This window comes from Engraulis encrasicolus, chromosome 12 (assembly GCF_034702125.1).
Source record: "Engraulis encrasicolus isolate BLACKSEA-1 chromosome 12, IST_EnEncr_1.0, whole genome shotgun sequence".
Lineage (NCBI taxonomy): Eukaryota > Metazoa > Chordata > Actinopteri > Clupeiformes > Engraulidae > Engraulis > Engraulis encrasicolus.
In genome coordinates, this window is record NC_085868.1 from 50233192 (window position 1) to 50377370 (window position 144179).

Here is a 144179-nt window from a genome sequence, read left to right on the forward strand (position 1 = left end):
TGTGTGAGACAAATGTGTGTGTGTGTGTGTGTGTGTGTGTGTGTGTGTGTGTGTGTGTGTGTGTGTGTGTGTGTAAGTGAGTGTGCGTGTGGGTGTGTGCCTGCTTGTATGTTAAGCTTTACAACAGTTGGTGAGATGCATATGTTGTGTAATGGTGGTTATGTATTTGCCCGTGTATGCCAGGGTGTTTTGGGGCCCGTACTACGAACGCAGTTCAATCCACTTAGAACTAACCCACCCAGGGTTGACTTGGTAAACCAGTGTTGACAGAAACTGGCTACCTTGACCGGGGCTAACTCGCACTACGACGCCGATTTAGATGTTGTTTTGTCTACCCAGAGTTGCCTAAATCGGAGTACCTGCACGTTCTCGTAGCAGGGCATCCATTGCCAATCAGCAAGTGGTTATGATCAATCATTTCTGCAGAGCATTAAACTGGAATGCTGATAAATGCAAAGAGACGCCAGTGCGCTATGATAACCAGCCATTTGCTTAAATTTCACTTGATCGAACTTGTGAAGCCTTCATCCCAACAGTTTAGTAGCCTATCTTAACTTGTTTCATTACATTCGTAAAATAACATAAACCATGAACCAAGATCATTTTAAATACTGCAATCATGTGCAGCCACTTCTTCACGCCTCTTACTTAAATTCTGGAGGTGTGCTCGCGCATATGCACAGTTTTATTGTATTTTTATCTGCTGAATCGGCTTGCACCGATGAATATTAATCTTATGCATAATTTTAATCTTAATTATCATTAACTATCATTACCAGACGACAGTGTCCTCAAAACAACTATTGCCATTGTCTGTATTAGTGTATGAAGTGACAGGGCAGTACCAACCACCTCTGCAATTGCACATGTTTGTGAATTAATGTGTGCGTTAATTTCACTGAAGGTTTTGTCAGAAGAGGTGAAGAATTTTGAAATGCGACGAAATGATCCTCACTGTCTGGATCAATCTGTTTCGAGATTTCAGCCAAAGAGTAGCTCAACCCCAACTTAACCAAGAACATTAACTGCCAATGCCAGGTTTGAGATGTAGAGGAAATTGCCATGGCAGCATACCTCACGTCAAACATATCCACCTTTCGTAGTATGGGTTAAAGGACCAGTTCAGTCAATTTCAACATGCAGTTGTAATGCTCACACTACCCTGGACTTGTCAGTACCTGAGGTTTTTTTTTTTTAAATTATCATTCAGTCTTTTCTGAGATCTTGGTCATTGTAATGGGGGCAGCACTTTGTTTACATAAAAAAAAAAAAACATTTTTTATTTATTCCCAAAAACATCCGAAATGTTATACAACATCAGCAGACAACTAGCAAACAGCGGTACCTTTTCGGGAAAATATTTGGAATAGGCCTATGTTCATTTTTTTTTTTTTAATGTAAACAAATGCTGCCCCCATTAGAATAGCTCATATCTCGGAAAGGGCTTAGCCGAAAAATGTGGCATCACCGGGTACTAACAAGTCAAGGGTAGCGTGAGCAATACAACAGCATATTGAAATTGACTGAACTGGTCCTTTAACCAGGAACATAAGCTGCACATGACCAAGTTCCTCTTGAAGTTGTGCCGCGTACAGACCAAGAGCGAACGCAGCGACAGAATTCATTATTTCCTCAATGGAGGGCATGCGACCTGCGCTACCTAAGCGAATGCGCCAGGAGCGAAGCTTCTTGAGCGACCAGAGCGAATTTTGACTATTGAACTAAACTAATCGTAGGTGAATTCGCTCTGACGCTGTTCGGCGAAAACCAATCGGAACGTTCATATCTCTGAATGTCCCAGGCTGTCAAGCCAGAGCCATTATATGATTAGCTGAATCAAACATGTCAATGCTGCGTCTGGAGCGAATACAGCGAATTCAAGGCGAAACTTCTTCTGCGACCCACGCTACCAGGCAGCGTAGTTCGCTCTTGGTCTGGACACGGCATTACCCCGATAAGCCAGAGAACCAGCTTCGTAGTACAGGCCCCTGACGTCAGATGTGTTTGTGTACACAATACACACACAAACACACAGATGCTAAACACTTGAACTCATGGTGATCCTTTTTTTACATCTACTGTACAAGAGTGCGTAGCGAAGGGTAGCAAAGTTGCCCCATCAGGATTCGAACCTGTGCTTCGACGAGGCCTGGGTTCGAAGCCAGGCGTGGTAATTCCTCCGCCCCCTTCGATAGTGTCTTGTGTTTTTAATTTAAAAATGTGTATAGCTATGTTTTAATGACCATGTTATTCTGATTATTCAACGCAAGCTGATGTTATGGCTTGGTGACGTGAAGATACTGAATGTGAGAACTAGATGTGGATGGTGACCGCCAGGGCCGGATTAAGATGGCTTGGGGGCCCTAGGCTGCAGGTTTCATGTGGGCCCCATCGGAAGGCAAATTTAGCAACAAATTGATATGGACAGTGTTATGTCATAATTACGAGCTTGGAATTAAGGATAACACGTCAACCAGTTGTGGTCAACACGACTCAAATGTTTAAATATTGTATCTTGTCACAATTCTGCAATTTTTCACTTTTGGCCAATCGGGGGGTGCCCTGGCAGGTGGGGGCCCCTAGGCTACAGCCATATCTTGCCTGTGCATTAATCCGGCCCTGATGAGTGCAGTGGTGGTTATACGTATTCGAAGGTAATGAATCACTGAATCAACATAGACCTTGTAATGATTCTGTGCTAAAATTGCACAAGTAACAAGAGGTGAAGTGTTGTGTTAAGTCTTTGCCCATATTGAATTACTTGAATATTTAATTGCGAAATAAACATCCTGAAAAATTCAATATTGTTTTGCTCTCTCGTTTTTTTTCATTCACGAGTCCTGACTATTTTAAAATACTCAAACCATTCACAATATACTAGTATAAGGCGGTACAATATTTTACAAGCGCAAAACAAAGACAGAGATAGATACCAATAAGCAGGAAGCGATTTGACGGAAAGCCAGAAGAAAATGCTTCAGATTTTAAGCAAAATCAATGGAACTTCATTGAACTGTGATTAAAATCATGTACAAAAAGTATCAGTATCAAAACCAGAAGGGGGGACAATCCCCCCCCATCCCCCCTTACAAATCGCACCCTGCCAATAAGACTGTCACCGGATACTAGGTTGTTTTATGGGAAACATTCTGTAGGGGTCACAGTTGAGCACACTGGTGTGAAAGCGCCTGTATGTAATATTATAACGATCTATGTTAATACATAGACCTAGGCCTACCTTCATATACCCCCGGTATGTCTACAAATTCAGTGTCATAAATAGCATCAAGTTTAACAGCTAAAATTGTGCTTGTGTGTAGGCCTACTGTATATTTACATTGACCTAGTGTAACATTCTGACATGATAATAAATAAACATTGAGTTATGGGACTGGTTACTCAGGTTAGTTGCAATAGTTAAGTCTAGTATATCAGGATGCACTGATATGAAGCAACAGCATGTTTGTGTGTATGGGGCACCTAAGTCACGCCCTCTACTTCCTGGTTCATGGGGTAGGGGGAGTAAAAAAAAAAATATTGGGCTTGAAAATTAGTGGGGTTTTTTTACACCAATCCAAACCTTGGACCTCCACCTATGCACCACAAATCCAAAAATCACTCATTTTCAAGCCCAGTAATCATTTTTTCACTCCCTCTGCCCCATGAACCAGGAAGTAGAGGGCGTGACTTAGGTGCCCCATTGCAGAGCTCTAGGCTTTTTTTCGTGTAGAATGCACAGTCACAGTACAGCTCCACAGGGCTGACCTTGGGGGTGGGTTATCAGGGCCCTGGCTGGTGGACAAAGTAAAAGTAAAAGTGCTTGTGTGGTGTAATTACAACAGTAGCACATGATATTACATAGCTGTTACACCGTTTACTCCATTTTACCCACCAATTGAGATAGACTTTGTTATTACTGAAAAACAATAAAAACATAACAAGGACCCACCACAAACTCAACCCAACCTGTGCAGAATCAGCTTATTTTAAGACAAGTACATTGTTCTACTTTTTACTCGGATAAGTTACTTTTGTTGGAAATAAACTGTGTTTCTATTTTTTACTTTTACTTTGGGTGGTGTCAGTGGTGCTTGGGTGGGTAGGACTGGAGGGCTGCGGTGTTCAAGTGGTAAAACTGGTGGTGGTTTGAAGGTGCTCTTTGGCAAAGAATATATTTTTTTAAAGGCAGGACGCCAAGGCACTCTTATATAAAAACGCTTTATTGTAGAGGCTAGTTCATATTAGAACTTAAATAATTAATAAAAATACTGCCACTGCCAACATGTTTCGGCCCGCTACAGGGCCTTCATCAGGTCACAAGGTGCAGTAGGGGTCGCCCAGTAGCCATTGGACAATAGACAATGCTGGTCAGTAAGCTAATTACTTATTACATAGCATAAGGTACACCTTACCAAAGTGTATACAGTGTATCCAAAATACCACATTCCATGCATGGCAAAAGTCAAAGCAGGTTCAGATGTCTGATAGCCAGTGTACATGCCATCTCTTAACTGGGATGTTGAGGTACTAAAGCATCACCGTAGGCCTACAGTATATCCTACCTGACTGCTTGGTGCATGTGTAAGTCTGCTGGTGAACAGTCTTCTCCTTTTTGCAGAGTAAATACCAGTATTCAGAATTCATTCGGTTACACTTTACTTTACGGATCGCTAATAAGGTGGTAATTTCATGTTAATTTGGGTAATAACTGTTTGTTTGTAGTAACAACAGCAAAATAACCATACAGTTTCTAGTGCATTGTGGTGACACCCTGATGACTCGCAGCACGGTGACACTTTGTTGACACACACACAATGCACTGGAAACTGTATGGTTATTTTGCTGCTGTCTGAATTACTTTGTAAAAAGAAAAACTTAAAAATGACTTCTGGTTAGGTTGAACTACTGCACTCGTAGTACAAGCCCGTGGATACTGATACAATGTTATATACGATATAATTTACGATATATTACGATATTATACGATATCTTTATTATATTATAGAGTGTGATTTACTTCTTTATCTTAATGATGTCACTTATTACAAACGTGGTGGTTCTGTGTGGTAACATATTTTTAAAACGACCTGCTACCTCTATTAAGCCACACAGGTCAAAGTAAGGACACGCGTCCCCCAATCCAGTGACCTTCACGACAGACGACAGGTTTGTAGTTTCCCCACAACACGCACAGCTGTTAAAACATTCCATAAACAAACTGACAGTGTGCTCTGCACAAACACAGGCCATTGGCTCCAATTCAGCTAAAGGAGGTCAGATAATGGCCCATGAGCAGGGCAGGGCTGGTTAGGACATAAAAGCCTGCCCGGGCATTTTTGGCATAGACCAGTGGGCAGTGTTGCCAGATTGGGCGGGTGCCCGCCCGATTGGGCTACTTGGGATGAGCGTCGGCGGGCAAAAACGGGAAAAATTGGCCATTTGATATTGTTTTTAGCCGTTTTGGGCCCATAGAAGTCAATGTACTTTGTTGAATTTGGCCGGAATTTAACGCATTTTGGCGGTTTTTGAGAACCTTTTGGGCAGGATTTGGTCAGACACATCTGGCAACACTGCCAGTGGGCCAGCCCACCTAAATAGTGGGCCGGCTTCTGAGGAAGTAAAATAAATAAATAAAAACCCCAAAGTGTCAGTGTGTCAGCCCCTGAGGGCCCACATGGAAAATACCCCGTATGCCAGATTACCAATTCAGCTCTGCCCCTGAATGCATTTAAAAGCAGGTGCCTCAGGAATAGTATTCTTACTTACTACTGCTACTACTACTACTACCACACTACAACCACCAGCTCTGCCGCTGCAGCTACAGTACACCTGATAAAGAGTGATTGGGTGTAATTTAAGGATGAGGTCTGCCATCTCCCTGCTACTGATGCTTCTGTTCTCCATGTGTGGAGTTGAGGCTCGCAGCACCCAGACTGAAGTCCAGCCAGAGAGCCAGGACACTGCTGTTGCTGCTGCTGCTGCTGCTGCTGAAGTCTCTAACCAGCTGGACGTCTCTGCTGAGCTGAAGGAACTCAGAGACATGGTGATGGAGCAGAGCGGCCTTCTAAAGGAAATGGAGGCCGAAAACACAGCTGTTCAACGGAGACTGGTGGCCAGCGAGATCAAGGTAGCAGTTCTGGAGAGGGTGACTGCAGAGCAACAAACAGAGCTGACAGGGATGAAGACGGACATGATGAACATGAAGATGGAGAATGCAGCCGCTGAAGAGAGACTGCTGGCTAAGATGGCCGTTCTGCAGAGGGTGACAACAGAACAACAGACGGAGCTGACAGCTGTGAGGGAGAGACTGGTGGCCAGCGAGGCCAAGGTGGCTTCTCTGGAGACGGCGAATGACGCTCAGGACGAAAGACTGTCTGCTGGCGAGACTACAGTGGAGGAGCTGAAGATGGACAACGCAGCACAGACGGCAGAGCTGGCAGCAGTGAGGACCAGGCTGGCAGACAACGAGGCTGAGGTGGAGACTCTAAAGATGAAAATCACAAAAGCTCCCAAAGTGGCATTCTCAGCAGGAAACTCTGTCTCAGGATACACAGAGGCTGTAAACGGTGATTTGAATCTGGTTTTCAAAAAATGTTTACAAATGTGGGGGAGGGCTACAATAGTCTGACAGGTGTCTTCACTGCCCCAGTAAAGGGGGTCTACTACTTTAGATACACTTTCATGGACATAAATCGATCAGGCCATCTGTCCATCAGAGTACTTATGAATGGAAAGAAGGTCATGGTTAGTTCTGCACATGAGGCTAGCGTGAATCGTCTCCGTGGCTCCAATGGTTTCACTCTGCAGCTGGAGGAGGGAGACACAGTTAACCTGCAACTCTTCAACGGCCACAGGGTCTATGATGAAGGTAACGACTTCTTTAACAACTTCAGTGGCTTCCTGCTGTTTCCGCTTTGAAGTGTTTAACACAATGGTAAAATAATGATCAGATAAATAAGTGGTAAGAAACTCATTGGTCTATTAAATCTATGATCAAAGAAAAACAATTTAAGGCTCATCTTGTTTTCTGTGTTTTCTAGGTTTAGACATTAGACAAGATGAAACTGGATTTAAATTGTAGTCACTTGTCAAAAGCAAGTAATTTCAACTAAACCGTGCCCATGTTTAAAATGTTTTCATTTATTCCACATGCATGGTTCAAGTTGATTTGTAAATTAATACCAGAGGAATTCCAGTTCTGTGTATCATATGTGATCCTACTGCCTACATGACATTGTGTGAGAAACTCAATGAATAATTGAAATATAAACCATGACCAAGTTGTATTGTATTCATTCACTTGACAGGCCTGGTCCATAAAACTGTTTTTTTTATTATTATTACATTTTGTTGTAATGCATGGAATTACAGACAAGTTTTTAAAATAAAGAATAACCAAAGGTATTCAATGTTGTGTTGAGTGTTAATTGGAGTTAGTGTTGCATTTCTACCAGTTCAAGACAGTCTATATATATGCCTATATTCTCCTCTGACCTCTGCATTTTGTCCACAGAAGGCATTTTGTCCACAGAACTGACACTCACTAGATATTTTTTAATTTTTCTGCCCATCCTCTTAACACTTGCTAATGGTTGTGTGTGAATATCCCAGTAGGTAAGTAATTTCTGACCAGCCCGCCTGGCCCCAACAACATGCCTGAAGGCATTGAGTTTGTCATGATTTGCTGATTAGGCCTACATTTGCAACTAGATGAGCAGTTGGACAGGTGTGCTTAATAAAGTCACATTTGAGTGTAAAATAAAACAATATTAAACATATTGTATGTGAAAATGAAAAGCCTCTGTCAATCAATAGGCCTGCAACTTTTTGAAATCCTTTTCAGGCCATTGGAATTGCCCTTGCAATGCGTGATCATGCATCAAACAGCTGACCGCTGGGCATAAATTAAAGAACTAAAAAAGACAAGACAAAAGACTATTTGAAGACTTAAAGCCACCAGAGAATGAAGCAACACATTCATGTGTTTATTATATTGTGTCTCTCGCTCACCTAGTCATGCAAATATATCTTGTGCTTGTCAAAGACACTTGGTGTTATGGGAGAGAGTGAGTGGGCTATAATTGCACTTGACCTGAGCAGCTGATGTTGTTGGCCAATGTAGGGAAAGACTATAATGCTTACTGATAGCATGCTTCCCAAATGCCTGGCTTATGTGAGCAGCCATGTAGGGCCATTGCTGTGCACAAATCAATCCCATACAAATCGTCAGGAAATACCTCACATTTGTTCTTGAGTCAAACTAAACAACGAAGGCATTATGTGATAATGGCAATGCCACACTGCCATAATCTCGGTGTGTGTGTGTGTGGTGAGATGTGGTATGAGTGGGCTTGTCTCAACGTGCATACGGGCCTACTCTTGCCATGACCACTCTGCTCCTCTAAATTGCGGGGTGAAGTTGCCAGCGCGCCAAAACAGTTTATTTATTTATTTTTGGGGTGATGAAAGGAAATCGAAACCTAAGGACACCACCAGAAGTTCGGCGCAAATTCTGTTCTGTCTGTGCTGTGATTCGTAGCCTATACTTTGGTGATCGATTCCATTTGTTAAAATATTGTTATTATTGTTTTGAGTTTGTTCACTTGAAGAAACGTTTCGGATTGTGATACGTGACAACGTGAGTTTGTTTTGGATTCGTTTGCTGATTGTAACTTTATCTTTGGATTCAACGGTGGGCATATTAGCGCAATGCAGTGTAGCCTATTTCTCCTATAGCTTATGAGTTGGTTATACCATTAGTTATTCTGTTCGTGAATAATTATTATAATAATAATATATTAATCAGCATAATCAACCGTTTTGGTTGCATGGGTGTGGTGATGATAATGATGCTGCGTAAAGGCTTAGGAATGTACACGTATGGCCTACAGTTAGTTTTCACGCTGCAATATATGCCTGGTAATTGTGTCTCTTTATATATATGTTTCAAAAAGACTCTGACCCTTTTCCTTGTCCAGCCATCAGTTCTGTTACTACTTCACTAGTATAAACCTCATCCAAAGCGGAGTTTTGCGCGCGGATCTGTTAACGCACATGGCACGCGTCAGACAGACATTTTGTTTGGTATGCCTATAAATTGACCTGTTACAAAAAGGTAATCTAACGGTTTTCCCACTTAAACCTGGGGTTACATGACACTATTGTGTCAATGTTTTAATTCATCTTAAACTTGTTGACTCTGAGTTGAATTTAGTTGTGTTGAAAAAACTGCCTTAATGGCTCGTCATAAAAGTTCTGTTGGTGAGAGTAGTAGGCTACCAAAGTCATTTCCCAATTTTCCTCTATATAAACCGTCTCAGGAAGCAGGTAGTAGGCTACGTGCCAATGGCGCCCCTCAGTGGCGAAAGCATGACATTGTACTTGGCAAGTAAAACAGTCTGACTTTTACTGTAATACATTACACTACATCTATAGCTGGCGGTTTTATACCAAGTGAATACAAGTTATTTGAACGTTTTGGTTACAGCCCCTGAAGCAATGTAGGGTAGGGTTAAGTATCTTGCTCAAGGGCACTTCAGTCATGTATGGAGGTGTAGAGAGAGCCAGGTATGGTTGGTAGGATTGAATCCAGCAACCCTCTGGTATTCAATTGACAACATGACTAAAGAAATTGACTTTCTTATCCATACACTATTGAACAAATATTAAATATTCTGGTGGCACTAACACGTTCAATGACACAAAAACTTGATTTTGAGAGATGAACTAAGGAATAAGGATTTTTACCAAGAGACTTGCTTTTGCTGGTGATCCACACGGTTTTGCTGTTTGTTCAAACTGTTTTGTGAATGCATTATGTATAGCTAACTGAATTCTCCCTTCAGTCTTCAGACCTGCACCCGCCTCTCATCATGGAGAAGATTAACAGATACCTGAAGAATGTCTTTATTGGCATTAACGTCGTCTTGGCTGTAAGTCTTGAAGGAATGTTGTGAGAATATCGGGTAACATTTTATAATAATGTCTGTTTATAAAGCATTGATAACACTTCGTAAATGATGAACAAAAAAATTGCAAATATTTGTAAATGACTGGTGAAATGTTATGTTAATAGTTTATATTTATCAAATATTTAGCCTACAAATTGTTTGTAAATGAATAAAAAATAAAATAAAATTAAATAAAATTTTGTTAATAATGAAAAAACATTTCCTAATATTTTGTTCCTCATTAGTCAATAATTTACTTAGTCTTATAAGCAGACTTTACTATAAAATGTTGCAGAATATTCCAGCCTCTTTGCGCAGATGGGGCCACTTGTCATTGCTGAAAAGACTCGACTACAGCATAACAACATTGCTATGAGATTAGTGAAATAGTAACAGATTGAAATTTGGTGGCAGTAAGGCTATAATAGAGGCTCTACGCAAAACGGCTGCAGTAGTTAATTTTAATATTAATGGCCTTCGTACTTACATTACTCTATGTTTATTCTTACTAACATGGTTTTGCTGTCAAGTTGAGAACCAGCAATTGTTTTTTTGCCACTTGAAGCCCTGGATTCCCTGCTAATTATGCATGTCATATTATGCACGTCGGACAGCTCTGATCTCTTGTAATGTGTGGTAGAAATACTGTACATGTAAAATATTATGATTACAACCAGCCCTGGCAGGGGGCTCCCCTAGGTGGCCGCTGGTCTCTGCCTGAGGTTTCTTCCTGGCTATAGGGTTTTTTTTCTCAGACTTCATTGAGCTTTTTTTCTCCCCCTACAAACTATGATTCAAGCGAAAGGGAGTTTTTCCTCACCCCTGATGCCACCAGGGGTCGCATCTGAGTGCCCAATCTCTGTGTGACTATCTATGACTTATGCTAGACCCAGCCACTATGGACCTTACGCATCTAAGAATCCCGGTCCTAACCTACGTTGACCCTATGACTCTACGATCTCTTTCTATATTTTCTTCCTCTGCCTTCCTGCTATCTCTGCCTCTCCTCTCTTCCTCTCCTTTTATATCCACCTCTAACAATTATGTTCTTTTTTCTCATTTGTTGAGCACTTTGAGTTGCATCCCTTGTATGATACAGTGCTATACAAATACAATTATTATTGTAGTGGCTAAATGTCCGTTCTTAAAATGTTGACCATTTCTTTCTTGAGAATCATGCAAGTAACCACTCAGTCAGAAGGAATGACCGAGTCTACACGTGTTAAAGTTTGAACGACGGTAGAAAACAGTGTGTAAGCCCCGTCTTTATCTACAGTTCTCAACATATGACAAACACACAGCAATTTTTACATTCCTAGATGCGCGAGCTCCAAAACGTCATTGCTCGGCTTAAGTTCCTATTGGCTATACATTCTAGATCCTTCTAAGCATTAAACTAAAGGCAGGTTAACTGAGAGGAAATTATAAACATTAAAAAGTTAAAGTTAAAATTCAATCATAAAAAATCTATAAAAAATAAGTACTAAATATATACAAAAATAATAACTAAATATGAGCATAAATTGCTGAACAGAAAACGGCACCAACAATTATTATTATTATTATTACTTGCTGAAATCTCAGTTTAACTTCTGCTATGTCTTCACAGGTTGCTGCTGGTGTGGCCGTGATTCTGATTGGCAAGTTTAATGTGGGATTTAATTCGGTGAGACACACACACACACACACACACACACACTCTCTGTTCCGCTGTGCATCATCCCAACTTGTCAATTTCTGAATATATTTGACCAGACAGCAATTTCTGACGTCTAAGGTATGCCCTTGATATCAAAAAGTGACATGTGCCTCAAAGGCACCCCCTTGTGGCAGCATAACTTCACTGACGATTAGGGTTAGGGAAAGGTCAAGGTTTGAGCAACCTTGTCAACGTGACGTGGCAGGTATGCCCGCAACGTCCAATCTTGCGGCCTGGTCAACGGTAGGCTATTCCGAAGTTGGCGAGTTGGGATGAGACTGTGTTGAAAACACACACACACACACACACACACACACACACACACACACACACACACACACACACACACACAGCTTAAGACTTTTTACTGTTATATGAAACCAGAGAACACACACACACACACGAAATGTAATGGAAATTGGGATATTGAAAAAAAACTGATATGTTGTTTGTTATTTACAGAAGGAAGACATGGATATTCTCTTCACAGAGAATCGCCTCTTCAAAGAGACTATTTTGCTGTCGGAGGATTTAATGTTCGCCAGGGCTGTTATCTGCATATGCTGTGCCGGGATGCTGATCGTGGCCTGTTTGGGGATTTATGGGGCCAAGAAGGAGGTTGAGTGGCCTTTTGCAGTGGTGAGTTGAGTCCAGGGCTTAAGCAACGTTGACACACATCGCTGCTAATTCCTAGCTTCTCGCTCGCTTGCCTACTTGCCACTCCCTCATGGAACGTTCGCTAAACGCTTTAACTGCCAATGCACAGACGAGAAGTCCTGAATAGAACTCTGCATTCCAATTGGTTACTCACTTACTCGCCTCGCTCAAAGTTAAAATATTTTCAACTCGGAACCACCCACATCGCATTGCCTGTACACTCCTCGCCTACTCGCCTTCTCGTCTCGCTGGAACACATAGACATTCAGTTGCCTTAACTCGCTGAGCGAGTAACTAGCAGCAGTGTGTGTAAATGAGGCTTAACACAGTGATTCCCATTTTTTTATCTGCTGGGAACTGAGAACATTTTCTCAATATTTGCTATCTACATTTTAATGTGAAATGCACAGAAAAGGTACATACATATGTTAACAGTACAAGTGAGTAGTATTACTAATCAATGTATGTAATGGTTATACTATATAGAAGCTTATATTGAGTGTTTTGTGCAAACAGCCTCCCCACTCAGTGTTGCCAGATTGGGCGGGTGCCCGCCCAATTGGGCTACTTGGGATGAGCGTCGGCAGGGAAAAATGGGAAAAATTGGCTATTTGGCGGTTTTTTACGCCGTTTTGGGCTCATAGAAGTCAATGTAATTTGTTGAATTTGGGCGGAATTTAGCACATTTTGGCGGTTTTTGAGAACCTTTTGGGCGGGATTTGGTCAGACACATCTGGCAACACTGTCCCCACTAGTTTGGGAACCACTGCTGCTAGCAGAATGCACTTCTCTAATGTGCATGTTTTTTTTTCTCTTTTTTTCTTTCCTCCTCAGTTCATCACAGCCTGTTCCATCGGCATGGTTACCTTTCTCATGCAGGGCTTGCGGGTCAACAACCTAAAATTTGTGGTATGTGTCTATCGTCTCTGCTGTGTTTTTTTTCACAACCAAAATAGGTCAATATCTAAAACCAACAGTTGTACTTGTGTGATTGCAAGAGTTTGGGTCAGAAAATGGATGGATCATCTCTGACTTCTAACCTATACATGCAGAGTGTGTTCCAATATGCGACCTTGCCTCCTCCACTTGTGCTTGTCTCCTCGTCCCGCCTCCTGGCCCCTCCTCCGTGGAGAAAACGATAAAGTTTCCCAGCTGTCAGCCTAGCCACAACAACTTTTGAGGGACTGTTTTTCATTCACCATCCCAATTACAAATGAGAAAAAGACTTTACAATTGAGCTTTTGCAAGATATTGAAATATAATGCTGTTGTCAGTGATGTCATCATGACATATTACTTCCTGGTACGAGGAGACAAGCACAAGTGGAGGAGGCAAGGGCGCATATTGTAACGCACTCGTAGCCTACCTTTACCGTTACTTGTACTTGACTAGTAGGCCTATTGCTGACGAGTAGAGAAAATCTGAGGGACTCTCAAGGTTCCTTGTAGCTCTTTCAGTGCCATGGACTTGAAAACGAGTCTTTTCAGAATGTATGGCACAGTGCCAAAGACTTGGTATCAAGTCAATTGCGTTTTTTTATGGGGGGTGGGGCCTAACACGTTGATCTGGTATGTTTGTTGTTCACATAGACAAAGAATTCAAATTTTCATGGCTCTTGAAAAAACACTCAAATGTTGAAAAAAGCCTGGCAACCCCCCAGTCTGAATTTGAAAATGGCTGGCACTGAATGAGTTAATTTGGCTACAGTGCCTACGCCTTTTGGCCCTTATGGCCTTGTTCAGGGCGTAAAAAGGTGAAGACCCAGAGGCACTCCGATGTCCTGTTTGTTTTTAGTAATGCTGACACTTGGATTAACACATTTGCCTTGACACCTACGTAGAACAGAACTGAATAGCCTAGTATACAGTAACAGAGTGCCTGTTATTGTCACTACATGTATATATCAATTTTCAATGTGAATATGTTTAATGTAAGACTGAATCTACTAACTACATCAGCCTCATCCAAGATGCACAGGTAGCCTCTTTCTGCAGATGGGGTCACTACTCACTATTTGTTGAAAATAATCAACTACATCATAACAACATTGCTATGAGAGTACAGAGAGCCTTAAGTAACACATTAAGTCGTAGCCATTACAATTTTGGGGACAGTAAGGTTATAACATAGGCTCTGCGCTAAGGGGTTAAGTACTGTACTATGTGTAAGTCTACAGTATTTTGCTGGAATGTGATTATCACAGTGTTGACCTCCATCATTCTTCACCCAGATCATGAAGTACATGTCTGAGAAGAGATCAAAGTTCCTGACTCTGGAAGCGGCCATACCACTCAGTTTTGCACTGGCGGCTCTGGAGGTAGTTTTTAACAGATTATACCGCACTCACAACTGAAATGTGGCAGACATCAAAGGTGCACTGTGCAGGATGGTGGCCAGCAGGGCTTGACATTAACTTTTTTGCTTGTCGGCCACTGTGGCTAGTCATTTTCCAGAGTCACTAGCCATCCAGCTATTCTACTGGCCAAATTTGATTTTTTTTTCTCCCATCATGAGGCTGTACATCTAACCTCAGAAGATGAGATGCTTAAAGCAAGAAGCTGACTGAATGGGTTTCAACACGGAAATAAAACAAACAAATAGAAACAGAGTAACTGAGCTTTTTCTTGATACACAAGGGGCAAAGTGCAGAATATACGCTATTCTGATATGTCATACCATAGAATAAGCTACTTGCCAAATTGGCTAGTGACCCTGAAATTGTTACCAGCCACAGCCAAGTTTTACCAGCATTTGGCCGGTTGGCAGGTGCCAGTGTCAAGCCCTGGTGGCCAGAGTAGGACTTGCAACTATGCTGCTCATTGAATCTATGCGGTCTACTGCCAAATTTGATCTTTTTGTGTTTTTTTTTTTACAAAATAATGAAGTAATATTTACTAGTATGAGCAAAGTAAAGTAAGTTTTTCAGCTGAAAAAAATCTCCCTTTTTCATGTATGCAAAGTGCAATTTTCTCAGTCATAATGAATACTTAGAATTTGAGGGTGGTGCTAAGTATTCATGAAAATGGTAACATTCATGAATGGACAGCATGAATTCTGGAAATAAAATACAAAAAATGCACAGTGCACCTTTCTTTTAGTAGTTTGCTAAGTGACAATGCCACTCCCATTGCTGTTAAGAGTGATATCATTGCATGTCAAGAAACAAAATGTCAAGAAATTATTATATGTAACATAAAAATGTCATAAAATAACTCCTGATGATGATCTTTCAGTCATAATATGACAATAATGTCTATTCATGTCATTTTTAAGTCTATGTGAAGTCTTAAGTTACTATACCCTTCTATTTTTGTATTCATGGTTTCCAGCTTGTTCGGATTATCCTCGCTACTGTGATGATCCGTCAGCTCCAAAAGCGTCCGGCTGCCATACCACCTGCTGCCTCTGGGGGCACTAAACCCTCCACTGACGCGGAACTCTGTCAGGTATCGACCCCAGAGACTAGTGAGTTCAATTCCAAGGATACTCAGAAACTAGTGGAGAACTGAGTCTACAATCAGTCTGCCTCATCTACTTTCTTTTCCTGCATTGCACTGTTACTGACTGTTATCAGAAATTGTTACATTTCGCTACACTGTTTTGCAATACTGTAGGTAGGCCTATGTAACGCGTACACAACAGTAAGTAAGTCACTACAGTTAGTAAGATCAAGTCTTTTAGCAATCAAAAGTAGTCTGCTTGTCTTTTAGCTATAAAAAATATATACTGTAACTATACTGTTTCTATTATATTTCTATTTTATGGGGATGGAGGTCTTTTGTTATAGGCTACTGTCCATAATATACCAGTATTATGGTTTGCATCATGTTTACTTGCATTTTTCACTTTATAAACACATCATTTTTGAATTACGTCAAAACACATTTTGGAAACATTTGTTGTTGTACTTTTTTGTAGGGCTGGGACTTAATGCGATTACTCTCAATTAATTAACTCAACAAACATTAGCACGATTTTTAAAAAATAACCAATTTTACTGTAATTTCACTCTAATATAGTGACAGTTCCGGATTAGACCAGTGGAGGGCAGCATTACGCCTAGTGGTGTACAGCCTGCTGAAATTGAGATCATGTTTTCCCTCTGCTTATTTCATTTGTAATCAACTGCTGATACATCAACAGTCTGTCATAGCCTCTGAAGCAATAGAGAGATGTTGTCTAATACCATAATCAGGGTTTACAATGCTCAGACTGTACTTGAAAGGATTTTGTTTTACAAAAAAAAACCCCAAAAAAACAATGTTATAGTTTACAGAAGGTCTACCCTATAGGCCTACCTAAAAAATGCACTGGTCTGTTGATCTTGGTTAATTACCACGTAAAAAAACGGTATTTTGTTGAGCTTGTGTATTATGTCATTTTTCAAAATCCATGTAAAAATACTTGTTACTGTTCTCAAGATATTTATATGTGATTAAAATGTGATTCATTTCGATTAATTAATTTCAAAGCCTTGATTAATTAATTAAAGCCTCTGGTTGATGCGATTACATTTTGTAATCGAGTCTCAGCCCTACTTCTTTGTTATTTTCCTGCTCTTCTGTATTGCGTTAAACAGTATTGAGACTTCATGTACTACTATATAGTATACACCAGGTCATGAATAAAGAGCTCTTTTCAGAATTAATAAATCAAGTGTTTGTTTTTTTTAAACATACTTTATAAATCAAGTGTTCTTATACAGTAGTCTTTCTCTGTTAAGATTGTTAAAATCTGCATTTTAATGCTTGTATTTATCATACAAAATATGAGATTTATTTACCAAATTTCCTGATGTTATACAATCAGATTTATTTTCTAAATATGCATGAAATTTGTATTTAAATGGTTTTGATAGTTATATGTTTTTTTACAGTTTGTTCCATAAAAGTTTTGGAACGCTCAGTGCCAGCATATGAACAGGACACATCTCTAATGTGGATTCTGTACTTTTTAATATCATGTTTGATTGTATATGCTTCTATTCAATAAAAAAATATTCTAAAACAGAACATGAAATGACTCCATTTTAAGACTAGAATGGGCACTCGGTAGAGCGCAAACCTTCGCCTACGCCACTTATTTTTTTCTGGCCATCTTCAGAGTGTGGGGCATAACATTCTCCAAATTTTGGTGTTAGTATGGAGATTGTGGTGGACACGTGTGAAATTAGAAATCGGTCCAGAATTGACCGAGTTAAGATGAGAAACGTGCATTTCGCAAGGTCTTGACCCCACTGACCGTTGACCCCCAACCGCTAAAAAACGTATGGACACCACCATGACGTGTGGCACATCACAAGATCGGGAATTGAATTCTGCACATCTTGGCACTGGTTTCAGGCAAATCGGATGCCATTTAACCGAGATATCGCAAATTGACGTTTTTGACCTTTTCGTGACCTTGACCTTGACCTTTGACCCAATCACTCCCAAAAAGTAATCGATTGTTCCTTGGGTCATGACCAATCATCCCACTAAATTTCATAAAAATCGGCTCAGTTCTTACGTTTTTGACCTTTTCGTGACCTTGACCTTGACCTTTGACCCAATCACTCCCAAAAAGTAATCGATTGTTCCTTGGGTCATGACCAATCATCCCACTAAATTTCATAAAAATCGGCTCAGTTCTGTCTGAGTTATACGAAGTACAAACAAACATATTAACAAATAAATACACGGCGGTCAAAACATAACCTTCTGGCGAAGGTAATAATAATAAAAAATGAAAGACAGTGAGGTCTGCATTGCTTATTTACATCGCCAATGGCGCTATATTGGTTTTGACAATATTGTAGCCTATCAAACAAAACAATATACAGTACTATAAAGTATTTTTGAGACAACTGCAAAGAAAAAACTGGCACGCAGATTACATTGTCCTTTACTGTTTTTACACGTAATGGTGGCCTGATTTAGTACACTCCTCACACTGTTGTTTCTGTGCTTATGTCCCCGTCCATGTTTCTGTTACTTGGGTATGACTCAAGTCAAGTCAAGTCAGCTTTTAGTTTCACTTTCTTCATAGGCACAAGTCATACATGAAAAATGCAATTCATTTTTCTCTCTATACCATGCCAGGACATAGACATATACAGGACTGACATTTTACAGACCGACATAAAGTGCAAGACAGGACAGGTAACAGTGATAGACTGGCAACATTAAGTGGTCAACTCCTCTCCTGTCTTGTTATCTGACAGCAGAGGCACATCCATTGCTACAGATCTATAATACAGTGTACAGGGCATACGGCAATGTCAGCATATGATGATTAATAATAATTACCAAAACAGCCGTCTTATCTGAATTAGTGAAGAAAATGCCATTACAGGAAAGCTAACAATGTCCATGACATAAAATGACTAGGCTATAGGTTCTCACCATGGCATGCCATCAAGCAGAAGAATAATACAACCATAGTAACACAGTGAATGCATTGCATTACACTCAGTAAACACTGTGTTATCCAACCCAGTTTACATAAAATGAACATCTAAACCACATATAGACAAAAATAAACACGGAAGAACAGTTTAAGTCAACAAAGTTAGTGCAACATGGGCAGATTTAAGATCAAGTGAGAGGAGATTTAGTGAGTGAAACATTATTGGGAAAACATTTTCACAAGCCTCTCTAATGAGTTATTATGTAATATTAATCAGTGTTATTTTTTCAAACCTAGACATTTCAGGCGACCCTAATTTGACTTCCAGGTACCCCACACAGGGTTCCGACCCCAGTATTGAAAAACACTATAGCTGTGGTTCTCAACCTTTTTTGAACAAACACCCCTTTGGCTTCATCACAAGCCTCCTCAACTGCCCCCTTGACCTCATCATGAGACTGACAACGCACCCCTTAGTATTAAAGAATTAAATGGACTAATGCCCCCCAATGGCAAGCACAGCCCCCTCTCAGCTGTATCCTTCTTAATCCCCCCCTAGAGCTCCCCAACGTCCCCTGGGGGGCTGTACCACCCCCCTTGAGAAACTCTACTCTATAGCCTAGTTAGGGAGCCGGAAGTTCCACATGCCCCCGCCCCCCTCAAATGCCTTTGCACGCGACTGGTCTGAGGTCTGTAGGAGTGCGGGAAAGATCACACGTCACAGGTGTAGACGTGAACCCCCAGTGTGTCTCACAACGGCCACAAGTCAAGCTGTGACCTACATTCCTTTGTGTGTTTGGGGTTTGTGGTTTTTGTAGAGAATGAGAATGATGAAAATGTAGTCTTCAAGTTTTGTCAGAGGACGCGCTCAACTTGTTGGAAAAAATGTCTTTGGGTGCGCGATTATCCGCAAGAAAAATCCGCACTCACAAACTAAGTCCACCACGCACTGATGAAGGCTTGATAGCCGAAACGCGTTTGCTTTTGGACATGGTGGTAATCTATACATAAATAATGAGACTTAGTTGGTGAGTGCGGATTTTTCTTCTTTCAATGATGAAAATGTACCCCGGCCATACGTGGGGTTTCACTTCCTCTTACAGCAGAGTAAGTAGGCCATCCTATCCATTCACAATGAAAAAAAAACTTTTAGATTTTTGAGAAAAAATGCTGCCGTGCAGCCCTTTATTATAGCCTGATTATCATCGACGTTCAAATCTCTTCGAGACTTGGTCTGACCAAGAGCATAACAATTAACATTTCCCAAACTGCATGGTTGACCCGCCTCCCTTGGTTTGCTTATGGTTGTTTGCTTACCCACAAAGTGGGAGGAGTTCCCGTATTTTCGGGAACTCAGAAAGTAATTGCATTGCTTTTGACCTGACTAGTTGCAACGCTGAAAGTGTTGCGTCACTAGGAGGGCACAGCCTGGCTATCTTCATTATATAATAGCAACTGGTATGCATGTGTTCTGGAATTAGAATGAAGTAGTGCAAGAATGCTTGTAATAGCCATTGTGTATAATCATTTACAATTGCATACCACATTAGGGAGAACACCCTATTTCGTTCCAGTTATTTATTGCGATGCAAGTCCAATGAATTGCCTGAAATGGATTTAAAGGTAAGTATTGAACCGGAGATGAAGTGAGTCTAGGAGGAACTGAGTCTGGGATGAACTGAGTTCATATAAAATGTGAACCCGAATGTGGCCTGAAAGGTCTCGAAATTAAAAGGGAGGTTGACCGTTAATGTCTTTATTTTGATTTTTTGTGAGTGAACAACAATTTAAGTGGTTATATATGTTGTAAAGAGGTCCTAATAATTGTGTCAAAGTTACATTTCTTTAATTTTGTCCTATGAAAAGATATACCTACAAATCTGCAAAAATGTGAGGGGTGTACTAACTTGTGACATTAAGAAAAACAGTGACTGAACATTATATGACTATCGCCAGAGCCTTGTGTGTTTCTGCTCAGCTTTTGTGAGCTGACAAGAAGGTTTGAAGGACTTTCAGATTCGCCCTGCTCCCAAACTACCATTGCCTGATTAACACAAGATCTAATCACAAGTTAGATTTCAGATCGAAACGATTGTGTAGAACTTAAGGCAGTATGGGAGTTCCCAGACTAAAACTACCATGCAGCCATACCAAAAATAAATAAATAAATTCTGTTGAAATGAAGTACATTACAGAGTTGATTTATTTAGATTTTAGGGTTGTTGGTTTTTTTTCATTTAAAAAATCAAATATCTATGAAACTCCACAACATAAAGAGTCATATACCCTACATTAAAATAAACGAGAGAGAGATATTTCTGACTCAATTGCGCATTGTATGATTTTGACAAAATATTGAAATATGTTTATGCAACCTTACATATTCACCAAAATATAGTAGGCCTATATTGCCTGTGGTTTGTGACAACTGCAAAGAAAAACTGACACTGGCATTCTCTTTTACTCTTTCTTTTTATTATAAGATCTTTTTGTTGTTGTTGTCTTTTTCAACTTCATTCGTCAGGACAGTGTGAGAGGTGGACAGGAATCGAATGGGGAGAGAGACGGGGAGGAGGGGTCTGCAAAGGACCCGGGCTGGGAATCCATCGATGAGTAGTCAGTCACACAGCTGCGTTTGTATTCTCCTGTCTACTGACACACATCTGACACAGCAGAGGTACAGCCATTGCCAACCCCAGGAACTGTAACATACAGGTCATACGACAATAACAGAAGAGCATACGACCATGTCAGCAGGATGGTGAAAATGAGTACAAAGAACACACGCCTAGTAGGCCAGTCAATCTAGCGTTTGACCCAGAACAAATTGCAATAGTAATCATTCCAGGTTTTTTTTTGTCTAAATGACGGATTAAAAATATACAGATTTATCTTTAGTGGAACATACTTTTTGAAACTTTCACAGTAGGTTATTCAAGCTCAGACAAATATTTTTGTAGTGCAAGTTGTCTGACATATGATTAAATATGCAAATGAGGTCACATCTACTTAGATATGTGGTGAAATCTGAAACAATGGGCTAAACATAAAACAAATTGCAAAAGTATTGATTTACCCTTTTTATTGCTACTTAATCCACCCTACATCACATATTAAAAATCGACTTTCATCACTTCAGTGGAACATACTTTTTTAAAGGTTAGAGGAGTAGCAGATTTCCAATGCATTTTGCCATTCGGTGGGTAAAACCTGCTACTTTTGACCTTGGAAAAAGTATGTTCCACTAAATTGATGAGGGCATAGATTTTTAATATGTGATGCAGATGGGTTGAATGATAAATATAATGAATGAACCATTACTATTGCAAATTGCTTTATGCTTGGTCTGTTACCACAGTCATTTCACATTAAATCAGACACTTTGGGACCAGACCGACACGGATTTCAATCATACTTGCTGTGGCTGTTTAGCAGTAAGGTAGCACCCCAGAACGGCATTTGTGTGAATCTGACATCAATATTAAGGAAGAAACAGACTAGCAAAGGTTTACATATGAGGGTAGGACACTATGCATTCAGCCTTGATTATATCAGTCAGTGTAAGTCACAAAAGGATGTCTGAGGTGTTGTTTGAAAGCTCTTTTCTGGCTCTACAAATTACACACACAGCATGGAATACAACAACCTTCAGAATAAGAATTATGATACATTGAAAGATTTTAAATTGAATATCAAAAAAACGTATATTTTGAAATGGCTGGTTTCTTGTCTAAACATAGCCTGTACGGTCATAAACAACACCTGAAAATGGGGTGTTTGGTTCTTTATTCATTTCAGAGATAATGGGACATAAAGGTTGAAATGAGTTGTAATGAAGTAGTAATAGAGTAGTGTCAGGGACAGGGCTGCAACTGCAAATGCAGTTCTGGGGTGCTACCTTGCTACTAAACAGGCACAGCAAGTATGATTGATATCTGTGTCGGTCGGGTCCCAAAGTGTCTGATTTCACCTGACATGACCCCACAGAGTTATCACATATGTCAGTGCATATGACGTAATTTGCATATTTAATCATCATATTTCAGAAAACTTGCAACACAAAGAATATTTGCCCTAATGTGGATTTAACAAGTGTGAAAGTTTCAAATCAATATGTCATAATTTAAAATGTAATCCTATTCACATAGCCGTACCTCCAGTGGCACGCTGTAATAGTCATTGAAATGTAACTACCATAGCACTACAATACTATGACACAACACAGGCCCTTTAGTAATGCACCACGACTTGGTCATTACCATACTGGTAACAATACATTTATAAAGCCGCGTCTTAAGGGGCTAGTATCTCCTATAACGTCACCCTATGGAAAAATGAATGGGAAACCTCCAACTTTGACCTTGAAAAAAAGCAATATCAATCTGTATATTTTTATGATGCAAGGGGGTTTAAAGGGGCATTCCAACGATGGAGACATGAATATGTATTGAAAGCAGGTCATATATGTAGCAGAATAGTAGCATAAATGTCTAATTTGGTGCCTTCTTGGCTGAGAAGAGGCACAAAATTACTTTTTAGTGCTTGTGGATTTGTGACAACAATCCCCATAGTGCATTGCAATGCTCAAGTTCCACAGACCACACCCAGGCAGCTATGCCAGTGACTTACTGGCGCCTCAATGCCAGTGATTTCAAAAGCACTGGCACACTGATCTGTGATTGATCTGTTAGCGCATTAGGACCAACCCCCTATGGGCGGGGTTGAAAGGGTGGGAAAAAGGCTTGTAGTCTCAACAGAACTCCATCTCTCTTACACTTCCACCTACAATGACGCAAAATGACGATTTTTACATCATTGTAGGAGGAAGCGTTAAGAGGTGAATATGGATTTCTCCTGTCTTAGGGGGGATTGAGAGCGTGTTGCAAGACCATTCAAAAGTACGACTGGGTGTCTGGCAATGGAAAGCCTAATGCTAATGGGTGGAGTGTCCCTTTAAGGATCACTTAAAAGTAGGAACCAGTAGCCCCGTACGACTTTGTTGCTGTCGGCCAACGTTGACGGAAGCATGTGAGCGAGAACTTGTTGTCACGATGTGGGTGTTATTAAATACAGAGCATTTAAAGTCGGCCACAAATATGAACGAGACGATGAGCTCGCACCGGTTTGCTCTACTAACACACCACGTGTGAGGAGTGGGGGGACAGGCAGTGAGGAGGAGCTGAAGTGGGGACCTGCGCAAACTTGTTTAGAGGTGTGAGACAAGACCCATATACACACTTGAGTGAGTTGTTGACCAACCAGTTCATGGGCGCGTGACCTCGGAGGCAGTCCGCCGACGAGCGTTGAAGGGGATAAGCAACTGCAGAGGTTGCAAGATCTGACTGCAGCCGCATTCATCCCGCGATAGTTTTACACCATGTGACATGTCACCTCGTCAACGCAACGTCGACGAAATTTCGAAGTTTGACAGGAAATCTAACCGTCATGCAGCATTTTCATCCAGGATGCATTGCTGTCTGCATGCGCATGTCTGCGTTGATGTCATGTCGAATGTACTTATTACTATTGCAATTTGTCCCGGGATTTGGCCTTTTTGACTGGCCTATAGGCCCTGTGAATGATGACATAATGACATAAGGAATATAGTAATAATATTAACTATAATAATAGTTATAGTAATAATTGTCAAAGTATGTATCAAAAGATTATGCTTAACATTCTAAGAACACATTTCATTTTTCACAATAGCCAAGATTAAAATAACCATAATAAGTGAGCCATACCATAATAACCATAATAAGTGAGCCATACCGTAATAACCGTAGTAAGTGAGCCATACCGTAATAACCATAATAAGTGAGCCATACCGTAATAACCATAATAAGTGAGCCATACCATAATAACAGCGTCTGCACACAGAAACCCAAGCATAAGCTTGTACGCAGCCACAGCCTCTGAGTCTGCTCTGAGCGGCCCTCTGATCCACTGAGCATCTACAATCTACAAGTAAAGAAATGAAATGTTGTGAGGGACTCAATATGGTGTTGGTAACATTATTTATAATTGCATTGAGTGTATTAAACATTTCATTTAATAAAGTGTACCTTATATTATTATTAGATGTAGGGAAAAATACCCAATTAATTTAATTCCAAATGTATCTCAATTGATTACATTTTAATCCCTATATTTTACTCATCGGATACATTTTTGTGTGTGATTTAGAATAGAATAGAAACAAATGAGAAATGTAAGATTTGTTTGGTGAAATGTTGGTCTCGACAAGTCATGTAGTATAAACTCTTTTTAGCACAATTTGCGATACATGTTATTTGGAATCTAAAACTGTGATTATTTTCATTTATATTTTAATCCCTTAATTACCTTGCAATAATTTCCATTGAATTGATTGAAATCCCACCCTTTGTTGTTCTGTTGATTATTTAGTTGCCTACCTCAGATTTGTTCTTCATCAGCTCCATAACATAATACGAGGAGATCAATATCCCTATGCCCACTACACCTGAATACTGAGAAGAATTGCAAGAATTAAAATAAATACATGCCATTATACCTCTATGAAATATTTCTATGCAAATGTTAAGCCAACATACAGTACAGGTGTAGATATTGTCTTGGTCTGGGTGTAAGCAAGTCAATGAGATACACTTAACCTTAACCACACATGGTGAATGATACTGCAATGGAATGAGGATACTGTATTTAAGAAGTACTCTATGAAACACTTTATCTTATTTTCCTTACCACAACGAGAGCACATGTATTAGCTTTGTGGGCACCAAATATCCCAAGAGAGGCAGTGCCTATTACTAACCCAGCAGCAAGAATTGTTTCCCAAGTTTCTGGAAACTGTGGACAAAGGTATTTAGGTAACACGCTGATTAAAAAAATGTCCACAAACCAATGTAATGTCTTGAGGAAACTAAACAGTAAAGATGTGTAAGAGGGAATGAAGGAAAAGATCTGGTAACACTTTACAATAACCGCCCAAAAAAAGCTTTATAAACACTTTATAAATAATGAATAATTATCAACAAAATATTTGCAAATGTTTACAAATGGGCAAGAAATACTAAATACTAAACTGTCTAAATATAGCAGACACAGCACAGTCTTATCGCTCCTGGAAGTGTATCCTTCAAAGACCAGAAGGCATGAAACCACATAAAACCCACACAGTAGAAGTTGATTCCCACTCCACTGTGCTGTCGTAGTTTGGTTCTTACTCATTTACAAACATTTGTAAATGCTATGTTAAGTGTTAAGTATAATTAAATGTCAATAAAGTGTTTATTAAGCTTTTTTGGGTAGTTATTGTAAAGTGTTACCAAAGATCTTTGAAGGGTTAATAAAGGACTGTTACTTACTAGGCCACGGCCCCTCAGAGATGCCAATAGCCCCGTGATTGTAAGAATCTAAGGGGGTTAACAGATTCATTATTATGACAGGGTTTATTATCATTTTGTCATGACAGGCCAACTGTTCATGTCAGGCATAGCCATCTTGTTTAATGTCTCACTTGTCATCATGGTATACAGTGTGCATAGCCATAATGTCAACTTGTCATCATGGGCACACACACAGATTCGTACCAATGTCTCAAACAGGTAAATTCAGATGTTATTCCCAGAATAAGATTCATGTAGTTAGGCCTACTTACCAGAAATATGGAGTTACATGTCACAAACACAGCCCTCAAACACTTGTTAACCTGCGCCATGTCAAAGTCCAGCAATGGTAGATTCAGTCGAAGTAGGCTACTGTACGTCTAAGTGTTTTGCAAAATTGATGCTGTTGACAAGATGACAAATCACAGCCAACTGCTGAAGAAACCCCCAGACTCTGTTTGTAAAGCAAGTCCTCAACCTTGATCTGACCTGTAGATGCACTGCTTGCGGTTGTGCTGAAACTTTTCGTTTGCTCAAACCACAGCCCCTATACTCTGCAGATGAGACTGGGGTTCTTCGTATTTTGCTCTTCTTTCCACTTCTTTGATCTTTTTTTTTTCTTGCAGCTTTAACCGATATCACCCCATGGCAGAAAATGCTTTACTTTATACCTGCACTTTTATTTTGAAGATGTAATGCTTGTAGTAGGCTGACCTGGCTGAAATAAGTGGAATACATACAGTACAGGCCTTTTACATACAAACCGAGAACTAATAGGCTAGATAGTAATGATGGTAATAGTAGAGAACTATGATTACACTATGATTTCAGTCAGTCTTGTCAAAAATAAATAAATAATGTTATTTCATGCCAGCAGTAAATATTAACAATCTGCAATGTGCTTCTTCACACTGAACAAGTCTGAGAAGTGACAATTAGACAGCTATCACAAGATTATCAAGAGTACAACAACAACAACAACAACAACAACAACACAATCCATGAGGCCTTCAGTTCAAGATGGTGTGTAAACAGAAAAGAATGGACCTTGTATGTTTCATTTTTTTAAAAAAAAGCTTCATGTAAAAAAAAAGAAAGAAGCCAAAGCCAATAAGAATTCTTTATTCATTTTTTAGTTAATAGGGGTGCTGGTCAAAATGCAACTAATTAGTTGTAGGCAACAGGACTTCTTTCTGTGGCTTGAAAGATGTTCTGTCAGCTCTTCTGTCAGATTTACTCAGTTCACATTCTGGTGTGGGAATCAGCGGTGACTCTGTAGCAGACTTGCTAGGCCGGCCCCTTTTATTTACACATGACCACCGTTACCATGTTCATGTACAGTTACAATTTACCACACGCACTGTACCGTTACCATTACCACACGCACTGTGCAGTTACCATTACCACATGCTCTGTACAATTCCCATTACCACACGCACTGTACAGTTCCCATTACCACACGCACTGTACAGTTACAATTTACCACACGCACTGTACCGTTACCATTACCACACGCACTGTGCAGTTACCATTACCACACGCACTGTACCGTTACCATTACCACACGCACTGTGCAGTTACCATTACCACACGCACTGTACAATTCCCATTACCACACGCACTGTACAGTTCCCATTACCACACGCACTGTACAGTTACAATTTACCACACGCACTGTACCGTTACCATTACCACACGCACTGTACCGTTACCATTACCACACGCACTGTGCAGTTACCATTACCACATGCTCTGTACAGTTACAATTTACCACCTCCCCTTTTTGAAAGAGTGCATTCCAATGATATTTTTTTTAACCAAATTTCATATTCTTGCATAGCAAAGTGAGCTAATTTTGGCTTTATCTGCACTGCTAAAAGTTCAAGCATATTTTACATCTTTTCACACATTTTGCATTTTCATTGTGACAATTAAGTGTAGTAATGCAGTAATTGTGTCTGACCTTAACACTTTTGTTTGTTAAAGGTGTATGGTGTTGTCCAGAGTAGGATATTGCAACTGCTCATTGAAACTGTGCTGCCTATTGCCAAATTGAATATGTTCATGAATATTTCCTAAATAACAAACTAATCTTTACTAATTTGACCAAATTATAGTTACCTTTGCAGCTAAAAATGTCAATGTCTGGAAATTCAAAATGGTAGACCATAGAGAAAATCCTCCTTTTCACATGATAAGTAGGCTGCAATTTTTCCAGCCATAGTGAATGCTTAATTTGATGGTGGTGTTAAGTATTCATGAAAAAGGTAACTTTTCTGAATGAGCAACGTGAATTCTGGAAATAAACTACTAAATACATTACACAGTGCACCTTACGTTTTTTTTTTTTCAACACTATATCTTGTTGGTTGTGTTGAGTTGTACAGAATCTAGGGCAAGACGGTTTACTGTATTTGTCAAGATGGTTTATTTGAAAAAGGCCTGTGCCACATCCTACAGTACGACCACAATGTTCCACTGCTAACAGCCATACACAACAGAAGCTGGGAGGGGGTGGGGGACGTACTGTAGGCCTATAACGTTTTATAAATGTAAACAGTGAACAACAGGGCTATTGTTAAGAATTGTGAGCCCTGTGTCACGAATTGAGGTTGGAGCCCAGATGCAGCACAGACACGAGGTGGATGTTTCCGGGATTTTAATTCAAACAAACTCAAAACAGCACCCAAAACAAAAGATCACGAGGGATCAAAACTCTTAGCACATTGATACAACAAGACTAGGACAAAGGTTTAGAAAATGCCTGGACTTGAAACGTTTACTTACGACACGCAATGACAATGACTCAGCAAGGACAAAGAGAAACATGAGGACTTAAATACACTGGAAACAATTAACACACAGGGAGCAAATCAAGAGACAATGAGAACTAACGACATGAGGCACAGGTGGGAACAGCAAGACAAGTGAACCAAGCTACAGAACCAGGTGAAATCAATGACAGGAACGAGAGGCACAGGAGGGAACAAGCAAGGCAATCAAAACACAGGTGAAAACAATGGAACAGAAACTGGAGACATGAAAACAGTGACAATGGCAACGAGAGACAGACAACGGACAGGTGACTACAATCAAAGGGACTAAACAGGGCGATTAACACACAAAAACTGGGAATCGAAGACAGCCAGGAATCATTAGTTAAACCGGGATAATGGGACAGGTGAGACAAACGGTGGGCGGGGCAAGGAACTAGACAAGTAAACACAAGGTCACATTGACAGGGGAAATGACAGGGCAAAAACGTAAACAAAAGCACATGGGCGGCAACACAGGGGGTAAACAAACAGGAGTCCAAAACAAAACAGAGGGCCGGATCATGACACCCTGAGCCCCCTGAGCCCTCAAAAGTCAGACCTCTCCTCACTGTTCTTAGCAGCTGTTGCTAGGGGCCCCCGGCAACAGGCACACCCCCTGGCTCGGCACCCTGCTGTGCTACTGTGTGCATATAGGGCCAGGACACTGAGGTCACTCCTCAGACCACTGTTCGGACGGGGAATCGATGCATGGGACCCAACTCTCTCTTTCTTCTCTTGGACGTATCGGGGTCCCAGCGTCCTTTCATGTACTCTTTGCTTGCTGTGCGTCTCTGAGAGTGAGTCAACTGTATTATGTTGTTACTATGTTATGTCATGTCTGTATTTGTTTACTGTACTGTTTGTATCTGGTAGCTGCATAGTATGTTACTCATTTCTCCATGCCATGGTTCTGCCAGAGAGTACATTGGCTCAGTAATGTACTGCTATGGTGGAGTAGTGCTTACATCTCACTCATGTCTGTTAATGCATGCTCTGTGTGTCTGCTTTAAGCAGGCTCATACCCATGCCCCAGGTCTGCACAGATACTGTAGGTAGCTGTGTCATGTTGTCCCCTTCTCATTCCCCCCTGCTTAGGATGGCTGCTTGTAGGCAGTCACCCTCATGTTTCCCCTCCCCCTTGGTCAGATAGCTGCTGTAGGCAGCTATCCTCAGTTTCCCCCCTTGTATATATTGTATATACTCTGTATGTGTAATTTCCTTATTTCATTATTATGTATATATTCATTTATGTATATTTGCTTATGTCTTGTTTTGTATGTTCTACTTTTATAGTAAAACCACAGTTTGCATTCCCATCTGTGTGTGTCTGACTTCATTGGACATCTTCATACTGTTCTGGCCGGACAGCCTGTGGTGTTTGTTGTATACCTGATCCAACCTCTATCATACAGTCCTTTTTCGGGTGTATCACACACCATTTTTTACAACTGACGTGAAATAAAGGTTAATGGTAGATGACAATAATTAGAATAAACGCAAGGCATGTAGTGTTTTGAGGACCTCGATAGTTAAGGGCCTGTAAAATAAGTCAAGGGCTCAGGGAGCTTGTGTCTTGTGAAATGTAAAAAGCAGTGATGTTTGCTGTTTGGCTTGTTGTTGAGCTTAACTAGGCCTACATAATCGTGTACAAAGGTGAGGTCCTAAGTCATGGTAGAGTAGTTTTAACAGGCATATATTATACACCATTTGAACACTGTCTACCAATCAATCCAAACTTTTTAGAAGACATTCTTGATACACCATTATACACTTGGCAAAGTAGCTTGGCTAAACTTATGTTTAAAATAAGACCTGTAGGTTATGCATCGATATTCTTATTCTTATTAATTGCTGTTTTTACCCTCACTGTTATTGTTCAGTGTCCATATCTTGAAAGGCGCAATATAAAATGTTTAATGATTATTATTATTATTATTACTATTATTATTATTATTAGGCCTAGTAGTAGTAGTAGTAGCAGTAGGCCCATAGTAGTAGTCGTAGTTTATATATAGATAACACTAGGCCTACACAATTGTACTGCATATAAGCCTATATTATGTACAGTCATTGGTACAAACAATGACTTCAGTTCTTTGGGCAGCCAGAGATGCAAAGATAATGAGAAGAAATAATAAATATAATCATAATAATAATTCAAAATTATAATAATAAAATCTACAAACCTTCGCCCGCTTCACTGCTTCTTCGCCACTAAAAGGTGTATTCATCTCAGTCACCCCCGAGAGAATGGAAGAAAAGGGCAAGGCATCACCAGAGAGAGTAGAGAGAGAGAGAGTTTCCATTGGCCCATTGTTTCCTAGTTCTATTATGGCCACCCTTAGGCAGACCTAGGCAGACCTAAGGACTGTTCTATTCATTATAGGAGCATTATGACACGGCCCTTTAGGTAGACCGGAACCTGGTCGCGTTAGGTGCCCATAGACACCTATTATGTTGGTATATCTCTAGAATCTCTGGCATCACTCTCTGGACACAGTGGGCCTCTGAAATCCGGAAAATCATTTTCAATGTCATTTTCAGAGCACTCTTGTGGGAATGTAGCCTGGGAACTCCCATACTGCCTTTAGTTCTACACAATCGTTTCGATCTGAAAGATTAGGTCTGGTGCTAACCAGGCAAGTGGGAATGTGGTTTAAAAAAAAAAAAATCAGTCAGAGGGGATGGTAAACCCAGGTTAACATTGATGGATATGGAGCTGACACAAGAGTGCACAATCCAGTATTATGGAACAGACTGAGATCATTCCCAGATAGCAAGCTGACATTGAATAGATATTGATTTTCCATCTGAATCATCAGAATGGTCGACATTGAAATATTGATGCAAAATAGATGTTGAATCACCATTGTTAAACCGATGTAACCCGACCTAAAATAAAGTTGACAGCAATTATATTGAAACAACATTGATTCAAGGTCGTCCTTATTATGATTGATGTATCATTGATATTTGGTAATCACGTATGATCGAAAGGCCATCGATATATCCCTTACGGAAGGAAAATATACTGCAATATACTACAATTTATACTGCAATACATTAGAAAATATATCACAATATATCACAAACACGCTCATATATTTGAAAATATATAGCAATATATTATTGAACAACATATTACTATATATTGATCCATATATTTTAAAATATATGGCTGGCAAAACAAAACTGTATTCCACTATTCAGTCTGTATTTCTTGATGTTTTTAGTTCAGCAAGCACATTTTGCACGACATTGGACATTTACTCGACATTATAAAGTCATTTTAGGTGGATCATATATGGCCATATATAATAATATATTGATCAATATTGGGAGGGAAAGTGGAAAGCAGCGATCCTAGCGGTTACGTTCCAAACACCAGGGTGATCCTATTGAAACTCCCATAGACAAGTTTTTAAAAAAATCCCACAAAGATATGACTTGGAACTATAACACCAGACACATTTTTCAGCGTACACAATAGCATGAACTACTACCTGTGAAAATCGTAAGTCATTTTTTGCCCTTTTAAGAAAAATAGAAATTGTGCCAATCTGGTCGGAAACGGACTACAGCTCCCAGCATGCTGTGCTTCGCGCCTCGTTGACAGCACAGAGAAACAAATGAACGCGAACGAACGCAAGTTCTTCGCATATCTTCACATTCTTGTAATCCTATGAGTTCCACATTGTCTTCTTATTACACATATATACACGCGATCATTTTGGTATGGTTTTAAATTCTCTAGTAGATATGATGGCTTCTGTGGTGACGAGTAACCACCTCTCTGGCTCATGTTTGGCTATGCTAATTTGGCTATGCTAATTACATGGAGTAAACAAGCCACACATGCCAGTCAGTGTAGTTCTGTATTAGCTTTTTAAAGAATATTAAAATCAGCTCAGATCAGTGAAAAACCAAACATTTTACCACCTGATTCGATAAAACGGGCCAACATGCCCATAATATGACTGCCACTACTTCTACTTCGTCGTCAGGGCCGAGATGTAATTTTTCAAAGAAAAAAAACATTCATTTGTTGCAGGGGGTTGGAACGTTGCCAGCAGGGGGCGATGAGATTACTTTCCCTCCCTATACAGGAGTCTCTGATTGAATCATCTCAGCTCTCATATCACGTATGACGCGCCTACGTCACGTCGTCATAACCTGAAGCTAAAGTGGCGAGAGAGCCGTCTCGGCACGAGCGCGGTCCGGATTTTAGCTCCACACTGTCACCAGCCAGACTCCCCACCACAGTGACACAAACCAACCAGCCGCCTCGAGGTAAGTTATAAAGAGAAGTTTGTTAATTTGTTAACATAAATACACAAGCATATAGTCTGAAACGTCTACAGTGGTTGATGTGCAAAGTTTAGCCAAGTGGTTATCGAAGTTGGATGTTTGCTCATTTCCCCCCCCAAGGACTAGAAATACGTTATTTTTTTGAATTTCCCGCGCTACCAAGCTATTGTAAGCTTACTACTAGCGATATTTGCGTTGTCGAAATGGTGTGTAGTTCTCATTGACAGTAGGTCTGGTTCTACACATCTTGAAAACGTAAACGTAATACTTGGGTCGATATTATATGGTTGTAGTGGTCAATTTCAGGTGAGCCCACTTTATTTGGCTTGTCAGAGAACGTTAGCAACATCTATCTGGCTAATACTGCTGAGCCCGAACGTCAGCCTAGAAAGCTAGGCCTCAGTTAATTAGCCGCCTAGCTTACTCGGCTAACGCAAGGGAATCAAAGCAGAAGTGAAGTGCGACAAGATCTAAATGCACATCGCTAACTTGCTTAAAAAATGGGCACTACAGTATAGTAAAACGAGGCAATGTCCTGCATTATTTTTGGTAAAGCATAGCTGTTGCTGCTTCGGTTTTCCCATTGTGGTAACATCAATAGGTTTTTTTGAGTAACTTGCTCACGAACTAACTGCACTGTCCCGTTCTTGTAGAGCTATTGTTAGAGGTTAACGAAGCCTTGTCGTCAAATTGGTGAATTTCAAAACGGTAGCCTACACGTCGTTGTCTTCGGCTACTCTGTGATAGTTCGGAGTTTGCTTTGCTCACAGCAATTGCATTCATTGAGTCATGTTGGTGTTCATGTTTACTCTTAAACGAATGCGCGAGTCATTCTTGTTCATCGGAATTCATTCTCGCCAGTTACATGCATGAGTTGAAGTCTTCCTTCGCTTCATCATCTTCATAAAAGAGTGCCTTCGTGCCAAGAACAGACGTGCAACTGTTAACGATGCTGGCTGCTGCGATTTCAATGTCTCTTCCCTGTTGTCGGGACGAGACACAGTGCCACTACGACGCTCTGCCACTGCGAGCTAGAATGCTGTAGTTCCACCAGTCGAAGCTCTGCCACTGCGAGCTAGAATGCTGTAGTTCCACCAGTCTACCGAACCCCCCCCCCCCCCCCCCCTCAGATTTAGCTCACAATTCTGACAATGATATAGAAGTGATGAGCTTGGTGGGTATCCTTGTGCCTATTTAAGGTTAAGTGTGTGAGTGAATGTTAATTTTCTGTTGCTCTTTTAACTTTTTTTGCAGAGGTTGCTGAAGAGGTATGCAGCGATGGTCTGGAGGAAAAAATAGTCACATGGACTGGTGTGCATTCCAGTACTTGAAATGGTAAGCAATACTGTGCCTTTACTATGCTCACTCACTGGTGATCATGCACTAAATGGGGAATACATCTATCTGAACGTTGGGAGGAGGTTCAGACTCCCTTGGTGCAAATATAATCGTTTCAAAAAATCCTTTATACCTCATTCAATCAAGCTACTGAATAAACCGGGAATAAGAGAGATTGAGTGGGACAAAATGGACCTCTGCAGCTAGTGTTGGTACTGCTGGTGGGGATGGAAGCTAGGGTAAAAGTTGGGAGGGGGATATGTAGACATGAATGTATCCCTGTTTTTATTATTTTTATGTTAATTATGGAATGGATGTAACCTAGTTATTTATTGCAGGGTGAAGGTGTGGTTGGTTGTAGGACGGTGTGTGTGTGGGGGGGGGGGTACTGAGCTGTGTGCGGTGTGGGGGGGGGGGGGGTGTCTGGACTGGATGGGTCAGGGGCAGTGGGTTAGGACATCCAGATTTAGAGTTTACTTGAGCTACATTATTAACTGCACATTGAATGTGTGAAACTTGCTGATGTAACATGTTACATTCAAGGGTTCATTGGGCTAAATGTGGTTAAAATCATTGACCTGGGTTTACAAAGCTGGGCAATGTTGGGCTTGTTTCAGACTATTGAAAGGAAGGAGTATGAGAATGTAACACAATGCTTAACATGAAAAATAAAACCCTTCATGAACCAACGGTGTATTTGGCCCCAAACTAGTGGCATACCCTTCAAGTTTCAATGGGTTAGAGAGTTAACATTCTTTTTACTTTACTTTTGCAGATGCTGTTGCTCAGGCACATCCAGGTGCGAGGATGGGGGAGATCCGGATGTCGCTAAATAAAAGAATCTGTGAACTGCTTCACCAAGAGAAAAAGAAGTCCATGGACAGGCCTATGAGCCCTCTTGTTGACTTTGAGTGACTGAGGCTGCGGGCGGTCTGCCCCTGAATTCACCTTCACTTTCTTTTCTTTTAAAAAAAAATATATCTGAAGGTGTGGGTGTGTGTGTGTGTGTGCGCGCGCGCGCGCGGGTGTGTGTGTGTGGGCGCGGGCACGCGTATGTGTTTGTGTGTGTGCATGTGTGCCAGTGCTTTATGTGTTTCGCTTACCGGCCACAGCCACAGTTTTTGTTTTGTTTTCTTTTTGTTTTATTTGGGGGAGTTTTTTTTTTATTATTTTATTTGGGTTTTTTTTTTTAGAATATTTCTGCTTTTTCATTAAGTACAAGTTACTGGCCAAAGTGGGAGACTGAAATTGTTACTGGCCACAGGCAAGTTTCACCAGCATTTGGCCTGTTGGCCGGTGTCGTTGTCAAGTCGTTTCCCTGCCTGTCTGCCCCTCTGTCTCTGCATGTGTGAGCGGTGGTGTTAAAGGGTCGGTTGGTTTCATGTTTTTAATAAACCAATGTCAACAGTTGAATGAATTGAATTGATGTTTGGTCATTGTTGTAATTACATTACTTCATAAATGCCTTGTATAAAGTACGTTATAGTATATTGTGTAGTGTAATGCAATACATAAGTCAATATATGATTTAATTAATAAGCCATATACTATGGGATATAATCCAATATATGCAACAGTATACTTTACAGTATAATGCAATACATAAATCAATATATGATTCATCAATAAGCCATATATTATGGGATATAATTCAATATATGCAGTAATATACTGTACAGTATAATGCAATACATTAATCAGTATATGATTCATCAATAAGCCATATATTATGGGGTATAATTCCATATATGCAGTAATATACTGTACAGTATAATGCAATACATAAATCAATATATGATTCATCAATAAGCCATATACTATGGGGTATAATTCAATATATGCAACAATATATTGTACAGTATAATACAATACATAAATCAATATATGATTTATCAATAAGTCATATACTATATGGGATATAATTCCATATATCCAACAATATATTTCACAGTATAATGCAATACATAAGTCAATATACGAAAACGGCAATAATGTCTATATTCTCGTATACCGCAAAATATATCACTTTATATTGTGCAATATACTGCTGTACAATATAAAATGATATATTGGCAAACAATATATTGTAGTATATTATAATATATTTTCATTTCATATATTCAAAAATATATTTTCCTTCCGTAAGGGATAGTTTACCGGGAAAGATTGAAGTTATCGGTCGTTGCTGAACGGGACAAGACAAAGAGTGGCGCACGCTCGGATCCAGGAACAATTATAGGTAAGCACTCTTTCATACTTTTACACAGTGTCAGTGTCCCGCGATCCATAAACGGCCACAGTTTTCCTATTGAGAGCGCCTGGTGCGGTCACGGCCGATTTCCTCCGATCACCTACGATCGGCAACACAAGCTGAATGAAACAGGCTAGCCGGCTAGCAAGCTTTACTTCAGCCATTCTGTGAACTGCAGCTAGCAGTAGGCTACGTGTACTGGTGTCAGTTGCTGGAACACACACTTAAAACGTAATAAACTTAACTTGTGTGTATGTGCTTTAGACCTTCCACGACCACAACGAGAGCTCCAGCTCTGACTTTCCTGGCCCATCACAATCATAACGACCTAACAGCCCAGTAGGACCGATGGCCAGAGATGGAGGAGGAGGGAGACAGACGCAGCAGAGGTCGGGGACCTTGATTAGGAAGACTCCAACAGAACGCCCTGCTAACGGTAAGGATACGGTAGGCCTACATTCATCCCACAATATTTCCTGCTGTATTCCTCCAGATGTGTAAGTATTGTAATGGATGTTATCACAACAGATGTAGGCCTACTCTAGCCTATATCGCAACGTAGCCTACACATGCTGTGATAACACCCATTACAATATTTCAGAAATTGCACGATATGGGATTTGAAAAGTTTTATGGACCGATGTGTGTTGTTAGGATTCATTTTAATTAAAACTATATTTTGTGTGTTTCAGATGCCCTCGCTCAACAGCCTGGTGGGAATCGGATGGATGATCTTGTTTTTACACAAGCTGTGCATGGCTGCGCTAGGCCTATGCGCCGGACAGAGCTGGAGGTGCCAGTCGCGGTGACAGTAATTAAAATAGGCCTAATTCAAATAATAAACATATTTCTTAATAAACATCTTGTGTTTCATATTTATTATTTTATATTATTAATATGTGGATCCTGGCTGTAGATAAAGCAGGATATATGAGCCAGATAATTCTGGTAGCCTTTCTATTGAAATAACATTGAAAGCTCATTGATTTTTAGTTACGTCGAAATTTCAATGTTGTTTCAATATAGGCACGTATCGAAATACAGTTGAAGTTGCGTGGATCCATAGTTACAAAATCAACATAGTTTCAATGTTAGTCGAGGGTGCAAACTGATGCTAAATCAACATCGACATCTGATGTTGTTTCAATGGTTTAGCGTCGGCAATGGAATGCTGATTCTACATCGATTCAATGTAAGCTTGCTATCTGGGTTGCAAATTACTCAGCCGATGAAGAACATTTCAGTGGGGAACACTCAGAAAATGGGTAAAATCCTGAAACTTTCGGTCAATAAAACCTTTTTATTTTCAAGAGTTCATTGTAACCTACAAAAGCCATTGCTCATACAACATGGATGTGATACAAAAGGGATTGCGAACTGATTCACTGATGAACATCTCAATTGCACAATAACAACATTGATGAGTCTCGGTTATTACCATTTTGGTAACATTAAGTTTATATTAGAGGCTCTGCGTGAAAGGCTTAAGGTGACTTAGGGCGTATTCAGACCAGGAAAGTCCGATAGTTCACTTGCTTTGATCCGAACCTTTTTTTTGGGGGGGTTCGGTTCGCTTTCAGACTGTCAACGGACCAAAATCTGTCAACAAAGCCACGCGCCCCGAGGTCGTTCAGCTATTGGTCCAAACAGACTCGCGCAACACAAAGTGCAAAGTGAATAGTAGGCATAGTCATGGACGCTTTCCGTGCCGTTATTGCGTTTAATATCATCACATTGACATGTATTTTGAATGTTTTCCAATTTGTACAACTATCCAACTATGCTGTTGTAAGAGTAATTTTACAACAACGACGTCAAAGGGCCAGGCGGCTGCGGAGGATAGCGTTGATGTCTGCTCATCAAGCTATGACAATTCAGGCTCTTCAAGCGAGACGTATAAGGTAGGCATAAATCTATCGAGATATTCGTATTCCTAGAGCTGTAGGCATCACCATGTGGAAGCTACCGGTACATAATTTTCTGCTTTCACCAGTCAATCAAAATCCTACTTGCCTTTCTGTGTGCTGTTGAGCCCTCTCGTGATATCGTAGTGTCATATGAACACTCAATGTTAAAAATAACGATACATGTAGGCCTATTAAAGCAAAAAGAAACGTAGCATAAACAGAACGTGCCTTCTGTGCCTTCATTTTTGTAGCCTACTGTTCTTCTACTCTGCTTGTTATTATACTGTACACAGCAGTGACGTGCAGTGAAGGGTATGGTAGGGTAGGCAGTAAATATAGAATATATATATATATATATATATATAATATATAATATATATAATATATAATATAATATATATATTAACGGTGGGTTCGGTCCTCCCCCAGAAAAAAATGTATTTCTTAGATACAATTTCCTGCATTTTAACCAAATCTGGAGAGTCACTATCAGCTAAAAACTTTTACAAAAGACTAAAAACTTTGAACAAATAGTCCCCTTTCATGCAGATCTGAAATGTAACGTGTGTGTGTGTGTGTGTGTGTGTGTGTGTGTGTGTGTGTGTGTGTGTGTGTGTGAGAGGGGGGCCTTATGCCACAAGGTATGGTTTGAATAGGCAAATAGGCCTATTCACATAAACATGCTGATATGGTCTTTAATGTGCAACAAATTAGTATGTTTCTCTAAATACTGCAAATATAAAGTAGGCTATAAGATGCCATCAGTGCTTAACCACCACAGCTCTAATAACTAAATAATAGGTTACACTATTTAGACATTTGGACATTGTCAGTAGACCTAAATCTGAAACAATAAGTGAAAACATAATTTCAATTTCTTGAAAAGGTCAGCTACACTTATTTGTTTTGCCAAATTGCCAAATTAGCTCCAGGACCCATACTTTGTACACCTTTAAGGACCTGTAGGCCTACATTTTACAATAATAATTTAGAAAGCTACAACATTTTGGGGAAAAAGCTTTAACTTTTGGCTTTAGCAGTTGATTTTGTTGCTCTTCTGTTTATTCTGTTGCAAATGCCAGGGTGTTTCACATGGATGGAGGGTAGCACAGTGTAGCCTACTTTTGAAGATAAAATGTCTAGTTCACCAACTGTGAATCACACCATAGCATGTGAGGGGGAAACGATTTACATTTAGCAATAAACCAACCTAGGTAACAGCTCCTGCTTCACTGCCGCGTTTTGTGCTGATAATCAAACACTCACAGACAAGAAGGAAAGTAGGCAAGGGGGCGGGTTGCTTGCAAACATGACCCGTGCATTCAGACAGTATCGAGTAAACCAACGAAACCACTTCTGAGACTCATTCTTGTGCGTGATAGTATTCTCAAACACTTCAGCTACGGTTGTGCAAGGTGTTTCAAATTAAGTCAATTTGTGAGTGCGGAAGCACTCCGAGAAACCATCCCCAGTCAATCTTCCTGTTCCACGTTGATCTCGACTCGCACACCGCGCACTTCAAAAGAACGCAGCTGCACTTGCTAACAGGCTCCACACAACTCACGCATTGCGTAGTCATCATCATAATAAATTAGGGAAATGGAGTCATGTCGTACGCTCAAAAAACAATCTCGCGTCCATAATAACACACACACGGTCTATTCATGTCCACCACCGCACAACCAATCTTCAATGTCAACTCCCTGACAAACAAGTGACAACAAAAGGCACCACGAAAAAACTTGAGCATGTTCATGTTAAAAGGCTACCCACAGCATAATAATTAGATGAATCTTACCTTAAAGCAGAATCACAAGTAGGCCTAGCCTAGGCTGTGTTTTTCATGCAGTCCATTAAAAGCCCGGGGTGGTTGACATGATGAAGACATTTTGTCCCAGTGCAAACTACTTGAAGCTGCTACCCATCTGATGTTGAATATTTCCACAATGCAGCGATTGCAAACGGCTCAGCTGTCTGTCACTTGAACCGTCTTTCTTGCTACTTCTCGACATTTTTTAAAATAATAAAGACAAAGAGACAAAAACTGCCATGTTTTCTTTCCGATACGGCTAGAGATTTGAACAAGCCTTGCCTTGCTAGTTGTTGCTATCATGGCTGCCTGTAGGGCAGAAATTGGCTACTACCTGAATTGTAACAATTTTTCATTTTGGGCGCTGTGATTGGCTCACATACTCCCGCCACAGAGTAAAGGCTCTGCTTTTAGTCCCATTGACAAGCTATGTGACAACTTAATACGCATGCGCAAACTTCTACATTGACAGCATTGAAGGCAGGCTAGGCAGAGGAAAAGCGAGCCTTACCTGGCTGCCTGGCTGGCATTCGAAAGCTCTGCTTTCAGCCTGTCTCTGCTACCAGCCGGGACTGCGCGTTGCCACGGCAACCTGCCCAAGCCTGAGCGCTTTGCTTTGTGCGATTACTTAGGTTTTTGATCGTTGTCCTGCGTATACTGTACTTTAAACAGCTCATAATTTATGCTGAATCAATGTTATTGTTGTGTATGTGAACTCTGAAGAATATATTTTTTAAACACGTGTTAGTTTTTATTTTTAAGACATTTATCCCAGGGTAGGCACTGCCTACCCTGCCTACCCTGACCGCACGTCTCTGGTACACAGCTATTAGGCTCCACCTAGTGCATCGAATGAATACAACACATTGCATATACCACAGATAAAAACAAACCACCAGTCAGACAAGAAGCTAGCCTAGGACCCTTCCCCCTTTACATAATTATATTTTCCTTGTATGACCTATTAAGCAGGTGACAATAAATGCAGAATTTTGTGTTTACTGCCATTGTGTGTACTGGAGCATTGAACATAAATATAATTAATATTATTGTTTTTATTTCTAATGATGACATGATGTTTGGGTTTCTCTGTTCTCAGGAGAATCTGGGTCAATGAACGGTCCCAAGATTGGTGGCACCTTGTAATGACTATCTGGACAGACAGGCAGTTTGTACAGAATTTCCGAATGAGAAGGGCAACGTTCGACTACGTTTGTGGTATGCTGCGACCCCTCCTGACCCGCCAGCACACCAGTTACAGGAGGGCCCTCTCTGTCGAGATGAGAGTGGCAGTGTGTTTGTGGAGGCTGGCAACGAATATAGAATACAGGTCTCTCTCAAATTTATTTGGCATCGGAATTTCCACCTGTTGTGTGGTCACACAGGAGGTAATAACGGCCATCAACACAGTCCTCAAGCCAATATTTATTAAACCTCCAAGTTTGGCCTACTGCCGAACAATCACTCAAGCGTTCAGAGACAAATGGCGATTCCCCCAAGTTGTGGGTGCCATAGATGGCTCATACATTCCAATTAAGGCACCGGTAGATTCACCATCCCACTATTACAACAGGAAGGGGCAATACTCCATTATTCTTCAGGCTGTGGTAGACCACAAAATGAAGTTCTGGGATGTAAATATTGGACAGCCAGGACGAGTGCATGACTCCCGGGTTTTATCCCTGTCTTCTTTATTCGACCACATGCAAGCAAATGACATTTTACCACAGTGGACTGAGGTTTTTGAGGATGTGAACGTGCCTCTTTTCCTTTTAGGGGATAAAGCCTACCCCATGCTCCCATGGATTGTAAAGCCTTACCCTGACAGAGGATTAAGTGCCGAACAGGTCAGCTTCAATTACCGCCAGAGCCAGGCCAGAATGGTTGTGGAGAGGGCCTTTGGGCGGCTCAAGGGTCGCTGGAGGTGCCTGATAAAGCCACAGGATCACCACATTACTTTAGTTAGCCAGGTGACAGCAGCATGTTGCGTTTTGCACAATTTGTGTGAAGAACAGAATGAGGAGTTCGATGAGGAGGACAACTATGTGGAGGACGAAGATGAAGAGGAGGAAGGTGGAGAGAATGAGAATGACGGACAGAACGAACAAGGGCAGCAGTGGGCTCATGCTATACGAAATGCTCTTTGTAGGTACTTTGCAAGATTTTGAAATAAATATGACAGGAAATGAGAAACAAAAGTACAAGTTAAATGTATTTATTCTTTCTGTTTCTTTGTCAGAAGTGAATAAGAATGCATAAGGAAGCACATGGATAAATAGGCCTAAATAGATAGATAGGCCTACATAAATAGATAAATAGTTAGCCTAAATAAATAGATAATAATAATAATAATAACAATAATAATAATGCATAAGTGAATAATAATGCATAAGCAAGCACATGGATAAATGGGCCTAAATAGATAGATAGGCCTACATAAATAGATAAATAGTTAGCCTAAATAAATAGATAATAATAATAATAATAACAATAATAATAATGCATAAGTGAATAATAATGCATAAGCAAGCACATGAACACATATGCCTAAATAGATAGATAGGCCTACATAAATAGATAAATAATTAAATAGTTAAGTAGATACATAAATGATCAATCCATTAAAACACATTACATTACGATTTTCATACAGGTGGCAAAATAAATATTTTCAATGCATTAAAAGGTATTACATTTCATTCATACAGATGGCTACTATTGACTTGATGCAGAATTTCTGAGATTTCATTTGCTCCAGTAGTGGGCCAGGTAGGACCAGTGTTTGCCAGAGCTGGGCCTGGGTGGTTAGGCATCCAGTAATTTACTGGAGGGTGCTGTGGTGGACCTTGTGGGTGCTGTGGTGGAAGATGTGGGTGCTGTTGTTGATTGTTGGACATGGCACTAAACAGTAAGCGGAACATGTTGTTATTCTCACTCATTTGGGCTCTCATCATTTCATATCGCCTTTCCTCTGCCTCCCGCTGTGCCCTGAGGAAATTTTCCAAATACGTGTCTTCCTTCTCCTGACGCTCTTTCTCCGCATCCATCAGTTGCTGAAGCTGCTGTTGTTGCCTCTTCAAAAAATCCTGCGCATCCTCACTCTGTGCAGCAGCCTTACGTTTTCTGCCCAAATGCTGCCTGGCTTTTGCTCCGGGAATGCTTATTTTTCTACTGGATGGCATGTCTGTCAAGGGAAATAGCAAAAAGTGAGGTTAATGTCAGAGTATGATGACACAGCATGTTGCAGGATGGTAGGCTATAACCTATGTATGGTGTAATCTAAGTAGGCCTACATGTAAATCCATGCCAAGACAGTAGATGGAGACGTTTTACCCGGATCCCCTTATATGTCATAAAATTCACCAGTGTATTAGCTCAGTTAAGCCATTACACCAGTGAAGGGACCCCACTCGTTTCCCGGTCTCGTCTTGTCTTGATTAATGTTTTATAAAAGAAGAACCCAACTGGACAACATGGTAACATATCGGAGTCATCAGGGCGATACACAGGTACATCAAATAAAAGTGTAAGTACTCACCGTTCAAATAATCCTCGACCTCCTCTGCGGGAACTGGCACAACGCTAGCAGGTGATGATGGTGGGCTCCGCTGGCGGTTGCCATTCTCACTTCTCGCCGGTGCCGGCAGGGTCCCCTCTACGAGGTCTACCGGCGAAGCAAGCGGAGTTGTCCCGAGAATAGCGTCGATGTCATCGAAGTACTTGAACTTTAACTTTGCGTCACTGGAGCTGCCACTTTTTGCCAGTGTGTCGCGGATTTTTAGATATGTCTGTCGGAGTTTTTTTAATTTCAGCCTGCACTGCTCCGGTGACCGGCTGAACCCTTCCTTTCGTAGTTTCTCTGAAAATATAGCAAATACGTCGGCATTTTTGTGCGTATGCTCCAACATATCCGAAATTTGGGTATCCGACCAAATGTCGACGAGAGCACGGGTCTCCTCATCTGCCCAGGTCTGTCCCCTACTCATTGTTTTTTGTTTGTTTGTTTGTTTTTCCCCTAAACGTTGGACAACAAAGTGGCCGGTCGGTTTATACTATGTTACCTAGCAACACCAGGACCTGACAAGTTGTGGAGTCGCGTTGTTTACACTCTGTTTCCCATGAATCTCGACAAACGACGGAAGCTCCCGAGGTACAAAAAAGCAAAAAGTCTGGGATTAGGTCCGGTCTGCTTTCACACATCCAAAAGGTCCGCACCAGGGTTCGTTTGATCCGGACCGAGTCCGACCTTTCAGCTCGGTCTCGGTCCGCTTGTTTGGTCCGGACCAGGATTCGCTGGTTTGTATTCAGACCATCCCAAAAGGTCCGAACCTGGTCCGTTTGGTCCTTTGGTCCGGACCAAACGTGGTTGGTGTGAATACGCCCTTAATGAAGGCAAGGTATCAGGTGATCTATCTCTTTGAAGGTAGGCCTATTTAGCTAAAATTCTCCATTGCAACATACTGATGGGCAGAATGAACAATTTTTTTTAGAGCAGTTAAGACAAGGCAGTCCATCTCCTGATCCAAGTGAATCTCTTTATGGTAGTTTTGCACAGGGAAGATGCAGTTCATGGGGACGTTGAGTTTAAGACTGCACTTGTTCATCTGAAAACACACGGAAATGCCCACAGGTTAAATTACCATCTACAGAAGTCATTTTTGTTGAAAGGTGGAAAAGTTACAAACTGTGTGAAAAATGTGAGGAGAGCAATGCACACACAAATAAAGCAGAGTACTTTTATTAATTCTGAAGGAAATTAAGTTGTCTGTCAGCTTACGGTACATAAATACACAAATACAAGAAAAACACACATAACTAATACACGTTATTGTACAGTGCATTGCAGTGTACATTAAGCACGCACTTCAGTTCAATAATCATCCTTAGATCCTCACACACACACACACACACACACACACACACACACACACACACACACACACACACACACACACACACACACACACACACACACACACAAAGTAAAAGACACAGAGCATACCATTTGCTGAATCTGCTCGCTGAAGTAAATCTTCCTCAGGTCCTGTTTCACCAATGTGCAAACTTTATCCACCTTTGTCAAGACAATGGCTTGTGGAATATCTGCCACAATCACACAAAGTACACCAGTTAGTATCTTCATTTTCCCATAACTAATGCTTCTTAACTCTTAAAGAGTAGGCCCAATGCAAATGTTGGTAAATTCAACTCTTGATTTAAGTACTGTAAGCATTAATTCAATGCTTAGAGAGTTAGAGAGTGTATTTAATACTACTGTCTAGGCCCCCTAATTGTCTAAGTCTAAGTCTACCGTCTAAGCCCCCCTCTTTCTTTAAAGGTACACTGTGCAGGAAATGGACAAAAAAGGTACTGCAACCATGCTGCTCATTGAAACTGGGTTGCCGATTGCCAAATTTGATGTTTTTCATGAAGGTTTACTAAGTAATAAACTAATATTTTCTAGTATGGCCCAAGTACAGTAATTTTTGCAGCTAATGTCTATTTCTTGAAATTCAAACTGGCAGACCATGGAGAAGATCCCCCTTTTAATGTATGAAAAGAGCAATTTTCCCAGTCAAAATGAATACTTTGAATTTGATGGTGGTGGTAAGTATTCATGAAAAAGGTAACATTAGTGAATGGTTAGCATGTCACATATCTAATCTCACATATCTCTAATCTTCATTGGGATAACTACCCAGGTCACTGGCTGCCTCTCTGATGGCCTGCATCTTGGTGATGATGTCATCGTCCATGCAGCTGATGGTATCCATGGAGATCACGCTGACCAAGCAGTGCACCCGCTCATTCAGGGAGGGGTTGGAGTTGTAGAACGGATCTCCCTCAGAGAGGGGAGACACGGGGTTGAACTGGGTGATGAGAAAACAAGTATTTTTACCCTACTCCACATTAAGACTTGCGTTGAAGGTGAAAAACACAATAAAGAAATGTGAAACCTAAAACTTTTGACTGAAATTACCTTTGGAGGACAGGCGTTGATTCGAGAACTTTGACATTGTTCAATATATCTAAGACGTATTTCCGTATAAATCAGGTTATATTACCTTGCATATTTTTCAACATATTTAAGACATATTTCCATATAATAAATATTGTATTACCTCGTATATTTTCCAATATATTTTTAGACATATTTCCGCATATTTTTCAATACGAAAACGGCAATAATGCAGTATAGGCTACTGTCAAATATATTATATACACTGTATAATATATTAACATGCCATATTACATACCGTATATTGTTATGTAATATATTATACAATATATAATATATATTTTTATGTAATATATTATATGATATATAATAATATAATGTTCACGATATATGAATAGACATAAAATATGTCACATCATATACTGAGAAATACGTTTTTGTTGCGTAAGGGACATTGTTGTACTCATTGACAGTATATATAAAGGTTGTACTTGAATTGCGACAGTTGATACAGTCAGACTGATACAGGGCACATACCTTGTACTTATTTCTCATACGGCCTTTCAGGGCACTGATGATGTCATTCACTTGTACTCCGTTCAAATTTTCTTTTGCAAGACCCATCGTGTCGTTCACGACAAAGGGAAGGCTTCCTGAATCCCCATTCATAAATGCATAAGTTTGGTACTGCAAGAACAAAAATATTGTGGGGGGGGAAATGAGTCACCGGAGGACGTCTCACGTCTTCTTCAGAGTCAACAAAAGTATTGTAAAATAAAAATGTAAAGTGAAACATAAAACTAACTAAATAAATGAATTCATGAACACACAACTCTTCATGATTTCACTAATAAACAGAAACAAGTTAAAGAGAACTGGCATGCTTGACTATGAATTGAGTTAATACTATTTTGTAGGGTTTTTTGCTTTAATTTCATGCATATTTCTTAGATAAATTGCAATGCATCCTAATTGCAATGTCACCAGGATATACTGTAGTTGATAAATTAATGAATGACTGTATATTGCAGTGCATAATGTGCAGTTTCCCAGCTGTACTCTTGCCCCTTGGCATGAGCTGTAAGTATGCTTGCACTGTGCGCCATGTACCTTCTTGGTAGAGCACTTGTCAGACTCCATGCCGCCCACCAGAGCCCGAGTGCTGACCTGGCCCTGGAAGACGGTGTCGATGGAGTTGATGAAGCTGGACTTGCCAGCCCCCACTGGCCCGTGCAGCAGGATACGCAGATGCTTCACCTCCGGATTGGACGGACGCAATTCCCTCAGCTCTCTCTCCATCCTGTTCCTGCAGTCCTTGCTGGAGCAGAGGAATAGACAAGATCAGAGGGTTACAGGCAGGGTGTGATGTGTTGAAGAACCAGAAGGGGTGATAAGTTTCAGATTTTAAGCAATATCAATGGAGTTGCATACCTCTAAACATTAAAATCCAGTCGTAAAAGTGGGGGTATCAAAACCAGAAGGGGGGACAATCCCCACCAACCCCCCCTACAAATCGCACCCTGGTTACAGGTACAAATCCCACCCTTACCTCTCCTTACCTTACCTGAATCCCATCCTTACTTGTCATCAAATATGTGATCTGATCTTCATGAGAATCATATGAATGAACAAACTGTTTCTGCTATAACTAAAGCCACTAATTATAGGCCTACCAATTATACCATACCACCAATTGATAGCATGACATGTTATCATATTTTATTGAAATCAAGTAGGTAGCAGGCTTCACTCAGGTTTCTTGATAACTTTTAGGTGCTGTCCCAAATGAATACTTAGAATCAAATTTACTTTTGCCAAGAACCGTGAAATAAACAGGTATTGGCAAATTTATTGCGAAATTGTGCACTGACCACAACCATCCCTAAACCTAACATGTCACAGGGCGTTGTGGAGCACACATTAACTTGCAAAGGTTACACAAACAGGATAGACGGTTCAAATCTGTGCGTTATCTTACAGTACTTGTCATGATGCCATGCTGGGAATAAGTAAGTACACCCTTGTATTCAATAGGTGGTTGACACTCCTTTAGCTGCAATAACCTCAACCAGATGTTTCCTGTTGTGTTACACATCAGATTTGTGCGTTTTATTATGACCATTTTCAACAGCAATGCAAGTAATTTCAAGAGTTGTACAATTTTTTCCTCCCACTTTACAATTGACAATTGTAAGTTGCTTTGAATAAGTCAGGTAAGTGTAATGTAACGTAATGATAGATAAGACCAGAGAAATAAAATTAAATGTTTTGGAGTTTAAGCCATATTTCTTGGCATTTAAGCCCTGTTCTCATTATATTCCTGAAAAGCAGTATGGTTTTCATTATCCCACATTTCCATTCACACCGATGTTACTGTGCACCCTTTTAAGAACTATAAAGCAAGCAACTTATATTAATTAATTATTAAATAGATATTTATTCATCAACACTGACAGATGTTCTAATCCTTATCCAGTTTACATCGTGGGATGTACAAACATTACAAGAAACAAAGATGTACACTACAAAACTGACTACTGTTACAATGCTGAGGAAATAATCATAACAATGACAAAAGCATAATGCAGCAAGAGGACTCACGACCAGTCCATTTCTCTCCATTCAGTGTGCAATTCCCGAAGAGCTGAAAGTCAGACACAGATATTCAGAGATAAATACATTTGTGTGTGTGTGTGTGTGTGTGTGTGTTTGTATGAAATTCCAAATTGAATGAATTTGAATCCAAAGTAATGCCATAATACGAACACTAGGTGGTGTCATTACCTTGAATTTCTTTGAATTTAAGCTACACCACCCATTGAGAGTACATAGAACACCACCACCTAGTGTTCATATTATGGCATTACTTTGAATTCAAATTCATTCAATTCGGAATTTCGTACAAGCCTGGTGTGTGTGTGTGTGTGTGTGCGCGCGCGCACACGTGTGTGCATGTGTAAACTGACCTGCAAACATTAAGTCCTCAAATCCATCAAGTCCTCCCTTGTCTCCTGAGAAGAACAAAGAGAAAACACACATTTACACATTTTGGCCTTGAGCCAGGGTCTCAAACTTAGGCCAATGGTGTCATTGCGGGGCAGAAATGATAGCAATGTTTTTTTGCAAGGTACATATATATCCCTCCGCTATACTAGAAAAAGCATGATGGGAGTCATGGGGCGGTGGCAAAATCACTTTTTTTCGGCTCTTGAAGTTACTACCCCCTCCTATTCCACTGTCCACGCGGTGGACAGGCTATTAAAATGCTTCACGGGGTCAGCGGATCACTGCACTTGAGAAGCTGGGATTGTTGGATTACGTGGTGTATTGGGCAAGATCGCTGTCCGTGGTTCTGAAGTACAGCCACGGCCAGGAAATGTCTTCCTTTGTTTCAGTGATGAAAGCAAACCACGAATGTCGTCAGTCGCCTGCCGACGCACTGGGAGAATAGGGATGTCACGCTGAACTTTTTTTGGCACCGTCAAACCTTTTAGCGGTTCAAACAAGTGGCTGATTTTGTTTGCTGTTGGCCTACTAAATTAGTAGTGCTTGGTGGAATCCACCAAGTGGGAAAGTTACAGGTGTATGCTGCGTTCATATTTGGAATCGATAAGAGAACTGTAATAAGAACTGTGATAAGGTAAACTGCCAAACGATTCCATGGAATCGAGACGCACGGAACCGGTTCTCAACCGAAACCGTTTTTCGATTCCCATCCCTAAACAGCCATGATAAGAAACAGTAGTGTGTGTGCGTGTGTGTGTGTGTGTGTGTGTGTGTGTGTGTGTGTGTGTGTGTTTGTGTTTGTGTTTTTGTTAGCGCAGTGCAGGATCCTGGCTGGCTGGCAGGTGGGGGGTCTGTCAGTGATTGGAGTGTGGGTTGAGTGCTCAGTATCCTGATTGCTTGGTGTATGAAGCTGTTTGCTAGTCTGGTGGTACCGGAGAGGAAGCACCTGTACCTCTTTCCAGAGGGCAGGAGACTTGTGTGCAGGGTGGCTTGTGTCCTTAATGATCTATAGTACAGAGACTTCACTCACCACATTTCCAGGTAGTACTGCACTCTAAGGGGCGCCAACGGGTGAGTGTAGACTCGACATGTGGAATGAATTGACTGCGCTCTCACGACAACGCCCTCTAGGTGAACTGCAGGCATAGATTGAGTGAGTCTCTGTAATTGTAGCCCTTCTGTGGTGCAGGCTGTAGCCGGGCTGTGACGCAGCCTCTACAAACGGCCCTGTTTGTAAACTAACTGTGCACTAGAAATATTCTGTATGCCTCATTTTGCATGTCAACAACAAACTCTGGAATTCTGACTACCGCTCAGACTTCGGAATGTAGGGGACCTGTGGAGGCGAGGTATGTGACAAAAGTTAGGGCTCATCATCACGTTTTAACACGTAAGCCATTTCACACCGGATGACTCCTTTAAACCATACGGCCCCCAGGCCTTATTGACACCCCTGTTCTAGAGTGTATGTGGTCCCAGAGTACTCTCTAAGTACATTTTTTAAAACTGTGTATGTACTCTAATGCAGTGGTTTGCAACCTATGGGTCAGGACCCAACTTATGGGTCGCCAAAGATCCACAGAGAGACCTCTTGATTTTAAGGGGGTTAATTTTAAATATATATAGCCCATATTGAATAAATGACAAAGCATTTAATGAATGTATGCATAGAAGCATCAAAATGTAAGTGCTACATTAAACATTTATTTTATATTCGACCAAAGACGAATTGATGAATAAAATAACTAAAATTAGTTTTCGCAGGAAACGGAGGGCATCTTGTGACTTTCATGCGGGCACTCGCGCAGTTGGGTCACCAAAGCTTACAATAGTAAAAACATGGGTCCCTGAAGAAAAAGGTTGGGAACTAATGTACATATCTAACCAGCTTTGTGTCCATATGTACTGTAATGTAAATGTAAATGTAAAAACTACTGACCTGTACATGCTCCATCTGTGGCGTCATTGTTGATGGAGCGAGTGGGCAGTTTTTGTGGTTGTGGTGTGTCCAAACATTTGTCTGACTGCTCTGTGTGTGTGACTGGCTGCTGGTAGTGTGTTCCTGAGGACTGTGCGCCTGACTTGTGTAGTCTTTCAACATAATCGTTTGCAGACATGACAGCGTTCTTCAGTGCATCCAGAATCAGGCTGTCCATATGGGGGTCCAGCTTGTTCCCCTCATGGTAGTTCTTTATTGGGTAGACGCAGTTCAAGGGGACACCCAACGCGTTTTTGTAATCCTCCATCTGAACAAAGACACACACACAAAAACACACTTTTTTCCTCACTTCTATATATTAACCTTGACCTTAAATTAAAAAGCAAGTGTATTGTATCATCGAGTGTTTTTTAAATAAATAGCCAACACAATTTTGTTCAGTAACTACTGAAGTTACATTCACTAATATACAAAACATTGTCAGGGGACCTAGCCCTAAAGTGCTTAGCTATAAAGTGCTATCTCTGCAAGAGAAGGCCAGGTTGGTCCTTGAGCTTCGGGAGTCCACAGATGAGCCAGTCAGGAATGCTAACGCCAGGATCCTGACTGGCCGCAAGTGGAACGCCCAGACCGAGGTCGACCAAGCTGTAAACTGGCTGCAGCACAAGGAAATTATGGGCAGAGTGCAGGTAGGAAGAGCAGTCCTACGATGGGGAGATACACCACGATTCTGGTCCAAAGTCCAAAGAGGATGGAGGAAGACCGCTACAAGATCAAGGATCTGTCTCAGGGACGGCAGGGAAGCTGGACAACCTGGGAGGGAATCTCAAACAGGAACATTAGTTGGTCAGACGTGTGGAAGATCCCACAGACAAGACTCAGCTTCCTTATACGCTCAACCTATGACACACTTCCCTGTCCTCGGAACCTCCACCAGTGGTTTGGAAATGAGGAATGTTGCGCACTCTGCAATGCTCCAAATGTAAGCCTCCAGCATATCTTGTCAGGCTGCAAAATCGAGCTATCGCGTCACGACCAGGTCTTGGGAAAGCTAGCTTAAGTGCTGGAGGAGTGCAGACAGGGTAGCAGAATACCATCGCCGACAGAGGACCCCACCATCTTTGTCGCGGAAGGAGGGATCAGAAGCATCAGGCAAAGAGAAACAGCAAGGCCCTTCACTCCTGGCCAGGAGTGGAGCATGAAGGTCAATTTGGACAGGAAGCTTCTGTTTCTCACAGAGATTACCAACACATCTCTCCGGCCAGACATAGTGGTGTGGTTCGCAAAGGCAAGAGCGGTGGCCCTCATTGAGAACACCGTGCCAATTGAGGAAGGGATCGAGGCTGCCTTTGAGCAAAAAAAGGCCAAGTACTCTGAGCTGGCTGCTGAGTGCCGGGAGGCGGGCTGGAAGACTATCTACCCAGTGGAGGCTGGATGCCGAGGTTTCATTGGGTTGTTGACCCAGGGGGTCAGGATTTGGCTGGTTAGCTTCGCCTATTCGCAAGACACTTCCTCGTCTCCATTTTCACAAATTCGGTCATTTCCGATACCTCTTCACTCATGATGATTGGCAACATGATCTCCAAAAAATCCGTGCTCCTGGACACGGATGTTAAGGACACAAAATCCGTGTCCAGGAGCACGGATTTTTCCAAAATTCTGTGCTCCTGGACACGGACTTATTTTCCATGAAGTGTTCAGGCTGTGATTGGTGGCTGCGCGAGTTTAGAGTTGGGCACACAGACCTATATACAGTAAGAGTAAGTAAGAGTAAGAGTAATTTATTTGTCACATACAACCCTAGCTTAAGCTAGCATGCAGTGAAATGAGAGTTGGTAACTCCATATGTGCAGAAAAATATAAATTACATAAATTAATTATACATCATAAAATAAAAGTAGTTTTCTTAATTGTCCATAGCTGTGTAGACTCAACAACAAGGTGAAGTTCTCTCTGGGAAGTGAACGTAGGCGTGGCAATGCACTGGCGCAGCTGTTGTGAAAAAGTCAGATGGTCATAGGGAAGACCTGAGCTTCCGTGGAGGAGTGAGGCGTGTTGAACTCGCTTAGTGGCAAAACGGAATCCTCACGACACTAGCTGATCACTGCGAGGCAAAGCGCAGTCCAATATCCACCCACCAACGTGTGTGAAGTTGTCAGTTCACCGCTGGTCGATCGAGGCTTTTCCACTCCGATTCGCGTTTGGCATTCCCGTCTCCATGGAGAGTTCCGCAACCGCGTCGTCTCATCTGACACAATCCGCGGTTTAAATTAAGAAAAACAACCGAAAACATTGTGAAGACAGCACTTAAAAGTACCTTTTCTCTCACGCAGTCACGGCAACTCAAGTTCATTTTAAAATATGGTCTAATACCATATAAAATAAGTTATAAAGTTGCACAGTTGTGGGAGTTACCAGTAAGGCAGCCAAACAATGCAGCGCCATGGCAACAACAGTAGGTCTTGTGGTTGAGCACCTTATAATACCTCCATGCATCCAATGCCCGTCTTCCATATAGCTTTCTGGTCGACCTTACGTCAGTCAGTAACGTGGCACGTAATCGCAAATGAGCTCCATGAAACTCCATCTTGGAAGCTGAAAAATGTGTTCAATTTTGGCTGAATTCACTAGCCTAGCCTTTCCCATTGAAGTGAATGGGGTGGGACTTGTTCGCTGTCTCCAGGTCTTAAGGGCGGGTTATGCTTCCTACTTGTGCCACAGAGTGAGCTTGACGCAGCCATGATGCAGTTAATTTTCGTTTATGCCCTGTTTTGAAGCACGGTCTGCGCGATGGCATTCCACGCTCAAACTGCCTTCAATACAAAGAGTAAAATAGACGTGTCGGTTGTTTTTGTAGCTTCACAGACTCGACGAAAAAGAAAATGAAACATTACATCTTTATATCACGTGCATGTTTGATCGCACTGGCATCCACCGTGGTAGTTTGGAACAAAGAAGTGGCTCATTTGTCGAGGACGAAGCGGAATGTTTCCTCGTCCTCGGAACCACTGTTCAACTGTCCAAATAACTTCAGCGTGGTAACTTGCAAGCGCACGTGTTGTCTTTGGTTCGTGTAAATAAATCAAACAACAAAGCACGGGCAACTTATTTAATGAAGAGCTCACAGTCCGTAGACCGACGAAGGTTAGAACAAGGAAGTAGCGCTTGTTCTCGACTCGAGGACAGAGCAGGCTGGTCGAGAGGACCAATCAGAGACCTATTTTCGCCCTTTCACGCCGTCGCTCCCTGCGTCGAGACACAATTTCGGGGAGGTGCCCCAGAGTACCTGCGTGATGGGGGGGGCTTCACTCCGTTAACTGCGCGGCTCACTGCATCATGATGCAGTGACGCTGATCTCGAGGCATAAACCACCCTTTATACTACCTCCATGCGTTGACCATACGCCTCCTGAATGACGTGGTAGTCGCTGGAGGGAGACTTAAGAAGGCAACAAAGGAATTGGCAGAGGATGCAGAGAAAGGGAGCTTTTGGCTTTGACTGCGGAGGAAAGACAGAAGCAAGGACACAAAAAAGAACACAAAGAACACCTGACCCCCAGACGGCAGCCAATAGCACCCATCAGCTGCTCCGCCACCAGGAGACGTTCCAGAATTAAAGGAGCAAAACGGTGGCGATTGGTGGTTTCTGGCTGATGACCCTGCAGCTGAAATACATTCTCTCCATCCAAGGAGGACCAACCTCCTCCAACAGCTCCTCAAGCAAGCCTTTCCCTCAACTGCCTCGCACATTCAACACCCTCCACTCAGTACCGTTGCCGCCCCAGCAACCAACACACTCTAGCACAGCTGCTAGGAAGGGAATAAAGCCAGCAGCCAACTAATGCCAAACAGCTCAACTGCCTCGTCAGTAAGCCTCTTCATGTATGCTGTATTTAATATATGTATTACCCCTTGCCCATTTGCATGCTTGCTTGGAAATGAAATAGAGGGAGTGCAAGCAAGGAAAATACAACATGTACTCTGTCTAGCATTTTTGGTGGCAAAGCGGACAATTGGAAAATACGCAAGAACAGCTGCTTCAATATGGACCAATGGACTAAAACGAATTTATGGATACCCTAGCCATGGAACAGGCTGCCCTACCTTTAAAGCCAACAGAGAGGCCTGGTGGCACACAGGGACCCTTGTAAGAACACAAATCTGAACTGAACTCTGAACACTGCAGCCCCCCCCCACTCCCCCCCTTCCTTTTGTCTCGTGTATGTGAAGGTATGTGTATATGTATATGTTGTATGATTGTGAAAAAAAGTAATACAAATTTCAATATCAAAAAAAAAAAAGTAAGCCTCTTCATGAATTGCTACACACACTAGGCGTTTACATGTATTCATCAGTTTATATGTTTACCAAATGTATGGAGCACATGTATTGTAGTTTATGAATCTATGAATTTCCTATGTTTGCCTGTTATTGATACAATAAAGTTGAATGTTTGTGTTACCACTCATTTCTCCCGCTGACCCATGGGGGGCTCATCCCTATGTTTCCCGGGTCCAATGTTCCCCGCTGCTTCCAAGTAGACTGCAGTCGCATGGCAAAGCGCAAGTTGTTGTTGCACCTCTGACAGGTTAGGTTTAGGGATAGTTTTGGTCATACATTCAATTGTGTTAGAATATGACCATATATCCGCCATCTTGGATTTTGGGCGTTTCCACTTCAGAAAAAAATTGGAAACAGGTGGATCTGAAGACTATGGGGTCTGTAGTTGATAGAAAACACAATTTGGAAAAATCTATATGAAATGTTCCTAAACCTTATTATTGAGACAATTGAACCTGCACTACCAGGGCACAAATTTAAAACTCAGAAACATTGCATTACTGACAGGTTAGGTTTAGGGATGGTTTTGGGAAGGGCACAATTTGAAAACTCGGAAACATAAAATGCAGGGAATATAGAACCCTTTTTTAGAAAAAGGGTCCTAAGTTCCCCGGTCCCATACAAAGACAGGGGAACATAGGACCCGGGAAATATAGGTACGCTCCAGCAGCAACAGCTACCTGTATAATCCTGCTATTTGTTGAGAAATTCTTGTCTGCTATATTATAGGCCAACAAGAAAAAAAAACCTACTTTGTGCTTTATTTGTTTGCTGGAGTAGACAGACTGCAGATCATCCTTGACCAAGGGACAGAGTAAATCCACGCGTGTCATAAACACCACCTGAGGAATCTCTGTGTCCAAAACACACACACACACACACACACACACAAAGAGAGAGAGAGTTACGACCCAGCTTGTTAATGGAAGCAACATAAGTAAAAATTAGGTTCATTTATTGAGAATCAACAACAACAACAATTAGACAATGGTATCTAAGGAAAAGGAGTGAGGGGAGAGTGAGATTAGGGAGAAAATGAAATGAAAAGCCAGTGGTCAGGTTGAGGTCAGAGTGCCTAAAGAAAGTAGACAGAGGAACAATCTCTCGGGGGGGAAATGCATTGGCCACGGTCTAGTATGGAGGCGTGGCCTGAGGACATGAGTGGATGGAAAATGAAAGCCCTTGCACATGGTTAGTGGGTGCGACACCATGATGGATAAAAATTGTGACTCCCCAAAATCCAGGAACTCCGCAAAAATATGCCGAAAGAGGATATCCGGTTGTCAGTGTTCAGTGTGTGGCCAAATTAGCTGCAGCTGTCAGTCTGCAGTAATTGCAGGGGATAATTCAAGTCAAGTCAAGTCAAGTCAAGTAGGTTTTATTGTCAATTCCTTTACATGCACTGGTCATACAAAGAATTTGAAATTACATTTCTTAAGGACATTAATTAAGGACAGCTGTCAAGCATAGTACCATTGCTCTTTACCATGCCGCCAGTTCTGACCGTAGAAGAAGAAAGGGACTCTCCTGACGTCAGTAAACCCTCATATACAGCTCCAGGCCTTTTTATTAGAATACCATGAAAAAGTTGATTTATTTCCATAATTCCATCAATAATGTTAAACTGTCATGGATTGTAGATTCATGGCCCAGTTTTTTAACTATTCCAATCATTAAATTGTTTATGTTTACACATTTTGGTCTTCCAGCTCAAAAAAAACATGAATTGGGGAATTCGCATCATTAGAATATTGTAATAAAATCACAATTATCTTCATCAAAATTTGTTTCACATCAGTGCACATCAAATCAGTTGAACTTTGGTACTTTCTACACAACATGCAATGTTCAATACTTGGTTAGGACTCTCTCTGTCTTAATATTCGGCCATGATGCGTTTAACATTGAAGTCAATGGCAGAAACAGTGCATGGGAGTAATGGAAGGCCAGATATCCTTGATGCTTTGCCGTCAGCTGTTTTTGTATAGCTGACCTGGTGTCCCACACTTCACTCTTCAATATACCCTGTAGATTTCCATGCCACGTTTTGGCGCTAACTCACCAGTTTAATTCTAAATAACCAGAAATTAAACCCCATTGAAAATGAATGGGGTTTTATTTCTGTTGAGTTAGAATTAAACTGGTGAGTTAACACCAAAACGTGGCATGGAAATCTACAGGGTATATTGAAGAGTGAAGTGTGGGGCACCAGGTCAACAAACAAGAACAGCTGACAGCAAAGCATCAAGGATATCTGGGCTTCCATAACTCCCATGCACTGTTTTGCCATTGACTTCAATGTTAAACGCATCATGGCCATTATGAAGACAGAGAATGTCCTAACCAAGTATTGACCATTGCATGTTATGTAGGAAGTACCAAATTTCAACTGATTTAATGTGACCCGAATTTTGATGAAGAAAAATTTGATTTTATAACAATATTCTAATAATGCGAATTCCCCAATTCATGGGTTTTTTGAGCTGGAAGTCCAACGTATATATATATATAAAAAATAATGATTGGAATAGTTAAAAAACTGGGCCATGAATGTACAATCCATGACAGTTTAGCATTATTGATGGAATTATAGAAATAAATCAACTTTTTCATGGTATTCTAATAAAAAGGCCTGGAGCTGTATATCTATCTCTCCTTGGTGCCTACTGACAAAAGGCAGAGGGTGGCTTTCATAGCCTCCACCTGTCTGCACAGGTGCTTATGATCACCAGTTAACCACCCCAAGCTCCAGCACTGCCCGTGCACTGGCATGCTTTAGCCTGGAGGGGGCACAGGGGGTGATCATAATGAGCCCAGTCTCGCGGAAAATCAACTGTATGCTTCGTGGTGCCGCTACGATATAGCCTCATTTTTCGTAGTTGGGCAACGCGCGCTGTCGTCGAGAGTGGGTGAGAGAGAGGGCGAGAGAGAGCGAGTGAGAGAGAGAGACCACCCGAGCAGCGTGCATTCCGGGAGGGGAGCGCTGTCGTTGCGTCAGCTTCATGCCATGTCTCCCTTCCTCCAACATTGTCCCTAACCTTAACCCTAACCCTAACCCTAACCTTAACCCTAACCCTAACCCTAAACTTAACCGTAAATCACTTAGTTGAAATGTTTGATTACCGTTGTTTCCAGTTAGCCTTCACTCACGCTTGATTGTTGACGTCCGTCCGCATTATTCTTCCCCCCAGAACCAAACTACCCCAAATGTCAGTTCCCCCTTTCGTCACCCAACCACGAGAAACGAGGCTATTCATAAAGGGTGAAAAGAAATGAAGCTCAAAATGGTAAGGTAAATGCTGACAAACAAAATGTTTAGATATAAATTGGAGTGGCAAACCATGGGCTTATCCCATTATCAGTGTCTCCTGCTGTTTGCTTCTCTTTTATGTTATTTTATGAAAACTTTTTGCAAATTTGGGTGTGCCTCATTTCTTTTTTACCTTTCAGTAAGCCTATCAGTCTTGCTAGAATAAATTCGTTAAAATTACTGCAACAAATCATGTTCATGTTGAAAAGTCTTACTCAATTTACTAGCGTGCTTCCTGACCTCCCGCATCTTCTCCAGATATTTATCCAAGCCGGGCGACACTCTGTCAGCAGCCACCACACTGACCAGGCAGTGGACCCTGTCAGACAGTGCAGGGCTGATGTTGTAGCGCCGGTCGTGACTGGACAGTGGGTGCGAAGGATCAAACTGAACAAACCAAAGAAAACGGTATGCACATGTATTCATCATGCAGTATCACGTATTGAGCATGTTTTCGAGAACATCATGCATTGAATGTCTTGAAAAGCACAACATAAATGCAAACACATTCAGATTGCACTTGGTACTATTTCTACTGTATGTTTGTCCTTTGTTTGGTGTGTGTGTGTGTGTGTGTGTGTGTGTGTGTGTGTGTGTGTGTGTGTGTGTGTGTGTGTGTGTGTGTGTGTGTGTGTGTGTGTTTGATCATCTTGCCCTATACTCCTCTGGGATATACGTGTATCTATCTGACGCTGAAAAGGATGATGAGGATTGTTTGTGTGTGTGTAGTCATCTTACCATGTAGTCTTCTGGGATGTGTCCGCCTATGACACTCTTGATGTCTTCGAGGTGTATGCCTTCCTCAGCGCTAGTCTCCAGCCCCATGATGTCATTGAACACGAATGGCAACGCTTTGCCCTGCTTAGTGGTGATTTCATACGTATTGTACTGAAAGGTAATAATGACAGTACAAGTAAATTAAGAATAAAAAATAAAATTAATAAAAATAAATATAAATAAAAATATGAAAATGAAGTGACTTTTATCAGGTGTAGCACATTACCTAAGCCTTACATACTGTAGATATCACCATCCACCTGCTACCTGCCACCACCATTGCTCAAAATGGTGGCCATGGAACAACTTCAACTTCAACTTTATTGTCCCCAAAAGGGGCAATTAAATGTCACTGATTTTTGAAATTTGGAAAAAAAAATATGTCCCAGCTATAAAAGTTCTAATTCACACATTCATCGCCCACCATCAGATATTTGTAGCCTCTTACTGCAGATGTTGTCTCCGTCTGGCCTATTCACTATTTGCTGAAAATACTCAACTACATCATAACGACATGATAGTGCCGAGAGCCTTAAGTAACAGATTAAGACATAGACATTACAAATTTGGTGACAGTAAGGTTATAACATAGGTGCTGCGCTAAGGGGTTAAAAGACAATAAATTCAGGCATGTACATGTACAAGGAAAAAATTGAATGAAAAGTCCGCGACACCAAGCTCCCGTTGCTCTTTTTAATGTAACGTTTCGGGCAGCATGCCCTTCATCAGACAATTTGATTGTCTGATGAAGGGCATGCTGCCCGAAACGTTACATTAAAAAGAGCAACGGGAGCTTGGTGTCGCGGACTTTTCATTCAATTTTTTCATTGTATTTTTTTTTGGTCCTGCACCCAATTTTTTGAGACGGATGTGCGTGTTTTCTCTTTAACTACATGTACATGTACAAGGTCATTGTCATTACAGAGGACCCCTTTTCAAACCTATAATACTGGTACTGTCACAACCATAAACTGTCAACACTGTCAGTGTGGTAATAATTAATTAATGTGTAAGAAACGAAAATGGCGAAAACAAAATGGCTAATGTGAACAAACAATGATGTAAAATAGTAGTTTTTTTGTAACCACCGTCAGACGTCACCACCGTCAGATTTTATTCCATAGCTTGTCGGCTTGTTCCATATTTCACTGAATGAAACATTATAAGATATATTAGTAATCATTGTGATCCAAATGTATACTCTAGCCTACGCTGAGGCACATTTGGAGGCTTGATGTCAAAACCTAACGGTGGTAACATCTAACGGAGGTCAAGACCTTTTTTCCTTTCAAAATTAAAACCTGTTTTCACCACATTCTCAAGAATCAGTGATGTGCAGCAAGACAACATCAGCACAGTTACATGATGTTTTTAAGTCCGATTCAATAAATTATATTTAAATAGATCGGATTAAGAGTTATTTTGCGACGTGTATACATGGCACTTTCACTTAAATCTGATTAAACGTCTGGGGAAAAGAAAGCATTGCGATTGGACGGAGGATGCACGTGCTGAGCGAGCCAAATAAGGTGTGGGGGCGTGGTCGCCAAACCTCCGGGGAACTCTGTTTACTACTGGGACAGAAGCTAATCTTCTGCCCGAAAATGAATTCCCTCAGTCGGACTCAAGGCTGTTGACATCCCCTTTGGGCTGGTTCTTTCAAATGCTAGTTAGCTTACCCACCTAGAAAAACGAACTGATCAAAGGGTGATGTGGAGTAACTTTGTTGTGCTTCATTACTTCGTGGGGCACTTTTACATCAATATATGGAAGCCACAACATTTATAGTCGCTTAGGGACTTTAAATTAAGTAAATCTTTCATGTGAAAATCAACAGGAAGTGCCGCCATTTTTTTCTCACTAGCAAAGAGCACAAGCTCTTGGCGCCATCGTGTGGCCAACGAGCATGAGTGGAGTGACTGGACTTATTGTAATTCTGAAAAAAATGTTACATGACAGAGGAACGTGTTTAATCGTATTTAAAAGAGGAATAAACCACCCACTTTAATCGGACTTAAGTTTAAATCAGAATAAACTTAAATCCTGTTCGGTAAGTGTTTACATGATATTTTTAGAGCGGAATTAAGTTTTAATCAGATTTAAAGTGAGTTAAATCGGACTTAAGTGTCTCATGTAAACGCATAGACTGTAGAGACAACAACAACAGATAACACAGGACAGACAAAGTGCTATTGGTCAATAAAAGGTTAAAAGGAGCAGTACTTCAGTACTTCCTTCTGTACTGTATATTCTGGTCGCCTGTGCCATGACCAATTTGTTGCTTCCTTCCCCGCTCCTACATTGTGAACCCTCTTGCACTAGGACAGGAAATGCCATGCAGTGTGAATTTAGATGTACAGATGTGAATTTAACTATATGCAGATGTACAGCACTGGATGTATTGTGTGCATTTAGATGTAGCTATATATACTGATATACAGGATGTGGATGTACTGTGTGCATTTTAATGTACTGTGCGCCGTATGTGAATGTGTATAGAGGTGTGCTATGTGTATGCTGCTGGAAATGTGAATTTCCTTTAGGATTAATAAAGAATCAGATGCTCTGCTCCTTGTGAACATTAAAGTGAAAGTCCACCTGGTTAAGTCCTACTGTCATAGAGTAATTTGACTGGATTTATATAACTTTACTGTGAAATATTGGCACACCATTTTGTACCGTGCAGATGCTTATTTCTCAGATTTTATAAATATGTTAGGATACAACTCACAGTGAGAGAGACAGGAAATAAGTGGGGAGAGAGAGAGATGGAGAAGGATGAGGAAACAATCCCTGGTGTAATTGTACAGTGCCCTAGCCCCACAGAGCCATGTCAAACCCAATTACTCACATTTCTGGTGAAGGAGAAACTGGGTGTGGCTGCAACCAGTGTTCCAATCATCACCCGATCCTGGAAGATGCTGTTGATGGAGTTGATGATGCTGGACTTGCCAGCGCCCACAGGCCCGAGCAGCAGCAAACGGACGTGTTTTGTCTCTGGGTTTTTAAGTGCCATGTCCTCTAGGCCGTGCATGACGTCCACTTTTTCCCTGTGAAACACATAACAACGTAAAGTAGGTGTCAGTAATAAACCTAGGCCTACTAAAGTAATAAACCTACTGTATACCAGACGTTTGGAAACATGACTGTATATGTCCATTTCTGCCTACCTACATACATTATAACTCATGGTAATTTCTGCTTGATGTCTGTATACACTTCATGTTATGAGAGTGGCTGTGGCTTACCGTACAAATAGACCAAGTGCGACTTGAGCGAGGTGAGCGACGGAAGTAATTGACTTTTGAGTCGCACGACAAAAGCGATTCTGGAGACTAGAGGTGAATCGCGCGACGAGAGCGACAGTTTGAAGTTGAAATCCTTTCAACTTTCTATGACGCGGTTCGGCGACCAGCCGCAACAGCCAATGACTGTATAGAGGTCAGTGACCACAGCCAATGGGAATGCTTGAATGCTTTGCCTTCTGCCTGTACCGCTTGTATCGCTTGTATCGCTTGCTGCTGCACTCTGTCGCTTGAATCGCATCGCGCCTGGTCTATTCGTGCGGTTAGTGTGTGTGTGTCTGTGTGAGAGTTTATGTTTTAGTTTAAACTGCACATTTGAGGTTAAACACACAGACCTACTGTATATGGTGAAACACAAGTGTGATTCTTTATGTAATCCTCGTTGCTACAATAAAGTGACAACAAGGAAACTACAGCAGAGAGTGGTGCAATATATTTACCCCCAACGTATGACCCGCCAATTATGTTCATAATCTGTAAAACATAAAGAACGACACATGCACACCGTACTCACTGAAAACAGCATTCATATCGGACATCAAAGATGATGTGATAATACTGTGTGGACAATAAAAATTGGACTGACAATATTTCAGTGTAAACATATGTAACTTATATAAATCTAGATATTTACAACATTGTGTAGAGTAAAATGACTTACTAAAATTACTAATTTCAGCTCTACAGCAAATGTTACATGTAGACCTACAGAGTAAATTTCAACTCAGTACATTGCTGTGTGACTATTGCATTGCTTTTTTAATGCACTGTAAGTAAAATGAGTGTCTTTCATCACAACATACCAAGAACCGTGACTTTGACAGAGTATGATGCACTTCTTGAGTCTTTGGTGATGGTGACTGTGTATTTGCCATCATCCACCTCCTCCACTTTATCAATGGTTAGCGTTAAAGTCTTTTCTTTCTGGCTAAAGTGGATCCTGCCTCCATCAAATAGTGTTGCCCCATCCTTAGTCCAGTCGACCTTCAAGTCCTCCAAGTTGACATTGACCTTGATCTCAACCTTCTGCTCTCTTTTCACCTTCTGGTCGGGAACTGTTGATTTAAACTCTGGAAAACCATAGAGGCAGATTCTTAGAGGCGGATCAAGAAGATGCATAAATACAAAGTGGTGCTCTCTGTTCCTATTATCAGTCGACTGCTAGCCTGATAAACCAGCCTAAATGTGAGACTGGATGTGTAATTTAGTCTGGCATCGATGAACGATACATCCGAAGATTGTTGATGAGAACAATCTGTTGTTTTTCAAACCGTGCCTGTGCCTATTATAGGCTGGTGCTCTGACCAATCAGCGATCTTTCTCGTTGATGTGCTTTCCCAACGTTGTGAGCTTCGTCGTCACTCCCTCAAAACCCCGCCAGCTTTGATTCAAAACAAATCTCTGCGTTGTGATTGGTTCGCCAGATTCAGGGCACAGTGTTCAAAATGTTTTCGATCCGAGGCCAGACCCACTCGCCAGCCAAAAATGTTTGGCGTCCAGCGGGTGGCGCTGGTTTACTAGGCTAGCCCACTACTACATTTTAGCCCTAAAAGCTTAATGGAGCAATGTAGTATATTTGTTTAGTTGTTGCAACCAGTTCTCTTTTGGTCCAATCACAACAATCACTGTGGGTTACGCTTCTTGCATGACCATTTGAAGGGTTTATTTGCAAAACGGTGTATCTCCATTTTTTTACTTTTGCATTTTATTATTGGAAATGATCGTTCAGAAGTTCTAACACCCATGTGTGAATTCTTGCCATTCAAATATTTTGAGGACATACTTTTTAAGCCTGTATAAAATGTATTTTGCAATGCAATTCAATGGATTACCCAATACAAAAACGTCAATTCTACAAAATGGAGATATACCGTTTTGCAAATAAACCCTTCTTTTGCTGAAGCCTCTTTCAATCATGCCTTTAGGCCAATGAGCTGCCTAGCTGAGATCCCGCCCCCTCAGATAAATTCAGCTACACTGGGCTCCAAGCTTCTTTCCAAACCTCTTCGCTCGTGATTTGCCTAGAAATCATTTCGCCTTCCTCTTTTTCTGTGTCTAGCTCGCATTCAGCATTACCCGCTTTTTGACTAGTACCAAGAACTTGCGTCTTTGTTCAGCCAACTAGCCCGCTAACAAGACCTAGCAATAGGGCTGGGCAATATGACAATATTAATTCGTAAATCGTGAAATCTAGTGCAAGATCGTCTCAAATCTGCGTAGCCTCTTACTGCAGATGGGGTCACCGGCGGGCCTATTCACTATTTGCTGAAAATACCCAATTACATCATAACAACAGTCATATTGTAACGGAGGCCAACTAGCAGAGTTGGCGTTGAACGTTGGTAAACATCCCCCCCAAAGCCTCATACAGTGTTGATGCCGTTGGGCTGAGGGACTGGTCCTTTAGTCCAGCGGTATCGTACTGTGCCTCCCATATAGTTGACGAGGTTGCAGGTTTGCAGCCCCGAGGGGGGCAAACAGGTGCAAGTTGACCTCCGTCACACTATGATATTACCAAGAGCCGTAAGAAACTGATTAAGACATAGCCATTACAATTTTGGTGACAGTAAGGTTATAACCAGGGTTGGGGAAGTTACTTTTTAAATGTAATCCGGTAAAGTTACAAATTACTCTTTCAAAAATGTATTCAGTAATGTAATCCCATTACTTCAATATTTAAGTAATGTAACGGATTACTTTTGGATTACTTTTCTTTTTTAATTGACTGTTATGAAATGGCTCTACAAGGACATTACGGTCTTGACAACACCAATGTTTTGAAAAGCCTCGCCATCCCATGATATTTTTTTTTTCCAGAGTAGGCTATGTATGACCTGAAAGTGCTGACGCACATGTTGCATGCATGCTGAATATTAGCAGTCTTACCAGGAGGTGTTTCTTTAAGTTAGACGTTGTGTCTTTCGACGCTGACAAGATATTGACTTTGGGTTGGCACAACCGGCACTGGACATCGATATTGGCGCCCTTGTCTTCCTTGAAAATGAAATGTTTATTGTATTTCCACCGGGTAAATGCATTTTTCTCCATTGCTCACGACTGCTCTGTACTTCTTTGACTGAGTGATTGATGCAACGACAACGAACTATTGAACACTCCCACCAGCAGGGAAGGGAAGCAAGGCTGAGAGAACGTAGGTCGGTCAGGAATGCTACTGTCACTGTCGTCATCCGGCGAAAAACCAAAAATCACAACATACAAGCCGCGGCATAGCAATAAATGAATAAATAAATCAGTTAATATAATAATTAAATAAATAAAAGGGACCAAAGACGCAATTTCGCAAGAATTGTAATCCTGTTAAGTAATCCCCATTCCCACTGAATGTAACTGTAATCTGAATACATATTTTTTTGCTTGTAATGTAACGGATTACAATTACATTGATTTTGTATTCTTTTACCGTAACGCCGTTACATGTAATCCGTTACTCCCCAACCCTGGTTATAACATAGGCTCTGCGCTAAGGGGTTAAGTTGAGAAATCGTATTGATCGTCTTGCAGTGAGGATATTTACTATCTGGATTACAGGGATGTAGTGTTGTTGTCTGAATGTATTCTTTACATTATTGTATTTCAATTGTGCACTTTATGAGTGTGCCATCAGTGTGTTTACATTTAATTTATTGCTCATTACAAATAATATAACATTAAAAATGTAAAATTCCTGTTTTTGGCTTTTTGTTCTTTTTTCACAATGTCAAAATTGACACAAAAAACCTTTGGATATTGAACAGCACATGATTTACTACAGTTACATACATAAGAATCACAAGAGCTACTGATTTTTTGTTGCCATTTTACAATCATATGTTAAGGCCACAATGTTAGCCTATCTTACCTGGTGTCGTAGAAAACCATGAACCTCGAAACATGACTGGCACTGAGGAGTTAAAAAAAAATACAAACTGTCCATGACAAAAGAAATTCGAATATCCTCACAACATGGACACATTTTATGTAGTACAATATGCAGTAGGCAACATGACAGGGGTGGATCATTCCAAAAGAGCCCCAATCAACATTGGTTTCTCTCCTTCCCCTATAAATTGTGGGTGCTCTACAGTGCAATTACTATCCTACATTATTATTGCCAAATTTCTGCCATTCCGAACGAGATTGAACAGCCATATTCAAATTATTGTAAGCACTTTGAAAAAACATTTCACCCTAATGTGGATAATATTTAACCTATATATAACTGTAGCCTGTTTCAAATGCTTACAAAATACATTGAAAATTGGTACTAGCCAGTCCAAGTTGTGATGATCAGATTTATTTGCTAAAAGCCACTGCCAGCAGCGAGACAGAAATATAGTAGAGGAGGGCTTTGCTGTGTGCCCCTTTTAAACTGTTGAACAAAAATAATCGTTTAATTACCTAATCATATGGTTTTCTATGCATTATAAAAAAAAAATGCCTGCACGAAATTTTAGGCCAGATAAACTGTCTATCCTACTCACCTCGGGAGAGTTCCTGTCTACATTGAAGTCCGGTTAACTCTTCACTCAGTAGTGTATAATATGGCTGTATTAATGCTTGACTAAGTCCGGAAAACTGGTGGGACTGGTTAATCTTGTTTTGTGAAATCGAAAGTGGAAAACGATTGGTGAGGTTGGTAAAAACAAGCCAGGGGCGTGCGTAAATGATCACTAACTAGGCTAACACAAAAGGCTTGCGGTTATGAAAAAATGTATATGCTAAAGCTAAAATTAAATACTATTATCTTCCTTTCACTGGTTCTGGAAGTCAGGTGTGAGGCCCTTCAAAATTTAATTTAATTCCTCCTTGTGATATTCCACTTCCCACCTGCAGGGAAACCGAAAAGGGAAAACTACGCTGGCTTCAGCTGACAAATCTTCCATTAATGAGTGTTGTTTGCATTGTTGGTATAAATTATTACTCTAAATTCATCCACCAACGCACACATGCACATAGCCCATTGAGGATTCCGATATTCATACCAGAAGCCCAGTAAGCTTCTCCCTCTACAATCATGAAACATTTCCAGCAACACACAGCAAGTTGTCTATATTACTGCTGATACAAAGCAAAACTTTCTCACAGTTTATAAGCATTTCCCCACATGTCAGTGTGCAGGAATAGTCATTTTGCTGTGAAGAGTGCACACACACACACACACACACACACACACACACACACACACACACACACACACACACACACACACACACACACACACACACACACACACACACACACACACACACACACACACACCATATCAATGTGGCCATCATGGCACACCCTTCTGTACCTCAAGTAATGTCTGGCACCTGACTGTCTGGCTGGCACCTGTTCCTATCTTGAAACATCAAAGGCTGTTACAAAACACATTCAGTGGAATCCTTCAACCACATCTGTTGTACCTGGGCCAGGAGTCCAGGACCCAAAAAATGACATATTGGTATCACCTGATGTTTTTTATAAGCCTCCATGCATGAGGGACATAATATGATAGCCCTCTGTAAGTGTGACTGAGGCATTCCTTCAGAGTCCGCCTATCACAACCAAGAATAATGTCATGTGACCACACTTGCCTAAATCATCTAACCTTCCTTCAGAAAGTGTCTGGAATCATGGATTTTTTTTTTTACCCTCATGTCATTTTAGGGGCTCCATAGAGAATGAAGCATCACGATCATGTGTGTTATTTTGTGTCTCTCATCGTGCATTGTGTTCTGGCAATGGCCATCATTTTGGTGTGTGTGGTGAGGTGTGCTTTGAGTGGGCTTGTCTGTATACATGCAGCCTGGCCTACTCTTGCCATCACACTGCTCCTCCTGAGTTAAATTGCGGGTGAAGTTGCCAGCGCGCCAAAAAGTTTATTTATTTATTTTTGGGGTGATGAAGGGAAATCGAAACCTATCAAACGAGAGGGACATCAACCAAGTTCAGCGCAAATTCTGTTCTGTCGGTGCTGTGATTTGTAGCCTATACTTTGTTGATGTAGTCATTTGTTAAAATATTGTTATTGTTTTGAGTTTGTCCACTTGAAGAAACATTTCGGATTGTGATACTTCACAATGTGAGTTTGTTTTGGATTCTCTCGCCGCTTGTAACTTTACCTTTGGATTCAACGGTGGGCATATCAGCGCCCACCGCGCCCAGTAGGCCCTATAGCCTATAGCCTACGAGTTGGCTATAATATTAGTTATTCTGTTCATGAATAACTAATATGCGCATCATCAACCGTGTTAAGTTATAGCCCTGTATATAACTTAGTGGGTGCTTTATACCAACTTGACAACTGTAATAACGACAGACACCGGTATCTAGTCAACTGTTTACTAGAAGCCTAGAACGGAAGTTTGATATGGGTCCGTGCAACATACATCATGAACATTCCATTACATAACATCTCCCCCTTAAGTTAGTTATCCATTTAAAACAGTTCCCATAACCATTAGTATTATTACTTAACTGCATATATAGATATAACCATTTACTTGTATAGTTAGAACTTCATTGTAGAAAATCAATTACGTTAACATGTAATTCATAGTAACTTATTACCCGTGAGTCTCCTATTCCTTTCAATGCAAATCATGACATTAATTTACATATTACTTTCAATTCAAACGATTAGATCATGTACTCTAAACATGCATCTAAACAATATGCGTAAATTATTCAAATCCATTTCTTTTCATTAGAACATATCAAGTATTCTTTTGAATGTAACATTAAATTCTCTTCTCAGACAATATCATTTAAAACCATCTTTGTTTACTCCCATTCCCCCCCCCCCCCTTTTTCCCTTCATTAGTCCCAAAAGTCTCTCATTAATTCAGACGTCTGGGAGGGCGTGAAACTCGGCCTGATGCCGTGATGTACGTGTTGGATGTATCAGTATTTGTATATGTTTGCGTGTTTGTGTTTGTAGTTGTGTGTGCATGTGGGTCTGGGTTACCTGACTCTGCGGTGACCTCAGGTGCTTTAGCGATGTCAGGTGAAGGTGTCTGTGTGGTGTGAATGGGACGCATGTGTATGCGGTTTCACCTAACTGAGCCTTCATCAGTGTGGATGATGTAGGATCTGGGAGTAGGCGCACTCTGGACAACAGTCCCCTGTTTGTTTTCACTAGGCAGCCAAACCTCTTGGCCTGACTGCAGCTGCGGCAGGACCCGGACTCTGTGGCGCAGGTTGTACCGGCGCTGCTGATCCTCTTTCGCCCGCTTTTCCGCCTTCCGGAACTGTCTGAGGTTTGGCCACCCAGGACGCAGTGTAGCTGGAACTTGGGGAATGTCAGAGCGGATCTGCCTCCCCATGAGAATTGAAGCCAATTGAAGCCAATTGGAGCCAATTTGGATTGGAGCCAATTTTTGGTCCCCTAGGGGAAATTCTTTCTCTGCACTTTATCCCATTTGGACTAGTGAATCACCTTGAAGTACACACACTAGTCCGAAGCTGTGCAGGAGAGTAGCCACTCTGCAGGGGTGTGGCGCGGTAGGTCTGCAGCGCCCTGGCCTTGTCGCCGCCTCCTTTCCACAGCCCTTTGACTGTGGCAACCACCCGCTCCGCCTCGCCGTTGGCCTGTGGGTACCTGGGGCTGCTGGTGACGTGAGTAAACCCATACTCTCTCTGGCGAAGGACTGGAACATCGAACCGCTGTACTGCGGGCCGTTGTCGGACATCACGGTCTCCGGCGTTCCATGGCGACTGAACGCCTCCTTGAGAGCAGCCTCTACTGTCTCAGCAGTAGCTACTCTGAGGTGCGCCACTTCTATGTAGCGTGAAAAATAGTCCACGACCAGCAGGTAAGTGAAAAGAAGAAAAACATGTCTGTGGCGACACATTGCCATGGTCTCTCGGGCACTGCAGTTGTCAGCAGTGGCTCTCTCTGCTCGGCCCGGTGCTGTAAGCAGATATTGCAGCCCTCCACCATCTGCCTGATGAGGATCGACACACCTGGCCACCAGACTGACTGGCCGGACCTGGCTCTGCATTTGACGACTCCTTGGTGCCCTGTGTGAAGCTGCTGCAAGATCTCCCCCCTCAGCTCGCTTGGGATGACGATGCGTTGACCTCTGAGTAGCAGCTGTCCGTTCAAGGTGAAGTTGTCTTTTTCAGTACAGAAGGGGGTCAGCTGGAGTGGCAGTGCGTGTCTTTCTGGTCACCCAGTCTTGCAGTACCGGATCAGCTGTGCAGAGATTGGGTCAGCCTGCTGCTTTGCCGCGATCTCGTTCAGGCGATGTTCTGTGACAGGGAGGCTCTGAGTGACGGCGTCCAGGAACACTTTGACCTCTGCCTCCCTCTCCTTCTCCTCCCTTGTGAAGGTGTGTTGGATTGGAGCCCTGGATAAAGTGTCCGCTGTTATCAGACTCTTCCCTGGCACGTGCACAATGTCGAATGAGAATCTCAGCAGCCTCAGCCAGAACCTCAGCACTCTCGGTGGGAGTTCGTCGAGCGCCTTGGTGCTAAGCAATGGCACTAGGGGCTTGTGGTCTGTTTCCAACCTGAAATTCAGTCCCAGCAGGTAAGAGGACAGACGCTCACATGCCCACGTAGCTGCCGGGGCTTCCTTCTCAATCTGAGCATAGTGTCTTTCTGTGTCTGATATACCTCGTGAGATGAAGACGATCGGCTTCCATGCTCCATGCACCTGCGTAGAGCTGAGCTCCAGCTTGAGTCTCTTGAAAGCCTCTTCCTGTGGCGCTTCCCAGCACCAGTCATTCTTTCCGCACAGCAGGTCTTTGATTGGGTGTGTGTACGACGCAAGGTGTGGCAGAAACTTACTCAGGTAGTTCGCCATACCCATGAGTCTTTTCACCCCCTCCACGTCATTCGGTGCCGGTATGTCTTGTATGGCCTTGATCTTTTCTGGGTCTGGCGTCACGCCGTCGGCGGAGACACGGTGTCCCAGGAACGTAATGCTGTCCTTGCTGAACTCACATTTCTCCCCATTCAATATCAGCCCCTCCTCCTGGAGTTTCTTTAGGACCTGACAGAGTCTCTCGTCATGCTGGGCCTGGCTGTCTCCATACACCAAGATGTCATCGGCGTGACACACTGCGCCTGCACAGCCCTCCAGCATCTGCAACATACGCCGCTGAAAGTGCTCGGGTGCAGAGGAAATCCCGAACGGCAAGCGGTTGAATGCGTACCGCCCGAACGGGGTGATGAAGGTCGTCAGCAGCTTTCTTTCCTCTGCCAACGGGATCTGCCAGAAGCCGGAGCTTGGTGAATGCGCTTTTGCCCCGGCGAGCATGCCCAGGGTAAGGTCGACGGCTGGGAGGATGTGTCGTTCCCTCTGAACCCACTTGTTGAGCTGGGTCAAGTCGACACACAGCCGTATCTTGCCGTTGGGCTTCGGCACTACGACCAGCCCAGCACACCAGGGGGTGGGTTGTGTCACCCTGGAGATGACACCCATGCTGACCATACGGTCTAGTTCAGTCTTTACTTTGTCACGGAGGGGAAGAGGCACTCGGCGTGGAGAAGACAGAGCATGAGGGACGGCGTCGGACTCTAGTGCGATGGTGTAAGGCTCCTTTAATGCCCCCAGGCCGGTGAACACAGTGGGGAACAGCACTTTAAAGTCTTTCTGCTGTGTTTCCACTGTATGGACCCGCTGCACCAAATTGAGGGCCATAATCGCAGGGAGGCCTAACAGAGGCTTGGACAGTTCATTAACAACATAAACATCCTGCCTAGTTGTTTTTCCCCTCAATGTCAGGCTCCCTTTGAAGTATCCCTCTACCTGCAGTCTGTGGTGGCCTGGGCCATAGAGCACCTTCCGTGGTTGGTGTAGAGCCCCATGGAGTCTGCTGGAGTATGTGTTGCTGGGAATAGCGGTGACTGCAGCCCCCGTATCCAGCTTGAATGATGTCTCCTCCCCGTTCAGCTGCACAACTCCGACCCATTCGTCCTCTCCTGTAGATCTAACTTCTCCCAGAAACGCGAAGTCTTCCTCTTCATCTGTCATATACCTCTGCATGATGTTATGCAGCCCTTTTGATGATCTGCACGTTTTCGCATAATGTCCCTTTCTGTGACACTTTCGGCACTCTGCATTGCGGGCCGGGCATTCACTCCAAGGATGTTGTTTCTAGTACCCGCAATTGCCACAGCCTGCTGCCGTGCTGTCCCTTCCTTCATATCCAACTTTCCGTCCCCTCTGCTGCTTTGTTATCGCCTCTACCTGCTGTCCTGCTGTCATCTCGGCCCCCCTCAGCACCGGTTGTTGCTTCTTTACTGCCGCACTCTGCTTGACCTGCGTTATTGCCTTCTCTAAGGTGAGTTCTGCATCAAGTTGTAAACGTTCTGACAGTCTTTCATCTAGGATGCCCACTACAATCCTATCTCTTATTAACTCATTCCTTAGGGCCCCGAACTGGCAATGTTCTGCTAGGGTATGTACGGCAGTAATAAAAGACTCCACTCACCGGGTTGCTGGTTGCGACGGTTGAAACAGGCCCTCTCGTAGATGACGTTCCTGCTCTTGCTGACGAAGTGTTTCTGGAACGCATCTGTGACTGTTTTGTAGGATGACTTTTCCGCCTCTGTCAACGGGAGCGCAGTCAAAACATCCTCAGCCTCCTCTCCCGCCGAGTACATGAACGCGTTGACTTGGAATTCCTCTGACTGTTTGTCAAGCCCTGATGCAATCCTGTACCAATTAAATCGCTTGACCCATTTCGGCCAGTCACTTCGGTTATTAAAGTCAAATTTACCCGGGGGAAGGTACTGAGGTAGTTGGGCTAGCTGCTGCTGGGCAACCGCTACCGTTGGCTGAGCCGGCTGCTGCTGGGCGATCGCCACTGTTGGTTCACTCGGCTCGGTCATCTTCGTACTAGTCGTCTGTGTCGTTATCCGTTTCTTTTTCCGTTGTCGCGTTGTCTACCACTGAACTGACACCATGTTAAGTTATAGCCCTGTATATAACTTAGTGGGTACTTTATACCAACTTGACAACTGTAATAACGACAGACACCGGTATCTAGTCAACTGTTTACTAGAAGCCTAGAACGGAAGTAGTAACTTTGATATGGGTCCGTGCAACATACATCATGAACATTCCATTACATAACAAACCGTTTTGGTTGGGGGTGGTGATGATATTAGGTAAGGAAGGATGCTGCATAAAGGCAGGAATGTACACGTAGGCCTACAGTTAGTTTTCAGACTGCAGCATATGCCTGGTAATTGTGTCCCATAATAGATAGCCTATTTTACAAAGCCGCTGACCTTTTTTGAGCAGCATTCGGTGCATTTCTATGCATTGCTGGCCTAGGGTAGGCTACTCCAAACTTTGCGCGCAGGTCTGTAGCTATAGGCCTACGCACATGGCACGCATCAGGCGTAGCCTGCTGTTTGGTAGCCTATTTAGCCTGTGACAAAGAAAATGTAATCTAACGTTTCTCCCATTTAACTATGAGGCTACATGACACTATTGTCATATATGTATATATATATATATATATATATATATATATATATATATATATATATATATATATATATATATATATATATGTATAGAGAGAGAGAGAGAGAGAGAGAGAGAGAGAGAGAGAGAGAGATGTATATAGAGATATCTATATACGGCTCTGGGTAGTACGTGTGCCAATGACGCCCCTCAGTGGCGAAAGTGTGATATTGCACCTGGCAAGTAGGCCTGAAACAGCCAGACTTAAACTGTATTACACTTAGAATCCTTTTTGTTGTGTTTTATTTTTTTCATGGCAGGATAACGTTTCGACCTCAACAGTCTTATAAAACACAACAAAAAGGATTCTAAGTGTGCGGACTCCTCACTCTGAAAAAAACTCTACTCTATAGCCTAATTAGGAAGCCGGAAGTTCCACATGGCCCCCCGCCTCCCACTTGAGCACCACCCCCCTCAAATGCCTTTGCACGCGACTGGTCTGAGGTCTGTAGGAGTGCGGGAAAGATCTCACTTCAGGTGTAGACGTGAACCCCCAGTGTGTCTCACACCGGCCACAAGTCATGCTGTGACCTACATTCCTTTGTGTGATTGGGGTTTGTGGTTTTTCTAGAGAATGAGAATGATGAAAATGTAGTCTTCAAGTTTTGTCAGAGGACGCGCTCAACTTGTTGGAAAAAATGAATGTCTTTGGGTGCGCGATAAAAGGTATCAACTGAAAGAAGAAAAATCCGTACTCACAAACTAAGTCTACCACGCACTGATGAAGGCTTGATAGCCGAAACACGTTTGCTTTTGGACATGGTGGTCCTCTATAAATAAATAATGAGACTTGGTTGGTGAGTGCGGATTTTTCACTTCCTCTTGCAGCAGAGTAAGTAGGCCATCCTATCCATTCACGATGAAAAAAAAACTTTTAGATTTTTGAGAAGAAATGCTGCCATGCAGCCCTTTATTATAGCCTGATTATCATCGACGTTCAAATCTCTTCGAGACTTGGTCTGACCAAGAGCATAACAATTAACATTTCCCAAACTGCATGGTTGACCCGCCTCCCTTGGTTTGCTTATGGTTGTTTGCTTGCCCACAAAGTGGGAGGAGTTCCCGTATTTTCGGGAACTCAGAAAGTACTTGCATTGCTCTTGACCTGACTAGTTGCAACACTGAAAGTGTTGCGTCACTAGGAGGGCACAGCCTGGCTATCTTCATTATACAATAGCAACTGATATGCATGTGTACTGGAATTAGAATGTAGTAGTGCAAGAATACTTGTAATAGCCATTGTGTATAATCATTTACAATTTCATATCACAGTAGGGAGAACACCCTATTTCGTTGCAGTTATTTATTGCGATGCATGTCCAATGAATTGCCTGAAATGGTTCAAAGGTAAGTATTGAACCGGAGATGAAGTGAGTCTGGAAGGAACTGAGTCTGGGATGAACTGAGTTCATATAAAATGTGAACCCGAATGTGGCCTGAAAGGTCTCGAAATTAAAAGGGAGGTCGACCGTTAATGTCTTTATTTTGATTTTTTGTGAGTGAACAACAAATTTAAGTGGTTATATAGGTTGTAAAGAGGTCCTAATAATTGTGTCAAAGTTACATTTCTTTAGTTTTGTCCTATGAAAAGATATACCTAATCTGCAAAAATGTGAGGGGTGTACTCACTTGTGACATTAAGAAAAACAGTGACTGAACATTATATGACTCTCGCCAGAGCCTTGCGTGTTTCTGCTCAGCTTTCGTGAGCTGACAAGAAGGTTTGAAGGACCTTCAGATTCGCCCTGCTCCCAAACTACCATTGCCTGGTTAACACAAGACCGAATCACAAGTTAGATTTCAGATCGAAACGATTGTGTAGAACTAAAGGCAGTATGGGAGTTCCCAGGTCAAAACTACCATGCAGCCATACCGAAAATAAATGAATTAATTTTGTTGAAATGCAGTACATAACAGAGTTGATTTATTTAGATTTTAGGGTTGTTGGTTTTTTTTCATTTAAAAAATCAAATATCTATGAAACTCCACAACATTAAAATAAACGAGACAGAGATATTTCTGACTCAATTGCATTGTATGATTTTGACAAAATATTGACATGTTTATGCAACTTTACATATTCACCAAAATATAGTATTCCTATGTTGGTGGTTTGTGACCACTGCAAAGACAAACTGACACATTGCATTCTCTTTTACTCTTTCTTTTTATTAAAAGTTTTTTGTTGTTGTTGTCTTTTTCAACTTCATTCGTCAGGACAGTGTGAGAGGTGGACAGGAATCGAATGGGGAGAAAGACGGGGAGGGCTCTGCAAAGGACCCGTGCCGAGAATCCATTGATGAGTAGTCAGTCACACAGCTGCGTTTGTATACTCCTGTCTACTGCCACACATCTGACACAGCAGAGGTACAGCCATCGCCAGCCCCAGGAACTGTAACATACAGGTCATACGACAATGTCAGCAGAGCATACGACCATGTCAGCAGGATGGTGAAAATGAGTACAAAGAACACACGCCTAGTAGGCCAGTCAATTTAGCGTTTGACCCAGAACAAATTGCAATAATAATCATTCTAGGTTTTTTGTCTAAATGACGGATTAAAAATATACAGATTTATCTTTAGTGGAACATACTTTTTGAAACTTTCACAGTAGGTTATTCAAGCTAAGACAAATAATTTTGTATTGCAAGTTGTCTGAAATATGATGATTAAATATGCAAATGAGGTCACATCTACTTAGATATGGGGTGAAATCTGAAACGATGGGCTAAACATAAAACAAATTGCAAAAGTATTGATTTACCCTTATTATTGCTAATTGATCCACCCTACATCTACTTTCATCACTTCAGTGGAGCATACTTTTTTAAAGGTTAGAAGTAGCAGATTTCCAATGCATTTTGCCATTCGGTGGGTAAAACCTGCTACTTTTGACCTTGGAAAAAGTATGTTCCACTAAATTGATGAGGGTATAGATTTTTAATATGTGATGCAGATGGGTTGAATTATCAATATAATGAATTAACCATTACTATTGCAAATTGTTTCATGCTTGGTCTGTTACCACAGATTATCACATGTCATATGACATAATTTGCACATTTAATCATCATATTTCAGAAAACTTGCAACACAAAGAATATTTGCCCTAATGTGGATTTAACAACTGTGAAAGATTCAAATCAATATGTCATAGTTTAAAATGTTATCCTATTCACCTAGTATAATGTCATCATATGGAAACATGAATGGGAAATCTTCAACTTTGACCTTGAAAAAAAGCATGTTCCACTAAATATCAATCTGTATATTTTTAATATGTGATGCAAGGGGGTTTAAGGATCACTTAAAAGTAGGAACCATTACTATTATTACAACTATAATAATAGTTATAGTAATAATTGTCAAAGTATGTATCAAAAGATTATGCTTAACATTCTAAGAACACATTTCATTTTTCACAATAGCCAAGATTAAAATAAGTAAGTGCATACGAGCCATACCGTAATAACCATAGTAAGTGAGCCATACCGTAATAACCATAATAAGTGAGCCATACCATAATAACAACTTCTGCACACAGAAACCCAAGCATAAGCTTGTACATAGCCACAGCCTCCGAGTCTCCTCCCAGGACACGTACAATCTACAAGTAAAGAAATGAAATGTTGTGAGGGACTCAATATGGTGTTGGTGACATTATTTAGAATTGTATTGAGTGTATTAAACATTTCATTTAATAAAGTGTACCTTATATTATTATTAGATGTAGGGAAAAATACCCAATTAATTTAATTCCAAATGTATCTCAATTGATTACATTTTAATCCCTATATTTTACTCATCGGATACATTTTTGTGTGTGATTTAGAATAGAATAGAATAGAGACAAATGAGAAATGTATGATTTGTTTGGTGAAATGTTGGTCTCGACAAGTCATGTAGTTTAAACTCTTTTTAGCACAATTTGCGATACATGTTATTTGGATTCTAAAACTGTGATCGTTTTCATTTATATTTTAATCCCTTAATTACCTTGCAATAATTTCTATTGCATTGATTGAATTCCCACCCTTTGTTGTTGCTGTTGCTAGTAGTTGTTATTATGTGTTGATTAGTTGCCTACCTCAGATTTGTTCTTCATCAGCTCCATAACATAATACGAACAGATCAACATCCCTATGCCCACTACACCTGAATACTGAGAAGAATTGCAAGAATTAAAATAAATACATCCCATTATACCTCTATGAAATATTTATATGCAAATGTTATGCCAATATACAGTACAAGTGTAGATATTGTCTTGGTCTGGGTGTAAGCAAGTCAATGAGATACACTTAACCTTAACCACACATGGTGAATGATACTGCAATGGAATGAGGATACTGTACTCTATGAAACACTTTATCTTATTTTCCTTACCACAACGAGAGCACATGTATTAGCTTTGTGGGCACCAAATATCCCAAGAGAGGTAGTGCATATTACTATCCCAGCACCAAGAATTGTTTCCCAAGTTGGTGGACCCTGTGGATAAAGATATATGTATTTAGGTAGCACGCTAATTCAAAATAAATATCCGTATAACAACCTAATGTACAGTCTTGAGGAAATAAAACAGTAAAAATGTGTTAGAGGGAATGAAGGAAAAGGTCTTTGAAGGGTTAATAAAGGACTGTTACTTACTAGACCACGGCCCATCAGAGATGCAGATAACCCCATGATTGTAAGACTCTAAGGGGGTTAACAGATGAATTATTATGACAGGGTTTATTATCATTTTGTCATGACAGGCCAACTGTTCATGTCAGGCATAGCCATCTTGTTTAATGTCTCACTTGTCATCATGGTATACAGTGTGCATAGCCATAATGTCAACTTGTCATCATGGGCATACACACAGATTCGTACCAATGTCTGAAACAGGTAAATTCAGATGTTATTCCCAGAATAAAATTCATGTCGTTAGGCCTACTTACCAGAAATATGGAGTTATATGTCGCAAACAGACCCTTCAAACACTTGTCAACCTGCTGCGCCATATCGAAGTCCAGCAATGATAGATTCAGCAGAAGCGCTACGCCTGAGTGTTTTGAGAAAATCAACGATGGTGAAGGTGTTGAGAAGATGACAGGTCACAGCCAACTGCTGAAGAAACCCCCTGACTCTGTTTGTAAAGCAAGTCCTCAACCTTGACCTGTACTGTAGATGCACCGCTTACGGATGTGCTGAAACTTTTTGTTTGCTCCAAGCACAGCCCCTATACTCTGCAGATGAGACTGGGGTTCTTCGTATTTTGTTCTTCTTTCCACTTCTTTGATCTTTTTTTTCTTGCAGCTTTAACTGATATCACCCCATGGCAGAAAATACTTTATACCTGCACTTTTATTTTGAAGATGTAATGCTTGTAGTATTCAGGCTGACCTGGCTGAAATAAATACATAGTGCTTAATTTGAGGGAGAGCTAGCTCCGGAACCTCAGACGAGAGCTCCGGAACCTTGGATGGAAGCTCAGGGAAAGACATCACAACTGACCACAGTTACCATTTTCATGTACAGTTACCATTACCATTGCACTGAACAGTTACAATTTACCACCTCCCCTTTTTGAAAAAGTGCATTCCAACTTTTTTATTTTTTTTAACCAAATTTCATATTCTTGCATAGCAAAGTGAGCTAATTTTGGCTTTATCTGCACTGCTAAAAGTTCAAGCATATTTTACATCTTTTCACATATTTTGCATGTTCATTGTGACAATTAAGTGTAGCAATGCAGTAATTGTGTCTGACCTTAACACTTTTGTTTGTTAAAGGTGTATGGTGTTGTCCAGAGTAGGATATTGCAACTGCTCATTGAAACTGTGCTGCCTATTGCCAAATTGAATATGTTCATGAATATTTCCTAAATAACAAACTAATCTTTACTAATTTGACCAAATTATAGTTACCTTTGCAGCTAAAAATGTCAATGTCTGGAAATTCAAAATGGTAGACCATAGAGAAAATCCTCCTTTTCATGTATGAAAAGTAGGCTGCAATTTTTCCAGTCATAATGAATGCTTAATTTGATGGTGGTGGTAAGTATTTATGAAAAAGGTAACATTTCTGAATGGGCAGCATGAATTCTGGAAATAAACAGCTAAAAATCTCACACAGTGTCCCTTTAAATAGCTTTTTTCAACATTATATCTTGTTGGTTGTGTTGAGTTGTACAGAATCTAGGGCAAGACGGTTTACTGTATTTGACAAGATGGTTTATTTGAAGAAGGCCTGTGCCGCATCCTACGACCACAATGTTCCACTACTGCTCAAAAACAAACTGGCAGCCATACACCACAAAAGCGGGTAGGGGGGGTGGAGCAAGGGGTGGGGGACGTACTGTAGGCCTATAACGTTTTATAAATGTAAACCGTGAACAACAGGGCTATTTTCAATAACTTTGACAACATAGGCCTGTGACAGAGACACGGTTCAGTTACAAACTCCAACTCCGGTGAAGTTGGGACGTTTGGTAAACAGTGAATAAAATCAAAATGCTATCATTTTCAAAACATTCAATCTATTCATTAGATGAAGAATAGTGAAAAGACAACATATTAAGTGTTAAAACCGAGAAAAAATATTGTTTTGGGGGACATATGTACTCATTTCTAATCTGATAAATGCAACACGTCTCAAATAAGTTGGGACGGGGATCAGTGAAATTTCTTGTACAATTGTTGAAATTCTGTGCTCTAACGTTGCCACAGGGGCTGCTGTGCAGTAGGCTACAGTAAATTAAAAACACAACACAACCCCGCGGTTGACCCCTATCTCGGTCATAGGTGTGGCCTACTATGATTCAGAGATAAGATTACTCATGACTGCCACATGAAAATCAAATGTTTTCCATTCAATGTACAACTTTCCTCTGTCCTTAGACCCTGTGTGTGTGTGCACAAGCACCACACATCCAGACAAGGGGAAAATTCAAAAACATTAATAAAAAATGCATCACATACATAACATTAAACTGAGCCACATAGTAACATACTGTATGCCTGCCAAATAAAGCAAAAACAAGTTCAGAAGTAGCCACACATTACATCTTTGAACTAAATTGTATTGTCATTATACAATATATGTTTCTCATGAGATCCCACGTGATTATGGATGTGAAAACAAAAGAAACAATGCCAGTACTTTGCAGATCATAGTTGAAATAGGCCTAAATGAAAGAGCCACCTGTGTGACTGAATTGCATGCATTAAATGATGATGACATTGTATGATTTAGACAAAATATTGAAATATGTTTATGCAACTCTACGTACATTCACCAAAATATAGGACTACATAACCCGTGGTTTGTGACAACTGGGAAGAAAGACTACTGCAAATGACACATTGCATTCTCTTTTACTCTTTCTAATGGAGGCCATAGATGAGTAGTCAGTCACACAGCTGTGTTTCTATTCTCCTGTCTTGAAATCTGGCACAGCAGAGGTACAGCCATCGCCAACCCCAGAAACTGTAACATACAGGGAGGGATCAAAAGGTTCAGTTCATTTTACACTACGTATAGCCAAGATCAAGTAGCCTAAATGACTATAAAAGGTGACGGTATATACAGTAAATAATTTAAGTCAAGTCAAGTAAGTCATACCGCTATAACAGTGTTTGCAAACATAATCCCAACCATCAACCCGTATGTAGCTTCAGGCGCCGGGTACTCTCTCAGGGCATCTATAACCTTCAGTAAAGAAATACAATGTGACTCAATAGGTGTTGGTAAATTCCTTATTTACAATCGCATTGAGTGTATTTAACATTTAATTTAGGGACTCCAAATGATTCTCTCAATCGCTTAATTTTACCCAAAAGATACATTTTTGTGTATGATTAAGGGTGGGGTAGAATAGTATAGAAAGGAATAGAAGAGAGTAGAAACAACAAACGAGTAATTTAAGATTTGTTTGGTGAAATGTTGGTCTCTCTGGAGCAAGCAGTACACGAGGAGATTAGATCAGTTTGCAGTAAAAAAAAAACATTAGAAATGCACTCAGGGAGTGCAGACCTTCACCAAGGAAGCTGTTTGATAGAACATATGACTATGTAACACACTATTCCTATTTTTTACCAAGTCTTTCTGCCTGATTTTTGTAGAGTTCGAAACTGGAATGAATGTCAAAACTGCCCCTATCCTGCAATGGTGAAGAATCTTGTTTTTAAATCCTAGATCCGGCTCGTGAGCCGGTTCACCACCAAACTCTCCACCAATGTAGAAAGACTTGGAAATAAATGGGATGTAACATTGTCAAATGTTCTATAACAGCTTCCTTGGCGGAGGTCTGCACTCTCTGAGTGCATTTCTAGTTTTCATTCATATTTTAATCCCTTCATTTCATGGTAATTAATTCAAATGAATAGAGTTAATTCCCACTTCTTGTTGTTGCTGTTGGTTGTTATTGTTATGTGTTGATTATTTAGTTACCTACCTCAGATTTGTACGCCACCGCCAGCACACCAAAAATTAAGCAGATCACCAGCCCTATAGATACTAGAACTGAATACTGAGAAGAATTACCAGAAAAAAAACATTAATAATTACATTACATTGCATTTGGCAGACGGTTTTTAACCACAGCGACATACAATGGAGGACATAGACTAATCATAGCCAACATCACTAGCAGATACGAAGTGCAGCGGAAATATACAGAACAACAAGTGCAGAGGCAAAGTAGGGTTAAATATTTTACCTCTGTAAAATATTTCAGATGCAAATGTTAAGCCAATATATATGTGTGGACGTTGTCTTGGTCTGGGTGTAGGCAAGCTCATGAAGGACATTTAACCTTAACCACACGTGGTGAATGATATTGCAATGGAATGAGGATACTGTATCTAAGTATTCTATGAAACACAATAGTCTTATTTTCTGTCTTATTTTCCTTACCACAATGAGAGGCCACGTCTTGGGTTTGTAGACACCAAAGATCCCAAGAGAGGCAATGCCTATTGTTATGCCAGTACCAAGAAATGCTTGCCAAGTTACTGCCTGTGGACATAGGCCTACATTTAGGAAACACGCTCTGATTCCAAAAATATCAGAATAACCATCCAATGTAATGTCTTACTAGAGAGGAAACTAAAACAGTAAAAATATGTGAAGAGGGAATGGAAGCAAGAAAGGACAATTACTTACACCACGTAACAGACTTGAAAAAAACCCACGTAACAGACTTGAAAAAAACCCAGAGATTGTAAGACTCTAAGGGGTTTAACAGATTAATTATTATGACATGGTTTATTTCATCATCATTTAGTCATCACAGGTCAACTCTTCATGTCAAGCAAAGCTGCTTTGTGTAATGGCAACTTGTCATCATGGGTACACACACAGATTTTGTATTAATTTGTCATCCGTAGGCCTATCATCAATTATTTCTCTAAAACAATGTAGAATGGTAAATTCAGATGTTATTCCTGGAATAAAATATGCCGTAATTACTTACCAGAAATATTGAGTTATATGACACAAACACACCCCTCAAACACTTGTTAACCTGCTGCGCCATATCGAAGTCCAGCAATAATAGATTCAGCAGAAGCACTGTACGCCTGAGTGTTGAGAAAATCAACAAAGGTGAAGGTGTTGAGAAGATGACAGATTACAGCCAACTGCTGAAGAAACCCCTAGACTCTGTCTCTTAAGCAAGTTCTCAACCTTGGGAACGGCAGAAACCCCTGACTCTGTTGGTTAAGCAAGTTCTCAACAACTGTAGATGTTCTGCTTGTGGTTGTGCTGAAACTTTTCATGATACTTATTTCATTTGCTCAAACCACAGTCTCTTGTACAGATGAAACTGGCAGTCTTCTCATTTTGTTCCTCCCTCCACTTTGTATTGGACTGCAGATGGAAATTAGCTTGTAATCTGGTGCAGGTCATCTCTTTACTTCTTGTAACTAATGTACTTTGCACATGGTCCCTGTTAAATAAACCAAATAAACACTTCTTTGATCTTTTTCCCCTTTATTGCAGCTTTACCTAATATCACCCCATGGGAGAAAATGCTTTACTTTACTTGTACTTTTATTTTGAAGATGTAATGCTTGTAGTGTTCAGGCTGACTTGGCTGAAATAAGTGGAATATATACAGGCCTTTTACATATAAACCAATAAATAATAAGCTGATGGCAATAGTAGAGAACTAATAAATAATAATGATGGTAATAGTAGAGATGGTACACTATGTCAGCCTAGTAAAATAATGGGATGTCATGCAAGTAATAAATATTAACAATCTGCCGTGTAAGATTTACCTCATGCTTCTTCACACTGAACAGATTTGAGAGGTGCCAATGCGACAGCTGCTGTTATCATATCATTATATGATCATATCAAGAGTATAACCACTAGAGATGCACCGGATGCTGGCAATAACAGCATATTTTACACCCCATAGCCTGGGCTCTGCTTCTGTCAGTGTGTGGTAATAGCAGTGAGGCCCTCATACACATTTTGTGGGGTTTACATTTTGATTTAATGTCGTAGTAATGCAGTAACCGTCTCTGACCTTAATACAACCCTGTCTTTGTTAGTTAAGAAGCTTTTTCCAAATGATATATTGTTGGTTGAGTTGAGATGAACAGAATCTAGGGCAAGACGGTTTACTGTATTTGACAAGATGGTTTATTTGAAGAAGGCCTCTGCCACATCATATGACCACAATGTTCCACTACTGCTCAAAAACAAACTGCCAGCCATACACCACAGAAGCGGGTAGGGGGGGGGGGGGGGGGAGGGGGGGGGGGGGGGGGGGGGGGGGGGGGTTGGAGCAAGGGGGGGGGGGGGCGTACTATAACGTTTTATAAATATAAACAGTAAACAACAGGGCTATTTTCAATAAGTTTAACAACATAGGCCTGTGACAGAGACACAGTTCAGTTACAATTGTTGAAATTCTGTGCTCTAAAGCGGCGTACACACACAAAGCTAGCTTTTCGCTTGCTCGCCTACTCGCCACTCTTTCATGGAACGTTCACTGAAAGTTCCCGCGGCTTTAACTACCAATGAACAGGCGAGAAGTACCGAACTCTGCATTCCAATTGGTTACTCGCTTACTCGCCTCGCTCGAAGATAAAATATTTTCAACTCGGAATCCGCCCACATCGCATCGCTTGTACAGTGATCGCCTACTCGTCTGCGAGTCTCGCTGGAACACATCGATATTCTATTGACTTAATCTGCTGAGCGAGTAACTAGTAGCGACGCGTGTGTACGTCGCTACTAGTTACGGTACGGTACGTGTGTGTACGTGTGTGTATGCTTCCTACTTGTGCCTGCAGAGTGAGCTTGTCGCAGCCATGATGCAGTTAATTTTGGTTTATGCCCTGTTTTGAAGCACGGTCTGCGCGATGTCATTCCAGGCTCAAACTGCCTTCAATACAAAGAGTAACCTAAACGTGTCGGTTGTTTTTTTCGCTTCACAGACTCGACGACAATGAAAATGAAACATTACATCTTTATATCACGTGCATGTTTGATCGCACTGGCAGCCACCGTGGTAGTTTGGAACAAATAAGTGGCTCATTTGTCGAGGACAAAGCGGAATGTTTCCTCGTCCTCGGAACCACTGTTCAACTGTCCAAATAACTTCAGCGTGGTAACTTGCAAGCGCACGTGTTGTCTTTGGTTCGTGTAAATAAATCAAACGACAAAGCACGGGCAACTTATTTAATGAAGAGCTCAAAGTCTGTAGACCGACGAACAAGGAAGTAGCTTGTTCTCGACTCGAGGACAGAGCAGGCTGGTCGAGAGGACCAATCAGAGACCTATTTTCGCACTTCACGCCGTCGCTCCCTGCGTCGAGACACAATTTTGGGGAGGTGCCCCAGAGTACCTGCGTGATGGGGGGGGGGGGCTTCACTCCGTTAACTGCGCGGCTCACTGCATCACGACGCAGGGACGCTGATCTCGAGGCATAAACCACCCTTAACGTTGCCACAGGGGCTGCTGTGCAGTAGGCTACAGTATATAGAAACACAACACAACCCTGCGGTTGACCCCTATCTGGGTCATAGGTGTAGCCTACTATGATTCAGAGATAAGATTACTCATGACTGCCACATGAAAATCAAATGTTTTCCATTCAATGTACAAATTTCCTCTGTCCTTAGACCCTGTGTGTGTGTGCACAAGCACCACACATCCAGACAAGGGGAAAATTCAAAAACATTAATAAAAAATGCATCACATACATAACATTAAACTGAGCCACATAGTAACATACTGTATGCCTGCCAAATAAAGCAAAAACAAGTTCAGAAGTAGCCACACATTACATCTTTGAACTAAATTGTATTGTCATTATACAATATATGATATCCCACGTGATTATGGATGTGAAAACACACACAATTGTTGAAATTCTGTGCTCTAACGTTGCCACAGGGGCTGCTGTGCAGTAGGCTACAGTAAATAGAAACACAACACAACCCCGCGGTTGACCCCTATCTGGGTCATAGGTGTGACCTACTATGATTCGAAGAAAAAATTACTCATGAATGCCACATGAAAATCACAAATGTTTTCCACTCAGTTTACATATTTCCTATGTCTTTAAGACTGTGTGTGTGTGTGTGCGTGCACGTGTGTGCGTGCGTGTGCGCATTCACACTTAACCTTCAAGTTAACACACACAGACGAGAAAAATACATAAACACTTCATTAATAAAAAAAATACATCACATACATCACATTAACCTCAACCACTCAGTAACATACTGTAAGCTTGCCAAATACAGCAAACACAAGTAGTCCTATTCACATCTAACTGACAAAATAGTATTCTCATCATGCAATATGTGTTTCTTATGGGATCCCAAGTGATTATGGATGTGAAAACAAAATAAACAAATATAGCACATATATATAATATAACACAAGTTCACAAGAAGTCCTATTCACATCTTGTAACTAAATAATATTCTCATTATGCGATATATGTTTCTTATGAGATCCCACGTGATTATGGATGTGAAAACAACAATGTCAGTACTAGGGCTGGGTATCGCAGCCATGCTCCTGTATCGATTCGATTTTGATTCTTAGGGCTTTGAATCGATTAATCGCGATTCAATTCGATTCGATTCATTCCGAATCGATTCAATCCGTTCCCTTCTTGGTGCCAGGATTTCCCCCAAAAGATGCTGTTGCCTATTTTTATATAAAAATGTCAAAGGGCTGTAGCTTGACAGTGTTAACAGATTGCTAATTTGTAATAAGTAGGCCTAGGCCTAATTGACTACCTACTGGGTATTTTCCATAGACCTAAATTAAACAAAAAGAACAAAAAGAAAAAGAACCAAAAAATCGATTTTGTGCCCTGTGAATCGATTATGTGAATTTTAAATGAAATCGATCGATTATCGATTAAATCTATTATTTTACCCAGCCCTAGTTAGTACAGTACTATGTAGATCAGGGGTGGGGAACCTTTTTCATTTGAAGGGCCACTTCAAATTCCTACAAGGGCCATACAAGTCCTCCGAGGGCCGTACTATGAACACAAATCAGGCTTTCCCCATGCGATTTAGGCATATATTGAAGGTAGACACCTTTAAAACAGACCCCACCTTCTCTTTGTGCCCTGAATATAACGTAATTGCATTGGAAATGTCATTCCTAAGATTCCTTTACACAATATGTCATATTTCATTTGAAGCGGCATAACATTGAAATTATATTGGGGGCCAGATAAAACGGCCTTAAAGGGACACTGTGCAGGAAATGGTCAAAAAAGGTACTGCAACTATGCTGCTCATTGAAACTGGGCTGCCTATTGCCAAATTTGATCTTTACATGAAAGTTTACCAAGTAATAAACAGATATTTTCTAGTATGGTTCAAGTACAGTCATTTTTGCAGCTAAAAATGTGCATTTTTGGAAATTAAAAATGGCGGACCATGGAGAAGATCCCCCTTTTCATGTATGAAAAGTGCATTTTTTCCAGTCATAATGAATACCTAGAATTTGATGGTGGTGGTAAGTATTCATGAAAAATGTAACATTAGTGAATGGGCAGCATGAAATATGGAAATAAACAACTAAACATCTCACACAGTGTCCCTTTAAGGGCCGCAAATGGCCCTCAAGGTATAGGTTCCCCACCGCTGATGTAGATCATCACCTCTCTAGAAAAGACAAAGTGAAGGCTGTGGGACAGATGTTGAAGAAGTTCTAGGCAATGATTTCTCCGCCATTTTGTGCTGGGTATTGGTCTGGGTTTTGGTTTCTGGTGTTTACAGTGGTGAAGACGAGCCAAGCGTCATAACCAAACAAGACTCCAGCAGGAATTGTAAGGACCTGAGGGGAGATAAAAATGACAAGCATGCTGAAATGAGATATGTGTAGATTTGCCACAGTCAGGGTTGGATTAAGATGGCCTGGGGCCCCTAGGCTACAGGATGCTGCAGTGGCCCCCCCAGAGGGCACATTTCGTGACAAATTTACACAGACAGTGTCATAATTATGCACTAGGTAGGCCTACTAAGGAGAACTTGTCTACCAACTGTCTGTACACAATACGACACATGAATTTTTCAATATTACATCCTGTCACAATTCCACACTTTTTCAGTTTTGGCCATTCAGGGGGGGCCCTGGTAGGTGGGGGGTGGGTGGGGGGGGGGGGGGGTTGGTTAGGCTGCAGCCATATCCTGTGCATTAATCCGGCCCTGGCCACACTTCAGAAATAACGAATGCACTGTCCTCTTGACGATGGTTTTTAATAGGCCAATATAGATTATTACAGGTATTGGAATAAAGGAAATTAGGGTATTTCGCCCAGTTACAGCACTTACAATGAAACTTCATTAAAAATCAAGATTAATTCAAGATTTTAAAAAAGTCTTCACAGACATGAGCGATCAACATTTAGGCCTATGGGTGAATTAAATAGGGATTTAAGTTCAGCAAGTTGAGCATTTGGTTTGGCGTCTGTGGTAAGAACAAAGCTGAGGCCTATTATCTAAGTTATGCTTACCTCTGCAAACACAACTGCACCTTGGACATGTATCAAGCACACCATGACTGAGATCAGGACAAGAGGGCATGCCGTCAGGCTTCGGAAGAAGTCCTAAAACACACAAGACAGATTCAAAAGGGGACATAGCAGAGGTACTGAGATTTGAGGAAATATTTAAAACAAACTTCTCTAATCTAAGACGGCAAATCTATTTAAAATCACATTGGCTATTGTAGACATACTGGTCTTCATCAGGGCATGAATGCATCTGAGTATCATTATGCACAAGACATTTTGTTCTCTCAAATTAAGACATTTTTTCATTGTTGTTGAGGAAGATGTCTATAGACAGTTTTCCAAACCACCAACATTTCACCAAATGGACCAGCAAACGGGCACCAAAAGAACGCATACAGAGAGAGAGAGAGAGAGAGAGAGAGAGAGAGAGAGAGAGAGAGAGAGAGAGAGAGAGAGAGAGAGAGAGAGAGAGAGAGAGAGAGAGAGAGAGAGAGAGAGAGAGAGAGAGAGAGAGAGAGAATATGCAGAGTAGTCTATCATACACAGGTACTTACAGACCAAAGCCAGTGGACTCCTCCAAACTTCTTATCCATTCCCGTCGCAAATAACACCAAAAAGAAAATTGCTAGGACCATCTCACTAATCGGAAGTCCAATGTAACATCCCGAAGTATCCACTTTGCAGATCAGAACAACCAGGCAGATGACCTATTGGCAAATATGCAGAAACAAGAAGACATTCACTTCAACCATGAGGTTATTGTCAAAAGTGGATAACATTTTCCCATTCACACATACAGAAGGCACAAGAGAAGTTTTTTTTTATGTAATGCCTTACATTCGACACAGCTTATGACCACTGACCAACACGGAAAATAAAGTATAAGGCTTGTTTTTTTTCCCCCAGGTAATGTCAGTACAACAATTCGACTCAGTTTATGACTTTTACCCCCAACAACTTTGAATTATATCAGTAGGCTAGTATTTCATGTGTCTTTTATGTGATTGTGTGAAGAAAGAAAGTTGCACTTACTATTTCACCGGCCATCACCATTCCTTTTCTTGTCATTAAGTACTTTATTCCTGGTGCTTTCTCCGCGTCATTCATTCTTAACGGCCTTTTCATCTCAAAAACAATCTGCAGTTAATTTAAATAGCCTCTAATCTGTGCAGCTTTCCCCCCTAAAATTGAATGAAAATGAATCTAGGGGTACTGTACTGTACGTCTAAATGAGGTGCGCTCGCGGGCAGCACAAATACCTGTAAGCCTGGAAAGGATGCGAAGGGCAGGGCTGGACTGGGCCAAAAAAACAGACCGGTCCTCCAGGAATTGAGAGACACAACAAAGCCTGTAAAAAAATGTTTAGTCATATATGACGAGCTATTTTGACTACCTAAATGACAGCCAAAATGAATTTTTAAATCTGACTAGGTCTGAGAGACAGCAGTGGCGTAATGAGGACTGATACCACTACATTGAGGGGAGGAACAGTCCAAAATCATCAACAGTCCACCGGGCAAATGCCCTGTGTGTCTTATGAGCAGTACAGCCATGGTGAAGGGGCTGCGTGAGGTGGTTGCTTGCAGTTGCTATGGAAACTCCAAGAAAGTGCTCAGCAACTCCAAAGCAGCCCCTACAATCTGGACTAGGTGCAGAAGACCTATTAGACCATGAGTGTTTCAGCCTAGTTGGGGAGGTTACCAATTATCCTTAAATACTCGACTTAATGAAAATAATCATGAAATATGTCAGAAATCTTGATTTAAAACTAGAGATGCACCGGATCCTGATTTTTAGGATCCTGCCGGATCCACTGCTTAAGATCCTGCCGGATCCGGAACCGGATACCGGAGACCGGATCCTACGAAAGGGTTGAAACACATAGCCTACTCACACATGTGGGCCCTTTTTATCACATTGGCTCAAACTATTTTGACTGAAAAGCCTCGGCTACCGGATCCTGGATCCTGGAACCGGATCCGGATCCTGTGAAAAACCCTATTATCCTGCCGGATCCGGAACCGGATCTTGGATACTGTACATCTCTATTTAAAACCCATTTTCAAAAGTGCATTGCAAATTAAAAATGATCAACAAATACTGTCCTTTGCTGATTCATTGAGAAAGAAGTTATAAATGGCCCTTCAAATGTTAGTCACCATGCAGAAGATGGAGAGAGCGACTGAAGGGAAGGGAACAGGCTGACCTCTTATTTCCAAGCACAGCACTTTTCATGTCAGAAACCAGGGCTGGACTGGCCATCTGGCATAGCGGGCATTTCCCGGTGGGCCCCGCTCCCTTTTGGGCCCCTATTTTCAGAAATGTAAAAACAAAAAAAATGTATACATTTCTGAATATAGGGCCCCACTAGAGTGTGGGGCCCACCGGTGAGTCAGTTCTGCGCCACTAATTGTGAGGGGGCCCCTTAAAGCCTATTTCTCCCCCATGAGGGCCCCTTTAAGCCAAAAGTGCCCAGGCCCTATTTCTCCCCCATGAGGGCCCCTTTAAGCCAAAAGTGCCCAGGCCCTATTTCTCCCCCATGAGGGCCCCTTTAAGCCAAAAGTGCCCGGGCCCTATTTCTCCCCCCGTCAGCCCTGTCTGAAACTGATGTCTACATGCGTCAGCAACTTGTTGATGCCCAGAGCCTGATGTTTTTTTTTTCTTCTTCAGATTTTGCTGAAAGCATCTCTTGCGTGGTTTCTCTGTGTTCCCAGTCCCTGTTTACCTGGCAAATTGTATGCTGTGTGTGTAGCAGTAGAGGTGGTGGTGGTGGTGGTGTGTGTGTGTGTGGGGTGTGTGTGTTTGTGTGTGTGTGTGTGTGTTGGGGGGGGGGGGGTGGATGGGGGTTGTCACTTCCTTATTTAGGGCCAGCAAAAACACGAAACATCTAATGTGAATTCTGTCAGAATTAAGTACTGTAATTTTAATAACATATGTGATTTTATCACTAGGTATCTTTAAAAAAATAAAACTTTAAAATAATTTCTGAATCAAAACATGAAGTGAGTATATATGCAAAAAGACAGTATGACTGCATTTCATGCATTAAATGACAATAGCATTATTTTGTTTTTCACGACTGTAAAGTAGTGCGTGAGTAGTCACACAATTGATGTGCGCGTCCTCGTCCATGCTCCTGTTGGTTGGCACTGGAGGAGATCTCCTCTTCTATCTGGAAATCTGACACAGCAGAGGCACAGCCATCGCCACCCCCAGGAACTGTAATATAAAGGGCATATAATATAAATACAACAATGCTACATCATGCATGATGGTGAAACTGATCGTTCATAATACTGACTAAACAATGCAGGGGTGCATTTCTCAAAACCAAAGTTGCTTACTACATTAGCTACTTCGTTGCTTTCAATGCATTTTCCCATTGGCAACTACCGAAGTTGCTAACAGGCTAACAACTTCCCTTTTGAGAAACTCACCCCAGAGTAGTACTTGAATTAGTAAAGGATATGTCATTTGCAATGAATGGAAACAGTTCAAGGTCTGAGAAAGACCTGCTTCAAAAGGAACAATACTATCATAGCACGCACAACCACATAACGTAAACTTCTCTAGGTCTTTACATTCATGCATTACATCATACATGGCCACAGATGTAGAATACAGACAAATTATGTAAAAAATCACTATTCTAATCAGCTTCTAAAAATGGCTTTTAATACAGTTTCACTGATTAGCATCCAGCTCCTGTACTGTATATGTCGTGACATAGAGCAGGGGTGGGGAACATTTTTCATTTAAGGAGCCACTTCAAATTCCTCCAAGGGCCGTAAAAGTCCTCTGGGGTCCTTACTATGAACACAAACCAGGACTTCCCCCTTCACTTTAGGCCTGTATTGAAGGCAGCCACATATAAAGGAGCAGTCAAAACTTTTTGATTGTCACATATTTGCAGTATTTTTCCAAGCATTATGCGTGAATGTGCGTATCATTTCCGCCTGTTTTTGCATTGCCTTTTAACTGTATAGCCAAATAAAGCGTAGCAATGCAAGTCTATGCGCAAACAAAACATCATCAAATGTAGCCCTACTTATAAACTATACAACTTTAAAATGACTGTAAAATTCACCAGAATGAAAAACAGCTATTTAATCCCGTCCTGTGAGCACTTGTGGCTTGATGATAATGTTCCCATTTACTTCCAGTGATTATGCTAAGCTATGCTAATAATTCTGATGTCATAAATCTGAGTACTGAAGACACTGAGAAGAAAATGATAAGTGCATTCATGAATAATGCTTGGAAATACTGTAAATATGTGAAAATCAAAAAAGGGTGAACTGTTCCTTTAAAACAGACCCCACCTTCTCTATGTCCCCTAAAAATACATTAATTGTATTGAAAATGTAATTTCTAAGATGGATTTGTTGAATTTGAATTTGTTGAATTTGTTGGCCATACCGCTGCAACAGCTAGTCCAAACTTGATCCCAACTGCAGCATCAAATATGCCGTATATAAGGTCATGAGGAACGCCAAGCTCACCTGCAACCTGAAAGAACTTGGAAAATAGATTCATTGTAAACGTTTTGAGTGTGTTTATTTTTTCATTACCTCCGCCAAGGAGGTTATGTCTTCAAAAAGTTATGAACGGATTTTGATGAAACTTTGTGGAGTTGTTGGAAATGACAAAAGGAACATGTGAGTTTTTTTTTTTTTTTTAAGATTCTTCACCATTGCTAGATTAGAAACCTAGACGCCCCTAGTGACCGCGAATTGAATTGAAGGGCGAATATTGACATTCCAGTTTCTAATTCCACAAAAAGAAGGCAAAGACTTAAAATATACGTATATATGTATATAGGGTATAACATAGTCAAATGTTCTATCAAACAGCTTCCTTGGTGAAGGTCTGCACTGAGTGCAGTCTGAGTGCATTCCTAGTTATTATTATTATTACCTTCGCCAGAAGGTTATGTTTTGACCGCTGTGTATTTATTTATTTATTTATTTATTTGTGAATATGTTTGTTTGTTTGTACTTCGTATAACTCAGACAGAACTGAGCCGATTTTTATGAAATTTAGTGGGATGATTGGTCATGACCCAAGGAACAATCGATTACTTTTTGGGAGTGATTGGGTCAAAGGTCAAGGTCAAGGTCATGAAAAGGTCAAAAACGTAAATTGAGCCGATTTTTATGAAATTTAGTGGGATGATTGGTCATGACCCAAGGAACAATCGATTACTTTTTGGGAGTGATTGGGTCAAAGGTCAAGGTCAAGGTCACGAAAAGGTCAAACAAGTTTTTCTTTGCCAAGCACTATATGCCAGAACAACGTGTGCATGCTGAATTGAATAAGAGGTCAAGAATGGGCCAAAAATGTAATATTACGATATTCCGGTCCGATTTCAATGAAACTAACACCAAAATTTGGAGAATGTTATGCCCCACACTCTGAAGATGGCCAGAAAAAAATAAGTGGCGTAGGCGAAGGTTTGCGCTCTACCGAGTGCCCATTCTAGTTTATTATTACCTTCGCCAGAAGGTTATGTTTTGTTACCTTCGCCAGAAGGTTATGTTTTGCCCGCCGTGTATTTATTTGTCAATATGTCTGTTTGTTTGTTTGTTTGTCAGTCAACACTGAGCCGATTTTTATGAAATTTTGTGGGATGATTGGTCATGACCCAAGGAAGAATCGATTAGTTTTTGGGAGTGATTGGGTCAAAGGTCAAAGGTCAAGGTCAAAATGTTTGTTTGTACTTCGTATAACTCAGACAGAACTGAGCCAATTTTTATGAAATTTAGTGGGATGATTGGTCATGACCCAAGGAACAATTGATTAGTTTTTGGGAGTGATTGGGTCAAAGGTCAAGGTCAAGGTCACGAAAAGGTCAAAAACGTACATTGAGCCGATTTTTATGAAATTTAGTGGGATGATTGGTCATGACCCAAGGAACAATCGATTACTTTTTGGGAGTGATTGGGTCAAAGGTCAAAGGTCCAGGTCAAGGTCACGAAAAGGTCAAAAACGTAAATTGAGCCGATTTTTATGAAATTTAGTGGGATGATTGGTCATGACCCAAGGAACAATCAATTACTTTTTGGGAGTGATTGGGTCAAAGGTCAAGGTCAAGGTCACGAAAAGGTCAAAACATAAATTGAGCCGATTTTTATGACATTTAGTGGGATGATTGGTCATGACCCAAGGAACAACCGATTACTTTTTGGGAGTGATTGGGTCAAAGGTCAAGGTCAAGGTCACGAAAAGGTCAAACACGTTTTTCTTTGCCAAGCACTATATGCCAGAAGAACGAAGGCGAAGGTTTGCGCTCTACCGAGTGATATGGTACCTTCAAATAATGTCTGTACAGTGTACTAAAAATCTACGTATTTCAATGTATCAGTAATAGGTGTGAATATATATATACTAACCCCAACTCCGATGAAGTTGGGACGTTTGGTAAACGGTGAATAAAATCAAAATGCTATCATTTTCAAAACACTCAATCTATTCATTAGATGGAGAATAGTGAAAAGACAACATATTAAGTGTTAAAACCGAGAAAAAATATTGTTTTGGGGGACATATGTACTCATTTCTAATTTGAGAAATCCAACACGTCTCAAAAGAGTTGGGACGGGGACAATAAATGGCAGCAAATGTCGAGGAAGACTAAAAACAAAACAAAAGACAACACTTAACAGTTAAATACATTAACCGATGAGATTATTTTATATAAAAAACAGTGTTAATTCCTATCTTGGACATGATTTCACCAGCTTAAATGGTGGGTGTATTCCTTGTTTGCAATGTTTTCCTTTCTGTAGTGCTTACAGTGTGACAGGTCTTGACCAAAAACCCACCATTTTATCACCTGCTGGTCCTTATGATGGAGCCAAACTGTTAAAACATAGTAGAGAATGCAATTTGACCTTACTATGTGGCAGTAATCGAAGATCTCCCTTCAAAATATAATGCATGAGTGGCTTTTCATGCTGTTTAAAACCCATTTATACCATTCAGCACTGTATTTAACTCTACAGTTGAGTGAGAACATCTTAACCAATGCACTACTGCACCCGCATGCCATCATGGAGGCTGACTTTTGAAGCTAGCACTAACACAAGTTGGATGGTCCATTTTCACTGTAGCACAGGATGTGCAATGCTCTATTATTGTCAAAAAGAATGGACTTCTACAACTTCTGCTGACTTCTGTAAGCAAAGGACAGTTTCCCATGTCTTCTGGGTCTATTTCAAGTGAGCTCAGGTGCTTAGGAGAATGTTAAACCCCTGTGTCATTTTCATGCATTAAGCATTCTTAATATGGTCAATTTTCAATAGCTCTAGCACTCCAGGAATTAGAGTGAGACTACAGCCAATATATATTTCATGATGTCATGAACCTATACAATGATTTTATTAACAAAAATATGTCTTATTATACACTCAATCATGGTAAATCAAAGGGAATTCAAAAATGTATGTAATAACTATGGTAATTATTCCCTTTGCATCTTTAATTCTGAGTGACTCAGCCTCTCTGTGATGATCTTATACCTGGACACCTATATTGTCCGTCAGTACAATTCATTTTGAAATGTTATTCTTTGTTGTTTTATCTTATTTGGATGTTTACTAAATTTCACTGATCCCCGTCCCAACTCTTTTGAGACGTGTTGGATTTATCAAATTAGAAATGAGTACATATGTCCCCCAAAACAATATTTTTTCTCGGTTTTAACACTTAATATATTGTCTTTTCACTATTCTCCATCTAATGAATAGATTGAATGTTTTGAAAATGATAGCATTTTGATTTTATTCACTGTTTACCAAACGTCCCAACTTCATCGGAGTTGGGGTTTGTATATATATATACCATAGAGGTTATAAATTATATATAAGTGTATATAACATATATATATACGTATATATATACAGTATATACCAGGGGTGCTCAACTGGCGGACCCAGGTCCGGATGCGGACCCAAACGCAATGTCATCCGGACCAAGACAAAATCCATCTGTATTTAATATGTATAAATTATACATGAGATTTCGCTGCCATGCGATCTATAGGTGTATTTCTGCTAAACCAGTCTTATGACAAATAAAAGTATCATCACTATGACAACTCAGTGAGTGAGCAAGAGGCCAGTGCGGCCAGCGAGTGAGGCTATTTTCTGCATCGGTCCGTAGCGACTTTTTTGGACCCTGGAAACATACGAAATTTGGCGAGTGGACCTTTTCAGTTTCTAGTTGAGCACCCCTGGTATATACTGTATATATATATAAAGTAGCCTATAGGCCTATATAGAGAGAATGTCCAATTAAGATATTCCAAGAAGACCAGAAAAAAACCTCCTTACCAGAAATACTGAGTTGTAGAGGTCAAATAGAAGCCTCAAACAGTTGTTAACCTGTGCCATATTAACGTCCAGCAGCTGCACTGTACAGTACGGTGTACAGTAGGACTGAGCTGGCTGATCTGAGAACATCAGTGAAGAACACAATGATACTAGTCTGCCACACAAAGGCAAAGTGCAGTAACTACATATTTTGTCAAATTAACTTTAGACTGTGTGGTATCGTAGGTAAGTATAAAGTAGCAATCACAAGCACGCAGGTATGACAGACTCCAACTGTACATTACACTTCATTTATTTCAACTTCTCGAATTCAGTAAGAGCAGTTCTATTTATAGATGCGCGGTGGCGCCATCTGCAGGTGAGTAAAAGGTAAGTGCAAGACACAACAGACAGACAATGGTCTTCATTACACTTTCTTTATCTTGTGACCAAACCTTACCGGCCAAATGTGTCTCATTGTGTCTTCATCAATGTGTCTCGTTTTAGCTTTATGCAGTTTAAAGCTACTACAATATCCAACCTAATACCAAGGCTTTGAGGGCATTCTTCTCAGTTTCAGTGTGGAGTTATTGCTGAAATGTGGCCATAATGCATCCTGGGTTTTCTCACACCACAGCCTCCACATTCTGTAGGTGGAAGTGGAATCCTTCTTCTTTCACGCTACACAGATTTCACTTCCTTGCGCACTCTACGGTATAACACTGCCATTGTGATGAAGCTTAAAAAGGTGGGGTTGCAGGTATGACATCACGTTGGAGGAACTCCCCGAGGATTCTAAGGTTCTACATAGACTCCTATGAGCCTGCCGAACCCCCAACGTGATGTCATAATAGTACATTTTCTTATTTTAAATGGTTAACCTGCAACCCCTACCCTGCCAAGGATGGGTTACTGCACGGGTCTACTGGGCCCCGGCCCGGGGGCCCAAGAGCCAGGGGGGCCCTGAAGGCCAAGACTCCCATATTTTCTGATGTTTTCTGGGGACAAAGGCTATCTGCTTCGCTAAATATCCAAATCATTAGGAACCTTGCCATTCCATTGAGGGGGCCTTTCTAGCTGTCTGGCCCAGGGGCCCATGGAGGGGGGGCCTTTCTTGTTGTCTGGCCCAGGGGCCCATGGAGGGGGGCCTTTCTTGTTGTCTGGCCCAGGGGCCCATGGAGGGGGGCCTTTCTTGTTGTCTGGCCCAGGGGCCCAGGGAGGGGGGCCTTCTTTGTTGTCTGGATCGGGGGCCCATGGAGGGGGTCTTTCTTGTTGTTTGGACCGGGGGCCCATGGAGGGGGTCTTTCTTGTTGTTCGGACCGGGGGCCCATGGAGAGGGTCTTTCTTGTTGTTTGGCCCAGGGGCCCATGGAGGGGGGACTTTCTTGTTGTCTGGCCCAGGGGCCCATGGAGGGGGGACTTTCTTGTTGTCTGGCCCAGGGGCCCATGGAGGGGGTCTTTCTTGTTGTTTGGACCGGGGGCCCATGGAGGGGGTCTTTCTTGTTGTTTGGACCGGGGGCCCATGGAGGGGGCCTTTCTAACTGTCTGGCCCAGGGGCCCATGGAGGGGGGACTTTCTTGTTGTCTGGCCCAGGGGCCCATGGAGGGGGGCTTTCTAGCTGTCTGGCCCAGGGGTCCATGGAGGGGGCCTTTCTAACTGTCTGGCCCAGGGGCCCATGGAGGGGGGGCTTTCTTGTTGTCTGGCCCAGGGGCCCATGGAGGGGGTCTTTCTTGTTGTCGGGCCCGGGGGCCCATGGAGGGGGTCTTTCTTGTTGTCTTGCCCAGGGGCCCATGGAGGGGGGCCTTTCTTGTTGTCTGGCCCAGGGGCCCATGGAGGGGGGACTTTCTTGTTGTCTGGCCCAGGGGCCCATGGAGGGAGTCTTTCTTGTTGTCTGGCCCAGGGGCCCATGGAGGGAGTCTTTCTTGTTGTCTGGCCCAGGGGCCCATGGAGGGAGTCTTTCTTGTTGGTCGGCCTACCGAAGGGAAGGCCATCATGGTGTGACCCATCACTAGAGTTGTGGATACTGTATATTCTGTCTGTCATGCCAAAGACTCTAGTTCTGTGAGCAGAAAGCATGGCAAGATTGTTGGCATTGGAGGAATGAAGCATCCCAGATAGAACATATGGTTTTATAGCCTTCAGGTAAGCTGAAGCCGACCCTGAAACAACTTTCTAGGCCTTTGCCTTGACACAGGCAGCCAATTCAGTGAATGTGCAATATTACACTACAGGTAGCACTGCATAATAGGTACATGAAGTGATTCATAGCAATTTTTGTTTGAACAATAATTTGGACCTGCACAGAGTCTTCTGTGCTTAAATTCACAAATGAATGGTTTTATAGACCTGAAAACACCATTAATGTTGATTTTACTACACGCAATGTCGGCCATCTTGGATTTTGTAATGGACTTAGTTTATGTCATGTCATGCAATGCCATCATCATTTAATGCATGCATTTCAGTAACACAGGTCTCTCTTTCATTTATTTTAATCGATGATTTTCATACATGTATATAATATTTTTTATTTTTTTCTTGTCTGTGATATCATTAATGGCAAGTGCAGATAAAAGCAGAACAAATTTTGGTTTTGTTTGGCCAGAACATTCACTTTTGAAGATGTTTACAGCTGTTTCTGTCATCAAAACCTTATGTTAAAAATGTCTCTTAAGGTGTCATCGCATTGTCATGTCATTGACCTCTGTGCTATACCACGTTGAGAAAAGCATTCTGTTGTTGTCATTGCATTTTTGTTTTCTCTATAACAACACACTCAAGGCTCATGCACATGGTCTTTAGCGAGGGCGAGGTGTGGATCTTGAGTGGATAACATCGTTCTTTAAAGCAAGCATCTCTTTGCTTTTATTTTCAAAACCGTCTTCTTTGTCACAAATTCTGCGCAGCCTTTGGAATTGTCCATAGGGGATATTGTTGATTAAAGAATGAGGCTGAAAACATTTTGCATGTAGAAATATGTTTTTGTATGTTTCTTTGTGATCGATAGAAGAATGTAAGTGTACATTGGTGTCTCTTGTGATTTTCTTTTCACTGTATTCCAGTGTTCCAGTATTCCAGTGACTGCTTTTAACATATCTTACGTACCTAACATCTTTTATGTACCTAAATTGCTTTTAACATCTTTACTTATTTTTTCTTCATCTTTTGACATTGGACATTGTTGCCAGTGTTGCAACTGTACACTGCGCCTAGATGTCTTGTTTATTATCCAAAATACCTTGTTACCTTCTTATTATTTATTGCTGCATCTTTTACCTTGCGTTGGACAATACTGTCTGTGTTGCAACTGCACACTGCGCCTTTATGTCTTTGTTTACTTTTTGCCGCTTTTAATGCATCTTATTCTTTGCTACGTCTTCTTCTTTACTCTGTGTATGGCACTGCTATCAGTGTTAAAACTGTACAATGTGCCTTACCCTGTTCTTGCTTAACCCTTGTGTTGTGTTCATAAGCTGCATACACCTGTGGTGTTCGGGTCATTTTTGACCTGTGATAGCAAAACTCAGCCATAAAACACCTAAAACACTAGTTCTCATCAAATATTGTTTTTCATCTCATGGCTAACTTGGTATGTATTCATATCCTCTTTTAGTCTTCTCTTCTAGTCTTCTCTGCTAGTCTTTTATCTTATTATGCAAATTGTTTTTGATGACCAAAACTATCAAAACCTGTATAAATTCACTATTAATACTTCCTAAAGAGATACATTTAGTGATTATGTTGTCCATGTATTACAGCTGATATGAGAGTACAACAACCCCCAAATTTCTTTTATTAGTTGTTCTCTAATATTAGAAAATATCATCAATAGTGACATTTGTGGTGTTTGAACAAAACACATCATGATACACCAGCCCCTGAGTGAAAGAGATCAAAATACCAAAATACCACAATATGTATCACGATGTGTTTTGTTTTTCTTTTTCTTTTAATATTTATAAATTGTCTATATCCGTGACTTGTCCTTTTGACACTATTGCCAATTTGTAATGGAAACATGTAATCAAGATGTGATGAGACTCCACCTTGTTTGGCAGGTGTCATGGAACTGATTAACCGGCTGATGTCAGCCAGTCACAAACTAGAGGACAATTTATAAGGGGTGTCTTCACTTTGCTTGTGTAAAACTTGAGAAAGGCCATACGGGCCGAAACTTTGTTTTCTTAATAAATTGCAGCACGATGGACAAGAGTGTGCGGTATCTTCTTCTAAAAAATACATCATAAGAGCAAACAGAAGATAAAATGATCAGCTTGCAGTCAGGATATGCCACATATTGTCCAGCCTAACCAGTTAGCAACTTAGTAAGTTGCCAATGGAAAAATTAATTGCAACGAAGTAAGTTGCTAATCTAGTAAGCAACGACACTGTCAAGAAACGCACCCCAGAACAGGTTCAGGCCGGTTGTGTATTGGTGTAATTATACAGGTGTAATTATGGTCCACCACTCCATAAGTTTCAGTTTCAGTTTCAGGGGTTGGGTTTCATTTAAGCGAAATTCAATTTACATTTCAAGTTGCAAGGAGGAAGGAAATATTTATGCCTAGGGCCAATAGCCAGCATCCACACAATCACTTTTGTTTCCCCTGAAGTGGAAGACATCGCAGCAGTCATTACCGTTTGAGTACATAATGAACTAACATTTACTTCTATGACCAAAGTACAGTGAGTTTTGCCGCTAAAGTCTATTTCCAGAAATTCAAAATGGCGGACAATGAAGAAGATCCCCCTTTTCATGTATGGAAAATGACATTTCCCCAGTCATAATGATACTTAGAATTTGATGGTTGTGGTAAGTATTCATGAAAAAGGTAGGCCTAACATTTGTGAATGGATAGGATGAATTCTGGAAATAACGAAAAATATTACACAGTGCACCTTTAAGTTAGTATGACTCACCATATGCTCCTATCCCTTCTCCATACTGTATGTCTATCTTGAATTCACCCGCAGATCCCGGATCACATGTCACCTCGAAGGGACTTGAACACTGGCTGGTGTGTGGACAGTGGAGCATGTGAAGCCGCTTTTAGCTTTTAGTGAAACTAAAATCATGAACATCCAAACCTATCTTGGACTTAACAGTACACTAGCCAAACTGTAGGTCTATTTAGGGCCGGATTAAGATGGCCTGGGGCCCCTAGGCTACAGGTTGTTGTGGACCCCCCCTGAAGGGGAATTTTGTTACAAATTTACGGTGACAGTGTCACAATTACGAACTAGGAATTAAGGATAACATGTCTACCAACTGTACTCAACACGACACGTGAATTTTTCAATATTGCATCCTGTCACAATTCTGCATTTTTTCACTTTCGGACAATCAGGCCCCCCCTGGCAGGTGGGGCCCCCTAGGCTGCAGCCATATCTAGCCTGTGCATTAATCCTGGGCCTATTCACTAATAGGTGCCAGGTATTCAATTCTTTCTTTATTCCAGACCCAGGGGGATCCATATCACATCAAATAAACATCATAGCACTGTACATAGCTTGGAAAAGATCAGAACAACAGACAAAAAAGAAGGAAACAAAAGCACAGATACAGTATATCATAATCAGGCCTGGAATTTCGTCAATTTAGGGGCAAGGCCACTTGGCCTTTTGAGTTATCCATTTTTTAAGGGCACAAAGGCCAAAAGCCAGGGCACCAAGGCCATACTTAAAAAAAAAAAAATCTAGCAGTCAAATTGAAATGTAACCACTATTCATCTGGCAGGCTGTTGTTAATTCAGAGCAAATGAAGTGCAAAATACAAGACTGTGTGAAGGGTAGTGTAAGTAACCATGTTTGTGCCAGCAAAAAGGAGGACATGTTTTTGGCCGGGGGGTTTGGGGGTCCTCTCCCAAGAAAATGTGTGTTTCTTAGATGCAATTTCATGCATTTTAATGCATTTTAATCAATTAGGCGTCAGCGAGGGCATCAAGGCCACTGTCATGGCCCTCATGGCCCTTGCGAAATTCCTGCCCTGATCATAATTCTCTTTCATTGTGTCACATACAGGCATGTTCGCCAGTGATTCCACATGTTAGAGAAGAGTCTCTCACATTTGACTTGCGCTTGACCTCCTTGGAATTCTAAGCAGCTGCCTTGTAGTGGCACCACAGGTGAGCTGTATAGGGCCTACAGTATGCCTTGAAGAGTGATATCTTGATCGGCAGGTAGTGCTGACAGTTCAGAGAAGTTATTGAATTAATTCGTTTTTGTTTGGTGAGGTGCAAAGGGGTTGGGTTTCATTTAGGTCAACATCTAATTTACATTTTCAGTTGCAAGGAAGAAGAAACTGTTTATGCCTAGGGCCAATATCCTGCATCCACGCTATCACTTTGGTTTCCTCTGAAGTGGAAGACATCACAGCAGTCACAGCAGACGTTACTGGTTGAGCATATCGAGTAGGTGCAATTTAACATTTAACTCTTTAGTGTTGTTCCATTTCTAACAAGTGATGGTTACTGTCTATCTTTGTAAGTACAAAATTGTAGCCGCTTGTTACATATACTTGTGGCATTTTTGTCTTTTAGACTAAGCTGTGCTAATTTATCTCACTAGAATACCTTTGACATCAGTAATAAGTCTGGGAGACTGAGTACAGTTGAATATAGGCTACTTTTACTTTTGTCTAATTCCACACACAAATTAGACTATTAAAAGACACCAAAAAGAATGTTATTTCAGGCACATTATATCGTCACGGTCTGTGCTAATATATACAGTAACCAAGAAGTTAAATCTCTAAGGAGTGTAATTTGTATGTAATTAATCAAACAATCAAACTTTTGTCTCAAACATACTCTTGCACAAAACCTGTCGGGTACAGTTGAGACATAGCAGAGTACAGTTGACACCTTCAAAGCCATGAGTGGCTGATGGTTCAGTCACTGTATGTGGCTCAGGTAAAGTTGAGTAAAGAATGCTACATTTGCACATTGATGTAGGCCTACAAATGAGCCGAAAAAGCATCTCAACTGTCCCCTATGACCACCTCACACATTGATTGAAAATTGTCTTGATATGGTGTGATGAAAGATGTATGATTTTGGAGCACAGAACAACGTTTGCAATCATGTAGCCTAACTTGTATCAAGAGGTTGCCTGTAAGTAAAAAAAAAAAAAAAATCAAAATCTGAACTGGAAAACACGTTTTTCCTGATAACTGTATGGAGATCTGCAATCGTACTGCATCAAATTATCTATGATCAAAGTATTAAGGACGAATGAGATCAAAGTCTGGCTGCTAAAAGATATTCCTGTTTCCTCAACTGTAGGCTAGTCTGTCCTCAGCTGCACTCAGTCTACTTAGAATGCCTTTAGTGGAATAGTCCCCTGATTCCTTGTGTTCATTATCCTATTTAGCCTACTCAAAATAATATATTTACATATTATATGTCAAATAATTTTACAGTACAGTTGCGAATTGTTCCTTGTTCCCCTTTATGGATTCCACCTGTCTCGTTTGTTCCTCTTCATCATTTCATACCTGTTTCATTTGTCCTGATTTCATTGAATGTTCCTGATTTGTTCCCTTTTTGTCTGTGCACCTGTGTCCCATTGTGTTCATCCCCATCATGTGGTCTCTTGTATTAACCCCTGCGTATTTAAGGCCTATAGGCCTATGTTTCCTTTGTCCTGTTTTGAGTCGTTCAACGTGTCATGTCATGTTATTCTGTTCTTGCCCCCTGAGATTTAGCTTTAATCATGCTCTGTACGTGTGTTTGTTTGTGAGTATCTATTGTGCGTTCAGCCTTTGCAGTTTTCAGTTTGAGTTAGATAAATGCTTTGAAGCATCCAGGACATCTTGTCTGTGCTGCAGGCTCTCATCCAGAAAACTCCTCACCCTAACTTAGATTGGCTAATCATCCCTGCAAGCATATTTACAGCGGTACACACCCTGTAATAGCTAAGCACGCTTCTGGATTGAAAGAAAGCTGTTTTCAGTGTCACTTTTTTGTGTGGCTTTTTGGCCTTTATTACGACAGGACAGTATGAGAGGAGACAGGAAACAATTGTGAGAGAGAGATGGCGTAGGGCTAGGAAATGACCCCGGCCAGACTTGAACCGGGGTCCCCGTGGGCATGCAATGTAAGCTGAAATGTGGGGGCTTAGCGTGCTGCGCCACAGCGCCCCCCAGTGTCACTTTTTGACTATTTTTGATATTGGATATTATTAGGAATTTGAAGAATATCATCGTCAACGACATCACTGTCATTGTCCAAGTCAAGGAATTTAAGAAATGGGGGACAGCAGCTACCTTAACCAGCACTACGAGGAGCATGTGCGATCTCGCATTGACCTGGTGAACTCCCTGATGTCTCTGGGAGTGGAGCAGGACTTGTCTCTGCCTGCCATCGCTGTCATAGGGGACCAGAGCTCAGGGAAGAGCTCAGTGCTGGAGGCGCTCTCTGGGGTGGCACTGCCCAGGGGAACCGGTAAGACCACATTTTATTAAACGCCCACACAACAACTTAGTATGTGTAGGCGTATAGCCTACTTGATTTGCATTATTACCGGTTGGGTAAGTTTTACAAATTGCACTTGTGACATTTAAAATGTGTGCGTTGTTGAAATTGTAGTTGTGATGTTAAGAAATAGGTGTTGAAACGTGATGGTAAGACATGAGCAAAGGGATGTCTTACTGTTACAGCTTTTGTGCGGCACAGGCCAGAATTTTCTAATGATGTTTTAAAAAATAGTCTTAACCTGAAGAAGGTTGGATGACCGAAACGTTGTATTAAAGTCTGTTGGTGGAATGAACAGTGTGGGATTTCTTTACACTTGAATTAAAAAACCCTGGAAAATATGCATGGACTGTTTTTATATGCCTATATGTGCTCAATAATGTCATTAAACCTGACATAAAATGACATATTTGGCCACGTTTTTAAATAAGAATAATCAATATGCAATTTAAAGCAAAACATGCCAAACTGAATAATAGGCCTACTCATGTTTTGTCACATTCCACATTTATGTTAAAACTGTCTCAACCAATGACGTGCAGCCTACAGGTCAGTGGTCTCAAAACAAGAAAAACAACACATTCCTTCTGTGTAATGTGATTTTGTAAAAAAAGGTTTTCAAATCCATGTTCTCGAAAATGATGAACTGTCTTTGTTGTACGCCAGTAGAGCAGGGCTGGACTGGGACCGAAAAGCGGCCCGGGATTTTTTTTGTCATACACCGGCCCGAAGACTCAAAGGCCACCTTCATAGTCTATCTTGACTGGATAAATCCACTGTCTGTGTTGATGGTGGATCAATGGGTGTCCCATTCTAATTTGAGGGCCAGTCCCCAGGAAAACGACCACAACAACAACAGTCAGCCCCCGGAGACTGTCGGCCCAGCGGGAAAATGCCCTGTACGCCAGATTACCAGTCCAACCCTGCAGTAGGGTGTACTTGCAATAGAATGTTTTATCTCTATCGTATTTACACACTTTTATCGAATGTAACTTACAAACGTACAAGTGAGGACATGATCAGCAGCACGGACTATGTGCGGAAATGCAGATTATTTCCACAATTATTTGCGGATAAAACATAGGGGGTGAATTCAGGTAAATTAGGTCACTTTAAGCCATGCACTTATGCAAAAAAGTGGCTCAATTTACCTTAATTCACCACATAGTGAATATTTACAGTATAGCTTGTGAGAGGTATGCGTGATGTTTTCTCATTTATCTCACTCCAGGCATTGTGACTCGCTGTCCACTGGTACTGCAGTTGAAGAGAGCCAGCCACGGCACTGCTTGGTCTGGGAGGCTTTCATACCAGGGATACGAAGTGGGACTTGAAAAACCAGAAGATGTCGGAGATGAAGTCATTGAAGGTCATTGTTTCATTTTGCTGTTTTGGTTNTGAATAGAAAGTGAAAGTGAAAGCCCATTGGGAAACTCCAACTCCCATTGTCATTGTGACACAGCACACAAGTGAACACTGCACACTGCACACAACGAAATTGCATTTTATGCCTCACCCGTGCAAGGGGGCAGCCCTCAGTGGCGCCCCATGGGGAGCAGTGCGGTGGGACGGTACCATGCTCAGGGTACCTCAGTCATGGAGGAGGATGGGGGAGAGCACTGGTTGATTACTCCCCCCACCAACCTGGCGGGTCGGGAGTCGAACCGGCAACCTCTGGGATGCAAGTCTGACGCCCTAACCGCTCACCCATGACTGCCTACTGTTATATAGTTCAAGTTTGATTTTTATGTATTTATTTCTTTATTTTTAAGAACGAAAGAAAGAAAGACTTTAGCAAACCTTGTATTGGTAGAATTCATCCGATTTTATTTCCTCTCATAACAATGAGTGATTTTTTTTTTCAGATAGCACTTTACTTGACGCCGGTGTCCTATGAATGTCATTACAGTGTCATAATAGTGTCATGACACAGTCATAGATAAGTCATAAACATTATGTTTATGTCATAAACATTTTATGACAGTTGGCCTTAAGTGACATTCGGTTGGCCTTAAGTGACATTCGGTTATGGCAAAGACAACTGTGTCAAGTAAATGTGACAACGGCGTCAAGTAAAGTGTTACCTTTTTTTCTCTACCTCTGTCAATCTCAAAATCTCAGACAATTTGGTTTGGTTAGGTTAGGTTTATTTCTGGATATAGGAAGACAATGGGTACAAGGGACAACATGTTAAAGTGTCAAACACCAACATGGTCCTTGATGGAAAAGGAGAGGACACACAAATACATGCAACAAATATCACATATACATGTACATGTATACAATCACATTCCCAAGTCACATTCCTAGTTCTCTACTTTATTCCACAAAAAGCTCTAACCCTTAGTTTAAAAAACATTTTAGTTTCTGCAATTGTAATATTAGTGGAGGCTACTCCATAGCATAATCCCTGTATAAAAGAAAGAGCTATGTGCCATACTCTTCAGGAGTGGACACTTGCTCTTGCTTCATGGGCATGTTGAGTATGCACCATTACAGTTTGGAAACCCAAATAATTAGAGGCTATCCCATTGATACTGTTGAACATTCAGTGATTCATGTGATTCAGTTTTAGCTGATCAACCCTTAGTTTTACAGGCAGAAAGTTCACTTTCTTAAAATCATCAAAAGTGACATGATACCTAGATGGTAATATACGTATAACGGATCATGTTGTCCTGCATAACCTGCCTTTTGCTTTTGATTTTCACTGTCAGGCCACCGTACCATGCTGAACAGGCACAGTCAAAATGGCACTGCACAAGCACTGACACAATACGTTTTTTTTTATACCTTAAAATTGAATTGCCTTGTGCTACGGTGCAAAAAAATTTAATTCATTTACTAGACTGAATTAACGACTCACCAGTAAGGGTGTCATGAATCTCAGAGATGGAGTCATCAGCATAGATAATTACTTAACATTTTACAGCTGCAGGCATATCACTTACATAAATAAGAAATAACAAAGGGCCTAAAATTGAACCTTGGGGCACGCCACCAGATGTTTGCAAAGGTTCTGACAACACTCAATCATAATCACAGATTTGATTTCTATTCGATAGGTATGATTTGAACCAATGTAATGATGCCTGGCGAAAACCCATGCAGCGCAACTTAAATTTAAAGAAAATTGAATGGTCCACAGTGTGAAACGTTTTCTGCAAATCCAATAAAACCATGCCAGTATAATTTCCTTTTTCACTTTCTTGTTGTCTTTAGCATAGACTAGTGAGGCATGTGTCCAGATTGAGGTCATAACAAGACCATCTGATCAAAGATCACTCTTTCCAAAATTGCAAACAAAGTCAGTAGAATTGACACTGGTCTATAGTTTTTCACATCTGTCCTTCTATTTTTGAATAGAATCGCTGTCTTATCCGATCATAGTTTGAATACATTAATGCATTTTATCATTATTTTTCCACCTACAGCCCAGAATACTCTTGCAGGTGAGGGGCACGACATCAGCGACAAGAAAATCAACCTGGAGATCTTTGCCTCCAATGTTCCTGATCTGACCCTCATTGACCTGCCAGGCATTGCTAGAGTTGCCACTGGCAACCAGTCTGACAATATTGATGAAAAGGTCAGAGGGAACAGTTTCATCATTGAGAGAGAGATAGAGAGAGAGAGAGAGAGAGAGAGAGAGAGAGAGAGAGAGAGAGAGAGAGATGAGTGTATGAATGAGTATTGCACCATAATTGATCATTCCTCTTCTACAGACACAAAGCTCACACACGCATATTTGTTTTAGATTAAGAAACTCATACTGCAATACATCAAACAGCAAGAGACCATCATTTTGGTAGTGGTGCCAGCAAATGTTGACATCGCCACCACTGAGGCTCTGCGGATGGCTAAAACAGTGGACCCTGAAGGACAAAGGACTCTGGGTAATATAGTTTTTTCCATTATGGAAAAAATAGTTAAAGGTACACTGTGCAGGAAACGGTCAAAAAAGGTACTGCAACTATGCTGCTCATTGAAACTGGGCTGCCTTTTGCCAAGTTTGATCTTTTCATGAAAGGTTACTAAGCAATAAACAAATATTTTTTAGTATGACCCAAGTACAGTCATTTTTGCAGCTAAAAATGGCTATTTCTGGGAATTCAAAATGGCGGACCATGGAGAAGATCCCCCTTTTCATGTATGAAAAGGGCATTTTTTCAGTCATTATTCATGAAAAAGGTAACATTAGTGAATGGGCTGCATGAATTCTGGAAATAAACAACTAAAAATCTTGCACAGTGTACCTTTAAGAACTTAAAAGAATGAATTGTATAAAATATATACTTCATGTAAGATACTCCTGAAAGTGTCCCCTTTTGGTGTTTTCTCATACAGAATTATTATATGAACAAAACATGATATGAAGCATACAAAGAAAGTAATTGAAGAGTTCAGATACAAAAACCCCTAACTCCATTTCTGAAGACTTCTATATTTTTGGAGAACTCAGTTGTTGGTTTGGTTTACATTCATGTACTTGATAATACATATAAATAGTTATATTACATAAATAATTAACAAAATATGCAATTTTGATAGCATTGTATTAAATAAAAAATTAATTAAGATTATATTCTGAAAAGGCACTTAGGGGGTTTTGCCTCTGAACCTTTCAACTGTATCATACACATTATCTATAAACGTTTCACCTAATAATTCTGTAAGGGGCCACTTTCACGAGTAAATTTACCATACCATGTCAAATAAAAATCTTTTAGAATCTGTAAAACTTGTACAAAACTTGAGTATGATTTTTACAATATCCTCCTTTCCATATGCGTTGTCAGGCTGTAAAAAGTATGTTGTTTTGCTTTGTCATGCATATTATGTGGCATCACATGACTAAATTCATGAAACTATGTCAGGGTTTACATGTAAAGATTACAGTCAGTGTTGCCAGATTGGGCGGGTGCCCGCCCAATTGGGCTACTTTGGATGATCGTCTGCGGTAAAAATCGGGAAAAATTGGCTATTGGCATTTTTTCCAGCCGTTTTGGGCCCATAGAAGTCAATGTAATTTGTTGAATTTGGGCGGAATTTATCACATTTTGGCGTTTTTTGAGAAGCTTTGGGGCGGGATTTGGTCAGACACATCTGGCAACACTGATTACAGTAGTTTTGAGAAATGTCAAGGTTGACACAAGGCTGACATTTGCTCATCTGCAGGCATCTTGACAAAGCCAGATTTGGTGGACAAAGGTGCAGAAGAGGGAGTTGTCAAAACTCTGAACAACCAAGCTATCAGGCTGGAGAAAGGGTACATGGTAGTCAGGTGTCGTGGCCAGAAAGACATCACGGATGGCATGTCTCTGGACAAATCTCTTCAGAAAGAGAGAGAGTTCTTCTCAAATCACATGAACTTCCGGTGGGTAAATTAAAGCATATACAGAATTTTACTGAATACCAGAATATTACAACAGATACAGGGGCGGATCTAGCCATTTTGGGGCCCTAGGCAAAATATCAACATGGGGCCCTCAAAAGTCATTATATAGTCATAGAATTCTGTGTTTCTGTGCTAATAAAGTGTCTTGTCTCATATATACTGCATCCTTAATTACTTTGCACAAATGACAAAGCCTACTTTTTGTGTGTTTACTGTAACTGGTGTGACAATGGGGGCCCCTTTGGAGGACAGATTTGGTCGGGGCCCTGGGCAATTGCCTAGGTTTGCCTAATGGAAAGTCCGCCTCTGAACAGATTATACTGACACAGTCTCACCCACCATCTATTTCTAATCCATTAGCATTTTCCTGGATGAAAGAAAAGCATCTATTCCCCACCTGTCGGAGAAATTAACCAAGGAACTGGTGTATCACATCGGCGTGAGTACATCTTGTGTTCATGGTTGCAATGAAATTCATTTCAGCTGATGTGTAAATGCCCTAACAATACAAGCTGTTGCTAATTTCGTTATACACGAGTCACAATTACAATTGTTTTGTTGAATTTACCAAATTCATCCTTTTAAAGCACAAGAGATAATAGAGTACTTTTAAGGCATTTATGGCAAGTGTGTTTTTTTTGCTCTTTATCATGATCGTCACGATACTTCCAATACAACTCAATTGTTTGATGGTGAAAGTAAAATCGTTGTATGGTTTTCTGCGCTGCACTACCAGAGGTCCATTCCACTGCTGGAGAGGCAGGTGATTGACAAACTGGAGCAGACATCTACACAGCTGAAATTGCTGGGAGACAGAATCCCTGAAGACGAGGCTGGCAGAGTTAAATTCCTCACTGGGGTTCGTTCTTATTTAATTTACCAAATACAGGGGGTTGATGTGGCGAACTGCAGGCAAACTGTCCCTTATGACCCAGTTTCGAATCTGACCTCACATCATTTCCTAATTCTACTAAAGGTTTTCTATTTGGTACGATAAAAAAAGTGAGAAAAGGTCGTGCCGTGCATTAATTTATTTTATCAATACACAGATGTGTTTCGGCATTCTGCCTTCCTGAGTGTGCATGGTGCAACCTTGTAGGGCTGCTCGATTATGGAAAAAAATCATAATCACGATTATTTTGGTCAAAATCGTAATCACGATTATTAATCACGATTATTGATTTTTTGCAGATTTTTTTTTGAAAATTATAACAAGATGAAACATAACCAAGAATGAATTATGTACGGGATGAGCAAAAGAAAATGAATTTTAATAATTATGTATAGGCAATAGCATGAAACTAAGGTGGACAATGTAGCGAAGGGGAGTAGAGTTGCCGGGACTCTCTGGGGTAGTAATCTGGGGCTCTGACCGCTACACCAAAGAGCCAGGCTCACAACTTCGATTTCACGATTTTATCTTCGATTATTTTCGATTAATTGTGAAGCCCTACAACCTTGCTTTTCAGTTTTACGAAGTTCTGGTCAGCACCCTAAAAAGAAAAAGAATCAGTTGGGTGAAGCCTGCTCCAACCTTGAAATAATTAGTAAGCTGCCATAGGCCATGTTAAAGTGTAACAACTAACAGCATCACCAAGTATCATCAATACAACAAAGTGAGATCAACTCCGGCCCCCTAAAATGGCGTGACTTTCCCATTGAACGCCATGAATTCTCCTAGGCTTAATCTTAAATGGTGCACTTGTAAACTTCGGTGTTCGTGTTTCAGTGCGTATGGCGTATTAGTGACACACTGAAACATAATGCCCGAAGTACACAAGTTCACCATCTTAGATCCAGCACTAGTCTCCTAGACATGGCTTCCATAGGATGGCAGCTTAGAAAAGTAGTGAGTAGACACACTGGACATAACTCCTTTGCTGATTCTATCTCTGCACTTGGATATCAGCGGTTGCAACACCCTGTAAGAATGGCGTTGTTTCTAAACAAACGGTGGACTACCAAAGTTCTTTATGCCTAGTTTTACATGTCAACAACCCAGCAACTCTACAGAATGACATTTTGGGCAACTTTGAGCGTCGTAAATGGGTGCAAAGTAGAGATTTATAAATACTGGCTACTTTCATGCCCTGATGAACCACGGCAAAAGCCTTATGTTAGCATCGGCTAACTAGCACTGCATTTCTCAATGCAAGGCACGAATGGAGTTAAAGGGACACTGTGCAGGAAATGGTCAAAAAAGGTACTGCAACTATGCTGCTCATTGAAACTAGGCTCCCTATTGCCAAATTTGATCTTTACATGAACGTTTACTAAGTAATAAACAAATATTAACTAGTATGGTCCAATTACAGTCATTTTTGCAGCTAAAAATGGCTATTTTAGGAAATTCAAAATGGTGGACCATGGAGAAGATCCCCCTTTTCATGTATGAAAAGTGCAATTTTTCCAGTCATAATGAATACTTAGAATTTGATGGTGGTGGTAAGTATTCATGAAAAGGTAACATCAGTGAGTGGCCAGCATGAATTCTGGAAATGAACAACTAAAAATCTCACACAGTGTCCCTTTAAGGTAAGCACCAACCTAGCCCACAGCATCATGTTTTAACACCATTTAAGCCATTTTACACCGGATTATTCCTTTAAGTACTGTTGATTCTGGAAGAAACTCCTTATGCCTTGTCCACACCAAAAGCGACATACGCTGCCTGGTAGCAGAAGAAATTTCGCCTTGAATTCACTGTATTCGCTCTGGGCGGGGCATTGACATGTTTGATTTAGCTAATCACATCACAGTTCTGGCTTGACAGCCTGGGACATTCAGAGTTATGAACATTCCAGCTGGTCCAACCCCATCTCGCAGGTTACATACCGGCATTCAGACATACCGCCATTCCGACATACCGCCATTCCGACATACCGCCATTCCGACAATTACTTTTTATTGCAAAAACCATTTTCCAGCTTGCAGGAACTGTTTTCAGACCCTACCTGTAAGGGCATTTGGACGTGACAAAATTAGACACGAAATTATACACTAATCCTGTAATTGCGCTGACACTCTCCACTTCCGCTCATGTAGCGACATTGTTGCAAATGTCAATTGAGTTAGAATGTGCCTTTACGTACTTGCAACAATGTTCAAATGGCTCGGAATGACAATCAAATACTGTCGGAATGGCGGTATGTCGGAATGGCCGTTGCGGGGTCAGTTCTATGTTCCCACAGTCCATCGGTCCCACAGCCCATTGGTCCCACAGCTTATTCTTGCTGCTCCATGTTCCTACTTTTTAAAGAAATTATTCAACTAGAATGGGCACTCGGTAGAGCGCATACCTTCGCCTACGCCACTTATTTTTTTCTGGCCATCTTCAGAGTGTGGGGCATAACATTCTCCAAATTTTGGTGTTAGTTTCATTTAAATCGGACCGGAAAATCGTAATATTACATTTTTGGCCCAGTCTTGACCTCTTATTCAATTCCGCATGCACACGTTGTTCTGGCATATAGTGCTTGGCAAAGAAAAACGTTTTTGACCTTTTCGTGACCTTGACCTTGACCTTTGACCCAATCACTCCCAAAAAGTAATCGATTGTTCCTTGGGTCATGACCAATCATCCCAGTAAATTTCATAAAAATCGGCTCAATTTACGTTTTTGACCTTTTCGTGACCTTGACCTTGAACTTTGACCCAATCACTCCCAAAAAGTAATCGATTGTTCCTTGGGTCATGACCAATCATCCCACTAAATTTCATAAAAATTGGCTCAATTTACGTTTTTGACCTTTTCGTGACCTTGACCTTTGACCTTTGACCCAATCACTCCCAAAAACTAATCGATTGTCCCTTGGGTCATGACCAATCATCTCACTAAATGTCATAAAAATCGGCTCAGTTCTGTCTGAGTTATACGAAGTACAAACAAACATTTTGACCTTGACCTTTGACCCAATCACTCCCAAAAACTAATCGATTGTTCCTTGGGTCATGACCAATCATCCCACTAAATTTCATAAAAATCGGCTCAGTTCTGACTGAGTTATACGAAGTACAAACAAACAAACAAACAAACATATTCACAAACTAGAATGGGCACTCGGTAGAGCGCAAACCTTCGCCTACGCCACTTATTTTTTTCTGGCCATCTTCAGAGTGTGGGGCATAACATTCTCCAAATGTTGGTGTTAGTTTCATTGAAATCGGACCGGAATATCGTAATATTACATGTTTGGCCGAGTTTTGACCTCTTATTCAATTTTGCATGCACACGTTGTTCTGGCATATATTGCTTGGCAAAGAAAAACGTTTTTGACCTTTTCGTGACCTTGACCTTGACCTTTGACCCAATCACTCCCAAAAAGTAATCGATTGTTCCTTGGGTCATGACCAATCCTCCCAGTAAATTTCATATAAATCGGCTGAATTTACGTTTTTGACCTTTTCGTGACCTTGACCTTGACCTTTGACCCAATCACTCCCAAAAAGTAATCGATTGTTCCTTGGGTCATGACCAATCATCCCAGTAAATTTCATAAAAATCGGCTCAATTTACGTTTTTGACCTTGACCTTGACCTTTGACCCAATAACTCCCAAAAACTAATCGATTGTTCCTTGGTTCATGACCAATCATCCCACTAAATGTCATAAAAATCGGCTCAGTTCTGTCTGAGTTATACGAAGTACAAACAAACATTTTGACCTTGACATCTGACCTTTGACCCAATCACTCCCAAAAACTAATCGATTGTTCCTTGGGTCATGACCAATCATCCCACTGAATTTCATAAAAATCGGCTCAGTTCTGTCTGAGTTATACGAAGTACAAACAAACATATTAACAAATAAATAAATAAATAAATAAATAAATAAATAAATACACGACGGTCAAAACATAACCTTCGCCGACTTTGTCTTGGCGAAGGTAATAAATACACAGCGGTCAAAACATAACCTTCTGGCGAAGGTAATAAAAATAAATAAATAAATAAATACACAGCGGTCAAAACATAACCTTCTGGCGAAGGTAAATATAGGCTCTATTTTCTACAACTCCATGTTCCCACCTTTCTGATAGAGGTGCTTAACTCGAATCTTTGAGGCGTCCGGATTGATTGGATCATTGCAAGGAAGGTATCCGGATTAGATGGATCACTCGGATTACTTATTTAAAATAAATGCAAATAAATAATAATAATGTATTTTTTAAAACGTTTCTGCCGTTAAGTGGCTATGCGCCTCGCCTTTGTTGTCCCATTTATCAATTCACGTTGATAAATCAAAGAGTAAGACAATTTGATCAACAAAACTCACTTTATGAATCGTCACAGTTCCTAAACTCATGCTGCGATCCGACCCATCTGGGTCTCCTCACTAAACATGCGACCACGACTCGAAGAGCATTTGGCAGCAGTGAAACGGCATGTATTTGTAACGGTATGTGTTTGTATTTAAGAAGACTAAAAGTCAAATATTTGGGAGCAGAAGTCTAGTTGAGCAGTGATAGACAGGAGGCGAGCAGCAGATGACCACTCGCTTCCTCTGCCGAGTTGCCTTGCGACTCGCACACTAGTGGCAAAAACGAAACTTAAGCGTTGATCCGATCCGCAGGGGATTCGCTGCTACCAACAACTCAGTCAGGATTGGTCTCACCAAGTCGCAGAGGGTGCCGCCGCTGATTCGGACGAGGGGAGTGACAGCAGTGGCTTTAAAGTCTGTAGGGCCTACGCTGTAACTCAGTGAGTGATAGTAGAGTCACAAGAGTAGCCTACAGACTGAAATGTAAAAGCGTTGGCAGAGCACTGTTAACATTTATAAATGAAGACCTCAACAGAGTCACAAGCACACACATTGGGAGTGGGGATCCGCGACTCAATTGGCCACAACAGGCAGGATGGATCAAACAGGCTCGATGAATGACGACTCAGACCTTACTCAGTGAGTGTTCGTGACTGAACAGCATACTAGAGAGATTAGAGAATGGCTGTTGTAGTCAACTAAAGAGGATATATTCCGGTTTCACAATTTCTCACGCTGCAACTGCCATTTTGTTGACATATTAATGAAATGCTGTCTGACCCGTCTTTGGCGGATCAATGCATGACAGCCATCCGGTCTGTCCACAAGAAGAGGGCTTGATCCGGCTCTCCAAATGGATCATCCGGGTTTTAATCAGCCCTAATTTCTGAGTAAACTAAGAGAACATGCCTTTCTCCCTGTCATGGGACATAGGGCCTACATTTTAATAAATTCTTAGAAATGTGGGAGCATGGGCCAGTAGGTATAAGCTGTGGGACCAATGGGCCTAAACATTAATGTTAAAAGTCTTAGTGATGTGGGACCAATGGGCTGTGGGAACATAGACACGCTCCCGCGGTTGCCCCCCATCTCTCCTACTCTCTTCCTGTCATCCCCTCGCTGTCTTGCCAATATAGGCCCCCATTCCATGGATCTAACCTAGAATGTGTCACCTAGGGATGAATAAATTATACTTATGGTGAAAAATTGCTATTGTTTTGCAGAAAATTCTCGAATTTACTCAGGTCCTCACAAATGTGGTCAGAGCAGAGGAGGATTTAGAGGATTCCGACACCCGGGTTTTCACAAAAATTCGGAACCTATTCAAGGTTTGGAAGGCAGAACTTGATGAAAAAGACAAACGACGTAAGTTCTTGTTATATGTTATGTTATTACATTCTTCTGTCTATGATCAAATCTGCAGAATTACTGATGGTAGGCCTTCATCATTTCAGTGAAAAGGAAAATGGATGCAGCGGCCATGAAAGAATATGCTGAACAGCACAGAGGAAAAGAGCTGCCAGGCTTTCTCAACTACAGGATATTTGAAGACCTTGTCAAGGGACACGTGAAGGAATTGGAGGTCCCAGCATTAGATCTTCTGCGATGTTGTAAAGGTAGGAGAGAAATCTTCTTGTTTGCTCTTTATTTGAAAAAGGGAACCTTCTGACAACAACATTTTGAGTGGATTTGGTTTTTATGTACAGAACACTCTAAACTGGAATTGACTCTCAAGAGCTTTGCCCTGTATAGGCTATATACATCCAGTGATACAGATTCAATGTAATGATTATCCCAACTAGAGGCTTTGCATATCATTCAAAAACTACTGCACAACAAAAATCGAACAATCCTATGTAGAATAAAGTATACAGTACTTTGAGGCTCATTTAAGAATGTTCACATGGACATGTGTGTCGATTCTCAAAATCATCGTTGTATCAGCAGTACAGACAGTATTTTGTTTTGAAATTTACTGGGAATTAAACTATACACGTCCTTTCCTGCATTATTTTCAAAAGATATCATTTGCATGAATGTCAGTGAGATCACCACAAAGTTCTTTGAGATTTACCCCTACCTGATGAGGGAAGTCAGGATTAACCTGGAGAAACTGAGGGACCAGGAGTACAAAAGGGCGGAGAAGAAACTGAAGTCCCAGTTTGCCATGGAGAAAATGGTCTACTCGGAAGACGGCCTCTACATTGAGAAGTTCTTAGTGGTTAAATCGGAAACTGAGGCGGACAAGAAGTCTAACTCGAAAGATTCCGATTTTGATGGGACGACTCAACACCTGAGAGCCTACCTTAAAGTATGTCACCTCTTACCTCTTCATACCTCCTTTTCTACTGTATTTTCCCTATATATATGACAAGTATACTGAAAAGTTAACAACTATAGTGCTATACTACTATGGCATAACACACAGGGCCTTTAGTAATGCAGTGCGACTTGGTCATTGCCATTCTGGTAACAACATATTTATAACGCTGTTATTAACGTGTTAGACATTGGTAATGGGGGCAGCCGTGACCTAGTGGTTAGAGAGTTGGTCTTTCAATTTTGGGGTTGCCGGTTCGAATCACCCCTGACCTCTCCCTACATATCCATACATGACTAAAGTGCCCTTCAGCAAAGCACCTAACCCCACATTGCTCCAGGGACTGTAACCAATACCCTGAAAAATAATAACTGTAAGTCGCTTTGAATAAATGAAAGCGTCAGCTAAGTGCAATGTAATGTAATGTAATGTAATGGTATTGTATATTTTCCCCAGATCACTACAGATCGCCTAGTCAATCAGGTGCCCCTGATCGTGCTTCATCACATGCTGGACCAGTACATTGGGCAGATGAAGGAGGCCATGTTGGGCATTTTAACACACAAGAAGTTTGAGAAGTTTACAGAGGAGAGGTCTGATGTTGCCCAGGAGAGGAAGAATCTCCGCAGCAGAATGGAACGCCTCGAAGAAGCCAGGCAAGCTCTCAACAGCTTTGTCCCAGTTTAAATATGCAGTGGGTCAAGGAGGGTACAGTTCTCTCTCTCTCTCTCTCTCTCTCTCTCTCTCTCTCTCTCTCTCCCTCTCTCTCTCTCGTTCCTATTCTGTGATTAAAAAAATGCATCTTAAATTTTGGCAGATGCTCCATACTTTACTAGCATGTTTCTGGTCTGCATACACTTATTTTTAAAAAGAAAATCTAGCTTCTAAAGCTCAGTTGTCAGTGTGACTTTTAATTGCAGTTGGTGTATCAGGGGTGTTATTTTCTTTTTTTCTCTCTCATTTATGACATTTTAAACATTCAATTTCTGCAAGGGATGACCATTTCTGAAAGTTGTCCTCCTCGTAGTGCTGAGTCAAGGTCTTAGGCAAGAAGAGGGAACAATGAGGAGCATAGGCGTGCACAGATAGGGACGAGGTGGTGCTATAGCACCTGCCCCTTTGCCCTCCTGGAAAAGTTGTTTTTTGAAAGTTTTTTTTGTCACAGTGTACTGTGATCCATGTTGACATGACAATCTACAATTGCTTCACAGTCAAAAGTTATGTTGGTGGCTATGGTTGTTGCCTATGATTACGTCCTTGATTGTTTGGGTTAAAAAGCACCTGCCAAATGCATTGTAATGTAATGTAATGTAAAAAAGCATGTGGCAACAATACCCTGATATAATATAGGCCTATAGTCTTAACAGCCTCAGGCAGCCAGCATTCCACTTCCAATACTCTTAGAGCAGGGGTGTCAAACTCAGGCCCGGGAGCCAAAGTTGGCCCGCGGAGCCATTTTTTGGCCCGCAAGATCATTTCAAATGTGTATTACGGTGGGCCCACATACCCCATTAATATATAGAAAATAGAAGGCTAAATTTTGTGTATCACAGGAATTATGAGTGGTCCATATAGTGTTGGCATACTTGAAGATAGAAGTATACGATATACGAGTATCTCTGGCCCATGGTCGTAGGTAGGGAAAATTGATTTAGTCACTGTAATCTGGGCTATTGGAAATGTTTGTTGCCTACTACACCCATGATACGTTGTGGGAATATATTTTCTTCTGTTGTAGATGATGAAAATACATGCAGTACAATAAATTAAAAAAAATGTTAATAAACTGCCGATATTGCATGGTTATATTTATTCCTCTGATAAAAACCCAACATAAAAGCACACAAAACATTGTATTGCATGAATGTATGTCTCACATATTTGAGAATGTATTTGGCACAATAAAAGGCAAATATGTGGGATCATCTGTATCTGTTTATGATGTTATAAATGCCAGTTGGCCTCTGATGGCCTCACTGCAAGTCATCCCAATTCTGAAGCCATTTGTAGTGAAGAAGAGCCTTCTGTAATTTGAACCCATGACCGAAGTACCAAATACAAATACCATCCATTCTTTTGGGTAGTTGTTCTATGAAACTCAATTGTTTAACTAAAGGGGAGGTGTAATATGCACCTAGTTCCAAAAATGACACAGTATCACCTTAAAACACCAAATATGTCATTTTTGCTGTATTTTATGTCAGCCATCTTGGATTTTTGTAGGCTACTAACATTTAAGGGGGGAAATGTAAACAGGTTGTTTTGTATTCAGGGGGTCCAAGAAATATATAAAAACATCAATTCCAAAAATGTATACAGCACGTTTCTTTCAATTACATTCAATTGTGTTATAATATGACTGCATATGACTGGATATGACTGGATTTGGACTTCAGGAAAAAAATGGAAACAGGTGGATTTGAAGAATATGGGGTTGTAGTTGATAAAAAACAGAATTAGGAAAAATCTATATGAACTGTTCCTAAACCTCTTTTTTCAGACATTTCAACACGCACTATTTTCTAACGGAGGCCGTCGATGAGTAGTCAGTCACACAGCTGCATTTGTATTCTCCCGTCTTGTCATCTGACACAGCAGAGGTACAGCCATTGCCAACCCCAGGAACTGTAATATACAGGGCATACGATAATATCAGTAGATGATGGAGAACATGAGGATGAAGAACACATGCCTACACCCTGTTTACATCCCCGTCCTCAGGGCTGGATTAATGCACAGGCTAGATATGGCTGCTGCCTAGGGGCCCCCACCTGTCAGGGGGGCCCTCAACTGGCCAACGAAAGGAAAAACTGTATAATTGCAGAATGTAGTATTGGGGGGATCATCTGCCGTGTACAGTTTTAAATCTTGCTCAAACACCACTTCACAGTTGGCAGACTGTGAATATTATCCCTAATTCCTGGCTCGGAATTAAGACATGGTCTATGTAATTTTGTTGCAAAATTTTCCTTCCTTTTCCTGGGGGCCCGCAGCCACCTGTAGCCTAGGGGCCCTGGGCCGCCTTAATCCGGCCCTGCCCGTCCCCCTCCTTGTCCCCATTTCCACACAGGCACAATATGAATGAAGTAAGGGGATACAGGCTACTACTGTACTGTAATTAGTAATGGATGGCCATGAAACACTTGCTCTGATGCCACTTTATTCAAATTAACAGAAGAATAATACAAAAAGAGCTCAATTTGATCACTTTCACCTTTGGGGATCCTTGTGTTCAAGCATTGTATTATATTCAGACAACGCAATATATACATAAACAAGTCATGGAGACATAGCGTTAATAATTTTAACAACTACTACAATAATAATAATAATAATAATAACAATAATAATAATAATAATAATGATACAAATAATAATAATTAATAATAACATCAAAAGATTATTATCAAAAGATTATTATTTTTCATTTTTCACAATAGTCAAGATTAAATAAATGATTATAGGAAGGTGTCCGTATAAATAATGAAAGTCACAACCATGTATTTGAATAAGTGATCCATACCCATATAACAGCGCTGGCAAACACAATCCAAACTTCAAACTCCTTCAGGTAAAGAAATAAAATGTTGGGACTCAATATGGTGTTGGTAAATACATTATTTATAATTGCATTGAGTGTATTTAACATTTCATTTGATAAAGTGTACCTTATATCATCATTATTACGGGTGGGACTCAATAAAAAAAAACACCCAATTAATTTAATTCCAAATGTATCACAATTAATGACATTTTAGGCTGGCAAGCAGCTCAATGCACCAAGCAATCAAGATACTGAACACTCAACCCACTCTCCCTCCACTGTCAGCCTCTAGCCAGCAAGGCCACTGACACCCCCCCCCCTCATCCCCACCACCATATCTGCGACTGAACATTCCACCTGCACTACTATATTTGTGACTGAACTTTCAACCTGCACTAACTCAAAACATGCGCGCGCGCACACACACACACACACACACACACACACACACACACACACACACACACACACACACACACACACACACACACACACACACACGGCACTTTCTGCACTAAACCCAAACATACACACACTGACACACAACTCACACACACACACACACACACACACACACACACACACACACACACACACACACACACACACACACACACATACACACACACACACACACATAAACACAGACACACACACACACAGACGCACACCGCACCTTCTACCTGCACTACACACACACACACACACACACACACACACACACACACACACACACACACACACACACACACACACAGACCTATTTTAATATTTATTTTTATTCAAAATGCTACTATTACTATGTCAGAACGCTATAAAGGACTTTTAGGAAAAGCACAACAATTACCTCCTCCTAATGTATGTTCTCTACAAGTCTTCTGTTGTCCAGTCTTGCACTTTAAATGTCTGTATGAGCACTGTCTATGTCCATACTGTCTTATGTCCATGTATAAGTACTGTAGATGTCTATACTGTCTATGTCCTTACCTATAGTCTATGTCTGCATGGGAAAGCAAGAAATGTAATTTCAAATTCTTTGTATGACCAGTGCATGTAAAGAAATTGACAATAAAACCTACTTGACTTGACTTGACTTTAATCACTATATTTCACTCCAAAGGTTACATTTTTGTGTATGTGATTCAAAATAGAATAGAATAGAAACAAATCAGTAATTTAAGATTTGTTTGGTGAAATGTTGGTCTCTCTACAGCAGGCAGTACATGCTGCTTTTTGGATCTTAGATCCATTTGTGCACAAAAAAACAGCTGATGGCAACTATCGAGACTGCTACCACCAACATCTCCAGCAGGTCCAGTGATGCTGCTAGGCTACTTTTTTATGACATGTAGTATAAACTCTTTTTAGCACAATTTGCAATACATACTTGAAATCTTAGGTTATTCCCACCCCTTATTGTTGTTGTTATGTGTTGACTATTTAGTTACCTACCCCAGAATGGTTCGCCACCAGCGTCACACCACGAATCAAGCACATCAACACCCCTAAAGACACTAGAACTGAATACTGAGAAGAATTACAAGAAAAAAAATAATTAATTAAATATTTTACCTCCATAAAATATGTCTATGCAAATGTTAAGCCAATATACAGTATATCCGTGGTTAACCTTAACCTCACTTGGTGAATGACACTGCAATGAAATGAGGATACCGTAGTCTATATAAGAAGCATTCTGTGAACACACAATATCTTATTTTCCTTACCACAACGAGAGCCCATGTCTTGGGTTGGCTGGCACCAAAGATCCCAAGAGAAATAATGCTGATTGGTATCCCACCACCAACAAATATTTCCCAAGTTACTGCCTATGGACATATAGGCCTATATGTTTAGGTAACACACTCCGATTCCAAAAATACCAGTGTAACAAACCAATGTAATGTCTTACTTGAGAGAAAACTAAAACAGTAATAAAAATGTGTAAAGAGGGAATGGAGGCAGAAAAGACATTTGAAGTGACAATTACTTACTCCGCCCGCCAGAATCATAGATATCCCGATGATTAAAAGACTCTAAGGGGTTTAATATATGAATTATTATGACATGGTTCATAATCATTTCGCCATGACAGGCCAACTGTTCATGTCAGACAAAGTCATCTTGTTTAATGTCTTGTCATCATGGTTTACAGTGTACTACAAACACAGATTCCAATGTATCACCAGTAGGCCTATCGTCAATTATTGCTCAAACAATGTAGTATGATACATTCAGATGTTATTCCTGGAATAAAATAATTACTTACCAAAAATATTGCGTTATATGTCACAAACAGACCCCTCAAACACTTGTTAACCTGCGCCATTATCAAAGTCCAGCAATGATAGATTCAGCAGCAGCACTGTACGTCTAAGTGTTGAGAAAATCAACGAAAGTGAAGGTGTTGAGAAGATGACAGATCACAGTCAACTGCTGAAGAAATCCCCTGACTATGTCTCTTCAGCACATTCTCAACCTTGAGAACTGTAGATCTGTTCTAATTCCAGTTGTGCTCAAACTTTTCATGACACATTTCGCATTTGCTCAAACCGCAGCCCCTATTCTGCAGATGAGACTGGCTGTCTTCTTATTTTATTCTGCTTTCCACTTCCTTGATCTTTTTTTTCTTTCTTGCAGCGTTAACCGATATCACCCCATGGGAGAAAATGCTTTACTTTACTTGCACTTGTAGTATTCAGACTGACCTGGCTGAATAAAAATGGAATACATACAGGCATTTTACTTAGAAACCAAGAACCAATAGATAAAAACCCGAGGAGTAACTGTGCAGACATTGAAACTGAAAAAAAAGACCTTCAAAGTATTGGTATAAGGTTGAATATTGCAGTTGCTGCAAATTTGACATAGCAATATCTGTAAAACGGAACACATTTGGACCATAAGCCTTAGTCCCAAGATGAAGGTGTTATGAAGACAAATTTCAGTCTAAACCCAATTTTGACAAATATGCAGTTACTGCACTTTGCATTTGTATGGCAGAATAGCAGATAAGGTACACTATGACAGCAGTCAGTCTAGTACAAAAATAAAATAATGGGATTTCATGCAAGTAATAAATATTAACAATCTGCCGTGTAAGATTTCCCTCCTGCTTCTTCACACTGAACAGGTCTGAGAAGTGACAAGTCGATAGCTGTTATAAGATTATCATTTCAAGCATATAACAAAAAACAAATCCATTAGGCCTTCAGTTCAAGGTGGTGTGTGAACATAAAAGAATGGAACTTGTTCTGTGCTTCAATTCAAATGTAAAAAAAAATAAGCCAATAAGAATATTTCATGTATTTTTTAATGTAATAGGGGTGGTTAACATGCAACTAATTAGTTGTAGGCAACAGGACTTCGTTCTGTGGCTTGAAAGATGTTCTGTCAGCTCTTCTGTCAGATTCACTCAGTTCAAATTCTGGTGTGGGAATCAGCGGTGACTCTGCAGCAGACTTGCTAGGCCGGCCCCTTTCCACATGACCACAGTTAAATGTCAGCTGGCCTGAGAGTCATTGAGGTGAAGGCTGAAGCTGAAGAAGTGGGACAGACAACCAGATGAAGAAACCACAAGAGGTGCAGCTGCCTGCGACTAAACTCATTTGACTAAAATAAATGTCCTAGTAGAGTAGAGTAGAGTAGAATTGTTTTATTAATCCCGAAGTGTAAAGAAATCCCAAACACTGTCCATTCAACCAACAAACTTTAGAGACCTGAAGAAGCTCGGATAACTAAAAGGTTGTATTAAAGTTTGCTGGTGGAATGGACGATGTGTAAGATTTTCTTTACACTTCAATGACAACCCCACTGGGATAGTATCCTACGCACCTGTCCAACTACAGAGGTGTGCAAAAGCGTCTTCTTGAACAATTAATCTTGAAGGAAATTAAGGTGTCTGTCAGTCTACATAAAAACATACATGTAGATACAAATTTGCTCGAGACTATGAGATCGCATCAGTTTGATCTAAAGAGCACATCACGAGTGAGGAGTTGAAGTGGGCTGCAGGGTAAACTTTTTAGGGGTGTTGGACAACGCATCTCCACAGACGTCAGAGAACGTTTGGCCAACCAGTTCAAGGGTGCGTCACCACAGTGGGAGTATGCAGACCCAACGAGCATCAACGGGGATAAGCAACCGCAGGAGTTGCAAGGTCCCTCTGCAATCACATTAGAGATGTTAGGCAAAACCCAACGCTCCCACTGCCACCCATCTATGGAAAAATCCCATGTTACCGTTCCTCTATACTGCTCCCTTGGGGCGCCGTTTGGGGCTGCGCCCTTGGCAGAGGTGAGGCATAAATGCAATTTGAGTTCAGTGTAGTGACTGAGCACTGTGTGCTGTGTCACAATGACAATGGGAGCTTAATGAATCATTTTGATATAACAGCATTGTTCAGTAACCTATACTAGGCCTCCAACATACCCTAGTGCCAGCACTGGTGACAAAGTAAACTAAAAGTAAAAAAAAACAAACAAGTTTCCCTCCAACACAAGAAATTTCACTGAGTAAATGGCCTACAGTTACTAATTTTCCAGTCCAGCATTGCTGACTGTCTGCGCATGTAGACGCTGGTCAAAGTCGAATAGCCGTTTCCCTGTTCAGCATCCACACTGCAGTAATCAGAAGCGTCCACTAGGGGGAAACAATGCACTTCTATTGGGACTTACTGTATTTGGTGATACTAGTCTGTGAAGTGACAGCCATTGACGATATACCTGTGCAGCATAGGTACACTGATTTTGAAAATTCCCTCAGGATACAAATGAAACCGTTATAGACTCATCATCAGGGTTCAAGACAGGTCACTCTTATACACAGGTACGTGTGACAATTTCAACAAACACACACACCCCTGATTGAAACTTTAAGACCATTTGTTTGCAAAATGCTGAATAGGGCACAAGAACAAAGATGTAAACTATGCGGGTGTTGCCAGATTACAGGGTATTAGCGCATGAAAGTGGGTCACTAAAATATGTTTCCAGACATGCAGAGCCCTGGAGAAACTGGATGGTTGTATTCTAGCACTGAAGTGTTCCTTCCTCTGATACTTAAGAGACTAAAAGTCCTCAAACACTAAAACAACCTCTTAGAGGACAAGTTACGTGAATTTTCTTATTCGTTTCCAAAAACAGGGTTGAAGGTGGAAAATCCTTCAAGGTTAAAAAAAGAACTGAAGAATTAGGAGGATTCTGGGTTGTGTGATGCAGTGCTTTGCAGTACCTTACATTCTTTTGTGTGAACTAAAGCAGCACTGCTCTACTTGACTGCCACTGCAACAAGGGGCAGTGGGCAGTCCTTTGAGACAAACATTTTTCACTGCTCATGAATAAAATGTATAAGTATATGAAATAACCTTAATCTCAGGGGGGCACTGTGGCGCAACGCGCTAAACCCCCCACATTTGGGCTTGCATGCCCATGGGGACCCCGGTTCGAGTCCGGCCGGGGTCATTTCCCAGCCCTACCCCATATCTCTCTCTCCCACTCATTTCCTGTCTCCTCTCACACTGTCCTATCATAATAAAGGCCCAAAAAGCCCCCAAAACAAACTTAAAAAAAAAAACCTTGGATTCTTGTAAACTGTCCCAAACTCCATGAGTCTGAGGTGAAATGAGAGGCAACAAGCAGGTTGGATGAGAGGTAGGTTTTAATTGGAGATTTTTTTTGTCTGTTTGATTTAGTTTGATTTGTTTCAGCCCCTGCCATTGAGACCCAGCCCAAGGTCATATGAGGGAAAGCTTTGCATAAGAGATCTCACTGAGTGACATCATACAGTACATCTAAGGGGCTGTTTATACATACCCGGGTATGTTACATTTTTCTTCTTGACGCTTACCAAAATATTTTCGTTCACATCATAGGCAAATGTGCATAAATATGCTGCTGAGAGCTGTCATAAATACGTTAAGCCTGTGCGTGGGTCTCCGTTTAAGTCTCCATTTATCTTTATACAAACACTAACCAGAGTTTTAAAAATTATCCACTTTAGCCATAGTTTTTTTTTAAAGCTTCGTTTACAGAGTAAAACCCTCAGTTTGTTTGTAAATGAAAGGCACAAACGAAGGGAAAAGGTCTTCATTTATCAAAATACCCGATTATGTACAAACAGCCCCTTAGAAGCAGTTTACACGTATGTGGATATTTTTGAAAACACATTGATTTTGGCCTCGTGTTTACATGGACACAGAGTATTAGAATGTGCATTTGAAAACTCCGGTTTTGAAAAATATCCCATTTAGCGGGCTAAAACGCACCTGCCACAATGGAGTTTTTATTTTTATTATCCACATGTCGTGTTTACAGGTAAACGGAAAAACAAAGATCTACATTTAAAAATATCAGCATACGTGTAACCAGCAAATCAGACAGGTGGAATATAGACAGGTCATCAGCTGGGAAAATTAGGCCTTTCATCCTACCGCACTTTTCTCTGTGGATTACGGACCAGAAGCCCTATTGGAAGAAATTAAAACATGGGGCCACGTCAATTTTTGCTCAGAATTCAAAATGGCCACCATTTTCCAAAATGACTTGTTTTCATGCATTATTACATTGTACTATAAGGTGATATTCATGAACAATTAACTACTTTCAGCACTATTCTGTCCTATTTCCTTACATACATGTTTACAAAGGTTGACTAAACTAAAAGAAATGAAAATAAAGTTGGTCACCTTGCAATATCCAAAGGAAAGTGCTGAAAATAATGATTGAAATGCACATACAGAGTCTATGGCTGGGAAAATTAGGCCTATTGTCCTGTCAGGGTTTTCACAGTGGATTACAGACCAGAAGGCCTATAAAAGATTCAGCTGGTTGCCATCTTAAATGTGCTCCAAAATTCAAAATGTTCTGTTTTTCAGAATGGCAGACTTTCATACATTTTTCTCAATACTGTAAGACCATAATTATCAATAAAGGTGACCTATTTTCAGTGAAATTCTGTCCTATCTCCTATCTATAGACGTGAGTACAAAGGTTGGCAACAGAAAGATGTAAATATATATCTTGCCCCTTTGAAATATCCTAAGGATTGTTGTCAGAAAGTGATTGAATTACACATACACAGTTGACTGCTGAAAAAAGGCAATTGACCTGCCAAACTTTTCTCATTAGATTTCTTACCAAAGTTTTTCAGGCCTACATTTTTTTTGCATAAAGCAAGGGTGAGTGTGCGTGCAGGTGTGCACACACACACCCACACACTATTCTGCCTCCTCCACCCCCTCATTCATCCCCCCCATGCTACTCTGCACCCCCACCCCTCACTCACCCCCACTATTCTGCCCCCCACGCTCACCCCCCTGACTCATTCTCCCCCCACCCCCCCACAAAATACTCACTCACCCCCAATCCAATGTGAAAAGTTTGGCAGGTCAACCCCCCCCGACTCAACTTACCCCGCCCCCCGAATCCCCCACACTATCCCCCCCCACCACCGCACTCATCCCCCCCACACACTATTCTGCCCCCCCACCCCCTAATTCAACCCCGACTCATTCCCCCCTACCACTGCTCACCCCCTCATTCATCCCCCCGCTCCTCCACATCATCCGGTCCCCCCTAGAAGCACACTCTTGAGAAAAGCGCACTAACACACACACTTGAGAAAAGCGCACTAAGGCACACATACATACACATACAAACGCACGCGCACACACACAAATGCACACACACACACACACACACACACACACACACACACACACACACACACACACACACACACACACACACACACACACACACACACACACACACACACACACACACACACACACACACACAGTTTGGCAGGACAATATGCCTTTCTTCAGCAGTCCACTGTATTTGTGAAATTCAATCATTTGATAACATTCCTTGGGATATTTCAAAGTGGCAAGATACAGGGGGTGGAATAAATAACTGAGACACTTGTCATTTTAGTGTTGGAGTGGACCAGCCTGTTGGCCAATCTTCATTAATGGCACATTGCACTAGTAAAGTGAAGTGTGAAGGTTCAATTAGCTGGGTAAGAGCAGTTTTGCTCAAAATTTTGCAATGCACACAACATTATGAGTGACGTGTCAGAGTTCAAAAAGGAGACATTTTTGGTACGTGTGTAACTGTTGCATCTTTGACCGAGACAGCAAGTCTTTGTGATGTATCAAGAGCCACAGTATCCAAGGTAATGTCTGCATAAAACACCAAGAAGGATGAACCACATCCAACAGGATTAACTGTGGATGCAAGAGGAACTAAATGACACTAAAATGACAGGTGTCCCACACACTGTATATATTCATGCCTTTTTCTAGACAACCTTTATACTCACGTCTGTAAGGAGATAGGACGATTTAACTGAGAATAGGTAATCTTTATTGGTAATTATGGTCTTACAGTATTGAGAAAAATGTGTGAAAGTCTGCCATTCTGAAAAACAGAGAACATTTTGAATTTTGGAGCACATAGATGGCCCCAAGTTTTAATCTTTTTCAATAGGCCTTCTGGTCTGTAATCCACTGTGAAAACCCTGACAGGACAATAGGCCTAATTTTCCCAGCCATAGACTCTGTATGTGCATTTCAAGCATTATTTTCAGCACTTTCCTTTGGATATTGCAAGGTGGCCAACTTTATTTTCATTTCTTTTAGTTTAGTCAACCTTTGTAAACATGTATGTAAGGATATAGGACAGAATAGTGCTGAGAGTAGTTAATCGTTCATGAATATCACCTTATAGTACAATGTAATAATGCATGAAAACAAGTCATTTTGGAAAATGGTGGCCATTTTGAATTCTGAGCAAAAATTGACGTGGCCCCATGTTTTAATTTCTTCCAATAGGGCTTCTGGTCAGTAATCCACAGAGAAAAGTGCGGTAGGACGAAAGGCCTAATTTTCCCAGCTGATGACCTGTCTAATATATCCACAGGTGTCAAAAGTAGAATTAGAAAAGTAATAGAAAGTAAAACATTTAAAAAAAAAAATCCTGCCAGTTTCCTTCCAGGACAGATGACTTAGCGACTTTTACTTTTGCTTGACTGAGTAAAGTGAACCTCTTTTACAATCTGCTGATTCTGAACTAGTTGAATGATATTTGTGGCAGGGTTTATTATCCTAGTAAACCAGCGCCACCCACTGGACGCCGACATTTTTCGACTGCGAGTGGGTCTGGCCTCGGATCGGTCGAACATTTTTAACATATTGCCCTGAATCTGGCAAACCAATCACAACCAATCACAACGCAGAGACTTGTTTTGAATTTGTTTTGAATCAAAGCGGGCGGGGTTTTGAGGGAGTGAAGACGAAGCTTGCAACGTTGGAAAAGCACATCAACGAGAAAGATCTTCTGATGTATCGTTCATCGGGGCCAGACTAAATTACACATCCAGTCTCACATTTAGGCTGGTTTATCAGCCTAAGGGTTTATACTTTTTCAGTTTTCAACTGTTGCCGTGTACAGACACAAGCAGGTAATTTGAGTGCTTCTGGGTCTTCACCTTTTTTTCCTTGGTGCTCATCAGTGTAGGGGCTCTCAAACTTGGTCCAGGAAGACAGATGCTGAGGCACTCAAGGTTGCAATTTTTTTATTTTTTTATTTGGCTACAATGCCTACGCATTTCGGCCCTTATGGCCTTCTTCAGGGCGTATCAAGAGCAGGTCACATGTATGCCACTTTTTAAAACAATCAGCTTGGTCACATGACACAAGTCACATTATTAGCAGGTCAACTGTTGCCGTGTACAGTATTTAGCTCATTAAGTAAAGTGTAATAACTGGTGTAAACAACTACGTAATATTATGTGGTACGTAGTCACATGAATTTACTTTCACTTCTACTTTTGACACCTGTGCATACGTACAGTATATCTCACCATGTGATGCTACCATAGAAAACTTACTAGCCACTTTGACTGATAGTGAGTGATGTTTGGCTTGTAGCATTGAACATCTACTACCAAATTGGTTGATGAAAAAAGTTAATTTATAACTCTGAGTATCAGTCCTCATGCAGCTGCAGCAAACCTCTCTGAGTCAGATTTAATTATTATTAATTTTGGCGGTTGGGGTCAAAATAACTGGGTTTACGCGTCGCTGCCTGACGGACTGGTCTTGGCTGAAAATGGGATTTTTCATCCCAGGCCAGCCATGGTTGGGAATGCAGCTCTCCTCTCCCCAAACCCTCACCCTCACTCTCACCCTCTCTCCTCTCCCCAAACCCTCACCCTCACTCTCACCCTCTCTCCTCTCCCCAAACTCTATTCCTTCCCCACTAATGTATCAGACAGTGGAAACAGTAGGGGAGACCGGGGCTGGTTCGATCAATTTTCATTCTCATTTATTTTTCTCTGCCTTTACAAAGCTTTACAGCTGTCAAATGGTGATTAACTGAAAGAGTCATGTCTCCTCTATAAGATACATGCATATAATGTCAACAAACGATCCCTTGTTTCGAGTAATAAGCAATGTAATTGTCACTGAGAAATTGATCGAACTTCGATCAGGTAGTCGGGGCTGGTTTGATCACAGGCCTAACTAAATTATAATGTGAAATAGCAAGCAGATCGCTTGATAAATTAATAAAGGCATGTCTTTTTACCATGGTTTCTTATAAAGATCAGCTTGAATGCAAAGATAGAAATGTTTAATTGGCTAATGATTAAATAATCATAAAAATATCACTAAACTTGTTAAAAACCTAAGCTGTTGAACATATTACTGGCAAAAAAAGGTCAAACAACATATCACATTCAACATTTAACCTAATTTGGCTATTTTCAGTTCAATTCCATATTCCTTTCATGTTTCTGAAAAATTACATAGACCCCCATTGTAGTGCCATATAATGGAAGTCAATGGAATCCATTGATCGAACCTGCCCCGACATTAGTGATCGAACCTGCCCCGGCCATTTGAGGCACAGATTTTTTCACAAAAGCTGTTACCCTGCTTGAATCAATCATCTGATGATCTCAAACTTTGTTTTGATTTATAGCTGAGTCCCTTAACAGTCAATCAAAATGTGTTTCATCTTTTTATCTTTAACTGTCACTTTTCTGGGATGTGTTGAGTGGAATGTGTAAAATCCACGGAATGACACCCCAAAACTGAAAAGTTTCTCTCACCTCAAGGGTTAATGACTTTGAGAACTCCAATGTAGGTTGACTTACTCTAGTCCAAATGGACATCACTTTGGTGTTGGAATTATCTCTCATCCGCACCCTAGTGTAGCGGCAATCAACAATGATCATAGGCCTACCTGCCCCTGATCGAACCAGTCCCTGTCTCCCCTAGAGTAGGACCCACCCTTGGAATCATAGCCAGCACATTTAGCTAAAACTGCTGACTAAGCAATAGTCTATTGGAAAATATTACGAGAGTTGTAATATAATAGCCAGCTTTCTGAGTGAGCAACTGTAGATATTGGTGGTATTAAAACAGCTTTCTCTCATTAATGTGTGCCACTAAGTATATGCTTATCCATTACAGGGTGTACCGCTGTAAAGATGCTTGCGCTTAGGGCTCATTAGTCAATCTAAGTGAGGGAAGACTGTGTGAGGAGTTTTCTGGATGAGAGCACAGATGCAGAACTGACGAGATGTCCCGTACGCTTCAGGGCATTTTTTAACCTCAAACTGAAACAGAAAACTGCCAAGACTGAACGCACAATAGATACTCACAAAAGGCAGGGAAAACAACCAAGGATACAGAGCGCGATTAAAACAGGACAAAGGAAACATAGGCCTTAGATACACAGGAGTTAATACCGTATATTAAGTGACCACATGATAGGGATGAACCAGAGAGTTACTATGTAGAATCTATGGGATGAACACAATGGGGCACAGGTGGGCGAAAATTGAGAGACCACATCAGTAACATTCAATGAGAACAAGGCAGATGAGACAGGTGGCATCCATAAAGGGGAACAAGGAACAGACAAGGCAAGGCAAGGCAAGGCAGGGCAAGGCAGGGCAAGGCAAGTTTATTTGTATTACGCATTTCATACACAGGTGCAACTCAATGTGCTTCAAAAACAAAGGCAAAGGAAACAAGAAGGAGAGAAAGAAGGAAATTAGAGTCAAAGACCATTTAAAACATTAGGATAAAACACATGGTAAAAAAAATAAAAATAAGAATGATTTAGAATTTAAGATAGGGGAAAGCATCTGAGAACAGCTTTGTCTTGAGTCTAGATTTAAAGCTATCAATAGTGGGTGCATTTTTTTACGTCATCTGGAAGCTGGTTCCAAAGCTTTGCAGCATAGAAGCTAAAGGCTGACTCTACACTCTTTATTTTGACTTTTGGAATCACCAGCAAATTATTTTCCGTTGACCTCAGTTGACAATAAGCAACTGTAGCCTACTGCAAAATGAGCATCAATACAGACAACAGGGAGTTCAAAACCTGAACAGGCTGAGTGCATTTGAGTACAGATGACAGGTGAGACAACAATCTTTTAGCAGCCAGACTTTGATCTCATGTCCCCTGAATACTTTGATCATAGGAAATTTGAAATCAGTACAAACCACAGGTCTACGTATAGCTATCAGGAATATTTTGTTTTTTGCAGTTCAGATATTGACTCCAGTCCTTTAACATTTTTTTTTTACCTGGGCAACTTCTTGATACAAGTTACATGATTGCAAACATCCAGGGTGCGATTTGTCAAAGAACTAGAATGGGGGATATGTTTCAGATTTCAAGCAATATCAATGGAGTTACGTTAAACTATGATTAAAATCATTTTACAAAAAGTGACAATGTCAAAACCAGACGAGGGGACAATCCCCCCCCCATCCACCCCTACAAATCGCACCCTGCAAACATTGGTCTGTACTCCAAAATCATACATCTTTCATTACACTATATAATTTAACACAATTTTACAAATTTGATCAATGTGTGTGGTGGTCTGAGGGAACAGTTGAGGTGCTTCTTTGGCTAATTTTTATATCAATGTGTACATGTAGCATTCTGTGCTCAACTTCTCGAGCCACAAGCAGTGACTGAATCATTAGCCACCCATGGCTTTGAAGGGAGTACCACCTGAACTGTAAAACATTGTAGCCAGGTAGACGTAAAAAAAAAAAAAAAAGTAAATTGCCCTGCTGCCTTGAGATCTAACTCTACTTGAGGCTTTCTAAAGTTGAGTTAACTTACAATCTTGAGTTAAGTTAACTTACAAAATTAAGGCAGCAGGGCATCTTGCTTTTTTGCATGTAATGGTCTTGCAATATTAATTCACAGTGTGTATTCTACTATGTTTCAACTGTACCCAACAGATTTTGTCCAAGACTACAGTTGAGACAAAAGTGCACTTTCTTTGTTTGATTAATTGGATAAAATGTGCACCTTCGCAATTTAATTCATTGGTTATACAGTGGTGCTCTTATGTTTACATACCCCAGCAGAATATGCTTTCTTGATGATTTCTCACAAAATATGAAGGATTACACAAAACCTTTTTTTTTCACTCATTGCTAGTGACTGGCTTAAGATATTTATTAGCAATCTTCTGTGTTTACTCTTTCAAAAGCATGATCACAACCCAAACTACCCAAATGACCCTGTTCAAAAGTTTACATACCCTAGTTTCTGATGCTGAATATGGCCCTGTTTAACATCAGGGACCACTCTAAATTGTTTGTGGTAGTTGTGGATAAGGCTCTTAATGTTCTCAGATGACAAAACAGCACATTCTTCCTGGCAGAATGGTTGTTTCCTATAATATTTTTGGGTGTCTTGCTGGAACCTCACATTTGAGATTTCCCCTGAATGGCTCAATGATGTTGAGATCAGGAGAGTGAGACGGTCGCTCAAAAACTTCATTTTATTCTTTCTGAAGCTAATGACGGGTTGATTTGGCTTTCTGTGTCGAAATATTGTCATGTTGGCATGTCCAAACAATGGACCATGTGCAGTTTCAAGGCTGATGTGTGTCAAGTTTCCTCCAGTCAGGAAACAGAGGCAGGAAACAAGATTAGAAGTCATTCAGGTTGTTTAATCTCAAAACTTTAACAAAGGCAGATGGAATGAAACAGAAACTTGACGTCATCACACAGGAGATCAAAACATAGGCAGTTCAACTGAAAAGTTCCTCTCTGGTAACATAATGGCGTCCAACAGAAAAGATCCAATAATGAATGTCCAACATAAAAGTCTGTACAACCTGGGACGAAGCAGGAAACAAGAAGTCAAGGAGCTGGGCGTCCAGGAACAAGGAGCTTGGAATAGCAACAAGAAGAGGTCCGTGGCCTGTAGCGTGTGTCTCCGTTGAAGAGGTCAGAGGGAGAGTGCAGAGTGAGAGGGGTTTATAAAGGGCTATGGGGAATAGGCTACAGGTGCTGATGAGAGGCAGATTGGTGATTGGATGATTGGGAAATGGGGTTGGATAATTGGGCAATCAGTAAACAGGGGAGTTAGATTGAGAGATTGTAGGAGCAGAATGACAGGGGGGCGTGGCTTGCTGGGAACCTGGTGGGAGCGTGACACCTCCAGTATTTTTCACAGGGCAATGTATTCATCATTCTGCGAGTATGGACCAAAAGTATAGTGCATTTGTAACTCAAATGTCCCCATGACATCAGTGGTCCATGACCATGTTTCACAGAAGGGATGGTGTAACTTTCATCATAGGCTCCGTTGACTGTTCTCCAACTGGTACTGTTAATAGTGGCTGAAAAAAGTTCCATATTGATTTCATTTTTCCAAATGACTTTGTCACAGGCATTCTGATGCTTCTCACTGTGCTATTTGGTGTATCATATGCAAAATAATATGTTTGCATTTTTGTAGTAATGGCTTTCTCCTGGCAACCCCCAACAGCCCATCTTTCCTCAAGTGCCTCTTTGCTGTACAGTTTAAAACATTTTTTCATTTTGTCCTATATTTCACCTGAACACCCCCTTTAACCCAGTTCTGACACATTTTGTAATATCCTGGAAAAGGCACTTGGTAATGCATAATAATATTGTTGATTTTATTTGTATGCTTCTATGAAAAAAACGAATTCTAAACCAGAACATAAAGTGAGTACATATTATAAAAAGCAGAGTGAAAAAAAAAAGCTGTGGGTAAGTCCTATGCACTTTATTATCCCACCGTGGGGAAACTCATGTGTTGCAGCAGTAACTACCGTACATTACAGCTTATGAAAAAAGCAGACGACATACATACAGACACAGGACCAAGAGGTTGAAAATATATTAGATAGATATAAAAATAGAGATGTTGTAGAAAATAGAGATATTTCTGTCAAAAAAACAAGTACATTAGTAAAAGTGCAATTAGCAGCATCATAGAAATGCTAATTGTATGCATTGCATATAATTGTATGCATTGCATATCATTTATAATTAATTACTACCTATGTTGTTTTTGACACTGTACTGTATCCAAAAATACACTGATCATCAGATATTTCAGATAGATCAGATGAGATCAGATGTGTTTTGTCACAACTGAAAATAAAAACAGGTGAAAAAGGATTACATTCAGACATTACAGATTACATTAGCTTCTGACAGAGGCCTTCATTGAATAGTCACATGACTGATTCCGTGTGTCCTCCTCTGACATCTCTCGTCATCTGGTTTGGACTGCATGGAAGTACCTCTCCTCTGCTGACATCTGGCACAGCAGGGCCTCAGCCATCCACACCCCCAGGGACTGTAATACACAGTGCACAGAGTCAATGTCGCTTCATATACTGCATATGTAATTAACAGTGCACAGAGCCAATGTCACTTCATATACTGCATATGTAATTAACAGTGCACAGAGCCAATGTCACTTCATATACTGCATATGTAATTAACAGTGCATAGGGCCAATGTCACTTCATATACTGCTATGTAACTAACAGTGCATAGGGCCAATGTCACTCCATATGATATACAGAGCACACATAGGGCCAATGTCACTACTGTAAGTGCATAAGGTCACTGATGGAAAATATCATTCATAATAACGACAAAAAAATGCAATCTTGCTTGAATATTAACTGAAGGACACATAATTTACAAAAGTAACTGAACAGTAGCTACCACATAGAGAAAACTCTAATTCCAATTAATGCAAACGTGCAGATGAGATGAATGAGTTCAATTTCAGCACTTTCCCTCTACGAGTCCTTGCATTATAACATGCGTGGTAGCTTGTTCCACCAATGAGGCTGACTTGTTACCGGGGCCACTGACAGCTTTTACTGGGCCTGGGACAAAGCCTGGGGAAAATGACGCCTTTGCCTGGGGAAAATGACGCCTTTGCCCAACCCCCAACCCCCCCACCCCTGTCGGCTACCCTGCTTGTTACATACTGTGAATGTATGAAGCTGAAAATGGCATTTGAAACAAACAATTAGTGACAAATAATAGCCTTTAAAACTAGGCATGATTGAATGTAGTGATTGAATGTGATTGGCCATACCAGTGCCACAGCAAATCCAACATTCCATCCAACTTCCACATAGAATGCAGAGCTGAAGTTTTGACGGTTATCTGTAAACTTCAGAAAAGAAACAAAACCTTATAACTTATAACAGACGTATGTCATTATTTTTTTTTTTTATGGTAAATTCTCTGAGTGTCTCTCATATTTCCAACATACTTTTAATGTATTTTTGCAGTGAATGATGTTATAATTATGATACTTTTATCAAAGTGTTTTTACCCAACCCACCTCATCCACCTCATGACTGTTCACTACCAGCACTGCTGCACTGCACAAGTGGAACAATACCCCTCCTGACATAAGAACTGAATACTGAATAGAATAATAAAAGAAGGAATTTGTATTAGAAAACACATGTCCACCTCTATGACATAATACGGTAACACTTTATTTTAGGGATACATCTATTAGCACTGATACATAAAATGTGCCTGTATAAGTAACTTATAGGCATGTACTAAGCAAAATCAAACATTTGTCAGGCATGTATTCACTAATGTCTTGTTCATGCACAATAAGGGATTTATTACCAATTTAACCTTTGTAAGGACCTAGGCCTTAGCATTTGCTTACTACATGCCTTACAAGTTACTTATGCAGGCATTTAACATTGTATATATTAGTGCTAATAAATAAAAATAAAGTGTTACCAATAATACTTTTGAAATGATAATAAGAAGGTATTTAAAGGTGCACTGTGAAGAATGTTGTCATCAGTGAACATTCTATGCTACTCATTGAAACTATGCCGCCCAGTTTCAAATTCTATCTTTCATGAATATTTATCACTTACTAAATGAATTCATATTTACTAATATGACCAAAGTAGTGTGCTGTGAGAGGATCCACCTTTTCCTGTATGAAAAGTGCACGTTTTTTTTGCCATTGTCGTTGTCTGAGTATGGCAGTGCAAATCATACCTCTAAGTTAATAGTTAAGATTGGGTCCTATGAGACCAGTTAGCCGCCAGATGGTCTCATAGGACTTATAGCATGTAGGTCAAATTTGCACTGCCATACTCAGAGAACGGCATGAGAGGAGAAAGGTAAAACTCAATCATCTAAGTCAAGGAGAGGTGTAAAATAAGCTTATTTACAAAAATGGGACAGCATCACTTTAAGAATTCCGAGGGGGAAAAAAACTAATTTTATCTTCCTTGCCAGAGTAAGGGCCCACTTCTTGGATTTGCAGACACCAAAGATCCCGAGAGAGACGATGCCTATTGTTGCTTCGCCATCAAGTAAAATGACCCAGGAAGTGAGTTGATGTTTTATGACCTATGTAGTAAGGCAACACTCTGTTAGTCAAGTCAAGTCAAGTGTACTTGAAATCAAAAATCTATGTAACAGGGTTAGCACAGAAGTTTGAAAATGTGTTTAATCAGTCTCCAATGTGCAGTTTAACTAAAACATTTAAATAAGACATTGACAATAATCTCTCTCTCTCTCACACACACACACACACACACACACACACACACACACACACACACACACACACAGGGCCGGTTTTTAGCATAGGCCGGCTAGGCGGTCGCCTAGAGCGCCATGTGAAGAAGGAGCGCCGAAATGGCGCTCTCCTATGCTTAATTTTGCGATATGAAGTTTTTTTTATGAAGTCGCAATCAACAAAGAGTGGCGAAAGCGCTCCTCACGGCAAAGCGCCCCTCAGCCAATAGTAATATCGCTTCCAACTGTCTCTGGGAAGTCTGTGAACCAATAAACAGATAGTTCTGAGAAAGGGGGCGGGACGAGTGACAGCTGAATTTGGAGACTCACTCGAGAGACAGAGAGGGCAAGCGCAAACAGTAATCGTTAGTGCTGCTCTGCTGGATGGAGATTATTATGTTCTCATTAAACCACTCATTGCATGATGCAGGAGTTTCAGAGGGTGTTTTGGAACTATGTGATTTAATCAGCAACCGTTTGTGATTATGGAAAGCCTAATAGTTATGAGGTTACTATTTGGAATTAGAGAGAAAAAGAGCTTTGTTTTTGATCAGAGAAATCGCTAGTTAGCATGCTAACATTAGCCAAGTATGCCAAGCAATGAAATCCAGAAAAGTAGCTGTTAGTAGCCTACTCACTACTCACTAACACCCACCTGATATCATAATACTTGCTTAGGTTGACAAGCAATGTAAAGTAAGACTGGTGCAATGTTTGAAACAATTTTAGCTCCCATATCTCCTTCCATCCACATGAATTACCTGCTTGTTGTAAGCTTAAAAAAACATTAATTTCCAGACCAGAATGACATAGCCTACATTAATCATGTAACAGAACCATGCACAGCAGACAAGTGAGGCTATTTACTATATTTTGTATATTATGAAATTCAATAGCGTGACAGCTCTTCTCCCTTTCTCTCACCCTGTCCCTCCAGTTCAAGCACATAGATAGCCCCCTTCTCATTCTCCTACTCACAAATGCACCACTATTTCCAGTCCAGAAATGAAATTGGTTTGGAAGACAGCACAAATGTGTAGCTTATTAAAATTGTTATGCTGCCATGCTTTGTGATGCTGTAGGTAGTGTAGATCAATGCAGACCTCATTGGTAGGCTTATTGTCTACACATGCATTTTACATGCAAGTACTGTATCACTCTCCTGGCATTTCAATTTCACGTTACAATTCAAACACATTGATAACCTCCCTCTCATCTGGGGTTGGGGGCCCCACCACCATCACATCCAACACACCACACAGTGAAGCTACTTTCATGCGACTCAATCTGATGTGTTGGTCGCCTGTCAAAAAGAACCACAAATCCATTTGATGAAAAACGGTTATTGTTCTTGATGCTATTTAGTTAAGCTTACTACGGATATTACTCCTGTGTTCTGTAAGGTATAAGAAGGGATTTTTTTTTTCTTTCAAAGGTAAGGGGTGGGGGGGGCAGACCTCAAACTCGCCTAGGGCACCAAATAAGCCAGAACCGTCCCTGCACACACACACACACACACACACACACACACACACACACACACACACACACACACACACACACACACACACACACACACACACACACACACACACACACACACACACACACACACACACACACACACACACACACACACACACACACACACACACACACACACTGTTACTGCTACTGCTTCAGAAAATATGAATGAGGCAAATGCAACAACAGAGGAAAGGAAGATTGTCCGGTAAGAAAAAGAGGAGTTTGAGATTGGAAATTGAAGGCCAACTACTTACAGCAAGAATTATTATATACAGTGTCTGTAAGGATTCCTATTTGCACACCTATGCACATATAGGCTAGCTACCACGTCAAGCAAGTGATCCAATCCGTAAGTCTTTCCACGTCAAGCAAGTGACTCAATCAATAAATCTTTTACACCGCAAGCAAGTGATTCAATCAGTAAGTCTTTACAAGGTGATCTCAAACGGTGCACAAAACCACTACTAAAGCTACAATACTTGCACTGAAGGCGGGGAATAGGTCAAATATGTTACTAGAGCAACAATAGCTAGGCCTACTAGACAGCTAGAACCGAAGAGAGAGGGAGAGGCGGCCGGAGCGAAATCAAACAAAACAAAAACAAAGCAAAACAGCAGTGAACAAATTGGTGCCACTGACCCTCGATAGCACACCTGGGCTACCGTTCTCGAAACCTAACTAAGTTAGCAACTAACGACCCAGCTGCGACAAAACTGTTTCTGGAACACTTCGTTAAGACTTACAAAGTACCAATGTTTACAAGTAATGTAGTTAGTCGTTCGTCCGATGTTGGTGCGAACGACTCAGGTGTTCCTGCAAAACGAAGTAGGGGCTGTTCGTTAGTACTACTGTCGGAATTGGAACGAATAGCATGGTTAGCTAGTTCACCTTTGTTTTGGGAAGCACGTCACTCTTGCTCGTGGTTTGGGGCGGGTTCAGGCAGAGTTCAAGCAACATCGATCGATTACTGCCACCAAGTGCACAAGCCTCCGACCCACACTACACCAAATGTCTAGTCATGTTACGAACAGGGCTGAAAAAACCCCACCAACACAATATTCAAACAGGGGACAAAAATATTGTCCAAATATAGTAGGAAATTATATGTTTCACTATCGTGCTTCACGAGCTCCGATCAATCAAAGCTGCGCCAAAAAAAAGAACCGTTTGATTACCATCGGGATTTGAACCCACACCAAAAGCAGCATCTCGCATGAATGTAGATTATTTAATTGCTCACATATCTCCACACATAACAAAGCCAATAGCACATTTTGATTAAACTCCAACAAGCATAGGCTACATGGAAATACATGTAGCCTATACGTTGCCATTGCGAAATGCGCTGTTCACTATTATTTTTAAAAGGCACCAGTGTGCGGTGATCCTTCTTGTAGGCCTATTCCTTGCATTGTAGGCTATGCCTTAGTCCACAAGAACTCCAAACTACATCGTAGGCTACAACAAGTTAAAAAAATGGACATTATGCAACTGCCCTAGTATGTTGAAATAGTGCGTAATGGGAAGGCACTCGGAAAGGCGAGCGTGATGACAAGAACAGGACAGTTATTCGCGTTACTAGGTCTTATAGTATTCATATTCTTCTTTTCATTGTGTAGCAAAGTGGGCTTTGACGTTCCTTTTTCATTTGCGGTGCGTGCGTCATCACGTCACACCGACCTATCAGCTGATCTCACAGCTGATTTCACTCCAGCTGAGACGCCGGCTTTCGCAAGCTAGGAGGAATAGCTGTCGGTCAACGTGCTTTCCTTTGTCCATCCAAACGTGCATTCTGGTCTACTCTTTGCACTCCGATCTGTTGCCAAATTCAACTTGGCGTGACACGCTCTCCGCCT

At 41.0% G+C, this 144179-nt stretch overlaps 6 protein-coding genes and 2 long non-coding RNA genes across 9 annotated transcripts; 4 read left to right on the top strand and 4 right to left on the bottom strand.

The window, feature by feature from the left end:
• Window positions 1–8498: 8498 nt before the first annotated feature.
• LOC134459901 (uncharacterized) lies at window positions 8499–16131 on the top strand. The gene is made up of 7 exons (XM_063212406.1): window positions 8499–8638; window positions 9846–9932; window positions 11560–11616; window positions 12112–12288; window positions 13141–13215; window positions 14537–14623; window positions 15636–16131. Exons 2-7 carry the CDS (start codon window positions 9873–9875, stop codon window positions 15813–15815), a joined length of 636 nt encoding a protein of 211 aa, XP_063068476.1. The 5' UTR covers window positions 8499–8638; window positions 9846–9872; the 3' UTR covers window positions 15816–16131.
• A 16965-nt stretch (window positions 16132–33096) lies between these two features.
• LOC134459904 (uncharacterized) lies at window positions 33097–35543 on the top strand. Its single transcript, XR_010036896.1, has 3 exons — window positions 33097–33169; window positions 34442–34522; window positions 35301–35543. It is a non-coding gene; the product is annotated as an uncharacterized LOC134459904 (long non-coding RNA).
• Window positions 35544–38068: 2525 nt separating this feature from the next.
• Window positions 38069–56606, bottom strand: LOC134459895 (interferon-induced protein 44-like). The gene is made up of 10 exons (XM_063212400.1): window positions 56490–56606; window positions 51398–51704; window positions 49419–49463; window positions 49054–49096; window positions 47563–47770; window positions 46990–47139; window positions 46192–46363; window positions 45496–45596; window positions 44876–45097; window positions 38069–38269 (listed from the first exon to the last, which is right to left on the bottom strand). Exons 1-9 carry the CDS (start codon window positions 56568–56570, stop codon window positions 44927–44929), a joined length of 1278 nt encoding a protein of 425 aa, XP_063068470.1. The 5' UTR covers window positions 56571–56606; the 3' UTR covers window positions 38069–38269; window positions 44876–44926.
• On the top strand, window positions 41774–42661 carry LOC134459585 (uncharacterized). The gene has a single exon (XM_063211938.1). It carries the CDS (start codon window positions 41774–41776, stop codon window positions 42659–42661), a length of 888 nt encoding a protein of 295 aa, XP_063068008.1.
• LOC134459898 (zinc finger and SCAN domain-containing protein 29-like) lies at window positions 43132–44863 on the bottom strand. The gene is made up of 2 exons (XM_063212402.1): window positions 44032–44863; window positions 43132–43677 (listed from the first exon to the last, which is right to left on the bottom strand). The coding sequence occupies exons 1-2, from the start codon at window positions 44477–44479 to the stop codon at window positions 43190–43192; spliced, it is 936 nt and encodes a 311-aa protein (XP_063068472.1). The 5' UTR covers window positions 44480–44863; the 3' UTR covers window positions 43132–43189.
• Window positions 56607–59085: 2479 nt separating the features above from the next.
• Window positions 59086–67033, bottom strand: LOC134459900 (interferon-induced protein 44-like). The gene is made up of 6 exons (XM_063212404.1): window positions 66989–67033; window positions 63933–64199; window positions 63570–63603; window positions 62676–62874; window positions 59786–59935; window positions 59086–59434 (listed from the first exon to the last, which is right to left on the bottom strand). Exons 1-6 carry the CDS (start codon window positions 67020–67022, stop codon window positions 59225–59227), a joined length of 894 nt encoding a protein of 297 aa, XP_063068474.1. The 5' UTR covers window positions 67023–67033; the 3' UTR covers window positions 59086–59224.
• Window positions 67034–82209: 15176 nt separating this feature from the next.
• On the bottom strand, window positions 82210–83590 carry LOC134459906 (uncharacterized). The gene is made up of 3 exons (XR_010036897.1): window positions 83503–83590; window positions 83042–83116; window positions 82210–82296 (listed from the first exon to the last, which is right to left on the bottom strand). It is a non-coding gene; the product is annotated as an uncharacterized LOC134459906 (long non-coding RNA).
• Window positions 83591–104211: 20621 nt separating this feature from the next.
• On the top strand, window positions 104212–121179 carry LOC134459893 (interferon-induced GTP-binding protein Mx-like). 2 transcript variants are annotated; one of them, XM_063212398.1, is made up of 12 exons: window positions 104212–104314; window positions 106090–106348; window positions 107610–107747; window positions 109813–109967; window positions 110136–110274; window positions 111557–111755; window positions 112137–112215; window positions 112513–112635; window positions 118260–118401; window positions 118491–118652; window positions 119130–119347; window positions 119813–121179. In XM_063212398.1, exons 2-12 carry the CDS (start codon window positions 106153–106155, stop codon window positions 120041–120043), a joined length of 1782 nt encoding a protein of 593 aa, XP_063068468.1. In that variant the 5' UTR covers window positions 104212–104314; window positions 106090–106152; the 3' UTR covers window positions 120044–121179. The 2 variants fall into 2 exon arrangements, with proteins under 2 accessions (XP_063068468.1, XP_063068467.1); XM_063212397.1 differs by having other exon boundaries at window positions 104213–104314; window positions 119058–119347.
• Window positions 121180–144179: the final 23000 nt, after the last annotated feature.

What these genes read in the sequence shown, in the direction of transcription:
- LOC134459893 (XM_063212397.1), top strand. Translation starts at nt 106,153, where the DNA reads ATGGGGGACAGCAGCTACCTTAACCAGCACTACGAGGAGCATGTGCGA. An exon ending in CTGACAATATTGATGAAAAG is followed by an intron (nt 109,968 to 110,135) that starts GTCAGAGGGAAC and finishes TATTTGTTTTAG; the next exon opens with ATTAAGAAACTCATACTGCA. An exon ending in TCTTCTGCGATGTTGTAAAG is followed by an intron (nt 118,653 to 119,057) that starts GTAGGAGAGAAA and finishes TATTTTCAAAAG; the next exon opens with ATATCATTTGCATGAATGTC.
- LOC134459585 (XM_063211938.1), top strand. Translation starts at nt 41,774, where the DNA reads ATGAGAGTGGCAGTGTGTTTGTGGAGGCTGGCAACGAATATAGAATAC.
- LOC134459900 (XM_063212404.1), bottom strand. Translation starts at nt 67,022, where the DNA reads ATGTTTCGAGGTTCATGGTTTTCTACGACACCAG. An exon ending in TGTCAAAGTCACGGTTCTTG is followed by an intron (nt 63,604 to 63,932) that starts GTATGTTGTGAT and finishes TATGTTTTACAG; the next exon opens with ATTATGAACATAATTGGCGG. An exon ending in ACATCCCAGAAGACTACATG is followed by an intron (nt 59,435 to 59,785) that starts GTAAGATGACTA and finishes TGGTTTGTTCAG; the next exon opens with TTTGATCCTTCGCACCCACT.
- LOC134459898 (XM_063212402.1), bottom strand. Translation starts at nt 44,479, where the DNA reads ATGAGTAGGGGACAGACCTGGGCAGATGAGGAGACCCGTGCTCTCGTC. An exon ending in GGTCGAGGATTATTTGAACG is followed by an intron (nt 43,678 to 44,031) that starts GTGAGTACTTAC and finishes TTCCCTTGACAG; the next exon opens with ACATGCCATCCAGTAGAAAA.
- LOC134459895 (XM_063212400.1), bottom strand. Translation starts at nt 56,570, where the DNA reads ATGACACGCGTGGATTTACTCTGTCCCTTGGTCAAGGATGATCTGCAG. An exon ending in GCAAACAAATAAAGCACAAA is followed by an intron (nt 51,705 to 56,489) that starts GTAGGTTTTTTT and finishes GTCTTTGTTCAG; the next exon opens with ATGGAGGATTACAAAAACGC. An exon ending in TGAGGACTTAATGTTTGCAG is followed by an intron (nt 49,097 to 49,418) that starts GTCAGTTTACAC and finishes TCTGACTTTCAG; the next exon opens with CTCTTCGGGAATTGCACACT.
- LOC134459901 (XM_063212406.1), top strand. Translation starts at nt 9,873, where the DNA reads ATGGAGAAGATTAACAGATACCTGAAGAATGTCTTTATTGGCATTAAC. An exon ending in GCATTAACGTCGTCTTGGCT is followed by an intron (nt 9,933 to 11,559) that starts GTAAGTCTTGAA and finishes ATGTCTTCACAG; the next exon opens with GTTGCTGCTGGTGTGGCCGT. An exon ending in TTAATGTGGGATTTAATTCG is followed by an intron (nt 11,617 to 12,111) that starts GTGAGACACACA and finishes TGTTATTTACAG; the next exon opens with AAGGAAGACATGGATATTCT.